At 41.2% G+C, this 115,015-nt stretch overlaps 5 protein-coding genes across 10 annotated transcripts in view; 4 read left to right on the forward strand and 1 right to left on the reverse strand.

Annotated features, from left to right (window-relative positions):
• The window catches only part of LOC133956582 (keratin, type II cytoskeletal cochleal-like), a 5,376-nt gene extending 3,301 nt beyond the window's left edge, over positions 1-2,075 (forward strand). The window contains exons 5-9 of the mRNA XM_062391739.1: positions 1-108; positions 223-348; positions 487-707; positions 832-890; positions 1,045-2,075. The exon at positions 1-108 is cut by the window's left edge and continues 57 nt beyond it. Coding sequence (XP_062247723.1) covers positions 1-108; positions 223-348; positions 487-707; positions 832-890; positions 1,045-1,265 — 735 coding nt within the window. The 3' untranslated portion in view covers positions 1,266-2,075. The remainder of the gene's footprint in view (positions 109-222; positions 349-486; positions 708-831; positions 891-1,044) is intronic.
• A 6,695-nt stretch (positions 2,076-8,770) lies between these two features.
• zgc:171775 (STKc_p38 domain-containing protein) lies at positions 8,771-18,956 on the reverse strand. Its single transcript, XM_062392450.1, has 12 exons — positions 18,719-18,956; positions 16,696-16,825; positions 15,371-15,429; positions 14,975-15,086; positions 13,344-13,373; positions 12,174-12,221; positions 11,953-12,067; positions 11,776-11,847; positions 10,314-10,393; positions 10,070-10,148; positions 9,243-9,416; positions 8,771-9,053 (listed from the first exon to the last, which is right to left on the reverse strand). Exons 1-12 carry the CDS (start codon positions 18,850-18,852, stop codon positions 8,992-8,994), a joined length of 1,095 nt encoding a protein of 364 aa, XP_062248434.1. The 5' UTR covers positions 18,853-18,956; the 3' UTR covers positions 8,771-8,991.
• Positions 18,957-20,751: 1,795 nt separating this feature from the next.
• Positions 20,752-96,317, forward strand: plxnb1a (plexin b1a). Its single transcript, XM_062391756.1, has 39 exons — positions 20,752-21,009; positions 48,434-48,526; positions 49,162-50,035; positions 50,229-50,471; positions 51,578-51,760; positions 66,831-66,959; positions 68,655-68,755; positions 69,072-69,204; positions 69,346-69,508; positions 69,632-69,740; positions 70,776-70,884; positions 71,200-71,994; positions 73,360-73,458; positions 73,662-73,784; positions 74,818-74,911; positions 75,017-75,186; positions 76,007-76,158; positions 76,244-76,349; positions 77,196-77,332; positions 77,436-77,609; positions 78,363-78,585; positions 78,674-78,916; positions 80,064-80,240; positions 80,985-81,133; positions 81,956-82,056; positions 82,173-82,390; positions 82,690-82,868; positions 84,404-84,470; positions 84,718-84,864; positions 85,264-85,438; positions 86,424-86,527; positions 86,676-86,760; positions 87,493-87,665; positions 89,413-89,573; positions 90,730-90,877; positions 91,058-91,122; positions 93,042-93,117; positions 93,259-93,333; positions 94,040-96,317. Exons 3-39 carry the CDS (start codon positions 49,172-49,174, stop codon positions 94,142-94,144), a joined length of 6,555 nt encoding a protein of 2,184 aa, XP_062247740.1. The 5' UTR covers positions 20,752-21,009; positions 48,434-48,526; positions 49,162-49,171; the 3' UTR covers positions 94,145-96,317.
• LOC133956588 (uncharacterized) lies at positions 53,102-65,841 on the forward strand. 3 transcript variants are annotated; one of them, XM_062391755.1, is made up of 8 exons: positions 53,102-53,559; positions 55,220-55,405; positions 56,870-56,959; positions 58,155-58,244; positions 61,010-61,109; positions 63,750-63,899; positions 63,990-64,034; positions 65,386-65,841. In XM_062391755.1, exons 2-8 carry the CDS (start codon positions 55,226-55,228, stop codon positions 65,634-65,636), a joined length of 906 nt encoding a protein of 301 aa, XP_062247739.1. In that variant the 5' UTR covers positions 53,102-53,559; positions 55,220-55,225; the 3' UTR covers positions 65,637-65,841. The 3 variants fall into 3 exon arrangements, with proteins under 3 accessions (XP_062247739.1, XP_062247737.1, XP_062247738.1); XM_062391753.1 differs by having other exon boundaries at positions 53,106-53,559; positions 63,987-64,034; XM_062391754.1 differs by lacking the exon at positions 53,102-53,559 and having other exon boundaries at positions 53,592-55,405; positions 63,987-64,034.
• Positions 96,318-98,949: 2,632 nt separating the features above from the next.
• si:ch211-220i18.4 (SRSF protein kinase 3) lies at positions 98,950-108,024 on the forward strand. Of its 4 annotated transcripts, none has more exons than XM_062390933.1 (13): positions 98,950-99,136; positions 99,352-99,475; positions 100,956-101,059; positions 101,764-101,872; positions 102,797-102,887; positions 103,073-103,160; positions 103,392-103,498; positions 104,182-104,350; positions 104,710-104,786; positions 105,384-105,491; positions 106,081-106,150; positions 106,327-106,419; positions 106,835-108,024. In XM_062390933.1, exons 2-13 carry the CDS (start codon positions 99,429-99,431, stop codon positions 107,017-107,019), a joined length of 1,248 nt encoding a protein of 415 aa, XP_062246917.1. In that variant the 5' UTR covers positions 98,950-99,136; positions 99,352-99,428; the 3' UTR covers positions 107,020-108,024. The 4 variants fall into 4 exon arrangements, with proteins under 4 accessions (XP_062246917.1, XP_062246918.1, XP_062246916.1 ...); XM_062390934.1 differs by having other exon boundaries at positions 99,388-99,475; XM_062390932.1 differs by having other exon boundaries at positions 98,951-99,136; positions 99,337-99,475.
• The last annotated feature ends 6,991 nt before the right edge of the window (positions 108,025-115,015 follow it).

Below are 115,015 nucleotides of genomic sequence, written 5' to 3' on the forward strand. Positions count from 1 at the left end.
AACAGCCGCAGCCTTGACATGGATGCTATTGTGGCGGAAGTCAAGGCACAGTATGAGGAGATTGCTGCCCGCAACCGTGCTGATGCGGAAAGCTGGTATCAGCAGAAGGTAAGTAGATAGAGACAGCAATCATACCAACAACTCCAATGTGAAACACACATACCTGCACAAAAATATCTGTGGAGCCTGTAATAATAGCTATGTTTCATTGTGTTCCTTCAGTTCCAGGAGATGCAGACCAATGCCGGCTCGGCCGGAGACGACCTCCGCAACACTAAGAATGAGATTGCTGAGCTCAACCGTATGATTGCACGGCTCCAGAATGAGATTGAGTCAGTCAAGGGACAGGTAAGCTCACAGTTACACATGGTTTAGCTTGAGCTCAGTTGACTTATAGACTTATGCACAGTCTATAACATGTTAAAAACCAGATGAACATGTAGAAATATCAAACCTGAAGCGTCTGCCAACTCTCCAACTTCTCAGCGTGCCAACCTGGAGGCCCAGATCGCTGAGGCTGAGGAGCGAGGTGAGCTGGCTGTCAAGGACGCCAAGGCCCGTATCAGGGACCTAGAAGAGGCCCTGCAGAGAGCCAAACAGGACATGGCCCGCCAGGTCCGTGAATACCAGGAGCTCATGAATGTCAAGCTGGCTCTAGATATTGAGATAGCTACCTACAGGAAACTACTGGAAGGAGAGGAGATCAGGTAAATGCCACTTTGGACTCACAAAACATTTCATCTTCGAAAAACAATGAGAGAGTGCATTGAGCCTCATTGTGAGGGTAGCAACGTCAACAGGTCAGATTGCTCATTTGTGTACTCTCTGCAGAATTGCCGCCGGTCCTGCACAGGCAACCATCCATATGCAGACCTCATCCAAAAGCTATGGTAAGTGTTGACCTAAGTCTTTACAACTCAGATCATTTCTACACAAGTTCTATGGTATTCATGGTAAATCCAACAACTGGGGATGGGTAGGCGATTAGTGAAGCTTTCAATTGACTTGATATGTGTACTTAACTAATCTCATTCTCATCACCAGGTGCCGGTGGAGGAGGCGGCGGTGGCTATGGAATGAGCAGCGGTGGCGGCGGTGGCTTTGGAATGAGCAGCGGCGGCGGTGGCTTTGGAATGAGCAGCGGCGGCGGCGGCTTTGGAATGAGCAGCGGCGGTTGTGGCTATGGAAGCGGCATGAGCATGGGAGGAGGAGGAGGCACAATGTCATCAAAATCCTCCACCACCACATACTCTAGCCGCCGTTAATGAAAACAGCAGTTGTCTTCCTCTCCTATCTTCGTCTTCCCCCATTTTTTTTTCTTCCCCATGCCCCATTCATAAACGCTTTCTATAAATCCCACCACCACTCTCCCTGCATACACAGAGCAGTCTCAGAAAAATGCCCAATTCGACCATTTACCACTATGGCAGATCCATATAATGGTAGAGGTCTCTGTTACATTTCGCTCCTGTGTGGCTGCTCTTTGCCACCACATTCTCAAAAAGTCAGAGATTACATTCAAGTTCAGAGAGATTGAATGTAAAAGTAGCAGATATGTGAGTCAGTCTTCTTCCTTAATCAGTCAGCAACGCTGTCTTTTGGTTGCTGGATATGCTGTTATGTAGACAGGAGGATACTTGTAGTATCATGGCAGAGAATCCTTCCAAGGCAACAATCATTGCACACAAAAAGACAACAGCAGTTCTAAGATTTGCACAGAAGGAAAAGTGGATGTGGTGCTATGTCTTGAATTCATGAGGCTTTCATTGCAGGCGAGCATATGTTGTGTCACACCTGTAACTTTCCTTCTTCAATGTCTCATCTGCTGTCACACATACGTAATCTTGTGCATTTCGACATCATCAAAAGCAGCCACATATAACACTTTTTCGGGATCCTCTTTTTCATCTCCTCTCAGAGAGAAAATGAGCTCTCCGCTTCAGCATTTTAACGGTGTTTATGACTTAACTTCTATTTTTCACCCTGAATAAAAAAAATGGCTAAGGCTGACTAGAACAACCTGATTTATTGTGAATTTGTACCACTAAAATATCTGGAATAAATCTGTGTTCATATTTGGCAGATTCTCTTTGTTCTTATTCGATACTGTTAGTCCTTTCTTATTAGAAATCTGTATTTGCACCAACATGGTTGAATTATGCTTACCAGCTTGATGATTCATGCGAAATATTACTGTTGTATACCCCAAAATATTATTTTTTATTTACTTTAATAGTAATTTTAATTCATTAAATTAATAGAAAAACATTATGTGTACGGTGCAGAGTACCACCTAGCTTCCACGCCTCTCACTCTGGTGTCCTTTATGAATCCCCAGAAGAAAATTATAGCTTAGAACAGCTGGGTGTGGAGTGTGGAGGAAGGCCTCTTAGAGATCAGTAAGAGCCGGTGGCCTCTTGTTCATGTGCCCATCTCCAATCACACTAAGCATGACATAACCCTGCCAAAGAGAACTCTGTTGGGCTCCATCGAACATGTAACGAAAGTCATAGAGATAGGTAAGACAATGACACCACAAGTAGAGACACCACAGGTTACAACAGTAACGGCTGATGTCCATAAAGTCACCGCTCCCAGGGTTCCCACAAATGAGCCGTGGCGACCAGCCGTTGACCTCAGTCATCTTACTCTAGAACAACAACATCTAGTTGAGGAGGTGCTGCAGGAGGAGACGGCCGCATTTGCCCAAGACAGCTCTGATATTGGATGCATCCCCTCTCTCCAAATGTCAGTCAGGGTCAGCGATGACATTCCCGTTAAGAAAGCTTATGCTTCCATTCCTGAGTCACTGTACAAGGAAGTAAAAGAATACATCCAGGAGTTGTTAGTGAAAGGATGGATTGTAAAGTCTAAGTCGCCATATGCCGCCCCTATTGTGTCAGAAAGAAAGATGGTTCATTGCGCCTTTGTGTTGACTACAGACTGCTTAACAAAAAGACTGTGCCAGACAGACATCCGCTCCCCCGTATTCAGGACTTGATTGACTCACTTGGGGGCTATAGCTGGTTTTCGATCTTAGACCAGGGCAAAGCCTACCGCCAAGGGTTTATTGCAGAAGGTTTGAGACATCTCACTGCCTTCAGGACCCCTTGGGGTTTATATGAATGGGTCAGAATATCGTTCGGGTTGTCAAATGCACCAGCAGACTTCCAAAGAAGCATGGAGGAAATGCTTGAGATGCTGAGGGATGAGTGTTGCATCCCGTATCTCGATGATGTCCTCTGCTTCTCGAGGTCTTTCGAAGAGCATGTTGAGGTGCTGCGCCGTGTACTCCAAGCTCTACAGCACAACAGGGTTAAGTTGAGGCCAGAAAAGTGTGAGTTATTTCGCAAAGAGGTCAGGTACGTTGGTCGGCTAGTGTCGGCAAATGGGGTTAGAGTAGATCCAAAAGATATTGATGCAGTTTAAGCATTGAAGGAGAAAACTCCACAGACAGTAGGAGATGTTTGGAGGCTGCTAAGTTTCTTTAGCTATTACCGAGCCTACTTACAAGACTTCTCACATATAGCAAGACCACTATATGAGCTGCTTCAGGGAAAGCCCAATTCAACACAACCCAAGCCTGTCAAGGAGAAAACAAAGGGGCCTCAATTACTTTCACGTACCCCCGTGGAATGGAATAACCAACACCAGCAGATTCTCTAGCGCCTAATAGACATTCTAACCAACCCACCAGTGCTGGGATACCCAGACTTCAACCAACCCTTTATACTTCACACCGATGCCTCTCAACAAGGTCTGGGAGCAATCCGCTACCAGAAACAGGACGGAAAGATGAGGGTGATTGGTTATGGGTCTCGCACGTTTACACCAGCAGAGCAGAGTTATCATCTCCACAGTGGTAAGCTTGAGTTCTTAGCCTTAAAGTGGGCAGTTTGTGATAACTTTAGGGACTACCTGTTTTATGCCCCTCACTTCACGATCTTCACCGATAACAATCCCCTGACTTACGTTATGAGCATGGCTAAGCTTAATGCAACAGGACATCGCTGGCTTGGTCAGCTTTCATACTTTCACTTTGAAATAAGATACAAGCCAGGCAAACTGAATGTTGATGCAGATACCCATTCTCGTTGTCCTTATGATATCAATGCCTGCATGAGTCAGTGTTCAGAGGGATGGTCAGAGGAGGCAGTGTGCGCCACCTGCGAGGGTGCTAGGAGAGCCCAGCAGGGGGAAGTAGCATTGGTAGCCAGCCTTAACATCACCTCTCAACAGCAGACACACACAGAACCTTTCCCTGTAATTGACCATAATGAACTGGCAGACGAGCAGCGAAAATATCCTGCCATTGGGAAAATTCTAGAGTTTAAAGAGAATGACACAGAACTGACTGACGACAGACGCAGGTCTTTGGACAAACACACTAGAAAACTCTCAAGAGAGTGGAATAAGCTGTATTTAGAGAATGGCATTCTATACAGGAAAACACTTGGTCGCAAACAGCTTGTCTTGCCAGCCACCTTTAGACAGATAGCCCTCACTCACTTGCACGACAACATGGGACATGTTGTTGTCGAGAGAGTCCTTAGTCTTGCAAGAGAGCATTTTTATTGGCCTTTTATGAGTAAGGACATTGAAGAGTACATCATCAGAAAGTGTCAGTGTATAAAGTGGAAAAAAACTGCTTTAAATGACAGAGCACCTATGGGAGGTTTAAGCTCAAACTCGCCTATTGAACTTGTTTGTATAGACTTTCCTCACCTTGAGACCAGCCGGGGTGGATACGAGTATATCTTCGTGGTAGTCGACAACTTTACTAGGTTTGCCCAAGCATACCCCACCAGAAACAAGGCTGGCAAAACTGCTGCTGACAAGATTTTTAATGAGTTCGTCCCTCGGTTTGGATACCCTTCTAAACTGCACCATGATCAGGGCCGGGAGTTTGAAAATGAACTGTTCAGAGCTCTCAGACAGTTCTCCGGCTCAAACTATTCCAGGACCTCCCCTTATTATCCACAAGGCAACCCTTCAGAGAGAACTCGGTTGTAAATGCTCAGAACCCTAGATGAGAAAGAGAAAGAGAGCTGGAGGGATCACCTGCCTCATGTCCTTCATGCGTACTACTGTACCAAACACGAGTCAACAGGCTACTCGCCATATTTTCTGTTATATGGTCACCATCCACGTCTTCCTGTTGACCTTCTCTTTGGGTTGGTTGCAGAGGAAGAAACAAAAACACCAACAGGTTACGCAGAAAAATGGGGAGAGAAAATGGTCGAGGCCTACAGGATAGTGAGCAAGAAGAGCCAGCAGTCAAGTGCTAAAGGCAAACATTATTATGATAGAAGGAACAGAGGTGTGACTCTTCAGCCAGGTGACCGGGTCCTTGTTCGCAATGTTTCCCAAAGATGAGGTCCATGCAAACTGAAGTCCTACTGGGAGAAGACAATCTACATCGTCAGAGAACAGCTTGGTGATAACCCAGTCTATAAAGTGAGTCCTGAGACAGGGGGCCGGCCCATCCGCACTCTCCACTGAAACTTGTTGCTTCAAGTAAATGACTTACCTGTAGAGCAACCAACCTCTGTCGCACCTGCAAAGTCACAAAGGAGAAAGGAAATCTCAAAAGTGAACAGACGCAGAACCATGACACAACAGACTCAGATGATGAAGAGAAAAGACCACAGTATTGGCTACGGATGCCAAGGGAAGCACTAAGAGTTGGAAATGACATGCCGCACCAAAGAGTCATCTGTGAGACACAAAGCCACCCGGAGCAGATGGGAGCATGCCTTGAGGAACCTGTTCTCGATGAGATGCATCTGAGAGGGGAAGTGTCGTTGAGGAAGCAGAAGGACAAGATGACAGAGTGCCCTGCACTGAGGAACATCAGCCTTACAATGAGCAGGAACAGTCTCAGGCTTATGACTCAGACAAAGGCCTGAGACATACCCTTCAGACGTGGGGAACCCTACGCCGGTGAGACGTGTCCGGCTCTCAGGTGTGTGAAGTCAGCGGGAGTATCGCCAGCCTCGCAGTGAGCCGGGATCCAACCCGGCTGTACCCGCATTAATTGCTATGAGGCTAACGCCACCTAGCTTACATGTCACCGTCAATTACCGAAACAAAACAACAGCTTTTCTAGTTGAAGACACTCACTGGAGCACACGAGACACGCACTGTCAACGCTCACCTGTCCGTGGGGAGATCAGTCAGGCAGCTGTTGCTAACCGTAAACAAACACCGACAGGTCCAACAGAAGCGAGCCGCTGACATGGAGCCAGCAACCCGACATCATATAGCAAGCCCGAGCTGAGGAGGGGGCTTGGGCATGTGACCTACCCCGACCGCAGGCTCTGCTTCTCGGCCAGATCTCCGCTGCTTCCCGGGTGGGCAGCCACATGCAATACTGCTGTAAAAACGTGCACAAGCAGCAATTCCAGAAAGTGCTGCAACTTCAAACACAAATTAACAGCAAGCTAGCGTTAGCGCCCTGCTGCTAACCGTAAACAAACACTGACAGGTCCACCAGAAGTGAGCTGCTGACATGGAGCCAGCATCCCGACAACATAACCCAGCGAGCCCGAGCTGAGGAGGGGGTTTGGGCTTGTGACTTACCCCGACCGCAGGCTCTGCTTCTCAGCTAGATCTCCGCCTCTCACCCCGCTCACATGTAGACCGACTATGACGTCAATTCTGGTCGTATTCCCATTCGACGCACTCTATCGTATAGTTTCTTACATAGAGGAACCACAACAAATCGCTGGATTTTTTTTTTCCAGAGTTTATGGAACGGTTGATATGCCAGATATCCACATTAACGTGAAGAAGCACTACAAAAGTGGATTTTTCATAATATGTTCCCTTTAAGCTTTTCCAAACACGAGAAATCCTGCATCATACTCATAGATTTCAGATGAGGTGTTAGTTGACCTTGAAGACTATCGTGAGTGCTTCCTTTCCTTGTGACGTCATGCACACGACAGAAAAGTTAGCCAACGGCGACTGGTCAAAAACAACATACATCTTGCTGTCATGTGTCTTGGCCATGATGGGAAAAATGTATGACTCTCTATAGTCCCATAAACCGATATAATAGATGAAGAGAATGTGGTCTGACCCCAGCATTACAGATAGCTCTCATCTAGTTCTCATCTAGCTCTCATGATATTTTCACGTATAGCATCACAACAAGCCTTGGAATACACAGATGTAGATCAATAATTATAACTCCCAATATTATTACTGATCCTACATTGTACAGAGATGATAATAATCGCACATCTGGCAACATTACCCCTGTGTGTGTGTGTGTGTGTGTGTGTGTGTTTCACAATGAAGTCAGAAAAAAACATGCATCATTAAAATGTATTATCCGAAGTATCCCTGCGTCCTATAGGTCTTAAAGAAATAAGTATAATCAAATGCAAAGAATTACATCAATAAAAAAATTTAATAAAGCTTATTAAGACTAAACAGGCATTTGTCATAGGGATATTGTAATGAATCACGATATATTTATTTCAATATCAAAATTATATTGTTGCCTGCTGTACACATGGTACATGTCAACCGTCTATTCTTTTCATTGTTTTATTGTATTTTGTACCCTCTATAAATACACATTTGTAAGATTATTATCATCTCTGACATCACACAAACCTCACTATGGATCAAATATATACAATGCAGTGGGCACATTTAGCAAAGAGGAGTCCTTCATGTTCTCAATGAGATGTTTGGACATTTTAAAGGAAGATAAGTTTCTCAGCTTGAAAGATGTAAAACTTGCATTTCAATCGTCATCAGTCTGCACATTTGAAGAGGGATGACTTGAAAATTAAGTGTCTTAAGTAAAACTAGATTGCCTCCTGGCGGCTGCCAGCAGTACAGGTCATTGTACATGGATCCTGTCAAACTGATGTAGAAGTTTCAATTTTAACTGTGGGTTCAATCATGAATCATAGAGAGACACAACAATCTCTATACTATGAGCACAATAATAATAATAATAACAGCAGATTTGAGAGAGATAGGAGAGAAAAGGAGGCATGTTTTCATCTCTTCATTCATACCTTATATTCTACCACCATGTATTTTACTCTTCTTTTGTTAATTTGTTTATTACCTCACACGTCCCCTGTGCTTCAGGAGTCTGATTTCCACCTGCAGCTCGCAGTCCTCCTCTCAGAGGAGAAATTCAGTCTGTGAGCTGCTGCTCCACTTTTAATGTTATCAAAGACTCCTGAATGAAATCTTTACAGAAATCTGGGTAAAATATCATATACAATTTGAACTAGTTGGATTTGAAGAAACTGACTCTTCCTGAGAAGTAAAAGCTATTTCTTTCATTCAGGGACTCCGACAGTAAATCCACACAGGAGGCATCTGCATTTTACTCGACTATCTCACACAAGTCTGATGGAATAGGTTCAGTCCAGGTGTCTGCTGCACAAAGGTCTATCATTTTCTATGAAAAAACACTCTAATTGGAAAAGAACACTTACAGATTTGTTTTTATGAGAAGTTTAAGTTGTTTTTCATTTTACAACAGGGGGTTTAAAAAGTTGAGACTTTTCCCCTTTTAAATGTATATTATGAATTTATGTATTTTACTCTATTTGACCATTAATATTTCATTTTATTTGTATTGCTTTGCATGTACAGTATCATTCCTTTCTGCTGTACATTCAACAACAATGTCCTGACACATACAGCAGTTACAAACAGGTGACCTGGACGACTGACAATCTTTACAGACATCAAAATGAACGTGATGAGGGTGAAGTGAAATTAATGCAAACCATTCATGAAAATAATTTTATATCAAAGTTTACATTCTTTTGGTAAAACAGATTCAATAATTCATCAAGCCATTATTGCTACGATCAACTTTATCAACTGCACATACATGTCAGATGCACAAAACAGGACAGGATATATTTAATGTTCTTTTATTTGTATTTGTTTCACTGAATCGTTGACCTTTACCTCATGTGTGGATATTAAACCAAACATCACAGCATCCTACATAGCTGTTTTACTGGGGTTGTCAGGATCGAAGGTCATGATCTCCATGTGGATAAGACCTGATTGGATGAAAAATGAACGCAAAGACTTATTTTCACCCCTAGTATTGACGATCTTTTTTTAATGTCCAAACTCTTCAGATAAGAATACGATTATTTATTCTTTGTTTAGCTTTCATACATGTGTAGCAAAAATCAGGAGGCCACAGTGCCTGTCAACTCCAGCGTCTCGTGCACAGCCGTACTCACTCTTCCATTCACCAACAGCCAGCTCCAGGCTCTCGAAGGAGTCATCATAAGGCTCAGAGTCCGTCTCACTCTCTGGGTCATGGTATTCAGCCAGGAAGGGGTGGGGGAGAGCCTGCTTCGCTGTCAGCCTCGTCTCTGGATCCAGCAGCAGCATCCCCTCCAGCAGGTCGACAGCTGGAAGCAGCAGGACCAAAACAGAACATTTCCATCATCACACAATTTATCATCCACTAATTGGTGACAAAAGATGAAGTTTCTGTTTTTTGCCACAAAACTTATTTGGAATTAAAATGTCTCCCCTCGCAGAGTTTCAAGATGCACTGCATCTCCTCATCTCTTATTTGTTATAAATACAATTAGGGAGACCTAATCAAGAGACATACCTCACTTTATACATTCCTCTATCATACACACCCTCCCAGATGGCGGTCTATTGAAGCTGCAAAGATTTCCCATCTCTCCCTTTGCTTCTCAGTGCTATTGCTGCCCTGTGTCAGTATCGATTCCTGTTAAATTCAGTCCCATCACCAGTCCGGCATCCGGCCGTAGGCTCCAACAGAGTGGTTAAAGATATCTGCTCATCATTCCCCGTTATATTAATGTAATTGCTTCTGGGGGAGTGATGAAGTCCGAACCTAGACATTAAACTCAATGATCCGCTATTGTGATAAACATTTCACACGTGAGTTGTCTGACTGAAATAATATAGGTGACGATGCTGCAGCAAAGTCGTGATGAAGAAGTTTGGGTTCAAACTAAGCTTTTCTTTCCAATTTAAGCTCAATGTATTTCATTTCATGTCAATAAGTAGAAGTGGTTCAGTGCACCATTTTCCTCCATGGACGGAAACACATCCTTGAAGTTTTTCTTCTTTTGTGGAGGGAGACCTTGCACATATGACTGCGCCTGTAAAAGAGGTAATAATGGTTACATTTTCTAACAAAGAAAAGAGCATAAAATATCAAAAACTGGTGCCTGTTAAAATATTGGTTTGTTATTTTCCACTCATATTTGTAAATGTGCTGCATTCATAAGTTGGATTCATTTTGTTGGGGATAAAACAAAACTCACGTCTTTACTCTGCATCTTCTGAACCAGGGAGGAGTCTGGTGTTCCTGTCAGGCGAAGGATCTTTTTCAACTGATCGATACCTGAACAGGCTGGTTAAGGAAGCCTCTGAATGCACAGCATATACACTGTGACGACTTCATGTCAGAGAAGTCGCATGCATCAAGGCCAGCATGCGAAAAGGTCAGCTTTTCATGGCACTTCGCAACACTTTGGCCTCCGGTGTGTCCCCGGGTTAGAGGATGATGGATAGACATTACTATATTGGTTCACATTGCATGTATCACATCATGATAAATTAGCCTCTTCTGGCGCCCACTCTGCATTTTGTATCCTAGCCAACCGCCTTTTTTAGAAGCCGCCCCTAGTTGGTTAGCTCCTTTCAACTAAAGATCTAGTTGTATTGTATGGAAGCTACAATAATAATTGTGACTTAGTATCTCATAATAATGAGATACTAAGTCATAATTATGAGATATAGGATTTGTGTTTTCTTCATCACAGTCGCGGAAATGGGCTTCCATAGTAATGCACTGGATTCACAAGAGAAAGCTCAATAGTAAAAATAATGTTCAAATTATATATGACTTATAGTCCTAAGAATGATCAAGCTCCAAACCCCTCTGTCTTCAGAGTCCATCCAAAAACTGTTTTGAGCATTGAGCTCTGGAGAATGTCCACACAATTGGGTTTTCAGTTCACCCATGATCAAGGCAGCAGTAGATGTTTGAGAAGTGAAGTGTTTAAGTCCACAAAACACTTTTGCAGTTTAAGGGGTAAACAGGGTAGCTGATTAGTGACCTATCTTTAGATGTAATAAAACAGCAGAAAAAAACATACCTTGTTGTTTTATTACGAGGTATTGGATTCTGCTCTAACAAACATTACCTGAGACTCCAGGAGTGTTTTGTGGAGTCATACGCCCCCCCCCCCCCCCCCCGGCATTGTGGTGCATCAATAATGAGTGAATTTCCATTTTTGTATGAACTATCCCTTTAAGTGAGAGGTGGAGCAACCAGGTGCAGAGCCAGATCCAGGAAGTGAAGGAATAATTTCTCACTCTGACTATTGCATTCACTCATGCACCTCCTCTGGTGAAAATACTGCGGTACTGCGTAGTTCAGTGCATGTCTGAAAGCAGCTATGGATTCATTCAGACATTCTCTTTACACGGGGTCTGGCAGGAAAACTCCACAGAATTTCCATGTACGTTATCTCATGCAGTTCAAGATTACCTTAACAACATAATCAGGGAACTTTCTGTTATTTTCTCCGCCTTCCCTCCAACAGAGGCAATAACACAACTTCATTACAGTCTGTGCATAACAACATAGCTGACCCTCTGGTGAAAAAAATCCTTCTAAGTCCCATAATGCTTTTCTTACTTTACCTTACATTTTTAACAATAAGGGAGGAACAGTGTGAATTTCCCATTGCTTTAGTTGAGCTGAATATGTGAGGATACTGTCGTGTCCCGGGAAAAGTACCTGGCCAGTAATCATCTCTGCCAGGATACAGGCGGCTGACCAGACATCCACTGAGAGGGAGGACATTAGAGAGACAGTTCCATTTAATATTTTGTCACAACTTACAGCTGCAATAGTGGACACAATGACGGGATAAAGTAAGATGATTTCATCACCTGTCTGACTGTAGTGCATCCAGTTGAATATGATCTCTGGTGCTCTGTACCAGCGTGTTACCACATAACCAGTCATCTCACTCTCTGTCTGTCTCGCCAAGCCAAAATCCAGGATCTGAGAATAGTTACAGTTTAATTCACCAAAGAGAAGCATAAGTCATTTTTCAAGTTCAAGTTTAGGAGTTTTTTTTTTTTTTTTAGATCAGGACTTTTCAACTTACCTTTAATTCACAGTTTTCATTCACAGCGAGGTTACCAGGCTTCAGATCCTAAAATCAAACAAATCACATCAGCTTTCTTAGTCGCACAATTTCTGGTGAGACTCCAATTCAGGTAGCGGCCATTTAGCTTAGCTTAGCTTCGCCTGGCTCAGCCTGAGCTTATAAGGATTATAAGTGTCACCAAAATATGAATCAAGCCTTTCATTAATGAATAACTAAAGAAAATGTAACAACCTATAAGAAAATGCAGAGAAATAAATAACTAGATCAAAAGCTGATTTAATAAAGAATACAGATTTGAATCAAGCATTGTAAAGTGCAGCTTCTATTTTCCAGCTGCTTTTTTTTATGACCAGCTTTTAAATGTGTTTAGTCTTCTAGCTTCTACATTTGACCCTTTTGACTGTGCCGACTTCTTACTGCTAAAACCAAGTAAAACAATGCAAATTGGCAAAGCGTGTCACCCTAATGTATTATTGCTTTTTTGACTCAGAGAAGTGTAGAGCTGCATAGGCAAAACTCTAAATTTATTAAACCATGTGAAACCAGGATGTTGTTGTAGTGCTCAGAGGGCACCCTCTACTGGTTAGGAGTTATACCTGCAAGACAAAAAGTTAACTAAACAAACCCCTTTTCAAAATGATCTTTCTTTAGGTTATGTTTTCCTGTCTGACCTGAATGCATAGAATGCAGCTTTGACATACAGATCAGTGTTTTATTTTTGTTTTCTATGATATAAAATGTTAGAAGGTGCTTGTTATTGGGCATTCACTTTAATTCTAAAATCACGAATGTAACGCTTCTCCCATGGATTCAATATGAGGTCTTTATTTAGACTTTCTCATGTAATGTTAATTTAAATTTAGCTTAAACTATATATTACTGGAGACTGTAATCATATTCATGATACATAATACTAAATAATGTGCAGTATTGGTCAATTGATTAATCTCTATTAAACCTAAAGTATAAAAACCTAAAGTTGTAATTTTTCACTGAGTATGGTGTAGAGCGCAGGAAGTCATTAAACGTGTCCAGATTTTGCGATCCCTATTTAACAAAATCATGAACTATTCCTTTAAGCGTACAACTCATGTAAACAAACATTGATTACTTGACATGCTAAGACTTCAGTGAATTGTGTTTTTTTTAAAAGGTCCATATACCAACCCGATGAATGATGCCTGCAGAGTGAATATACTGTAAAGAAGGAGAAGACAGATTATAGAACATAGATATAAACAAATATACACAGTAAAGTTTGTTTACATAGCAGACGGACCCACGTGACACAGGCTTCCTCTAAATGGCATGTCGCGGAATTGTAGAAAAAAAGCATCACACACCACTATCTCTGCCTGCAGCTCATTGCCAGGGCTGAGTTTGAATGCATTAATGCAGACGCAGACGCCTCACTCAGCACAGACGAGTGGTTAAAGCACGTATACATATAACAAGGGGGAAATATCTCAAGATTAAAGATGCTAAACTCAAAGACATTTCAGACATTAGTCTTGTTTGTTCCAGCTCAAAATATGCTTTATCTTTATTTCCACTGACCACTCTTGGTTATACATTGACTGAGGGTATTGTCCCCAAACTGAAAGCACTATACTCACCATGATGTTATAACATCAGTGTATACTGAGAGGTCAACACATGGCTCTGCCAAGCTGCTACCTTGTACTTTCTTTTATAATAAATATTTGATGCCTTCTGCAGTTTATGACCAGAACAGCAGATTCAAACTGTTTTCAATAAAATACATTTAGTATTTTATATGAAAACGGTTTGAAGCTGCTTTTGTTCATATAGTCGTGCAGGTGGGAAGGAGATTCTCAGGATCTCCGCTCTGCTCTCTGAAGTTGAGAGACGGTGACCTCCAGCACTCACTGTGTTGGTTTGCAGTAATGTGTTAGTCGTGTCTGAGACCAAGACCCTTCTCTAACTGGAGGGAGTTGACTTAACTAAAGGCTTCTAAGTATTTCACATTTTGTTCTTTATGTGGCGTTAATAATGCTGGACCTCAGATGTTCTCCCTAAAATCTGTACAAGACCTCACAGTGCGCAGTGTCCTCCCTGTTTCTTAATCAGTGGATCTCTAGGTTTCAGCCAGACTGAACATCAGGTTCTTGGTCACATCTCTTAAAGGTCACCTGGCTGAAAGTACAACAATCAGCCAACTGAAACTGGTAACTGGATTTAACGTTGCGGCTGATCAGTGTATAATCACTGCAGAGCCTCCCAGTCACCTCTCATCATCATCTCCTGTCTGACTTGAGAATGTCTGTGGATTCGTCAGGACGTGCTGGAGAATGTAGACGGAGGAGAAATCTGTGTGCACTGCTCTGCTCAGTCTGGTGCGTACTCAAATGGAACAAGCTCAATAAAGACAAAAAACAGATGGGTGAATGAATGGATAGATTGATTTAAAACAATATGTGCTTTTTTTAATAATTTTGCCGTACCATTTGAACATTTAATAAGGAATTATAATGAAATGGTACACTTTTAATGCAACTGTATTTTTTAATCTGTTATCACTGTTTAAATTTACCATCCGGCATTATTTACAGTATACACACACTACATCTATCCCTAGCACTTTGTGTTGAACTGAAATTTCAACTGCTCGAGATTTTGTTTTTTGAGAATAGTGATGCCCTTTTGAGAACACCTTTTCTAGTTTTATTGCAAACCTCAGACATCTTAAATGTTATAACAGCAAGAGCAGACATGTGTGTATGTAGATTACATCATGTAATATAATATTTGAAGAGAATGAAGACATCAACACTTACCTTGAGTCCTCTTAGAAGCTGGTAGAACAGGTATGTGATGATGCGAACAGTTAATCTTCTCCTCTTCATAATGTGGCTCAGGTCTTGGGCTACTAATGGCATTACTAGGTAACTAGAGTGAGGAGAAGAGGAGGAGACAAATAACAAGTGAGAAGGAATGTATGAATAAGCACAAATAAAAAAAAAAAGACAAAGTTGGGGACATGAAGTGGCCATAAAGAGTGTAGATAACAATAGCCTATTTCCATGGTGAGGAAATACCAAAACAAACATGAATAATCTTGCCCGCACGTATCCTTGCTTGAACGCTCCGTACATGCAAACACACGCACACAGGGAGTCTACAAGCTTCGACAACTTCGACGAAAAGAACATGGTTTGTGACCGTCAACTCACAAGGTTGTGAATCTTTCCAGTGTGGAATCTGGTGTGAAGACGTCAAGGAGACAGATCACCTTTCAGGAAAAAACAAATATTCAGATCTGTTAGAAAACACATGTCTAGGGCTCTATATGGGATCACGCACAGGGTAGAAATAGTTACACTGCACATCTCCATGGTAACATCTGGTGTGAATGTCATATTTACATCTCTGACACTGCAACTCTGTTTCAACAGCATCTATATTTAAAGCAAAAAGCCCTTGCAACTGTAGCACTGTTGCCTCACAGTGAAAAGGTTCTCAGTTCGAATACCAGCTCCGTCTGGGTCTTACTGTGTGGAGTTTGCATGTTCTCATATTTGTGTGGGTTCTGGGTAACTCAGCTTCCTTCCACAGTATAAACACATGCAGATTAGGTTTAGGTTTGTGGAGACTCTAAATTGACTGTTGAGGACTGAGCATAAGAGTGAATAGTTGTTTGTTTCTGAATGTTGACCTGTGATACGCTGTCGACCTTTCCAGGATGTATCCCACTTTTCACTTAGCAGCTGGAATTGACTTCATATCTCCCTCTATTATATCATAAGGATTCACCCATTGTTTTCTGAGAAATTTGAGAATTTGTAAAAAAAAAAAAACATATCCTGCAATGTTAAGGAGAGTGGAATTTTTTTTTTTTTTTAACTGAATCATTTAATGGCTTCATTCTTGGGCTCACTCCCATCCTTCCACCAAGTTTCGTAGATATCCATTCAGTAGGTTTTGCGTTATCCTGCTGATAAACCAACAAACAAACTGGGAAAAATCTGAATGTCCTGGGCGGAAGTACTGAGGTTAAATCACATTCAATCTGATGCGCTTTCGAGAGGGGAGCCCAGTTAAATACCTCAAAGGCTTTCAGCCAAAACACTGAACCATGAGGGTGGCAACAATACACAACACTGCTCACTTGTCAAGCAGCGTTAGAGCGTTTGTGGATCAACACAGTTGGCTTCACCTCAAAATGGAACTTTGGGAGAATAAAAATGGCAGAAGACTTTGATTACTGAGAAAGATTGGAACCATTCAGTTCTGGCTCTGCATCTGCTTTGAAGTATCATATCAAAATATGGTGCCTTTTTGCAATATGTACTCAGACTATAATGTGACAATACTATACTACATCATAGCATTGACCATTTGGAAAAGAAGATTCTTCTCATGCTTAAGCATCACCGCCTGTCTATCTAACCTAATTACAACCTTTGGAAGGCTTTAGAATTTTATTTTAGCATGTTAATAACATGTTTCCTGTCACTCCATATTCAATCAGGGCCCACTTCTTGTCATATTCACGTACATTTTCATGCTGGATGTGGCGGAGCAGCCTGAGTTCCCTATAGGCCCGTTTAGCATGGATGAGGGACTGGAAAGGCCGATGCAGCTTCTTGATGGCCACCTTCTCCTTGGTCTTCTGGTCCGTGGCAGAGCTGAGGGGGATGAAAACGCAGCATTGAGGAGAGGACACACAGCAGGCTGATGATGTTGCTCATATAATCTCTCAATCTGAGCTGCAAACACAGATTAGACTGTTATCTATCAGTTTATATATATTTTTAAATACAATGTTTAATCAATCAATTAGCTAATCAGTATTTTATTTTGTACAACACCTTTCATACAAACAGAACCGAGCTAAATTAGCCCCACACACGGGACTCTCAAGAAAGTTAAGCTAACACGCTCACAACAAGGTTGGGACAATATCATTTGTTACCGATATTGGTTGGGGAATTTTGACAGACCTGATGCACAAAAAAATCCAAGCACAGAAGAAAGAAACCAGAGAGAAGATATTTCTAGCACACAAATAAGCATTGTGGGTGCGAGGACACGAGTAGAGGCGCTGCAGCTGGAGCGCAGGAAATCCGTGCAAGCAGCAGAAGCACAGTGAGAGCAAGCACACAGCTTGAGAAAAAGCAGAGTAAATCCAAGCACAAGCAGGGGCTATCTGAGTGCAAGCACAGGGTTTTGAGTTAAAGCATTACAAAATCTGAAATCAGTAAGTCCTGCCCTCAACCTGAAAGACCAATAAAGATGGGAAAAATACAAATGAGCCACATATTACTATGTTTAAAAAAATGGATTTGTAAATGGTAAGAAGCTAACGCCATTTTAATAAATTAATTTATTCATCAAAAAATCATACAACATTTTATAGTCAAAGTGAGCTTTTTAAAGTGCTTGTTTTGTCCAAAACAACACACCAAATAACAAAGTCTTATTCAATATAAATGATATAAACAAGATAGTATTAGCTATCCAAATTGGGGGAAATTATTCCTATGATTATTGACCGATCGATGAATCAGTTCATTATTTCGCTGTGTAGTTAGTATCAAGACTTTACAGCACGTTCAGAACAGTGTGCTCTGGGATTTCTAGATCTTCTGCGGGAGTTGGTCTGGTGAAAAAAAACATTGTGGACCTCTGGTATGTGGAACTGGTCCTGTTAAATATAAACCTCGTTAAAAAAAAACATGTAACATGAAACGTGTACGGTATGATCGTATATGAAACATTCAGATTAGTCCTGATTCAGTCCTGAAGTCTTGTCTGACCAAACAACATCATATCTCTACAAGATCTCGTCCGTCAGTGACCTGTCATTACATTGAGCTGTGTCAGAGATATCTTGGATTCCTGGGGGAGTTGCTCTGTGTCGTTGGAGGAGATTCTTGTCGTATCCCAGGACCTGCATTGACTTGCCAGCTTGCCTCAGGCGGACAAAGGTGCTTCTGTTAGCAGATGTCAGTGTAATGATGGCCACTCTGGGACAACAAACCCAAGGAGTGGAATGCTAACTTAAAGTCAAGACAGCTTACAGAAAATCATTTGTGATTCAAAACATTTGAATATTGACGGCAAAGAATGAACAAATCAATAAACAGTCACATGTTTGTGCATTTGATCATGTGTATCCCTGTTCCCACTGTTCCACTGTTGGAGATGTGTCTCAACAAGCTTGTTTGTCAATGTCTTTAAGCATATGCAAAGTGTCTTTAACTAAACTATTAGATGCGGTCATACCATCACTATATTCTATTATATTGTTATGTTGTTATCTTAGAAATCGCTATTATTGCCTTATTGTCTTTAACGCTTTTATTCAATCTAAATATGCTTTACATTTTAAATTCTTGATTTGTGCCTGTACCGCACACTGCCTATGCAATGTGGTTTATACATTACAATGATTTGCCTTCTTGATCATCCAAAAGATATATATCAGATGCCTGTGAGGCCCTGGATAGTGTGCACTGCACTTTCAGGTATTTTAGAGTGTATCTGAAGTCCTGCTTCACTTCCCCGGGGGAACTCACCAGACTGTCCCGTAAGCTCCGGAGCCCACGGCGCGCAGCGTCTCGTACCTCTCCGGGACATCCCACGTCGTTTCCTGGATCTCCAGTCTGTGAAAACCTGCTCTGACGGGAGAATCCTTCAGCGGAGACTCCATCACACTGTTCTCTGTTTGGTTTCACAGTCGGGATTTAAGTATTGAGGCAGTTTTGTTTTTGCAGCCTGTGGAGTTTGCCCCTGACAGGTGAGATCAGGCAGAGAAAGGTAACAGCAGCGTGAGGACACGCCCCCGTGTGACCACAGCCTCCCCCCCGTCACGCTGAGGGCTGTCGATCACATGAGTGAGCAATATCCAATTCTTTATAAATAAATATATGAATAAAAGTAAAATCGCTTAATACAAATATATAAATAAAACAAGATATCTCCATATCCATCCATATACTTCAATGTACAGGAAAGTACGTTACTAACCAAAAGGATACAGTAAAATTATTCGGTGCGTGTGTGTGTGCGTGTGTGTGCGTGTGTGCGTTTGTGTGTGTGTGTGTGTGTGTGTGTGTGTGTGTGTATGCTGCTACATTTTTAAATCAACTGGAAAAAACATGGATGTTTTCAGTCATATCCTCTGCAAACATGCACATTTGTGGAGGCAGGTGCATTATGATTATGATTATGATAAATAATAATCCTAATAATAATTACACTATTATTGGCATGGACATTTACCCCAACCTTTTAACACAAACACACTTTGTATAGACCATCCATCCATCAATCAAAATGAAGTGTATGAAACTCACACACACAAACACGCACACACACACACACACACACACACGCACACACACACACGCACCCATACGCACACAAAAACGCGCTCGCTCTGAGGCAGAGATGAGCTTCGACCGGCAGAGGGCAGTCACATGTCATTTTACAGATGAAGAGGAGGGTCTCGGCTTTTAGTCAATGTTCCTTTTTATCCTTAATACATTCACAGCCAGTGATTCAAATAGAAAATGTCCCCAACATTTCCCTATATAACGAAATGACAACCAATGACACAGGCACTCAGGCAGTAATTATTACTGACATAAGTAAAAGTCATGATCATCAGAACCATATTGACGTGGTAACACATAATAACAAGTAACAAGCATGTATTCACCAAACTGCTTATTAAATCCTAAGTCACGGCTTAACAGTCAGCACGCACGAATACATTTTCCACTGTTGTGTTTTCCAATACAATCAAATTACAACCCACAGTGTCAAGCATGCAGACAGGAGCAACTCTGTCTGAGCAGCGCTTTCAAAATAAAACTATTATTTTTAGAGTGCGCTCCAGCCACTTGCGGCTGGCCATCTTCCTTTTACTCGCCTGACTTTCAAAAGAGTTTTAGAAATTACAAATTCTAAAAAAAAAATTATATTAATTTGTATTATTATAAAACCTCCGGAAAGTTAGACCTTGGCCTCCTGTTTGCCAGATCTGGGCTACAAGTAAGCCATAGTGATACCGCATCTCAACCCATTTACCAAATGGTCCACTTTAGGTTCACATCCAGATTACACATTGCCTAGAGCACTGCTTGTTTGCCAGAAAAAGACAACATTTGTTTGGGGGTATTTGGGCCACATTTGCTAGTTTACAACAAAATCAGAATCATCGCCTGCAGTGGCCGATACCTGTTTGCCATCTGGGCAAATTCCGATACCTCTGGCCCAAGTGGAAAGTGCCCCTGTCTGGTAGATCCGCCCCTGGTTTAAAATCCAAATTGCCCGTGCCCACCTTTTCAACTCCTCCCTCACACACTGTGCAAACTTTTCAATGCACTTGCTTGCTGGGTTGTTCCAAGCATCTTATAGAAGCTGCCACATGTTCCTCAGTGGATTGAGGCTGCGTCTGCTTTCTCAAGAGACCTTACCCCCGTGAACTTTTATTTTGAAGGAGACATCATTGGATATCCTTCCTCACCATGTACGGCTTGACTCCGCGTGGTGCTCGGTGCTCAGAGGTGGAGATTCCGCTGTCCTGATCCCGGCAGCAAAGGGACTGGTCCATAGCTCCGACCTGAACACACACACACTCACTCACACGCTCTCACACACATACTCACATGCACACACACTGAGGAGTCGGAACGAGTTTGTACTTTTAGATCCGTGTGCGTCTTCTGTCGTTGTGTGAGGACAAACTGTGTGAGGTGAGGGACAATCGCTGGACCTCATCACCTACTTTCTGCTTGCTGGCGTGGATGTGTTTCCTCCAGCATCATGGACGACTGATTCACGCACTTTACTCAGCCGACAGGTACGTTTGAAGTTATCATTCATAAATATCATTAAATGAATAGATGCATAAGAAACTAGTTGTGGCTTTCATGAGCAAAAACACACTTATCTTGTTTAATAAGCACTAGTTTTAACTCAAGTATTCACCTCAGCAACACAACACGAGCTAACATACATGTGGATACATCCATGATGTGTTGGGTTAGTCTGTAGGGTGTGAGTGTGTGCGTGCGCGCGCGCGCGTGTGTGTCTTCGTGAGAGAGAGCAGACAGTTTGTAAACTCCAGGATCTGTTTCAACCTTCACCTTGATTATCTTTATAATAATTATTATAATTGCTTTTCACACACACACACACACACACACACACACACACACACACACACACACACACACACATGATATACAGTATACAGTAGCCCTGGACCATACTGAGCTCTGGGGTTCAGGCCACACTCTTTTGTCAGCTGATACAGGAATGCGTGTGAGCTGTGTGAGCCAAATGTCAAATGCCTTGTTCACCTGCTAGCATTCTGCTGGACACACACAGCTGCCTGTTTATTGCCTCATTTAGAAACCAGAGATGGTTTCATATACCAGGTTCGATGAACTTGACAGGATGAGCTCACAGGCCTTAAGGATTTTCAGTGATTTGTTGGCTGCTGATGGTGAATGTTTGTGCTCGGTGCTCGTGGCAGTGAGGGGTGACACGGTTCCATCATTCCTCTGAAAATGATCAACTTGACCCTCCTTACATTTCAAGGCACAGTGTCAAAGTCAGTGTGGCCTCTCCCGATGTAGCAGAGAGCAGGTATATACATTGCCCCTGTCATGGAGGGAGTGTTTGTTTAGAGACATGAGAAGCATTGTAAGATGTTCACCCACTCAGTGAAGCTTGACCCTCAGAGGATCCCCCTCAGCCTCTGCTGTGCACCTGTATGAGGCGGCAGTGTACGAGCTTGTGATTCTAAAGTCCTAATACTCTCCAGTGTGGGCTGTGCTGCTGCTTTTGTTAAAACAATTGAGATCCAGTTTAATTCACCAGCTGGTCCCTCTCTTCTTCACAGCTGTCCGATTGCATCTTGCAATATGAGAAACAGCTTAGAGATTGATTAAAAATCAAAAGACTCTCCAAATATAATTTCCACAACATCCAGGTATTTTCCTGGCCTTAATGAGAAACAGTCAGTCCTGTGAGAAAAGAGCAGTTCTTCTCAAATATATTTTAGGGGGGCAAATAGCTCGATAGCACTTTCACACAACCTTTGTAAAAAGTCTTGAGGTTGTGTAGCCCAGCCTTGAAGCTTTTTTCCTCTTAACACTGTTTTTATCTTCTTCTTCTTTGGGTTCCAGAATGCAAACGTTTTTGAAAAGCTGGCCATCTGCTCGCTTAGAGTCTGTTCAAGAAGCTCGATATCACATTACCCACACTTGACTGTGGGGGATGAATGAAAGTGAGCATGGTTATGGCATTATCAGAAACCTTAGTTTTTGGAGCACTTAGATTCTTTACAAAATATTTATGTTTTTGCCACAGGAACTAAAATAACTGTATTGAGCATGGAACTGAAAAAAATACAAATACAACTGTCTATAATAATTATCAATTTTGTTCATTGAAATGGATGTAAAAATGTTATACTTTTGCTTTGTGCCCAAATCCAATAGAAATAGCATCTAATAAAATCTATAGAAAAGCAAAAAGCTTTTATTTTCATATTAATAAATGATTGCAGTGTACTTTCTTGATATAACACACCAGCCATGTTATTTTAATGATCTGTAAACTCTATGGCTTATTGCTGTTGCAGTAAAGTAAATGTAGACTGTAAAGATGGATGACAAATCGCCACTTCCTACCACTACTCAGAAATGAAGCCAAATAATTTGGATATGAAAGCTGCCATCTTGCACATTTGCGATTGGGGGATGGAGCCCCACTAAAAAGGCCCGGCCATTACACACACTCGACCAATCTTGAGTGAGTCGTGATTGGTCATGATTTTTCACCTTAAGCATCAATTATGTTATTAAAAACCTTGCCGAAAAATGAGCACCTAAAATCACAGAAACCCTCTTTATTAAAAATCTATTACTTTGACATTGAAGGTTTGGTGCACGTTCCATTCACTAACATGGAGGAGGCGTAGTTTGTGCTGCTGCCCACCGCCAGGGGACATTTAAGATGCTTTGGTTTCCTTTTTGGGAAGCTGTCATGTTGTCAATATTTATAAACAGTATATGGTGTAAACTTTGCCATTATAGCTGTTAATGTCAACTACATGAGCTAGTTCAAGTTTACAGACAGCTTCCTTCTTCATTATATTATCTTTAGCTTCATGAGTCTGTTTGTTGTCTTTGGGGCTATGATGGAAAAGGCTGATTTAACCATGTTATGATATTTGGTAAATGTATGTAATTGTATGTCTCCTTTCTTAAACAAAACAAGTTAACCTATAGCTAACTTGGTTAGCTGTACCATGCTGGTTTCACCTACTGGATGTACATTGACACACATTTAGAAGTTTAAAAAAAATGGTGAATGAACATAAGTAGTTGTGCTAGAAATACCAATAGGAAAGGGAAGGCGAACAATTTTATTAGCAAGTGACACATATGTAGAAGTAAAACAAATTGAAAAAATGGTTGTTGGTAAAGGAAAAAATTACAAACTTGATAATTTTCTACCAATTGATAAGTGAGAAAGAAAAGTTTCTTTTAATTACCCAATGAAAACAATTATTGATTATGTATTTTATAATATTTCTTCATTGGCTAATATCCTACAACATTCAGCCAATTTTGGGATTTTCTGGCTTCCTTGTGGAACATTAAAAAAATATTATGCAGAGCTTTTGAAATCAAATCAAACTGCCGGGTGAATACCCTAATTAAAGTGGCATACAGGAAGTGGTTAGGTTACCATCCAGACCCCAGGCCCCTCAGAGACACACACAGAGGAATAGGTCGAAGGCCACTTGAAGCTGCAGCTGGCCACTGAAAAGCGTACTCCGCAGCTGAAGCGACCACTTTCCAGCCCTTTCTATGAATAATAAAAGTAAGAGTGCGGGGCATGTGAGGAGCAAATGACGGGATGTTATGATTTATGGGTGTCAAGTGTCATGCACAATGTAGGTTTAAGTGGTTTGCCTTTCACTAGTGTGAGAACTGGAAATAAGGGGACACAATAAAGGGAAAGGAGTGTTAATGCCTTTAAAATTAGACTCCAAGTGAGTCCTCCTTAGCAGCCTTTTCAGTTCTTCATCTCAGGTGTCACATACTGTAGTAGGTTGTGAGATGCAGGAGGAGAGTCATCTCAGACATTTGTATATTTGTAGCACTTTTGTCACATAGACATCAGCTGGGCGTATGCATGAAGACAGGAAAGAAATGACTCGTATTGGATGGGATCAGACGCTGAGTCTTGATAAGCTCTTGTCAGTAAACGACTGTGTTGCCGGCAGGCGGCTCCATGGTTGAGTCAGGTATGATTTCATGGTAAACGTTTGATTAAAGCCTATGATTGGCTGGAAGACATCTTGAGAGAAGTTCCATTCCGATCGTAGGCCTGTAAGTGTTTGAAAACAGGCAGAATGTTCATGTCAAAATTTGATGAAAGAAGTATTTTGGGCGTTACCAGTATCGGTCACTGCAACAGCTGGTGGTCCCTCATGGTGCATTCTTGTGTGTGTGTGTTTGCGTGTGTGGACTGTGTTTGTGTTGTACTGGGGTGTGGGAGTGGAGACAGAGCACATTTGCTGGGGCACCACAGTAGCCACAGGCTTCCCATGAAAGATAAGAAAAATGGACGGCATTGTGTGAATCCTAACCCCATATTTTCACCTCCTCTATGATGTCAAGCCACTTCTTTTCATAATTTTTACAAGCACAGTCAAAATGCCTCACAATCGGTTGACCCTGGTTCAGATATGCTTGCTATCTGCTGGATAGATTGGGTCCCATGCCTCAGTAAGCCCTCGAGGGAGTTTGGCTGACGGTCAGATTGGCAGCCTAATAAATACTTCTTTTCATTAGAAGCAGCCTCAATCCACTGTGCTTAGATGTAAATCCCCCTCATCCCCTCATCCTATTGACCATGGTACAGCATTGGTTGATTTTTTCATGAAAGTGCATTTTTGGATGAATTCAGCCTGAACTAATGGTAGAATTGCTGAAGTCCACAGATTGGTTATACCTCAGCAGTGTTGCTTCCGTCTGGGCCCCATTAAAAACATTTATCAGCGTTTACGGATGGGAGGTTTTTCAGTATTCCTTGACCCATTGTGATTGGTCTGTCTGTTCTCTGTCTTTTTATGTCGGCACTATTCTACGGCCAAAGTGGAAGCTAACTTGCACTTACCTGGAGCAGTGAAGGGGACTCTAGTGTGGAGAAAGCCACAAATCTGAGTGACAAGATAAGAAAAGCCCCTGAAAAGATTCTGTCACTACAGACAGCTTATGACTCCAACAGTATCCACTTTCTTCTGAATTTAGACAAGTGAAGAGGTCCTCCTGTTACACATCATTAGTTTAATGACAGTGACATGACAGTAGACAAGCTTCCCCCATTGTCAGTGGTAAACTTGGCACTTTTAGATGGCAGATCCACGTCCTCTTGTAAAGTTTTCTGCAATGTACTGCATCGTTGTGATAAAGAAAGTAGTCCATTGAGGTGACACAGTTACTGTATCTAACCCGCAGTAATTTTTACATCTATATGTGATGATTAGTCAGTGGCTTCTGCAGTTGAAAGCCTGAACATTGCTTACCTTCAGATTCGAGATGAGAAGAATGTTCCAGGTTTAAGAAAAGGTACAGCAGTACATTTACGTTGCTTATATTTCAGTAGATTTACTTTACCAGCCCTTTGTCATGGGGGACTGAAGTGCACCTCATTATAGGCAGATTAGGCACTATTGTTACCTTTCAAAGCCGTCACACTTGTGCTAGCTGCAGTTGTGTCTGGCAGCTCATTGGTAGCACATTGTATTCTTGCTCTCCATCTTTGTCCTTCCCTGCCATTCTTTGACAAAGGCGTCGAGTATTCTAGGAGAAACTCCCATTTCTTTGACTTGTCCCTCAAAGGTGGACCTCAAGCAGTTCATCTAAAATAATATACTGTAGTTAAATGGCTGGTCTCTTCAGCAATCTGACATCACTTTGTTATCTTGTCGTCCTCGCGAATGTCATATTTGGCCAGATGAATTGTAGCAACATCCCAAGTTACACAGAATCCATTTGCTGATTGGATTCTAAAAGTAAGCAGCTAATACAACAATATGGTCAAGATTAACCGTCACTAATGCAATCCTTTCTGAATGTGTAATCTTCTTACATTAGGTCAGAAGGAGGCATGCCATATTAAACCCACAGGGTGTGGTTTTTATTGTTCTCAGGCAGCCCTCAGCTGTGGGACAGTTGTGTGTGTGCCATGCCACCAGCACTTGGCCTCAGCCACCAGCCCCGTCCCCTTACCCAGCTTACCCAGCTCCCTGGAGAGCCTCAGCCCAGCCTCTAGACAAAACCTTAAACCCCCCAGCTGCCCTCTATATTGCTGCCTCAGGCGCCACCACCCTGCCGATCCACTGTAGAATCAGAGCAGATAAAATCTATGTTCCTTTTGTTGTGTAGTCAGGGTAATGCATTGCTACACATGAGATCAACATAAATTGATGCCAACGCAGTGGAAACTCAAGCTGTTTCTTCCCTCTCGCACTAAATTACTACCAGATCATAATGCATATTTCTGCTGTACACACTGGGACTGACTTTGAATACATTCCTCTTCCATTTGTGGTACACGTGTCTGGTTCATTACTGATGACCTTGCATTGTCTGATAGTAATCATGGTCTGATTGATAGCTGAACCTGTAGGACAAACCAACCATTTGCTAATTTGAATCCCAGTTGTCATTCTGTCTGTTGGACTTCCGTCTATATTTGAGCCCTCACTGCTGGGCTGCTACATATTTGGGCCCAGTTGGTGGTGGCCAGAAACATAAACTCTCTTATTGCATAAGCTATTGCCCTCTGTCAGCCGCAGGCCCCTGGACAGTTGCCTTTGGACCCAGTACGGCAATGCTAGCGATCGGAATGATGCACAGGTGGAGCATTCCCTGTCTCGAAGAAATTCCCCAGCATTTGTCAGTGAGACTTCTGAAATGAGCTGTGACATCATTGTCAACTTTAGTTAACGTTAACTGTTGATATGTAATCAGAGCACAACCCCATCACACCATCAACATATGATTTGTGTCATTGTTTCTTTTCAAGATTAGGTTTGAATTAATAACTTCTGCAAACAAAGGACTTATAATTGCAATGGTCAATAAAGGATCAATATCATTTGCACAATTGTCTAGATACGATTCTGGGAAACAATTGATCAAAAACGCCTGACTCTGCTTTACTCTGCTGTCAGTCCAGCTAATGGATTTGGGATTACTTGTTTGTACACACAGAAAGCCGGTCCGGAGGCTACTGCTAAGTCAGCTTTGCTCTCCTCATTGTCTGCAGGGCCTGGCTGTGACATGAGCGTTGAACTGATCCTCAGCAGTGAAAGGGGATTTTCTAAGTGTCAATTTAGATTCCGATAGATAGTGGATGGGTTAAACCCCCTAAGGCTACTCAAGACAAGGGGACGAAATGAGAAGAATCTTTTCCTGCAGGGCCACATCTGGCCAGGATCCTTGATTAGCTCATTGGTTATCACAAAAAACAGTGTTGTTGATTTTTATTTTGCCTTGTTAAGCACTGGTTGATATTAATGACATTATTTTAGCCATGTCTGTTTTGAGTCCAGTGTCACCTCCACCTCAATTATTCCAATGTGATATATTACATTTATTCTATCATATCAGTTCTTTTTTAAGCCTAATATCGTAGTTTTTCAACTGTAGAATAAGCTATGTGTACTTCAGATGTGTATGTTCTGATGTTGATAGTGAATGAAAAATCCTCCTAAGCCCCCAACTGATTAATGGAAAGCTGGGGGAAAGTAATAATGTTGTAGATTAAACCATAATACCTCTGGGGTTAGTCTGCTGGCCATCCAGTATGAAGTCTACTAACGGTCTAGGGCAGAAACGCTGGCTGTTGGTTAATTTAAAAGCATGTCTGAACTCATGTTTAGGCATTTTCTTGTTCAGGGATACTGCTATAGGCCACTATGAGACCTCAGGAGGCAAGAGCCAACTGGACACTCTTAACAGACCAACATGTAAGGTTTAATCAGCATTCATCACTAGAGTACCAAGAGAAAAATCACATAACTCATACAACGTATTGCCATTGAACGTGTTCTGAAGTGTAGTGTTCAACCAGAAGCACTTCAAACAGTCTGGTAAGGCCCAGGCACTTACACATCTTTACGAATTGTATTTCTGTGCACCACACTGTTAACCTTCCCGTGGCATTTAGCTCTAAGCGCTGGTCAACATTTCACTCCATAAGTTCTACTGAAGCGGAGCAAAGGTTCTTGTAATGAGCCCGTTTTCTGTTAGTCGCTGTCTCTTTATACTCAGACAAAGGATAAGTGAAACTGGATGTTGTAACATGCTCCGATGGATCAGTTCACCAAAGTTTAACTTGTGATGATGTGAAATATGTGCATATTGATTTTGCAGTTGTAAGTCTCTCATTTCCATTGAAATGTATTTATTTCCACACAAGAGTTTTGTAGTCTGACATGCCCATATCGTTGTACTACATTAGATTGTGATCTAGATTCAGAGACATTTTTCAATACACAAATGTCAGACAGATATTGATCTCAGTAATTATTGACTTCTTGTCAACATGCATCTATTGACTGTGCTACTTGTAAAGAAAATGTCTAATGACTGCTGCATACATACTGCAAGTGTAAGACTTGCACCATCAAATTAGTTCAGGGCTTCTCTTTGCCAGTACTCTGGAAGTAACCTTTTAATAAAAAGAAACATCTGTGTCTCCCACGTGCAAAGGATTGCCAATGCAAGTTTTTACATTTTATGAGCAGTAATAATTTTGACAATTGAGTTTGACAGTTAGTCACAATTACTCAGCAATCAAGTTAATAAATTCTGATGTTATATTTAATAGTTAAATAAAGAGCCATATGTCAGATTCTGTGTTCCTGTTTCTGGTGCAGTTTTTGAAAAGCCTATTAGTGTTTTTCTATTAAATAGATGTGCTATTTTGAAATGAGTGGATACTACATTTATTTGTCTGTTAAGGGAAACACAGAAAGTAGTATGATGACTAATGTAACTATCAATTATCTTAACTTCTTTTCTTTTCTTTGAGTTAAGTTTGTCTAAGTGGTGTTACTATTGAAAACATAAATCAAATAGTCCGAGCTCTCGCTTCTTGTTGAGGTGTGTTACAAATGTTGGCCTTCCCCCGACTGTTAAACAGTAGCTCAACAGGAAATGCTGATCTGACTCTATCTGAGATTTATCCGGAAGGTTGGTATTGAACCTGAAAAGTGGCTTTAAATTACCCTGCTCCGTGCCTCACAGGAACTGACAGATAGATGCTTCCCTGCCAGACTATTCCACGGCGTTGTAAGTGGCTGCTCACTCAGTGTTTATTGGAGGAGGAGAGCAGTGGAGATAGATGCTGTGGTGTGCTGAGCGGCATAATTTACTAAAGGACCTTGGCGTGTGGGCAGAATGGAGCGGAGGAGACCACGCGTTTGTGTGTGTTTGCTCCAATTGGAGCTGCTGCAGCAGAAAGAGGAAATCATTTAGATGGTTTGTTTGAGCGACTCAACTTCGGCAGTCGAAAAGTCCGCCTCAGGTCTGTCTGATACGATTGGCTGTAAGCCACAGTAAAAACATGCCTGCTTATTAACATGAAGCCCAGATTATTGACATAAGGACGCATGAACCCCTATGGTAATTGTTTTTATGCTGGATATGTGTATGTTCATGTCTAGGTCAGTCCCACAGATATCTGCTGCTGCACAAATCGTAATAATCAGAGACTTCGAGAATACATTTGTGTGTGTCATGCTGATTCACAATGAATTCTTAAAATGCAGCTAACTATACAAATAAAAAATATAAGATAGAATTGGAAATCAGTAGTTTAAGTTAATTTAAATCACGTATTACTTATGATCATTAAATGTCTTTTAAATTATCGCTAATGCCAAGTAGGAATTAGTTATTATGGCACAGTTTTGTTGTTATTAAAATTAGTGCAGCAACTAAGAGTCATGTTCATTATACATTCATACTTCTTTTCAATTAAATTAGTTATGTATTTAAATTTAATTAAGTATGTGAATTGTCAAACAATAGTTTATTATGCCTCTGGGTTTATTTTCATTAGAAACTTCTGAAAACATAGTTTAGGTGATGCCTTTCACATTGTGATTTGATCCGTTGATGTTGTAAACACATTGATGTAGCTGCTTTATATAAACCTGATCCCACACATAAAGAACAGCCAGACATCTAGTCGATTTAGAATAAGTTTTTAAAACCACAATAAAAATGTGTGATGTTTTTATCTATATCTATGTTTATTTAAAGTGAAGTGCGGCCCAGATGCAGAGCATGTTTTGGATTTATTCTCATCCCTGTGTTGTGTAGCAATGATGGATTTTCATTAATCACATTTTAAGATATATAAATCTCAGCAGGGAGTTGAGTAATGGTTAATTCATTGGCACTGATCAGCGACACACTCTAATGAAATTTGCATTAGATTATTTATTTTGCTGCAGAGATCATATTTCAGTACTGTGCTATACTGTGTGGGTTTCCAATTGTGTGTGTTTGTGAGCATGCATGTGCGTCCGTGCATCTCAGTTTTAAGTGGTGGGCAATGGCACAGCTGACCACACAGTGAGAAAAGAAAACAGAAGGGAACGACACCAACACTGTAACCAGATCTTTAGAGACACAAGAATGTGTGACAGCCTGACATTTCTCTCTCTCTTTCCTGTGTGAACCCCCCCCCAAACAAATGTCAGATTCACATATTAGATTCAGCTGTAAACTTTCTCATGTAAAGACTTTTTGATGAATTGTTTGGTTTTATTGTCCGTGTTAGAAAGTATAAACGTGACTATCTAGTGTTATGGTAAAACAAATAAACAACCTGTGCTGCCACCCCTATGGTCTGTACATCATTTAATTAATGAGAAATTTGTAAGAAAATAGCTGAATGGTTCGAGTGTGTAACACACTAGTTTGCTTTTTTGCTCAAGCTGAAACTCTGTAACCAACACATTATAATACTCTTCCTTTTCGTATACATTCAAAGAGATACAGTGGGACATGTTCATCAGTGGGTTGTACAGGTTTTTTACCTCTGGACAGACCCCTCCCCCTCAAGGTCACTGCCATGGAGACTTTAATTTACTGAACTTGTCGACTCGGTGCTACTGGTTATAGACAGGTGATAGCTGCTCCCTCTGTGTCTCCAGGTGGGGTCTTCAGCTTTTCTGTTATTCTGGGTTTGCACAAACGATACCTCCCTCCAGGTTCAGGCCACAAGCTATGCTCCATGCTTATTATTGTATTATCATGCTTTCACATGAAAGTGGGTGATGGCAAGATGAGAAACAGACCACAGGTTATTGCTATGGTGTGTGTGGGTGGGTGTGTTTGCTTGCTCCAGGCTGTCAGTGGTGTCCATTAGTCGAACAGTAGTTGGATGAAGTCTGTTTGTCCAGCTGCTGAATCGTCCCCCCCACCAAGCTCTCTCTGTGTCTCTCTCTCGCTCTCTCACACACACACACATGATTCTTAATCCTAGACAAACTTAAAATGTTACTCTTGACTGACTTCACATAAACCCCATAGCAAAAAACTTTTCTTTTCCTTTCCAGATTAGGAACCACTTTTCTTGAATTCTGCTATTCCCTCTCAACACACACACACACACACGCACACACAAACCACAGCCTTCTGGCCTCATGTCCCATTTAAATGGATCTTCCTCTTACAGAGGCATGTCTATGGGCCATGTCCGTCTGCCTCTTCCTCCTCCCTCTGTCCCTCCCTCCTGTCATTCTCTGCATCTTTTCTTTTTCCGTGGTTCACAGTTTGACCCCAGTTGCCCTTGACACATACATTTCTATAGCTTCAACCAATCAATAGAGACTGCTGTGGCCCCCGTGTCAGATGTTGGGTCCACTAATTGAAACCAACGACGACCCACACTGAGCGAGAAAGAGCTTTTTTCGCGTGCATGTGTTGTTGGGATGATGATGAATGAGGAGGATGGATCCGCCACATTCACATGGTGATCGCCCAGTCGTCAGCTATTGTTGAGACATTCTGGGTTGTTTTTTGCATGATTAGCGAGAAAAATTGTACCACAATCACGTCATCCAAATGACAGCATAATGAATGTGGGCTGACAATTATGGATTCACAAAATAGTAATGGCATCTCAATTTAAGGATAAGGCTGGTGTTTTCTCTGTGTAGCACAGAGAATTACATTTTATCAGAGTTTAGACGCATTGTAGTTTTTGTGTTTTCTTTACGGAACTGGTGTTCCAAACATGCCTGCTTGGAATGAGTCAGTCTTCAGAACCCTGAAGCTGTGGCCCCGCTACTGCACAAAGAGCTGTTGGCCTGTTTTTCGGTGAAGCTTGACCAGGAGCGCAGAACCCCGAAATGGAGTATCACTTTTTGTTGCGGTTGTCGAGAATCCACCTGCTGTCGTAGCAGACAACGTCACTTGGGTTGATGACTTCCAGCAGCTGCTGCGGCTGCAGAGCATTGGTCAACTGTTTGTTCAAAGTTTTTTGAAAAGTATGAAGTGTCCAAATTGCACCAAATTCAACATAGCACTTCCTCTGTTTTTTTAAATCAATATATTAGTATATAGATTTTTGCACAATAATAATGCGTCATTGATGAGTGAGTTTTCCCTTGCATATGTTTCAATTGGCCTTATATATAACTTTCAGGTGTGAACATATAAGTAAGAAAAGAAGATTAAGCAATAAAGAAGAAGTATGAAAATAAAGGTCCACATACACAAGTAATAAATGTACCTCAAGTAACTATATGATGAATCACTAAGTGCGAAAAGTAACTGAAATTCACACAAGCTCTTTTTATATACAGCATCAAGCAGCTGGTGTGGACACTTTATTCATGAAATATATACATGAAAAACACAAATGAGCAAAAGCCTCCATTAAAAGGATGTCACCACATTAGCTATGTTACTGTGATGCATCAGGCAGCTGCAGTTGTCAGCCAGCGTCACGACAAGAGAACAACAAAGAAGAAGCTCTCAGCTTTTCGTTTTTTTTCTCCGTGACCAAGCAGGTGACAACAACACAGGGCCACTGTTGCTAAGTTAAATCGAAAAGAAAAACACATGGGGCAAGCTTTGCAGAGTGTGGAGTGTGAATGATTTAACCAGACAGTAATGCCTGTTTGAGTGTTTTCACTGTCATTACTCTTTCAAACCGTTTTATTTCTGATCCTGAATGAGAAAAGAGAAAATATTGCTGGTATGGTTTTGTTAAGTGTAAAAGAAAAAAAAAGAGAGGGATGGGCGTGTGTGTTTGTGTGTGTGTATGTGTGTGTGTGTGTGTGTGTGTGTGTGTGTGTGGGGGGGGGGTAATCTTCAGAGCTACTGTAATTAATCCCGGGCATCAGTCGGGCTACCCTCATTAATAATGCATTTGGAAGCAGCAGTTCTGACACAGGGAGTGGATTCAGGTCTTTATTCAAAGATTCAGCAACAATGCCAGGCAACCCCTCGGAGCCAATCTGCTCTGCCCGAGCGCCAGCTACCAACACAAACAGGTTTCACTACTCGGCCAAGTGTTAGGCTGTGACACAATAAGGGGAACATGTTACATGACATTTAAAATACATTTGGAGGTAAAGCCATGGCCATCAATAATGGATCTTCATATAAAGACAAAACGCATCATAGTTCAGTGTTTCTGGCTAAATAGTGTTCTATTTCGTGAAAGAACATAAACTATCAGCAAAAACAATTCAATTGTTGAAGTTGAAATAACGTTCTTGGAAAATGGTCACCTGAATTATCATTATTTTCTCATTGTGTAATACCTTTTTAGATTCATACTGATATATTCATGTATAAGCAGCATCACGCAGGATTAATCATCAATCAGGATGTCAGAACTACCAAAGATGTATATTAACATTCTATACTTTAACCAGTCTGACTCTACATTCCAATGAATGTTAGAAAAATATTACATTGCCATTTTAAAGATGGAGCATATACAGTATCTCACAGAAAGGCCACTGATACTCTATTTGTCTTTCGCTCATCTGAGCAGAGCCAGAAGCTTGGGGGGGGGGGGGGGGGGGGGGGGGGATCCTCTCACGTTTAGATAACGTGAGAGGATCTGGATCTGGCTCCTTTTATGCCTTTTGTTCCGATTGGGTTTTGTTTTGGTCATTTTTGATGTTTTCTCTGTTGTTTCTCTCGTGGTGGAATCCCCCCCCCCCTCCATTTTTCTTTCTTTCTCATTATCACACACACACACACACACGCACACGCACACACACACACACACACACACACACACACACTTCCTTGTATTTCTTGCCCTTCACTCCCATTTTTACCCAGCTCTCCCATGGTTAAACCCTCTAGTTTGATCAATCATTGATGATCCCAGGTGTCCTGAGACCTTGGGGGACATTCTGATTGGCTACCTCGTCCTCAGATAGGCATTCCCCACACAGCCACCCCACCCCAACATACACACACGCCCCTCACTCCCCCTCCTTTCTTTTCAAGATCAGAGTTAAACCCGGCTCCTTACCCTCTCCCCAGTCTCTCTCTCCCTCTCCTTTGCTGTTTTCTTATCTCGGCCTCTCCACCTTCTCCCCACTGGACGACGGATAGCTAGCTCCAATTAAAGAAGCTGTGGGGTTCCCTAAGCCATTAGCCATATTAGTGTTGGGGCTATGCCTGTGCCCCTCTCTTGAACAAAAACCTCTCAATAACTCCTGGAGCAGCTTGGTTGGCGTTTGTCTAGATTTGCTGATATGTAGCCACACGCCCTGTTGGACACACAGTCGGCGATGGCAGTAAGGCGTCTTATATGTAGCACATTGTCTGAGGCGCTCCTGTCATATTTAATTATGCTTTAACACATGCTAAAGGAAAAAAAATTCATTCCACGTGGAGCAGACTGGGTCACCTCTGTGAACTGGAACCCCAGGTGCATTTTTAACATATCCTGATCCTGCCGCTGCTTTTCACTGATTGAAAAAGATGACAAGTGAATGAAAAGAGCTACTCCGTGTGATTGATGATATCCCTCCATGCCATCCTGAGGATTTTATCCTAGGCCAAACCTTTGTCGCTGAATTCTTTGTCCCCAGATCTCAATGACACACCTCAGACCTTCAGAACAGCCAGGCTCCACTCATCAATTATCTTTGATTTTCTGCCAGAGTTTCAGATAGGGGGGGTACTGCCTGCAAGTGTGGATACTCTTTGTGTGTGTGTGTTCATTGTGTTGTAGGTCTGCATGTTCGTGAGCAAGATGGAGAGAGCACAGTCTATTAAGCATTTGACAATTGAAGACCTCCCACTCTTAAAGACCTGCTCAGATTGTCCTCTCTTCGAATCTCGGGAAGCAGATCAGGGGGGCAAGGGCGTGTCTACGGGGGGGGGGGTACCATTTTCTCTCTGATGAAGCTGTCCGTCACATGGCTTGTCGACAGAAGGGCAGGTTGTCACTTCCACCTGCCCCCACTATAAGGGTGTTAAATGAGCTTGAATCACTTTGAATAAAAAAGAAAGAGGAAACACACGGATGGTCAAAATATTTTTGATTGAGCCATTTTGTAGGCATTCTAGCTCCTCCTTTTCTTGTCAGTACATTATTTTCCACAGCTAAATGAGCTCCATACTGAATGAAACGGGAAAGAGCATTAGTACTTGTAATAGTTGTTTTCCGACTTGAACGAGAATGTCTGCACAAATGTGCCTTTCACTCATGAACGACACTGCAGGAGATTGGATGTACTCACAAAAACAAAGACAGTTTGAAGCGTTCAGGAAAGAGGTGGCTTAGCAGGCAGGGCAGGATAAAGTCCACTGCGAAGATCAGATGTTTTTGTTTACAACAACACTGTCTGCCCTTGTCATTTGAAGCTACCTTGACATCTTTGTGTGTGTCCTCTCCATGTACGGCCTTGCCTTATCACCATGAAATGTTTGAATTCTTTTTTTCTTTATCCTTTCGAGGCTCTCAACTGGACATTAGCATTCCCACATACAACCCCACATACAAGTTCAGTTCTTGTCTGAAAGTAGCCACAATGCTAACCCAGGGAAACCGTTTGCTGTTTTGGTTGTATTTACCATAATTACAAAACAAACTAATCGCAATAATTTTCCACTAATATGTTCCAGAGTCTGTGGTGTACTTCATACAGTAAGGGCTGGACAAAAGAAGAAGTCTTATTTCCAACTTACTCTTGTGTTCAAACATAAAGTTCCTCTGGGAAATGTCTGCAGACAAGTTCAGTGTTGAATGTGCAAATGCATTCAACAACTGTGAACATCAACTTTAACTGTGAGCATGATAACATGCTAACATTGGTGTTAAGCTTAAGGCCCTGCTTTAAGTAGACTTAAGCTTTAGAGACCTGATGGCCCGGAATTAGAGTATTAAGTCACATTAAATTTGTATTGTTTGTTAGTGTTGTCTTCTGGATCTGGATCAGTTTTTATTAACGTTTGGGACAATAATAAAAACTGTAGTTCTATTTTTAATCCATAATATTTCTGGTATTTATATCCTTCTAAATATTGATCTCTTCATAGGAGATCATTGGCGATGTAATTTACATGCCGTCGGTGTTGCATTCCACTTTTAAACAAATTTTCCAGACAATCGATGTACTTTGATGAACACAGTTGAATCAATTATATTGATTTGTTTCTACTCAGGCAGCCTTTCCAGGTGGCTTTTGTTAGAGTTCATGAAGGCATCATGGTTTTAAATCTGTTTAACCAGCCGTTTCCATGCTGCGACCAGGAAGTACCCACCAGTAGCCACCCAATGACCAAAAATCCTGTTGCTCTGTAGAAGTCCAAGTCCTGCTCCTAATTTGAATTAGGAACGCCTGTCACTGCTCCCTTTTTAGTGATTCTGTGAGATTATGTCTGCATGGGTGCTCTGGCTGCAGATTAAACATGTCTGGGATGAAAGTGGGCGGTCTTTGCATGCATTCACACAGAGGTGAGCAGCCATGCCAGTGAGGTTTAAGGCATTAAACCTTTATTGTGTTGTTTTTGCTGTGGTTTAACCATCAGATAGTGCCCAGCAACCAAGCAGCTAACAGCTTTAAGAACTATATTTGAATCTCAAAATATCAGCATTACAAGTTTGAGTTTAAAACAGTTACCAGTTTTCATCCTGATAGATACTTTCATCTATTTCAGTTCAGACACCCTAACCCATTTCTCAACATCCAAATGGTTTCAGACTCCCACGCTGACTCTATTTTGCAGCAGACGTACAGAGCAGCCAGTGTGTTCGTAGAACTGACCCCACAACAGCTCTTTCATCAGGGCTGCCAATAGGGTCACAAGTTCAGGTCACCACTCCCAACTCTGCTAACTACAAGCACCATTTGGCACTGCTCCAAAACACATACAGCTAATACGCAAATTGATTTGTATATCAGTTTCCCTTAAATTATATTGGTTACAACAGCCAAAGGTCAATTATCTTCAGGCTGCAGCGCCTCAAGACCAAAAATATTAGCTGACTATGAACCAGTTGCTCATAACAGCATACTGTTCAGAGTGCTGTTAAAGCATGTTATTATTAGCAAGCTACGTTAACTAGCTTCCACTTTACTTGTGGAAATGTTAGCCTAGCTTGCTAGAAGGTATTAAAGGGATAGTTTACCCTCACATTTTATTACTGAGTGTTTGAGTCCACAAAGCATTTTGGGAGTTTCGGGGGTTAACAGCATTGCAGCCAAATCCAATTAAGTTAAATGGTGACCAATTCTTCAAACTTAAAAAACAGCAGAATTTTTTAATAAAGTGCCTTCATACTGCGCCTGTGGTTCCATCCAAGTGTATTTGAAAAGCACTGTTTTAAAATTTATTTTAGCCTTAATGTCTGCTGTTATCCACGCATGTATATGACATAATTTATTTTATGTTTTTAGATGCCATTAATGAACACAATTTCAGAACATTCTGAGCACTGGTTGATTTCACCTAAAAAGCTGAAGAGAGTGTTGGTGAGTTTTAGAGATGTGGATGAAACAAGTTGCAAGTGTAGCCTATAGCCCCCAGAAACACCCAGATATAGTTGACAGTGTGTCACCTACCAATGCTGACACTAAAATGTCAGTCAGCAGCTCCTATAGAAAGCACATAGTAAAACCTAACAGGAGGCTTGAAGCTTAGTTGTGTTGTTCCAGCTATTTCCTGTTAAAGAAACATTATTGCTTGACTTTTAAAGTCAAGTAATAATATAATGATACAGTCCTGTAGCGTCTTGCAGCAGTCATTGAGCGGGGACAACAACCGCCAAGAATCCCTGACTTAATGTTTAGAAAATGTGTGGCATCCAGATAGGCGCCTGAGATACCAGGCCCGTTAGAGAGAGAGAGAGAGAGAGAGAGGGAGAGAGAGGGTGAGAGACAGGCGCTAGGATTTGTTGAGAAGGGTGAGACAAAAGGGGAAACAGGACTGGCTCCACTTAGCATGTTATGAGTCACAGGTTCGCCGAGGGTCATGAGCTGCAAACGCTTTCATGAATAAAACAATTGAGGTGCTCAGATCCCAGTTCCAAACTCAAGCCTCCAGTAGGTATGTTCCTCTGGGAATAGATGGCGGGTTTCTTTCGGCTTATTCATGGCTTTTGAGAAGACATACTGCACCTCTCATAACCATACGACTTATTAAACTGGAGGATGGGGGCAGAGCAGACCAGATTTTTCACTCCCAGTCCAGGCTTATTAGTAATAATACTATCATTGGTCTTGCAGCAGGATATGGCCTTTTTTGTTTTCATGATCAACTCTGTAATTTAATATTGCAGCAGAAAATCAGTCTTGATGTTTACCAGAGCTCTGAATCATAAAATGAGACAAAAGTGATTTTGCTGAGAATTTGCTTGTTCAAAAAAAGAAAGAGTCTCTGGTCTCAGAGAGAGAGCAGACGAGCAAAAGTGTTGTTAGACCACAGACAGTGTGACAAGCGGATTAAAATGCCCACAGACCAGGAGAGCTGGACCTCCGCTCTCTATTCACCCGGCCCAGGCACGTCGTCACGACAACCAAGGACGACAAAGGGCTTTCTCAGGCTATTGAGTGCTGTGAAAGAACCATGCCTGTGTGCGAGCGTGCACGTCTGACTTGCAGTGGAGATGTGGCTGTACAAGCCGTAGGTGGTAATGTATGCAGACCGTCCACAAACAAATGAATACGCATGCACGTCCCACTGCCACCTCCTTAGTATTCTGCCACACAATGACCATGACCAGCGCGTCCTAGATGACGTGATGCTTCATCGAGCATATGGCCAATCTGATTCCAAACCGCAAACTAGCCACAGAGAAGCCTGCTTTGTCTTTTTGTAAACAGAATGGAAATTCCTTTGTCCATCTTTCCCCCCCTTTACTATGGTAACAGCTCTGAAATGATCAGGTTTGACTGAGATACTTTCCTTGAGTTGAATCAACATTGCTTTCTTTCACATTAAAGTTGCAGTGTGTACAATTTAGTGATATCTAGTGGTGAAGTGTATTGTTGCAGCTGAACACCCCTCACCTCATCCTTCCCTTCCACACATGAAAGAGAACCTGTGGTAACCTAAGAGAGGATCCCCCCCCCCCAAGTAAATATGAAGTATTTAAAAAAAAAGGGCCCATTCTAGTGTAAATAAAACAACAATTTGTATGATTTAGAATAAACACACTCGTGAAACTGCTATATTCAATTTGTCAATAGACTCGTTCACCTAAATCTTTCACACTGGACCTTTTTAAGTAACTACTTATCTCAGTGGTTTACGCGAGAATTACAGAGTACTTTACTTTGGTCAGTGTCCAATTGCTTGGTATTAATTTCGGCCTGGATGTAGGGAAAAAACGCTAATATGTATTTTTCCAAATTCAACAAATTCCATCTCTCAGCTCACTAAATTACATTTTTCTTGTTTGTTTACAAATTATAATCCCGTTTCGATTTTACATGACAACTTTTATGCGAATCAAAGAAATCCGATCAAATGGGTTGATTACCTCAACCAAGATTATGTTTTGTGTTTTTTTGAGAGCAGGTTTGTGCAAATATACTGCTTAAACCAATTTACATTGAATTATGTGGAGGAGTGAAACACGACACTAGGAAGATTTCCACATTTTGGTGTGGATCTTATTCACGGGGTTTATCCAGGATTTTAATTTCAGAGAGACAGGGCGTTTATCAACTCTGAGAATGGTTCAAGGATCTTAAAGAAAAAAAAAGTTGTGCAATCAGTGTGAAAAATGTAGTGCCGATCCACATAAAATGGATGTAGATAGTGAAATGTGGTTTCATCAGGAGACTGTTGGGCCTTGATGGCAGTATGCGGCCGTCTAGATAATTACATGTTAACACAGCTTTCTTCGTAACAAGAGAAAAGCTTCATGATGGGAAAATTCACACTTTCACAAAACGTGTCTCTAGTCCTAGGTCATAGTTGAGGTAGAAGATATAGATGTATAGAAAGTATAAAAGATTTAATAGCATAATGAATTCAAACAATGTGTACACCTGCAATAAGCTGCTTCCAGCAGCCCATGCTTTAAAAAAATCGTTGCTTTGTCAACTGTTTGTCCTTTTCTCACGTTGTCATCCTCGGTGTGGCCGACTGCCTGACTTTCCAGAGAAATGAAGTCTGTACTTGTGGCAGGATTTGTTGGCTGCTGTCCATGCTGTTGTGGCCCAACGCCGTTAGCAGAGGCTCTTTGTAAGGGTCTGACCACTGGCCACACACACGCACACACGCATGCACACACGCACACACACACACACACACACACACACACACACACACACACACACACACACACACACACACACACACACACACACACACTCTCTCCTATTAATTTAATTGTATGGTCCTATTCAAGTTGGTTGACAAAATGCTGTTTGAAGTAGGTTGGTTTGACGGCAACGGTTTCCCATCGCACTACTTTCAAACATGCACTTTCAAAACTTATAACCTATGACAATGAGACGACTCTGAATCAGCCTTTTAGTCTTCCATCCCTTCGTGCTCTGTCATATTGAATACATTTTAAATGTATCCTTGGGACCGCGAAAAACTATACATGCTTTCGAGAAGGCTGTATTTGACTGCTCTGGAGGGCCACTTGGGTCTTATGGTCGATTGCTTCTTCTCTAGTTAAAAAGTTAAATTGGCCCTCAGCTGCTATTGTCAATCATTTTCATTATCTCTCTCTCCCTCTCTCTCTCTTGCCTTCTCTCCGTTTCATTAAGCCCATCTACCCCCTGCGTGTGCTTCCTCCTGACTGCTCTTTGATCCCTGTGCCTGTTGAATGTTGAATGTTGAACTGAAGAATTACAGCACCATCAGTTACAGTCTGTCATATTTCCGTGACAGCACCATACTCCCCTTTCTCCCAAGTAGTCAAGGTCAGAGGTTCAAAGGCTTTTCAGTTATATGCTCAGAGAAACCAGTTGCACCTTGCAAAGAAATTCTCGATCTGCCCTCCACTTTGACTGCTGTCCATATTGAGTGGAAATATGAAGTTCCACATTGCATTATAACAGTATATTATACAGCATATTAAGGATAACAAAATATGCCAGTTGTAATGATTTATAAAATAAATAAATCTCCAAACTGCTGATTATAAAAATGAAGAAATATCTAAAAATAAAGATATTTTGTTAATTAACCAATAATTTGTGAAATAAATAGATTTTTAAAAATCCATTAAAAAGCTTTTTCATGATCTGGTTTACGATTCTTGAGTTAATGTCCGAAACACATTTTTATGAAAAATATGTTTTATCTGTAATGTTAGTTTAAGAGACTTGTCATAACAATTTTGGCAATGTATATCCTCAACCATCCTCAGCAACTTTAACAACTGATATTTAGCAGTTAAGCCTTTGCTAGCTACCACAAGCAGGGAAAGGGTTTGATTATTAACGTTAATAATGGCTCTGTTCTATTCTAGTGTCACCTGACAGTGTGTAACCTGAAGCAGATTAATGTAATTTTGTTCTTCAGTGAAAATGCATTTAATTAATATAAGCTGCTTTTTGAAGGATAGAGAGCATCAGTAACAGATTGCAGAAGATGAAAGTCCTTTGGTCTTACAGTGGATGTCAGTTTGTGTGTGTCATGTTGTACCAAGCAGCCAGGCTTAACACCTGCTTTTCCCGGGGATAGATATACTGTCTCCAGGGTGAAAGGATCCTGTCATATATTGAGCAAAGTGTGTGTGTGTGCGTGCACATGAAAAAGTGTGTTGTGTTTCGGCACTCATGTAGATATGTGCGTGGAGTCTCTCTCCAAGGGAAGTGGCTTTTATCCTGTGTCCGTTGATCGCAGCCACTTGGTCGGAGAGCTGTGAAAGAGACACTATTCCCTCCAGCAGCAGACAGAGAGCCCCTTCAGCACACCGGAGGCACCGAGAGAGAGACCCTCTGTGTCTGCATGTGAACTGAGGGGAGAGAGAGATGGCCATTGACCCTAAAAGAGGCAACGGAAATGGAGAGGGGCCAAACTTGTGTACATCTGTCTCTCATAATATTAGCACTTTCACTAATATAACCATCTTAGTAGGGACACACAACCAGTAACTACACTGTATGTGGCTGTGCGTAAACTCATGCTTTAGTCGAGCATGATGGGATTAGAGTTCCAAGATTGGAGATCTGCTGGTTATTATATTTAGCCTTTAGGGCTTGGGCACAACACCAGCTGTAAGAGCAAAATTGTGCAGTGTAATCAGTTTATTTCAGTGAAATTACATTGATCAGTGGTTTTCTGGAGCCAAAGTAAATTTCTGGTTGCTTTTGAGTAACATTTAACTTTGACAAGCTATAGACTGACTGTAGTCAACTGAGTCAACTTCCTTAACTTGCCACAAATATAACTGAATGCAACTAATACACAGCCCATGAGTAGGGCAATTAATGCAACCAAAGAAAGTCTTGGTTGACTGGAATCTTACCTGCTCCTTGACGTTGCACTGAGTGCACTCTACCTAATAGACACATGGGCCACATTAATTATAAATAAAGAAACAAAGTTGTTTATACATTTTAACCTTAATGCCTGACCAAACAGTGTTAACTGTAAAATTAATTCAGCTTACTGTTTTCAAGGTTTTCACCTATTGTTTTTGTTATTTGAACAAAGATCAGCCACAAGTGTCTGGAGCAAACTCGATGTAAATGTTGAGAAATCATTAAATGAATTAGACGAAGCACTCTATTGAGTGAACTGAACTGCTGCTGATCAAAGTACATTCTGAAAATAATAAAACATTGTCTCATATTCTTTACGATGAAGAGTAAAGAATTTACACTTTGACGACTGGAGTCAGTGCAGAGAGTGCAAATTGTGGTTTGCAGTGGGGCTGTTTTTGCTAGATTTGTAGAATGAAAACCAGCAGATAAGGGTATTTTCTGAACTTTAAGTCATCTGTATGATCAGCAGTCTCCTTCAACATTAAAAACTCACTAGAGAAAACCCAGCAAACCGTCCTGTGGGCGCCAGACATTTCAATGACGTGGTTCTTAGCGTGACTCTATCAGCCTCTTGAATATCACCCAAACACATATGCCAACTCTGTATGCCTTTTTAATTCAGTTACAAGTGTGTACTGGCAGATGCTTGTGCCTGTTCTTTATCCTCTCAGTAGTATCCTGTGTGTTGTCATTGATGGCCTAGCTGATCTCATACAGACCCTCTGCTACCCTCTCTACTGTACTCTCTCTGGACGGGATCCACAGATGCTCGTGTTGCAGAGTCTCGGGGCCCCGGGCGAGACGCCAGTCGACCCACCAGGACATAACAACACAAAGCAGTGCTCCATGGCTCCGGGCCCATTGTCCCCCACTGTCCCCGTGCTGCTGACCCCACATATTTTATGAAGTCTTAGGCATTCCAGTGGGCTGTCATGGCTCATTAGCAGCTTTAGAAATGAACTTGCACAGCAGACTCTCTCAGTGATTAATTAACAGGGGCAGAGGGAGAACGTGAGAGCGATGGGGTTGGTTAGGGCAGAGGTTCACTGATGGGTCCACTGTCTGAAGAACGAATAGAAATCAATAAATACACACATACACACACACTGTTTATTGGTGTTGGTATGTCCCACCTGCTCTCAACTAAAAGAAAGTCTTAGTTCTGGGTTTAAGTGGAGAGTTTAGTCAAACTTTCCACTCTGAAATGATTGCAGCTCTGAAGAGATCCCTCATATATTGTCTGTTTATTTTTTTATCTTTGCTTGAATGTGAATATTTACTCCATAGTGGCTTTGTGACCACCCCATCCCCTCTCCAATTCAGCTGACAGTCTAATGGGATACTAGTGGTTATTTATAGTTTGTTGGACTGTGCCCCATGGACAAACAGGCCGCATACCAGACCCAACTGATGAACTCTTTAGATTGTTGGTGAACAGCATGGGAGGAACCGCCCCTCTGAAGGCTGGGAGAGGTGTTTGTATTACTACGAAACGCCTCCTCATGAAAAGGAAAAGTAGATGTTTCGCTTTCACAAGACTGGTGAAGTTTACAAGAATAATGTATTTGTTCTGGCTATCAGCTCAGAAGTAAAAGCGTGCTGATTCATGCTACTGTAAATTCACAAACTTACTTAAAAATTCACAAGTAAGGAGCAATCTAAGTTAAAGAGTTCTCCTTTAGATGATGGACGAAGTGAAAATGTCGCAGAGCCTTAAAAGGTCTTGGATGTCAAGAGAAATATTACAACACAGCTGGATTTCTCGTGTCTGTGTTCTTCCCCTCCATCTCATCTTGTCCCAAACCACAGTTATTCACTGTGATTTCATGGTAGTTCATAGGAAGCTATCAATGCTGGTTGGTAAGAGGAAGTTCCCAAGGCTATAAATATGTGGACTGCAGCATGATGAGCGGTCAAAGAGCAGTTGAGGATGCCTACTCGGAGCAGCAGTGAGAATTTGTCTAGAATAGTTCCCAGGCCTTCTGTTATGAGAACAAAAATCCAACTGTACAAGTTTGAAGCTTACTTGACTCTGTAATTGTTTAAAGTTGTAATTGAACCCACTGAATGCTTTGCTTAAGAAAGCACTGTGTTGTCCCTTATCCCTCGAGCCTCATAATTCCTTTAGTTGTAAGTCAGTGGCCTCATTTTCTATCATAAAAATATATTTCCCCACAAAATACAGCCCCCTCTCTCAAATAGCCCCTTGCTCACATGTACATTTGCCCAGCTCCTGCTATTTGCAGATAAAAAACTCAAGTGTTCGGGCAGGTTATCCACTAACCAGATGGTCATTGGTTCCATCCCATGCTTCCCCATTCGATGTGCCGAATTGTCCCTGGGCAACACTCAACCTCAAATCACTACCTATGATACAAAAATTGCTGCACTAAGATTTTGTGTTTGAATTGGTGAGTGACAAAAAGCACACTGTAAAAGTGCTTTGAGTGGTAATGAAGAATATATAAGAACTATATAAATACAACCCATTCACACGATTGCTCTCCTTTTTACTCCAGCTGTTTCTGGGCAGTTTTTGACTGAATGCAATCTGAATTAAAATAAAGAAATAATGCACTGAAACGCTCACTTTTATGTTTCTGTGAGTCTTTGATTGAAAGGTTGCCTTACTGGTGTTGACTGAGGTCAAACTGTGGAACTTGTGGGTTATGCTTTAATATCTTTAATGGAATGGACTGAAGGCACATTCACAATATTGTGGGCAACAGCTGCTGTGTGTGCCTCACATTATATATATTTTATATTGTGTGTTGTGGAGTTGTGGTGCACCGAAAGTTCAAAAATGTTGCACTTCAACCTTAGCTGATGACTTTTATGGCCGCAACTAATCGCTGACCACTCCTTGAACTGATGGACAAAAATGTCAAAACCGTACTGAGACCAGGATTTAGTGCATGGCACCTCCAGGAATTCTTTAACAGTGGGGAACATGCAGCTCAAGAAGCTTTCACTCTGTCCCACTGTACAACTACACTTTGTACATCTACTGAGCCAGCTTCTCTGTGAGGCTGTACAGCAAAGAATGAGCTAAATGTTAACATAGAAGTGTGCAAAAGGAAATTAGTTTGAAACATACTGGTAAGCCGATTTTATTTCCTGTTAACAGAATGAGGAATTTGGTTTCCAACCAAGCTGAACAATATCTAGCTGCAGTGACTCCTGACCAGCATTATTATATTGGTTAAGGGAAGGGAAAGTTACAGATCTGGTTTAAAACAGACCATATACATTTCACAAAAAAACACAAAAATAACCCCACAATTTTCTCGAAACCTTAGTCACTCAGTCATTCTGTTGCCTAAACCTAACCACGGATGGACACTGGATATGTAGCCTGGTTTCTTATGTAACACTCATGCACTCTGTACCATCATCTTCCCCTCTGGCTGCTCAGTATAACCCCTCATTCATAAAAAACAAATGTTTGGCCTCTGAACATGATCCAGAAGATTTAGTTGTTTTAATTTGTATTCAAGAGTGTAGTCTTTCAGTTTAGGAGCAGGACTTTTAGATTTCACTTTAGATTTTGTAATGCTTTCTGTCAAAATCCTGTGGTCGCACTCCAATACCCACTACTTATGCTTGGATTTGCTCTGCTTGTGCTCTGCTTGCGCTCAGATTGTGGGCTTGCGCTCAGATATTTTGCTTCACAGAAACATTTTCTGCGCTCCATATTCAGCGCTCGTACTTAGGCTGCTTCTTTGCACTTCTGTGTCTGTTTTAGCTTTAATTCCATTAGAGTGTAGGTCACTATAACTGGGCTCATGTAGTACCACTCTCAACGGCTTTATTACTACACTGGCTTCTCTCGAGAGGCTGCACTCACAATAAGGGAGGTACGATTGTCATCACTACACCTGGCATTCTGTTGGTTGGGGAGCAGAGGAGAAATCCAAGAGCAGACTTGTCACGTGTGCACAGAAGCAGCATGGGCACGAGGAAAAGAGCTAAAGCTTTTTTCAAACAGCAGAGTTTGAGCACAAACAAAGGAAATCCAAGCACAAGCAGGGGCTATTTGATAATGAGTCCTGCTCTCTAATTGAAAGACCAGTTATTATGTTTCAAACAAAGCCTATTTGCTGTTGTAGTTTAATTGTGTAGAAACGTGTTCGTAGGAGACAACATAGCGGAGGGGAGATCTGGTAGGGAGTATGAGCTCTTTTATAAAAAGAGCTCATATCTGAGAGCTCAAGATTGTCATGAAGACTTTTCCTCCACTGTCTCTAAGGACTGTGTGAATTTTCAGCCCTGTTTAACAGACACACCCACACGCACACACACACACACACACACACACACACGAACACACTGAACTCAACCCCTCTGACAGTGGGCGTGGAGGTTATTACATATTATACTTCTTATTCTGCTCATGAATAAGTAAAGAGCAGGCCTGAGACACACTCAGCCCACTTAGCAGACACATACTAAGACACCTGCTCCTTGATGGCTCCGGGTCATATCCACCCACACCCACACACAAAAAAACACACACACGTTCACACCCACGCACAAATACAAATTCCCGGTCTCCTCCCTTTCAGCCCCTCCTTGTCTTTGTCCTGATTGCAGCCCCAGGGGGTAGACAGTTAGGTGAGATGGCATTGTATGTCTAATGTCTTTATAGCAATCTATTCACACTTCAAAGTAACAGAGCTCAATATTTAGTTTATATGAATATCACACTCTTATTGACACATGGCAATGTCCTTCTTTTCTTTCTCTGAGTTGTGGAGAATAAATAATCTGACCAGGCATCAGTTTTAATATGAAATCTGAGTATGGCTTTTGTAGAGCTTGCTCCATACGCTGTGTGTACAGCACATATTTATTTAATTGTATCTGATCTCTTCTCAGCGAGGTCAGTGAAAGGTCTGAGGAACCTCTTCAATATTTAAAGGTGTTTTTATCTCTAATGCGAAGGCTCTCAGTGTCCGCAGAGCACTCTCCTTAGAGGTGTTGAGTGATGGCTTTGGAAATGGGAAATGTGAGTTGTTGTTGTTTTGAATGGTCCACATGTGAGTGATAGTCTGGCTGCTGGTGCTTGTCATCCAAGGAGCACAGGGACGTTATAACCAATGAGCGTGTGTAATCATGAACCAGATGTTGTAACATTCTGAAAAACAAGGTGTTGAGAGTCATCGTGTATCTTGCTCACCGTCTGTCACTGAGTCACGTCTCAGTATGTCTCTTCTCTCTCTCTCTGTTTTTACAGATTATGAATCATTCACAGACAGTGGAAAGAATGGGATATGACTCCAGGTGATAAGGTGAAGGAAGACTTCTGCTCAACAAAAGACAATAGATGGTGAGATGTTATTTCCAATTGTATTTGGATCTTGCAAATTGCTTTTAAAGAAGAAGGTTGGCAATTCTATATTCAATTTTTTTGTAGATTGAAAAAACACAAAGTGATAGTGTGCTGGCAACAATTTCATCTTCTCAAACTAGGCGAGGCACTGAAAATCCCACTTGGTACCCAGCTAAGGATAACAAATTAGGGAAAAAACTATTTTATGTAAAACAGTAGAGTGGTGTGAATTTGCATGTAATTTAATTGACGTAAAATAATCAACATATCCCCAGCATGGCTCCTTTAGATTCTTTTTTGTTTTTTCGGAGAAGATGACTCAATATGAACATGATCTTGAACTATTTCTTCTGAGGTTGAATTTAATATCAACGTGTGTGCTTGTGAGTGCGTGTGTGTGTTTGTTTGTGTTTGTGTTTGTGTGTGTGTGTTTCTGTTTGCAATAAGACCATTTTCTTGCTTGCTCACCACATCTTATCATTTTCTCAGCCTTAAACCTAAGCTTTCCAAAACTCTTAAACTTGTACATTACTCAGCTGCATGGAAGCCGCTTTGGCCTCATTAAATGTTGATGTTAAACCTCAGACATCTGTTCGTGCAGCGCTGTAACCCCGCTCTGTTTTTCCCTTCAGAATATTTGCCATGCTACATGGGAAGGTTTTGAACTCCACCCTGCTCTTGCTCCTCATCCCCATCGTCTTTGTTTCCGCCCATGGTCGCTCCTACCCCTGGTTTTCCCGCAATGACACCGAATTCCAGCACCTGGTCCTACACCCAGACCCCTCTGTGGGGACGGTGTACGTGGGGGCCAGGGACCACCTCTTTCAGCTGGACGGATTAGATGGACTCCGGCTAGAGCAAGAGGAGCTGACTGGCCCTGTCAGCGACAGCAAAGACTGTCTTCCCCCGGTCACTGAGTTCAACTGTCCTCAGGCCAGGAAAACCAGTAATCACAACAAACTACTGTTGGTGGACCCTAGGGCATCGGAGCTGATCACTTGCGGCAGTGTCCACCAGGGCACCTGCCAGAAACGCAGGCTGTCATCAATAAAAAAGGTTCTCTTTTCCACTGAGAGGCCTGTGGATACTCAGTATGTTGCGGCCAATGATCCATCAGTGTCAACTGTTGGGCTGGTGGTGGATTTCCGTGGCGGGGAAAGGACAGTCATGTATGTGGGTAGGGGCTACACCGCCAGCCACCCACCCATCTCGACCCGCCACCTGTCATCAGTGCCCATCTTTTCCTATGAGGAGACAGCTAAGCTGGCTGTAGCCGGGCGCCTGTCGGAATATGACCACCATTTTGTGACGGCATTCGCACGGCGCACATATGTGTACTTCTTGTTTTACCGCCGAGACATCAAGTCTGCATCAAGGGAGTACCGCACCTACGCCGCCCGAGTGTGCCAGGATGACACCTCCTACTACTCATATGTGGAAGTTCCTCTTGTCTGCCGATCCCCAACCTCTCCCTCGAAGACATACAACCTGCTCCAGGCAGCCCAGGTACTTCTACGTGTTATATATTTATTTATAGTCCACGGATCAACAATGTAAAATAGCAGTAGTTGAATTACTTTCCTTTTTGTCAGAGAGTATGATTTTAAAGTCTTGTTTTCAGAAATGGGATTCCGTCAAATGTTCCACCGATACTCTCTGTGTAACTTTCCGAGATGTTCCCATGCTTTTGTTGCAACAGGTGGGACAAGGTGCAGGCCAGCAAGGCGAGGATCTGCTGGGAGTCTTCTCCACCCACATCAGCTCCATAAACAACAGCCCCTTGGATGCCTCGGCCCTGTGCGTTTACCCTCTGGATGAGCTTGATAGACACATTGACTCCACCCGTGACCTCTGCTACACCCAGGATGGGTTTGTCGAGGGAAAAGGAGAGGTGGCCTACATAGAGTACGAGGTCAAGTCCAGCTGTGCCAACCTGCCCCTGGTAAGCGTACAGGAGAGTAAGGGATTTGTATGTTATATTTTGGTGTTAATGCGTCAACATCAACCTGATGGCGATGCTGACATTTTCTCTAATGGAAGAAAAGCTAATATATCTGGGTTTTTAAAACAAGGATTCTGTCAATAACTTGCTCTTTTGAAATTACTTTTTCTCTCTGCTAACATCAGCAGAATTGTCTGCTAAGGGATTTCCTCGTTGTGGTTGTTACAGTTCTGATAATTGCCCGGGCTATCGTTATGAATTATTTCCTACCTTGAGTATATTGACTTACTTGTTTTCACTGTTCTAAAAAAAGACAAAAGAGAGAGAATATAAAACCAAATAACAAGCAATTGCTTCACAGTCAGATTAGGTTGAGAAACAGGACTAAATCATTGCTGTATGGAGGGTCGGAAGTCTTGTAATGAGTTGTTGAAAAACCCCAGTGCTTACAAATGCCCCAGAAGTAGGTTTGCCCAGCTGCATCCCTCCAGCGCCGCCATCCCCCTCTTCCCCCCACCCCGCTGCCCTGCATCCGCTCTGGTCCTGCCAGTCCTCAGAACCATTTAATGGGATCGTTAGGGATCAATAAACCAAACTAACCCTGAATCAGCTGGGCTGCTGCTTAATGAGCTCTGACAAGGAAGGATTGGAGTTCTTTTGAAACCCACTGACATAAGAGGACAGAGAGTGAGAGAAAGGAAGGGGGGAATGGAAACATAGGAATAGAGAGATTGTTGCACGGACAGTAACAGGGAGAAAAACAACGTGGAGATGGAACAAAGGAAAACAGAGACAAGTAAAGGAAAAGACAACAGGAAAGATGTAATCTATAACAGTTTCCCAGCGATGTTCTTTTTTTAAATAAACAAAAATAGAAAAAAAAAAAAAAGGTTGTGTTTTGTATTCTCCATCAGGCCAATTATCTGTGGCAAGGGCTAAAGCAGGATTTTAAGTGCTTGTTTGGCCCAACCCAAAGAGTCTCTGAATGAGTGTGTTTTAACCTGTGGTGCAATCCTATTACGATGAATTAAGAGGATTCTAAGGCTCTGGGGCAATAGAATACAACCACTTAACAAAAGCTTTCTGTTGTGGCCTGATTTCTGTAGAATACCCTAAAGGCGTATCCCTGTGGCTCTGACCACACCCCAAGTCCAATGGCGAGCCGGGTACCTCTGGAAGCTAAAAGCGCGTGGCACACCTCATCCGTCCGGCTCACTGCTGTGGCCGTCAGTGTCAGAGACGGACACAGCATCGCCTTCCTAGGAGACGCCAAAGGGACTCTACACAAGGTAGCTCATCCCATTGGCTGACATACATGTTTTTATTTTTGTGCCAGTTCCCTTGGGCCCTTTATCCTGCCCCAGCATGCACTAGGTGGCAGGCAGGGAGATGCCCCGGGACAACCAGTGCATCACAGGGATAAAAAAGATGTGTTTATCGTGGGAATGTTTAGCCCCTTAGACAATGTCTTAGTAGGGTAGTTTCCATATTTCTGATTCACCGCACAAGTGTTGGGGCTTACTGAAAGTTGTGATCCGGATTGCCTTGCCCTTGAGGCTGTTATCATCTGCTCCTTTTAAGGATATCCATGAATCATTCCTCAGAAAAGCAAACACACCTCACACCACATAAAACATTTACCATTCATTTCAGGCATTTTTCTGTCCAAGTCTATGTTGCTTGTCCAAGTATTTATGCATCGCTATGTGACTACAGCCTGGAAGATTCCAGTCGTTCTGACATTCACAGTGTTCCAAAATGCATACCGACATGATCCCATGCTTAATGCATTTGCTTTTTGTTCTCGGGCTTCAGCGTGTGTTTGTTGGAAACTTTATGCATTTTTGTGCTACTGGAGTAAGATTTTTTTACAGGACTGGTGGAATATGTGGCCCAAAATAGATTTGGGCTTTTGGTCTCATCTTTACCAAAAATAGCTATATATCACCACCTTCTGCATAGATCTGATAGTTACATGCAGAGACTTAGATACAGGGTTTGAGGTAATAACTCTGCTATGAGCTGTTCAAGTACTGTGTGTGTGTGTGTGTGTGTGAGAGCGCATGTCTATCTATAGTTATGAGAGCCAATTTAGTTTCAGTACCATCATTGTGAGGAAATTCTGATTTTGCGAGGACATCTTGGCTCATCCTCACTAATCCAATGGGCTGTTTGAGGGTTAAGAGGGTTTTTTTGGTTATGGTTTAGAGCTAGGGTTAGGCATTAAGTTTGGATTGTTAAGGTGAGGGTAAGCAGCTAGGGAAAGCATTATGTCAATGAGTGACCTCACAACTAAAGACAGACGTGCATGTGTGCGTTAGTGTGTGTGTTTGTGTGTGTGACAGAGCGTGAACGAGAGAGCGAGTGTGCGACATGGAGCCAGACACAATGTTTTTAGGGAGCAGATCAAAGCAGCACCCCATGTAGTGTAGCCAGCTGAAGTAAGCTATTGTAACAGGATTACCGTATCACAGCAGGTCAAATTCCACAGCATCCAAATACACCACTGTGTGTGTGTGTGTGTGTGTGTGTGTGTGTGTGTGTGTGTGTGTGTGTGTGTGTGTGTGTGTGTGTGTGTGTGTGTGTGTGTGTGTGTGTGTGTGTGTGTGTGTGTGTGTGTGTGTGTGTGTGTGTGTGTGTGTGTGTGTGTGTGTGTGTTGGTAGACATGGTATTCAGGGACAATTTACCCGTTTACACACCAGCAATCCGCGGACCTTAGGGTAATTTGAGGACTATGCCAAGGTCCCCGAATTTCAAACAATTTATTTGCATTCGTGAGTGTCTGAGGAACATCCTCTCTCATTTTCGTTCATAGTCCTTTTTTACCATAAACCTGTTTTTCGGTGTATCCCAGTGTATAGCACAGCGCAACCTATCTGTGGTGCTTATACTGCACTCTCATACACATTTCTGACACACACGGTTCGATTTTGCCGCCCTTTTCACTGATTGGTTGGTTTGAAAAGTGGGTGGCGTCTACAGGCAGTTCGCTCCAAGGACCGCCCCGACTGACGGCATTTAATCTTTAAAGCCCATTTGAAGCAGCTGGCGACCTAATGGAAGCAGTAGAGGATTTAAAACATACAGGTAAGCATTAAAACTTGTAAATAAAGTAGATAATTGCATGAGGAAGGATTTTTACACCATAACAATAACTTATTAGTTATTAGTTAGTCTAAGTTTTTTTTTATTGATGCATATTTTAATGGAAATAAAGTAAGGCTAAACTAAATGGATATTGGCATTAGGTTGTTTTTACAGCAGTGCTCACGCATGCTGTTGAGGCCTGTGTTACCTGCACAAGCCTGCACTAGTAGTAGAGCTAACAGCTACCAGCTCTCAGCTGCAGCAGCTTCATAGTAGGCAGGAGAGGATCAGTCTTTTGTTTTGGAGGAATGTGCCTCGTGCTGTGTTGTGTAACCAGCTGTCTTGTGGACAAGAGAAGGTGAGGATGTTTGATTCTTGTTCATTTTAAGCCACAGTTGCTTTTCATGCCAGTGGAAGCTGCGTGTCGGGAGTGGCCATGCCCCCTCGTTGAGGTGCATGCTTCACACACATGATAGTAATGAGCACAGGTGGTGGGGATGAGGACAGAACATTTGAGCAGTTAGAGTGGTGTTTGTGTGCTGAAAACAGCTAAAAACAAAATAACCAAATCTTATGTGATTAAAAAAGTAAGCTAACCGTGTTTCCACAGAGGTTTTTGGCTGTTATCGTTATTATGAAGGTGTAAAGTACAATAGTGAGGAGAAACAAAGCTGTGGTATAGTAACTGGTGCAGTGTGTGCCATTTAAAAATGCTGTTTAATGTTCATGTCGATTATTTAACTATTCCATAGCTAAAAGCAAGGATGAAATGTCAGCAGGTTTTATTTCTATTTCATATTTTTCCCTGAGACTGGGTTCTGTGTATGATAGAGACTCACAGCACTCACGTTGTCTAACATAGTCTTTCTAAATTAACATTTTGCATCTGGTAGAAAACAGGTTGAGCAGTTTATTATTTCAGGTTGTTATTTGAATTAATACAAAATGATGAAAAACTAATCACATGTCAGAAGCACTGATGTGATAACATCCTAAACCACTGTCCTTGTAAATGTCATAAAGGACCTTGGATCAGAAATCTGAACCCAGGAGTGTGCTATCGCACAATAGTCAAGTCATGCTGATGCTGCTGTAAATATAATTGAACGTTAATGTAAAGTTATATATGTAGGTTAAGTTCTTGTTTGAAGAAGCAGGACAAGGTAAGTGAGTGAGGAGGAGATATAGAGACTGAGGATGATCATTTAAGCAGATGAAAGACTGTATTGATTTGTGTGTTTGTTCCTTCTGGGTGATAATGATGGGACATCAATCCCACAGAGGTTCAATGCAGCTGATGTAGTTATAAAATCTCTGTACACTGAGATTATGTTACATTAAATGGTAGAGAGGTCAGTCTGTGGTCCAACACAGCTCTACACTAGAACAGACATCATCCTCCTGTTTATATTTAGTTCATGTGCAGCCTATTTCTATTGTAGAAATGGGTTTCTACCTTTTAATGGGCATATGTAAAGAAATTAATTTCGGTAAAGCATTAAGTCCTTTTGTATTAAATTTAAACTTGAATGTTGATTTATCAGCTCAGAATATGGCTTCTGCTCAGATGCCACATGTACATTACTAGACTTCTAGTACATAATAATCATAACAACAATCTTCTTTTTATTATGTTACTCTGGCTTTTGACACTGGCCAGTGAATCATGCAGAGGCGAAGGCGCATTAATCTCCAGAAATCTGGAGGGATGTCATCAGATGTCCAACATGGTGAGGTACCATCCACATCAAAGCTTTCTACAAGAACTCAAAAGAGGTCAACACATAAGGCCCAAAAAAAGATGCCTGCAGGGACATCAGCTGGTCGTCTTGAATGCTTTATTAAGGTATGTAACAATTTCAAGTTCATGGTTTGTGTAAACAGTTTGAAGCTACTTTTGGATGGTATGTGTTTGCATATTGATTGATTGTGTGCGTAAACTTAAGGAGGCACACCAACAGACTGTCCTCTTCTTGCTCTCATCACACTCTTCATTAGTGTTATTTTCCTGACCATCTCTTACTGCTTCAGCTACACTTAAGCCACTTTCACACATGAAGTGCACTCTGGACTTTGTTTGGACATCAATTGGTGGAACTGTAAGTGTGACCGCAAATGTCAGATTCAGTCACACCGGAATTAACAGGTCTTTAACGTGCCAGCTCCCTAATACAAAATCTGGGTAATGTCTGATATGTGAATACAACAGGTAATAGTCTGCAGGATTCACAGAGTGCTAGTGGGTGTGTTCATGATGTTGATGCATAATATGTACTTTAACTGCTTCTTACTTTTTTCTGATGGCCTGTATGTTATTTTGCACTCTTTTGTTGATATTTGATAAGTTCAAATACACGCAGTTTCGTTATTTTTAACATTAGTGATGAGTCCTTCTGCTGCATGCTCTGACGGTGCTCCTCCTCTCAGCTGATACAATTTGACATTTGCAGTAATGAGATCGCATCTGACAGTCTCTTGCGTGAGCTGCATATGTAAAAAGTGTAGGGTTAGGGTTAGTGTGTGTGTGTGCTGTCACCTGAGTGTATTATGGTGTATAAGGACAATGGTATTTAAGGACAATCTCAGAGGACGTCTTTCAGAATCTAAGGCAGAATAACATTTGAGTGTGTGTGTATTAAGCTCTGACACCAATATGACTTGGGTGGACCATACGTTATTTGGGGTCCCTCCCGTAGATGGGGTTGATAGTGGCATTACTATGGTATTTAAGAGTACTTGTACAACCTGCATTTGATCTTTATGTTAGTTTAATGGGAGTGGTAAGTTTTCGTATTCATGATGTATGTCACAGATGTGGACCTGGTCACCAATAATGCATGAAATGCAAGACAAGATCATATTTAAAATCAATCAAAACAAATCTAGGCATGTTAGAGGCCTGGAGTCAGACAGCAAAAAGCTCACAGCCACCAATCACAGGTAGCGTGAGACCAAAATGGGTTGTCAGAATATAAAGAAGGAATCAAAAATCAAATTCATCCGTCACAATTAACTGTGATTAGTATAGTTCTAACAGCTTGCAGGCTGCCGTAATCAGACACTTCAGGTGACTACAAATACTTCCAAAGGACATTTTTCTCCCCACAAAATACTTGGAACCACAGTCATGATGACTGTCACATAATGTTAGAGGTATGAAGATGTAAAACGATCTAGAGAGGTTCCACTTTTGCTTTTTGTAAGTTGTATGTGGTCTTTTTCATCCTGACCTCAAATATCCCTTTTGACTACTGCATTCACATTACATTACTTTTTATTCAACTTTTCTTCCATTCATTATCTGCTACAGATGACGACCGAAAGAGGCCAGATTGAGATGACTGCAAGCAACCTGAACCAGTCAAGTCCAGTGCTTGATCCAATCACAAGGATTGGACAGGTAAGTGAAGTGTGCTTGATGACATGAATTGTGGCAAAATGTAGGGTTAGGGTTAGTGTGTGTGTGTGCTGTCACCTGAGTGTATTATGGTGTACAAGGACAATGGTATTTAAGGACAATCTCAGAGGACGTCTTTCAGAATCGAAGGCAGAATAACATTTGAGTGTGTGTGTATTAAGCTCTGACACCAATATGACTTGGGTGGACCATACGTTATTTGGGGTCCCTCCCGTAGATGGGGTTGTTAGTGGCATTACTTTGGTATTTAAGAGTACTTGTGCAACCTGCATTTGATCTTTATGTTAGTTTAATGGGAGTGGTAAGTTTTCGTATTCATGTTGTATGTCACAGATGTGGACCCGATCTCTTGCGTGAGCTGCATATGTAAAAAGTGTAGGGTTAGTGTGTGTGTGTGCTGTCACCTGAGTGTATTATGGTGTATAAGGACAATGGTATTTAAGGACAATCTCAGAGGACGTCTTTCAGAATCGAAGGCAGAATAACATTTGAGTGTGTGTGTATTAAGCTCTGACACCAATATGACTTGGGTGGACCATACGTTATTTGGGGTCCCTCCCGTAGATGGGGTTGTTAGTGGCATTACTATGGTATTTAAGAGTACTTGTACAACCTGCATTTGATCTTTATGTTAGTTTAATGGGAGTGGTAAGTTTTCGTATTCATGATGTATGTCACAGATGTGGACCCGGTCACCAATAATGCATGAAATGCAAGACAAGATCATATTTAAAATCAATCAAAACAAATCTAGGCATGTTAGAGGCCTGGAGTCAGACAGCAAAAAGCTCACAGCCACCAATCACAGGTAGCGTGAGACCAAAATGGGTTGTCAGAATATAAAGAAGGAATCAAAAATCAAATTCATCCGTCAAAATTAACTGTGATTAGTATAGTTCTAACAGCTTGCAGGCTGCCGTAATCAGACACTTCAGGTGACTACAAATACTTCCAAAGGACATTTTTCTCCCCACAAAATACTTGGAACCACAGTCATGATGACTGTCACATAATGTTAGAGGTATGAAGATGTAAAACTATCAGGGGGGTTCCACTTGTGCTTTTTGTAAGCTGTATGTGTTCTTTTTCATCCTGACCTCAAATATCCCTTTTGACTACTGCATTCACATTACATTACTTTTTATTCAACTTTTCTTCCATTCATTATCTGCTACAGATGACGACCGAAAGAGGCCAGATTGAGATGACTGCAAGCAACCTGAACCAGTCAAGTCCAGTGCTTGATCCACTCACAAGGATTGGACAGGTAAGTGAAGTGTGCTTGATGACATGAATTGTGGCAAAATGTAGGGTTAGGGTTAGTGTGTGTGTGTGCTGTCACCTGAGTGTATTATGGTGTACAAGGACAATGGTATTTAAGGACAATCTCAGAGGACGTCTTTCAGAATCGAAGGCAGAATAACATTTGAGTGTGTGTGTATTAAGCTCTGACACCAATATGACTTGGGTGGACCATACGTTATTTGGGGTCCCTCCCGTAGATGGGGTTGTTAGTGGCATTACTTTGGTATTTAAGAGTACTTGTACAACCTGCATTTGATCTTTATGTTAGTTTAATGGGAGTGGTAAGTTTTCGTATTCATGTTGTATGTCACAGATGTGGACCCGATCTCTTGCGTGAGCTGCATATGTAAAAGGTGTAGGGTTAGTGTGCGTGTGTGCTGTCACCTGAGTGTATTATGGTGTATTAGGACAATGGTATTTAAGGACAATCTCAGAGGATGTCTTTCAGAATCTAAGGCAGAATAACATTTGAGTGTGTGTGTATTAAGCTCTGACACCAATATGACTTGGGTGGACCATACGTTGTTTGGGGTCCCTCCCGTAGATGGGGTTGTTAGTGGCATTACTATGGTATTTAAGAGTACTTGTACAACCTGCATTTGATCTTTATGTTAGTTTAATGGGAGTGGTAAGGTTTCGTATTCATGTTGTATGTCACAGATGTGGACCCGGTCACCAGTAATGCATGAAATTGCAAGACAAGATCATATTTAAAATCAATCAAAACAAATCTAGGCATGTTAGAGGCCTGGAGTCAGACAGCAAAAAGCTCACAGCCACCAATCACAGGTAGTGTGAGACCAAAATGGGTTGTCAGAATATAAAGAAGGAACCAAAAATCAAATTCATCCGTCAAAATTAACTGTGATTAGTATAGTTCTAACAGCTTGCAGGATGCCGTAATCAGACACTTCAGGTGACTACAAATACTTCCAAAGTGCATTTTTCTCCCCACAAAATACTTGGGACCACAGTCATGATGACTGTTACATAATGTTACAGGTATGAAGATGTTGAACTATCTAGAGAGGTTCCTTTTTTCTTATTTTTTTTAGCAATACTTGTTCTTTTCATCCAGACCTCAAATATCCCTTTTGACTGGTGCATTCTCACTATATTATTTTTTATTTAACTTTTCTTCTATTCATTATCTGCTACTGATGACGACCGAAAGAGACTTGATTGAGATGACTGCAAGCATCTCAATCAAGGGTGGGGTTGATAGTGGCCTTTCTTTAACATTCAAAGTCTGCCAACATCTTATCATGAGGGAAACGTTAAATACAAATTTACCTTTTTGCCAACGGTAGTAAGATACGGCTATTCAGACTACTGAACAAATATATTGGTGTCTCAAATGGGCTGTCTACAAAGTAACACTGTAAGGAGATTCTGTACTACAATTATAATCAAAAATTTTCCATTCACTTTACATTAAAAGTATTTAAACATATACTAATAAATATTATGAGTAAAAAAATGTATTGGATTGGATTCTTCTGGTGTTTCTGGTGTTCTGCCTGACCAGAAACACCAGAAGAATCCAATCCACTTAAGTTGTGGTTTATTCCAGTCTTTGTGCAGAGCAGCGGCAGGTTATATGGCTGATACAGACAGGTGGTAGCTGGTCAAGGCAGTTGAGGCTGTTTTATTTAAACAGAAAATATGTAATGCGTTATCACTACACGTTAAACTTAAAACATAGGAAGCTAATGTTTATGGCTACCATGTAACTATTAAGAGCTAATTCAGTGTAATCATTCTAACCAACAATTCAAGTATCAGAATACTGCAACATTTACTAGGAACAAAGGAACTCACATTTCCAGTCAAACAGTTGTTGTATGTAGAGCACAGGGTTATTCTGCAGGTCAGGGCTTATACCTGAACTCAATCATATATACTGTATATTGGATTGAGTTCACCTCTTAATGATAGCAAATTTGTCCAAACTTAGTGTTGTAGTACAATCAATACGTGACCACTGATGTGTGAAGTGATTTTGCCAAAGGTGTATATGAGTGAAGAATACCCTCCAAGTATAGTATCTCTTTTTTACTTTGTAGATGGTTCCTGTGCACTCTTTGTTTTAATGGAAATTAGGTTGTAGCTCATTTTCTACCTTTTCTACAATTGGGAAGGACTGTTTGTGTTTTAAGAACGTTTCTCCAAGGAGCTATTGATCCGACAGTTGAGGATATTTCCAATTGTAATATGCATGGAGAAAGTCTGTTCTACTGTTCTGTCGCTCTGTACATACATTAACTTATCCCGTGCTCAAAAAAGTAATGGATTAATCAAAACTTGTATCTCATGCAATAGCATATTGAGTCCTTAATTTAATAAAACATTGTCTCAATGACCATCTCTAAGGTATTTAAACCTATTCAGAGCAATACAAATCCTGCAAACTAGTGTTTTTAATTGCATTGTAAATGGATTACACCTTTTTAGTGGGATTTTTGTTGACCTACTGCCCAACTTAGATGCATGTGCATTGTGTCTATTTTAAAGGGTATGTCAATCATGATTACAGCACCGTATAAATATATAGTATATTCAATCTGCTTTTTATTAATTTTGTTAATTGTTACTCATAAGTATCTTGAAAGATTTACCAATACATTTTTTTCTTTTTTTAAAGGAAACCAACTAATACAAACAGATTGTGAAATATCTTGCTTTTCAAATGTTAGACACAAACAAATGTTTCACTTTTGTTATTAGTGTCCGAAACATCGCCTAGTGTGCGCAACAATAGGCTCCTTGGACAAGTGCGTTCAGTGTGTGGGACCTGTATCCTCCTTCAAGTGGCTTCAATGCGAAGGTGAGTTTTTAATGGAGTATGTGGTAAATGGTAGTAGGTGGATGAATGTGCATTGCTCTAATGTATGACTGACCACACTGTAAAGAAAAACGGGTAAAAGAGATTTCATGATGAAATGAAACACTGCAACATCAATTTGGCAGCAAGTGAATAATTGTAATTCCAAAAATATTATGATTACTTGAAGAGGTCAATTTTGCCTCTTTTTCACTGACAAGGACTGAGTTAAATGGATCTAAGTTATCTTTTTTTTTTTTTTTAAACTGTAGTGTTTATCTACAAATCAGATTTATACAGTTTACAGTTCACATGTCTTTCTTTATGTCATACAACACCCATTTTTTCCACTTTGTTATAGAAACATCTTCCTTCAGTCAAAGTTGGTAGGTCATTCTCTCCATAAAGTTTATTTCTCTTACAATCCCTAACCATTGTTTTATGGTAGGAGATTCAGTTTTGTACCAGTTTCTTGTTATTGTTTTCTTAGTTGCAATCAACAGTATCTTGACTATATATCTATCACTTCCAGTTACACTTTCAGTTACATTTCCAAGGTACATAGTTCTCTAATGTTTGTCGTCCTGTAATAAATCCAGTTTGGTGCTCGTCAATTAATTCTGTCATGAAATTCTGATATCTCCCTGCTATAATGGATGTGTATATCTTGTAATCTACATTCAGTATAGAAATGGGTCAGTCATTTTTACAATATTCTGCGTCTTTACCCTCCTTGGGGATTACAGATATGATTGCTTCATTCCATGAGGGTGGCATTCTACCTTCCTTAAGGGTACAGTTAAAGGATGAAACAAGGAGAGGGGTTAGTTCTTCTCTAAAAGTTCAGTTCCAATCCGATGGAAAACCGTCAGTGCCTGGTGATTTATTTGCCTTAAGCCTGGATATTGCCTTAGTTATTTCTTCAGGAGTTATAGGTGCTGTGAGAGCATTATATACCATGTTAATCCCTTGTTGTTTCCTAATTCTCCTTGCGAGAAGCCATGTGCCTTTAGGGCCTGTTTCATAATAATCTTGTTTCAGAAATCTAAGTTTTTCTCTCTATTTCGCTCCCTAATATCATATATTATCTATTTCCCCTTTAATATCCTTTATTTCTTGTTGGATTTGGGCTGTGTAAGTAGTTTGGCATTGTACCTCCAAGATTTTTTAGTCTTTCCACTAAGTTAAGATAATTTGCCTGCTTAAGTTTTTTTTGTCTTGACGTGATGGCTATTAATTTCCCCCTTATCACCGCCTTCATTGTGTTCCATAAGATTGTTGGGTTGATTTCTTCTGTGTCGTTTTCCTCAATGCTTTTCTTTATTTCATTTTTAATTTGTTCAATCGTTGTCTTGTTGTTCAGTATGCTTACAGTCAGTCTCAAGGTAGAATTTTTCTTTTTATGCTTGTTGTGTCTACCCTATGATCCATTATCATGTGAAAATCACCAGCACATATCACTATACCTTCAGATTCTAAGGCCATGACTGAGAATAATGATTTTAAAGAATTGTTTAGTACTCTCTGGAGGAGCATGTACATTTATTAATGTAACCACCTCTTTCTTTAATTTCCCCTTCACCATAATATATCGTCCCTCTGTAAATCCTTGATTTCTTTGAGACACTCAAAATTATTTGAGTTTTGTATAAGTATTGCCACACCTCTTTTGTTGCTTTGTTTACATTTACTGTAATAGGTGTTTCTAAAACCGAATTTCTTCAGCTTTTCATGTTCTTCCTGGGAAAGGTGTGTTTCCTGCATGAAGACAACTTGGGCCTTAAGTTTTCTCATTTTCAAAATTATCTTAGATCTTTTAATTGGATTGTTCAACCCATTAACATTTAACGACACTAACGATATGCTGTTCATTTATAACTTCGGAGAATGGCGTTATACATTTCTTTCGGGCCCTTATTGCAGCCATGAGAAAAAAACAACAGCCCAAAGAACATTGAGCAACTCAACACTGAAAAAACAACGAACTAAGACAGTAGGCACTTGCCCCCCAAGTTTCCCCTGTGGGTTGAGGGGAAGTTCCCATGAAATATGGGGGCACCTCCTTGGTGAGGTCTATTCTTGTTATACAGATTCTCTTGAACATCTGTCTCATTACAGCTCACACATACACCATCCGATCAATCCTAACAATGAGGACTATTAAGTCCAATCACCCAGATCCACCTATATACAAACCCTTAGACTATTTATCTTCAATGTCTTTTATGTGTTATCTTTCACCTACTTATTCATGTAGATGCACTCACATACTTTATTAGTCCATTCCTAAGTGATCTTTTTAGATGTGTAGTCAAGTGCCCAGAGCGCAAGTGATTCCTTGAGATGATATCTTCCTGTATGCACATCATTTAACGTGCTTTTCATTCTGAACGTCAAATCAAAAACATCTGGAAGTGCCTTAGTTCACTGGTCACTAACTTTTTCTTAGAAAACCTCGGAAGTTCTAACATATATTGTTTGAGCACACAATGGCTTTTTCTGTTTAACCTTACCTTTACCCTTGTGGATTTACCTAACTCTACTATAGTGAGCTAATATACAATTTCAAATTGTTAATTGATTAATTGTTAGCTTTTCATGTAATGATGATATATTCATGTTAGTTTTAATACCTTTTCCCAGAGGAAATTGCATTGAGTGACACTGAGACCAAGGACAGTGAAGGCGAGTCAGATGACAGTGACACAGCCGTCACAGCATCAGAGGCTGGAAATGCTGGTTGTGCATTAGCTTCTACACTCACAAAACAGGTCCAGGAAACTGCAGATTTTGGTAAGTTGCCATACCCTAAAGTTATGTTTCTATTTCTAAAATGTACCTTTTCCAGTGAAAAAACGACTTCTGTTGTATTGTGTTTAGCAGGAACTGTGACGTCCACAGTAGATGAGGCTTTTTGTCCGTCTGAAGGTAAGGCAAGTTTTAAGGTATTTAGGAATGGTATTAAAGAAGACTAATGCAATAAATAAAGACAGCATATGATTTAATCGAATAAAACAAAAGTATACAATTGCTGGTTAAGAAGCATACTACATAACTGCAAAGTTGGATTCTTGGTGAGGACCTCTGTTGCATGTCATACTCTGCTCTACCCCTGCATCTGTGCATCCCAGTTTCTCTCTATTGTACTCCAATTCCAAGATTCCATTAAACAGCAGAGTAACAGAGCCGAGTCTTTAATAGTTTTTAAGATTATCTTCCAACACTGCATGTATAATGAAGGACTGCATGTATAATGAAGGACGCGTGTGTGTGTGTAAAATCGAGACTTAGCCATCAGTCGCACAGAGTGCACTTTCAAACTTCTATTAACAAATAACACCTCAGGGTGGAGGTAAGGATTCAACGGATTTGTGAAGTATTCAGTCCGTTTGCTCTAAATAAATAAATACATCGGTGATACTCATGCGTAAAGCTGCCAGATGGATGCACACAAATGGAAGGATGAGGAAATTCAGTTTCAATGGTCACAGTTTTTTGTCCCATGGTGATGACTCATCAGTTAATGTAGATCCCATAGATCTGTGATCTTGGATCTTTGTGCTGAAGGGAGTCCAGTATTAGATTGACCGATGGAACAGAACCATCTCAATAGAAACACAGGCATATCAAAATTAATCTGTTCAATTTTATAGTTTTGGGGCATCACAATTTAATTAGTTGCTTTGCGTTGACCCTTTATGGTTGAATGTCCGCGTGCAGATGGGCAGGATATGAGGCAGAGCCACGTACAAACGTTCCCAGGTGAACTCGGGGATTACATGCAGAGCCAGAAGAGACATTGAGAAAGTTAAAATCCACAGCAGAACTGTGGAAAGCTCCCAAGGATGCTGAACAACCTAACTGCCAAGTATACAGGAGAACGGATGCTCATACCAAATATTGATTTTAACTTGGGGTTTTTCTCCTAACAGTATCTAAATAATTCTCAAACTATTAATGGTACTACTCCTATAAGCATCCCAGATTGATCTGCCTAAAACTTGTGCAGAGTACACTACATACAATATGCACCAATCATCCTCAACATAAAAAAATGAATGAATAACATTGTTTGAATATGAATAACTGAGTTAGATAAATCTAGTTGGGAAAATCATATCAAGTGAACCGTGAACAGGTAACAAGTTATCAAGAAATTTCATCAAAGAGACAATTAGTGGAATTAGTTGGAAGTTTTGAAGGATCAAAGTAGTCATCACATTTTGTTATCTGTTTGTGGGACAAATGTTTTCTACATATTTTACTGTATGTCTTCCAGGCAAAACTCATCAAGAACACGATTCCAGAAAAGTGAAAAAGAAGATCTGGTCCAAGGCTGAGGTGGCTGCAGTAATGCGGCACTTCAAAAGTCACATAATCAAAGGAAGACTAGCCACAAAATATGAATGCAGTCACTGCAAGATGGTCGAAGGCTCCGTGCTAGCACAACGAACAGTGCAAAATATAAGGGACTTTGTCAGAAACCGGGGAATAACTGCAAAGAGGCAGACAGAGCAGCAAAAGCTGTAAATCCACTGACTTGTGTTCATTTGTTTTTGTTTGCATTGTGGTTTGGCTGATGCCTTAACGTTTTAAAAGGCCATTTGTTTCTAAAAATGTGTTATTGCAAAATGGATACATGTAATACTTCATCAGAAAAGCTAATGGAAGTTCATAATGGACGTGTGTTTTGTTTGTAGCGTGTGTGGCTGCTAATAAAAAAAAACTCCAGTTCTGTTATTCTTCATTATTTGGTTAAGCTCAGAATTGAGATCACTTATTTTTAAGTGATCCCTGTATATATATTATATTGTGTTCTTATTTTAACATATATCTAAGGTTTAACCTAATTTTATGGTAATAAAATGATGGTCCCCCTTATGCTGTGTTCTGTCAGGTGTGTGTTTTATGTTAATGAGGAGCTATTTAAAAGGTGACGTCATTGTCCCTTTAAAGTCCCAACTTGGTTTGTTGTGTCCTCAAATGCCACAAAAGATTGATGTCTGCAAAAACCACAACCCAGTCAGGGCCTTGTGTATAGAGTTCTGTAGCTCATTTCTACATTCTAAAGTGAGCTGAATTTTTTTCAGATTTTTTAGAGTGTGTTGACCTTACTCCCATTGCTCTAGGACCTCGGGAAAGGGTAGTCCCTGTTTACCACCACCGGGCCTGTTTGAGGAAAAAGTCTTTCGATACCATCTATACCCGTATGTGTGTGTGTGTGTGTGTGTGTGTGTGTTAAAGCAACTTTAATACATCATCATATATACCAAGAATTAACTGGTGAGTGCCCCCTGTTGATGGGACACTGGTTCTCCATTCTGCTCGCAGTGATCAAGTGACAGCTTCATGGAAGGAGGCACGGAAACCTCTGCTAATCTCATTCGCATGAGGTAACATGAGAGTTGGAAGGCCTGGGAATCACTTAGGCCAGAGGTGTCTTCCTGTGCTTCATATTGGATTTGACTGTGTGGTAATCACATTCATGGCCACTTCTGCTGCGATCCTGCACATGTGTGATTTGATTTGCTTCGGAGCTGTAAGCTGATGATGATATTCCCCCTGCTTCGTTTTCCTCTTTTTTTCAGCCCCTTCATTTTAATGCTGGAGTGTCAGGAATGCTTTTGTCTAAAAACGCCTGTTTGTAGATACAGTATAAATCCTTTTGATATATATTTATATCATTATACCACATTTTCAAATTGTCTTCTGTTGCCTCTCCAGGTGTATCTTGGTCGAGATGGCAGGGTGGAGGTGTATGCCAACTCAACCATTCATCCCAACTCACCCATTCACAGTGACCTGCTGTTGGATCCAAATGGAGCACACATCTACATCATGACCAAAACCAATGTAAGTCTACAAAGCATGCAATTAAACACTTTTAGACAGGTTGTAAATATCATAATCTGTAAAAAAATAAACATGAGAAACCCGGCAGTTTATGTTCGGAAGTAAGCTTTCACAGGTTTCCTATGTTTTGAACTACTCAGCAGATGTATACACAGTCACAACCTTCTAGTCCATTCATCCACTCACCCAGATGTCTCCATACATGAGACTGAACATGGTTTGTCATTCAGCGTTCGGCCCTGACACTTCCTCAAGCGGTTTGACTCTCGCTGAAAAAGAGGCTAAAGACTATGAAAGAAAACAGAGAGGCCAGCTGGCAGCAGAGGTCAAAGGTCGCTAACCCCTCTGTGCTTGGTACAACAGTAAGCAGGAGGTGGAAGGACAGACCTAACAATGGTATTGATCAGGGAAAGTGGCCTCTATTGTGCTGGCACAGTGCTGGCACACTCCCTACAGCGTGTCTCTGTGTGTGTAGCTATAGATGCTGATGAATGAGTTTGAGAAAGTGTTCTTCTTTACATTGAATGACTTGTGTTACAGCTTGACTGCTTCACACTTGAATCCAAATGTAGACCTGCAGGATAGAGTTCCATTGATATGTGTGTGTAAAAAAATATGATTATATGAGCTGCCATCCAGCTCCTAGCACTATGTAATATGTGAGCTGTGGTTTTGTGTCTTCATTCAGAAAAAAAAAGTTACTCCTGGGCCCCATCTTTATATATGTGGGTGGTATGTGAATGTGAATGGAGCTAACAAAACCTTTTGGATTTGTTCCAGTTGATATCTTCCGCAGGCCGCTCTGACACACCATGGCTACAATGTTATCTTGTGGGACAAGTGCAACAGTCCACAAAGTGTCCTCTTAACGTTTTGTTATTTGAGGCTTTGTTGTTAAAGCCTCAACTTGTTATTGAATCTGGCAACATTAAACATCTCTTCCCCAATAAACACAGGGTGCAGGTTGGATTTGACCTACCACTTACTTGGCATTAGGTTGGGAGAGTTATCATTCGTATAAAATTACTTCCTATACTCAGTTTCAAGATAAGAGAGTCCATTGATATCATATAAGTAGTTGTACTTCATCATTGATGATTTGATTGGTTATGTCATTATTTTCATATTTTTCCAAACATTCATCTAGCCATGCATTTTCTATGTCACTTATCCTTCTGTCGGTTATGTGGGGGACCTGGAGCCAATCCCAGCTGACATTGGGCGAGAGGTGGGACACAACCATGAGAGGTTGCCAGCGTATCACAGGGCCAAACCTACAGAAACACCCAACCATTCACACTCACAGTCACATCTACAGTCCATTCAGAGTCTCCAATCAACATAACCCATATTTTCATGTCTTTGGACTGTGGGAGGAAGCTGGAGTACCTCAGGCAAACACAGGGAAAACATGCAAACTCCATCCCGGCCGAACCTGGATTGGAACCCTTTAGCAAACACTATAGAAAATTTAGCACAACACAAAGATTTTATAATGAAGCAATAGTCATTCAGCTCACTCAGTAAGTGTGTAAATCGATAACACTATGAGGTTGGCAAACAAAGAAATCCATGGTGTTTTGGAGTCCTTCCTTTCCAGCAGAAATTTCATGAATTTGATTCAGATGGCAACTGGAAATGGAGATGGAAATATGCTCCTGAATACTGACCCAGTCACTGATCTGTTGTTTTCAGGTAGAGAAGCGCCCGGTGGCAGAATGTGGAGATCACCTGGACTGTCAGTCCTGTCTGTCTGCTAAAGACCCCTACTGTGGCTGGTGTGTCCTGGATGGAAGGTGCGTCAGTGTGCATATGTTGTTGAAGAGTAATGGGAGAGCTACTGCAAAGTAGTCCTTCACAGGTCGAAATATTTGCCCGAAACCGAAAAGACACAGGAATGCTCTATCCGCACCTGACCCAGGACCCGTCTATCATTTTCATTGGGCCTGTGACGAACCGAGAAACACAGCCGGGAGATCTGCTGCAACCTGGGGCCTGTCTGACTGCACAAAATGCATACAAAACCTATATGGGTCCTGGGTTGGGTGGACCCATGAAGACGTTTTCTCTCATGCACCAACACACTCTGGCATTGTCTCTGTGGAATTTCAGGTGTGGCCAGCAGTGGGAGTGTCAGCGAGGGTCCCAGCAGGGCCAGTGGTTGTGGAGTTTCAACCAGACGCAGCAGTGCCTCAGTATTCAGCACCTCAGCCTCTACAACATCAGCCGCGGGGAGAAAACTGATGTAATGCAAGGGAACAGAAGGGACTAATTCACTGTCTTAACCATTCAAGATGTGCTTCTATAAAAATATTGAATTTGCTTTGATCTCTGTCACTGTTGTGGGGGTAGAATGAATGTTTCCCATTCTGTTCCCCTCCCACAGATTACAGTGTCAGTCGCTGGTCTCCCCAGTCTAGGAGACGGAGACGGAGAGTCCTACTCTTGCTTCTTCCAGGACACAGAAAGTCAAGCATCGCTTACCAACACTGGTGTCACATGCTCCACCCCCGATGCCAGCAGCCTCCCCCCCATTGGCTACGGAGATGGTAAGAACAGCTTCATCGTGCCCAATCAGTCAACTTTGTTTGGACATTTATATACAAAACATGTTTGATATTTGAGGGTTTCTGAGGTTGTCATATGGAGACCACTGCTTTGTTTCACTGCAGAGTTTGTGATGGTGACCCTGTCACTACGTTTCATCAATGTGACGGTGGCAGAGACAGAATTCACCTTCTACAACTGCAGCTTGGTTCAGGAGCTCTCGGGACGCAGGCCGTGAGTACACAAATGTCAACTCTAGGCTACATCCACACTACCCCATTTTTGTTTGAATACGGATCAGCCTGTTGTCCACAGAACGCCAGAATTTGAGAGCAGAGAACGTTGATGTTTGGGAATGCTGCTGGACCCCGTTTTAGTTTGAAAACTTTGGGGCAGCGTTTTCGTATGAAAAAGCAGAAACGTAGATGTTGGATACTGTGAAGTAGACAACAAAAAAAAACACTTTGTGGTCTTCTCAAACACAACGTAGCTTTCGCTGATTCGTCAGGATCCTATCACATGACCCCCTTTACGATAACAACAGGCATCAGCCTCGGCTACCTTTAAATGCAACATTGATAATCAATTGCAAGCCTTTCTGATCCTCTTGTCTTTGCTAAGAGCTGTTGTATGGCTAAACTCTGTATTTTACAATGATACAACTGTTTACATGTGTAGGACATGTGCTGTTATATGAGCAATCTGCCACGAACTTGTAAATAACAACCAAATGCTTCACTGCACCTGTCTAGTGTGAGTGGTCATGTGATTTTCAGGTGTGTTATTATAGAAAGGGTTAAAACTGATACAGAGCCAACATCACTGGTGTTGACAGAGATAAACTGTGTTTTATATATATATATATTTTATATTAACATACTATGGGTAAGCAGGTCTGCAAATCGGTTATGCAAAAACTTTATATTCATGAATGAGACTGGCTTTATTGAATACAATTAATTATCTATAAATTGTTATTTTGACATTTTCAGGATCACCAAATAGTTGTCGTATAGTTTCAAATTTAAAGATAGTAGTGTAAGTGAAACTATTATTTTCTGCTACAGGGCAGAGTTTGTGACTATCAAGTAGAAATTACGGTTTAACAAGTAAAAGACCTGGTAGTGCAAGTGAAAGACAAAGATTAGTTTATTCAGATAATCTTAAGTATGTCTGAACATAGTATGAAATGTTGTAAGGATTGTATTTTGTATTTTTATTATTATATGTTTCATTCCATACCTGCCCTCCTGCTGCTTGCACTTCCAGATGCCAAGGGTGTGTGAGCAGTCACTGGGGGTGTAACTGGTGCATCCACCAGCACATCTGCACACACCAACGCACCTGCAGCCACGGAGTCACCATCTACAACCAAAATGTGAGTTCACTTCTTTGACTGTATTTAGATGTGCTGTATGCACACTGGATTTCAGCGTTGTGTACAGTGGGTTTAGGACAAAACCCAGTGTTTGTCATACTGCATGTGTTGTTTGTTTGCATTGTTTTCTTTCGTGTTATGTTTTATTTTTGCCTCTTTATAATTTGTTTCTACCATGAACCTTTCCTTATGTCTCTTTACGTTGCTCCTTATTGTATTTGCATTACCCTTGTTTTATCCTAATTTTTTCTCCTCCCCTGCCTTTTTTTTCTTGTCCTCTCCCCGCATGTTCACTTGTTCTTCTCCATCATTAAGTTCAAACCACCGACACCCACCATCCCACCACCCACCAGAAAACTGACCCCTCTACCCCCAACTGCACGGGCTGCTACAACACCATCCAGCCCCACAACAACAACATCAGCAACAACAACAGCAACAACAACAGCAACAGCAACAGCAACAACCACAATAACACAGCCACCACCCACAGAGATACCTCCCCCAACCACAGCATCTGCCCCTTCAGTTGCCACCACCACAGTGACATCACCCACCAGCCTTAGTGCTGAGTCTACAGACCCCCTTACCCTGGCCACAACTTCCCCTTTTGTCAGGACACAGGTCACCACCGTCCACACCGATGTCACGACCATAGACGGGTTCCTTTCTGATGTGGAGAGAGCGACAGAGGGAGATGGTGCCCCAACAAGAGGCTTAACAGAGAACGACTTAAATCTCACTGATCTAACTGCCTTACCCAGCGTTACTGGTGGCCAGGTAGACCCTGAGCTGAGATTCTTAGAGCTGTCTGGTGAAGCAGTGGGCTCTTCCTCAGACGTGAGTTCAACTACGTCCAGTGAAGTGGCTCTTGTAATAGACCTATCTGTTAATGACAGTAAGGACTCTAAAGAGACTGCCTCACCTGTGTGGTTGACTGAGTTGGAGAAGCCAGAGGGAGACACTGAGGCGGGGCCTGCAACAACATATGTTGCGGATGGCAGCGAACACTCGGCCGTCTATACACAATCACCACAAACCGTTGTTGACCCCGACTCTGGTTTCGAAACAGACTACCAGTCCGATTCTACGACTGATTCTTATTTTCTGGTGAGTGCAGACACCTTGTGTGCAGCTGGTGTGGAGGTGCTTGAATCAGGAGTTAGACAGTGTAGGAAAGATGCACATTGTTCCATCGGAAAGTTAAATGAAAAGCTAAATACCATATTCCACTTTGTTTGTTAAATATGAAACTATAAGAGGTTTAGCCTAGTTTAAGACGTTTTCACACCTGAAATTCCAAACCTACAGAAACCCTTAAGCAGAAGTGAGAATGGTATCTATCTTCTCATCTAACTTCCAACAACAGATGTGAAAGTGCATAGCCTAAAAAAATTACCATCCCTTGAAAACACTTTACTGGATATTATATTTTGAATTGACTTCCTGATCTGCACTGAATGTACAATATAACGCTGACAAGGCAGAATGCAGTTATCTATATTAGCAAAAAACGATTTGCCTGTCAATAAGAAAAGAAGGGCAGAAAATCAATGCAATTTCAGATGTGAGGATGGACGTGGGAAATTCAAGGCACTCATCTGATGGAGCGTATTGACTCGGCCTCCCTCACCAAACCCTCTGTTCACCTCCATCAATGCTCGAAGCAAATAATAACAAAGTTGCACAGACAACACACATTACAGGGACAGCTTAGCTGCTATCCCTTTTGTCTTTGAAGACAACTCTTCTACACAAACATTTCCATGTGTGTCTTATGTGTGTATATCGCACAAACGTGTGTTCTTGTGTTGATATCAGCCTATTTTGGGCTTTTTTCTCAAGTTCCATATTTATTTATTTTTATTTCTTGTCCCTTTTCTTTTTTGTAGCTCTTTCACTTCAGATAAATACATTCTTTACTGAATAAAAAGAGCAACAATACAACATGAAACTTAGGGATGACACAACCACCCCATTATCCATGAATCCGCCATGTTACAAAGTGCAGGACACAAGAAACCTAACTTTAGCAATAGATAGATATGGTTGTTACGGTACCTCCTTTCTGCCATTGCTTGCCACGCTGAAACAAGACAGCTTCCATTATATCTCACAACTGATGGCTCTAAATCAACTATATCAATATAAGTGTGTTAATCCAGTGAGCTTTGCAATGCGAAACAGTCTGCACAGACAAAACTCCAACCAACATGTATGTGGACCATCTCAGTCGGACAGGCAAATGTACATTCTGGCTGGATGGGACAACAATGCCAAACACCTGATACAGAACTAACTGTAATATTTTAGTTTTAGTTTTGAAGGAGTGACTCTCAGTGCACATGTACAAGCCCATGGTTATTAAACATTGGCTATTTAAAATTAAATGAATCCAGATGCGTCTGTATGAAGTATGGCTGCACACAAGAGGGTTGATATTTCACGCTATAATGGTTGACACTGTATCATCAGGAATGTCCGTGTGTGGAGAAAGTTCAGGACTCCTCCCTGCTCCCTGTCAAAGTGGAGAGGAAAATCACTCTGGTGGGACAACATCTAAACCTGTTTCAGGTAATGTTAGCATCCAGCAGGGAATATTAGATTTGTAATTATGCAGAGTATTCATCTTAAGTTAGCCTTAAGAAATTGTTCTTTGTTGGCTGTTAAAGTAAATTGTTGTTTTTGCATGAATTGCAACCTCTACCATTGGCAGACTAACTTTGATTCCCTGCTGACAAAGTTTGTGTTGTCTGTCTGTGGTTGTCTACACTCAGGACGGGGACTTGTCTTACGAGTGTGTGTTGGACGTGGAGAATCAGTCGGTGGTGGTGGACGCTGCAGTAGAGCCGCATGCTACCCGTTCATCAGTCTTCTTTATCACCTGCCAGCCGCACCAGGTCAGGAAATGAATGTATAGTCATAATTTATATCTCAACCCTTCAAGTCTTGCATTTTGACAAGGATGTTAAATGTATTAATTCACAGCAGTGACCTCTTAGTGTATTTTAGCTGTTGTTCTAAGTGATAGTATGTCTTTGTCCTGCATGTGCTGTCTTAAATGTGTCCATCATCACTGTTCTTAATATTGGACTGGATCATTTAAATGTCTATAGATGGAACTTCTTTCTTTGTCATCACCACTGTCTGTTGGTCCCATGCAAACTACACACATTCCTTTCTTTTAATTATAACGTTCTTGAAATGCAATGTACCGTCTTTCATGAGCTGCCCATGTATAATCTGAGTCATCCTTGTGCTGCAGCAATACAAGAATAAATCCATAAACTGTTGTCGATAGCTAATCTGATTGTCTGTCTCAACCTGATGGAGTGAACCCCACCCCTCTGGCGCTATTCACAATGATGACAAATAATCAACAGCACAGGTCACAGAAAAACATTACACCAATGAAGCAGCGCCATGCTTTATTAACAGAAAATTAGTCAAGGGTGATTATGTGGGTTTGCATGTGCGTGTTTCATTAGCTCCCGTGAACTGATAATGTGACACATCTCACCTGCTTTAAACGTGGCTGTGCATAACATCAACTCGGTGGACTAGTGGCAGAAAGTTGGACTATGGGCAGATAGACCAACGGTGGTCTCTGGTTCGCCTCCACGGAGTGACAACACAAAACCATACCTGGACGGACAACACCTGGATCTGTTCCCCACTTTCTAAGTGCCTACTCCATCCCACTGTCTAAGTGCTCCTGAGCAAGGCACCTTACTCCCCAAACACCTGCTCCCCGGGCGCTGTGCATGGCTGCCCACTGCTCTGTGTGTCCTCCTGTGTACACCAGATGGGAGAAAAGCAGAGAACAAATTTCCCCCCAATTGCATGTCGTGTGTGTGTGCATGTGTGTGGGACCAATAAAATGTATCTTAATGCTTAATGTGTTGTTTTTCATACTGTGTATGTTTGTTTCAGTACGCCTACTCTGTCTTGTTGGAGGAATACCCAGCCATGATCAACGTGCGGAGAAAAAACAACTTCCTCATCGACAGCGCTGAGGATCTGTACGGTGAGAGCAGTGCAGTGTGTTTATTTTTCTTGCACACATATATTACATATTTCATATGAAAGTATTGTAATATTGTTTCTTTTTCCTGTCTCCCCCTTGTTTCAGTGACTCTCTTCAACTGTTCAGTGGGGCGGTCGGACTGTAGCCGATGTCGGACGGCTGACCCTAAGTATGGCTGTGTGTGGTGTGGCGGTGCTGCCAGCTCTCGCTGTGTCTACCAGGACTCCTGCACAGATGAGATCAAACACACCTGCCCTGCACCTGTCATTCACTTTGTAAGAACATCTTACTCTTTTTTGAAGATTGTGACTGAAAAAGTATGAGAAATGAGAGAAAACAGGGAAAGAATTAAACACATGATGATTTGTATTTGTGTGTGTCCCTTTGTGCTAGGAATGTCCGAGCAAAGTTGTCCACCTTCATATTGTTTTGACTGCTGAACTGGTTTTACAGTCTCTTGTCTCGATGTGTACTTACCAGGAACTCCTTTTGATTTTGAAAACCTTGCTCTTGTTGATTTCACGTCATTATCCTGCATGGAAAACGTTTTCTGCTTGAAATAATAATTTGAAATGTTGAGTACAGGATGCGTCTTACTTGACTCGAAGGTCCTTTCTCAGTTTGTGGAACTGGAGGCTTCAAGTTTGCACATAACACTTGTGTGACTTGGTTACTGATTGTTTCCAGATAAGTTAATAAGTCCCCTTGATTCACAATACTATTGAACTCCACCACCTTCCATAGATGTGGGTGAAAAGAGCTATTTTGTATCAAACTCTGCAAATTCAACATTCTGCACATTAACACTTCAACATCAAAATGAAGTAAAATGGCATTCAGAAGAGCACATTCCTCTACCAAGTTATTATGTTTATTATTTTAATCAAGTAAATCAAGTTAATCTTACAGTACACAAACCAAGTGACTTAAGTTATCGAATAGATGCAGTGAAATAAACACAATCTTTCCTGAGTTATAGGAGTATATATGAAGTAGCATATATATCTATATATATGAAGTAGTAGTGAACGCAAGTTAAGTTCAAGTACCTCAAATCATTAACAGAAAGAAATAAACCAGGGGATTGTGTTTCAGTTGGACCCGGTTTCCGGCCCCGTGGAGGGAGGCACAGTCGTGACTATTTCAGGCTCTAACCTCGGCCAGAGGGCTGAAGACATCCAGGGCTCTGTCAAAGTGGCCGGGTTTCCCTGCAGCGTCATCCACAGCCGATACGAAGTCTCCTCAAGGCAAGTCATCCTTACACCTGAACACAATCACTGCTTGTAAAATGTCGCCATCATTCTTTTATCCATAACAATGTTTATCTTGTAGAATCGTGTGTGAGACAACAAGAAGCAAGGGAGAGACGAACGGCCAGGTGTCAGTCAAAGTGAGGGGAGGAGGTGTCGGGCTGTCGGCTCAGATCTTCAGCTTCCAGGTGAACGCAGCTGTTAGTGTGTTGACATGGAACTATGTAATGCAGAAAATCGAATGATGCCAAGATTCGGACTTTGCCTTTACATGCACTGTTGTAACCTGGTAACTACAAATCTATTTAAATGTCAGTCTATCTTTAAATTGACCTAAATCGTCCACAGTCTTTAAGTTGAGACAAGAAAGACATTTTCCCAAGCATTTAAAAAACAAAGAAAGCTCCAACTTCACAGGCGGCGGTCATTTGGATTTCTGCCATGTTCTCCCCCGAGTGTGGTTCAGTTCCATACTGTGTAGAGGAACACAGTGATCACTGTTGGGCTTGGACCAAAACAGATTGAAGAGGACCTCGCTGAGACGGGGGTTTCCTTTTATCCTGATGCGCCTCATCTGATTAGTCAGCTTTGAGAGTGAATGCATTTAATAGTCTATAAATGTAGCTGTTTACCCATTAAAACAAGTGCTCCCATGGAAGATTTCTGACCAATCAAGCAAACGACATCTCCGACAGGGCGTTTGTTAATTAGGCTTCAGCTGAAATTGTACTCTGTGAAATGTAATAGAACCACTGCAGCCCAATGACGTAATAACTCATCTCCTGATTAACACCACAGTAAAAGGGAGGTTTGATTAATTGATTGGCCCAAGTGACAAGCAAATTAATTGTATGAGCTGGCTGTGAGGAAACCCTCTCGTGTTTCCCAGAATGCCCTGGTGACTTATTTATCCTGCCAATAAATCACCCGCTCAGTATCACATTATTGATTATACATTTTCTCTCTCTCTCGTGTATCTTTGCATTCAATCCTTTTTTCCCCTCTTCTCCTCCTTCTTGTCCATCCTTTATCAGGATCCTGTACTGAACAGCATCTTCCCCGGGAGAGGACCCAAGGCCGGGGGTTCGCTTCTGACCATCAGAGGCCGCAGGCTGAGGACTGGACACCCGAGTGAGGTCAGCGTCCTGATTGGCGGAGTCCCCTGCATGGTGTAAGTGCCTCTTGTTAATCATAGTAAAAAAAAAGAAAAAAATAAGGTATTTATATCCCAGTTTAGGTTAAAAGTGTAAAAATGTCAAATGCCTTTGTCTCAGGCTGAACATCCAGGAGGATCAGATCAGCTGTCTGACCAAAGGCAGCAACAGAACGGGAGAACACGGCGTCACTGTGCGGTTTGGTGGGGCAGAGCGCCACCTGAAGGGTTTGGTGTATCATTACACCCCCAACCCAAACATCACAACGGCAGCTCCAACAAGAAGCTTTTTCAGGTGCAGTGGTGGAATGTAACTCTTGGATTGGATTTAAACAACCCCCCAAATACTGTAAACAGGCCTACACCCCAAATACACTGGCTGAGGCAGAATAGATATTAATGGAATCTACGGATCATTGTTTTCTAATTATTGATCTTTTATTAATTAAATGTGACTAGATACTTAAGTATAGACCAGTACTAATATTATAATATTTAAGCAGCAAAAACTGAGAAGTTATTGTAATAATCAATTTCACACAAATATTGTGATTCTCCAGAGGGAACCATGCTTGTTGGACAGTTTTGATGGTGCTGGATTTATCCTGAGCCCAGTATCTTTACTGGTTAAACTGAACCTGTGTGCTGTGCAGGTTAACAAGGCTCCTGTAAGATCACCGTCAGAAGATTGAAATGATGAAAGAAGCTACTTAAACAGTCAGTAATATAGCCGCAGTGGCTGTAAGCTTGGGCATGCCATATGAATACTTATATACATTATACATACATTTGATGAATAAACGTATCTGTATAATAATGTATACTACAAAATACTGGGAGAGAATCATGTTTAAAGTTTTTATGAAGTGTTGAACAAACCATGAAATAGAGCTCGGTATAGCCTCTGATATCTCAAATTGATTTGATTCAGGTCTTGATTTGATTCAATATTGATTTACAGTATTTGATTATTCAATTGAAGATCGATTTGATCTGACTTTTTTTTATACCTAGTCCTAACATGAAACTGTCCATCACTCTCCTGCAGTGGAGGCCGAATCATCAGAGTTTCTGGTCAGAACCTGGATGTGGTCCAAGAGCCAAAAATGAGGGTGACCCTCAGTCCACCTGATACCCTTCCTCCCAGGAGGAGAAGGAGCTTCAGTAGGAGGAAGGAAGGAAGAAAAGATCACCACGGTCCTGTGAAGAGATGGAGGAGGATCGTCCCGGACACAGACTGCCCTCAGGGTGCACTCTGTCATGTCAAACAGGTATGAAGGTTTAATCCCAGAGAGATACTCTATGTGTATACTCATCATCTTCTTCTGTGGGTTTTAATCATTTTATTCTTTCCTACAGTACGAGTCTCACTGCACAGTGAACAGCTCGTCCCTCATCTTGTGTCCGACCCCGGCAGTGGGAACAGAGGCCAGGAGAGCCAGGGTCAAAGTTCATTTCCTGCTAGATAGCCTCCATTTTGACTTTAGCGCTGTGGGCAATGAAGCCTTCAGCTATGAGTCCAACCCAGATCTCTACCCGCTGACCCAGAACGACCCCAGCAAACCGTATCACCACAAACCTGGCAGCATCATCTCTGTAGAGGTGGGTGCAAATAATGGACCTTACTTTCTTCTTTCATCTCTAACGGGCCCCAGGCTACGAGACAGTCTCTAATGACATGAGCTCATTTTAAAAAACAAAAAAATCTGAATGTTAGTGTTGCTGTTATCAGCTCTGCAACCCGTTATAAATGCTGGAGATGATCTTGTATGCTATAGGGTCCAGAGTGCCTTCTCTTTTTCAATACATGAACAAGTCTTTATCTACCTTCATTAAATTTAAACCTTTCAAAGGTAATACTCTATATTGTATTTAGAGTGTAATATGGAGTATTACACTCTATATTGTGTAATACTCTATATTGTATTTATTATTATTCAACATCTGAAAAGAAAATGATGTGAATCCATTTTGTCCTAAGCCCTCAACATTTGTAACGTCAAATACAAGTAGTAAGATCTATAAATGATATCCTTTATTTGGAACCTTTAGCTTCTCTTGGACCGAGATGGCAGAAATATAATTATTATGAGTGTCAGACATAAATAAAAAAATGTGTTACAGGCCATAAATATAACAAATTACAAATGAAAACATATGAAATAGATACGGTATGATGATTGATTACATTTATGACACTATTTCCCAGTTGCAGCATTGAGGATGCATTCATGCTGCCTTCTCAAAAATGATGCCTCCTTTTAAAACATCTGGGGCTTTAACATTGCCATGAATTTTACACAATCCGCCTCATTTTTTGCCTGCACATTCTAACTAACTCGCTAAGTCTACTCCATAGTTGTAATTTCTTCTATTGGCTAAACTGCCCCCCTATGGTTTCCTGTGGTACTGCTCAGGTTCTTCCGTAAGCTTTAGAAGATTCTGTACATGTATCTAACTTTCAGAGTGATTTTACAAAATACAGCTTATTTTTTCCTGAAAACAAATCTTCCGTTGAGTACACACACCAGCTCACAGTGTGCATGTTAACCAGATAACTACAGTTTAAATTGGGCCTTTGGCAAGTTATTGAAGCCAGTGACATGAATTAACCAGGTGAAAGATAAATAAAATGTTTTATATTGAAACATGCATTTTAATATGTAGGCTGTATCAGGTGAGCTGCCCTTCTAGTGCAGTAAAGTCCTCGCCTCTGAGTCGCTCCGTTTTTGATTTTGTATCTTCCCAGGGAGAGAACCTGGATCTGGCCATCAACAAGCATGAGGTGGAGGCTCGGATAGGGGAGGGGGTGTGTGCCGTGAAAACCTTGACCCACAACCACTTGTACTGTGAACCTCCAGCCCAGCAGCCTTCACTGGCTGCCGGCAAGAAACAGGACGGCATGGACAGCCTGCCTGAGTTCACTGTGAGTAAACACAATATACATTTGAATACAGAGCACGTTTACATTCGCTACGACACGACTGCAGCCTGGGTAAGAGGATGGAGAACAAGGATTAAGGAGCAAGTCAGAACAGAGGAACAACAGTGCCTGTGTTCATACATCACTGTCTCATGTTACAGATGGCGGTAGAGCATGGAGGACAATGACTCAAAATATATATATTTTTTAAGCATTTATTTGCTCCTGCTTTCTTGGCTGCACTTCTGTCCCCAAACAAAATAACAGTATTTACACTAAGATCTCCGAAGCACCACACTGGTCACTTGACACAGGGCTGACCACAAGAAGATTAAGTACGGTGTAAATGTCATCTGAGATTAGTTCAGCAGTAAAAGCAACAATGCACCAAGGGTTAGAGCATGAATGGCTCGATTTCCAAAGAAAATAACAGAGAACCACAGCAGCTTTTTCCCAGACAAATGACCTAAAGCAGTGTAAAACAGCATGTGAGGGGCAGATGGGAGGACACATGAATACGAATAACTGTAAATGAAAATAACTAATTGATGATAAATGCTACACATTGAATTTAATAAGAATATTATGAAGATAATGATACAAAATATAATATGGAAAAAAGGATAATAATATTAAAGTGCTTTTTTTAAAACTCATTTTTTAGTAAAAGCTCTTCTTATTTTTGTCTTTTGATGGCCCCACTAATACTTGTCAGCATTGTGTTCAAACTCTCTCTGTGATTTCCAGGTGAGAATGGGGAACCTGAACTTCTCACTGGGCAGAGTGCAGTACGACAGCCAGGCCCAGTCCACGTTTCCTCTGGAAGCCCAGGTGGGAGTCGGGGTCGGGGCCTCCATAGTGGCTATGATTGTGCTCATCATTGTGCTCATATACAGGTAAACACTCACACAGGTATTTCACTGTTAATACCTTTACCATGCTGTCCTCAACTGCTGTTTTGTATTTCTTCACTTTAAGAAATATTGCACAATTAAATGTATTTTTCCTTAGCTATAAACTAAACAATATGATGATATTTAAGTAAATACATTAATGCTGATTTTATAATCACATTGATCAAAAATAAATAATACAAAATCTACATTTCTAGGTTGAACATGGCTCATAACACCACCTAGTATTTCAAACTGCTTTGGACCTTGCAGGGCCAATGCTTTCATAGAGTCAACAGATGGGGACGTCTCTACGTATAAATAGATGTTTGAAAAAGTTAACACCCTTTAATCAAAGAGGCTTTTTGCAACTTTGCTGTTAGAAACTTTACTGTAAAACACCTGGAATGTTCATCTGACTATAAAACCAGTATATCAATATAAACCATTAAGTCTCAAAGATGGGTGGCCCCCTTCGTGAGTGAGAATCTAGAAAGTAATGCTCATTTTCAAATCTATGCTCAAACTAAACCCTTTAATCACCACGTCGTCCACCATTCAGAGACGCCCCCCGTTCTCTCCTGCCCCTTGGCTGTTCCTCACTCACACACACACACACACACACACACACACACACACACACACACACACACACACACACACACACACACACACACACTGTATTTTTAAACACTGGGTGAGACAGTTGCCTTTGCCAAGTAGGTAGGTGTGCCTTAGCCCTGTTATTTTTTATTTCACTTCAGCCAAAATTTGAAGGTAAAATGACACTTGAAATGTTGTCTGTGGATTGTTGTTGTTTGTCAGGAGAAAGAGCAAACAGGCCATGAGGGACTATAAGAAGGTGCAGATTCAACTGGAGAACCTGGAGACCAGTGTGAGGGACCGCTGTAAGAAGGAGTTTACAGGTACAATCCAAACCTGCGCTCTTAAATTGAATAAAATAAAAACAAGCTCAGTCACTGTCACAGCAAAAGAACAACACTTCACTTTCATCCATCTCCATTCTCCTCCCCTGCCTCAGACCTGATGACAGAGATGATGGACATGTCCAGTGATTTGGTGGGATCGGGGATTCCCTTCCTGGATTACCGGGTGTATGCCGAACGCATTTTCTTCCCCGGCCACCAGGAGTCGCCACTGAGGCGAGATCTGGATGTTCCAGAGAGTCGTAGGCAGACTGTGGAGCAGGGGCTGGTTCAGCTGTCCAACCTGCTCAACAGTAAACTGTTTCTCACCAAGGTCAGCCTCTAGATTTATGTTTTATTAAATAAAGAGTTGGATGAGCTGAAGAGTCATTAACAACCACAGTTTGTCAATGTGAAAGATCAAGATCCACATATCAGTGTTTTCCTCCTTTTTCTGAGATTGAGGAATACTAAATTTGAATCTTTCAGCCTGCCTTATCCTTTTTTTAGGATGTTGTAACGAAATTTATAACTTTTTTGTTATTCCTTATTAACTGAATGATAGATTTTTAATTGCAAAACATTTTTGCAATTACTGACAGTGTTTTATTCTCATCTCCATTATCTGTCCAGTTTATTCACACCCTGGAGGTTCAGCGGACGTTTTCCCCCAGGGATCGGGCGTATGTGGCCTCTCTGCTCACTGTAGCCCTGCATGGTAAACTGGAGTACTTCACAGACATCCTGAAGACGCTGCTTAACAATCTGGTGGAGCAGTACGTGGCCAAGAACCCAAAACTGATGCTCAGGAGGTGAGGAAGAGAATCAGTCCGTCAGCTTTTTAGCTGACGTAGTTCAACGTAGTTCAACATAGCTGACGTAGTTCAAATTTATTTCAGTTTTATTTAAATGAATTATTTCAAGTCACTTTACAGAGTAAAAGTCAAGACCTTACAATATGACAATATGAAAACCCAACAGCTCTCACTGTGAGCGGCAACTTGGCGAACTTGATACTAAACCTCCAACTCACTCATGGGAAGCCACCTTTGTGGGCTTGGAGGAAGGGAATTGCAGAAGAGGAAAGAGAAGAGAGTTAGGCAAGGAAAAGATAGTTATTTTAAAGATTGTATTAATAGCAGTGGTATAAGGTCTAATAACATAATAAATGCTATGATTAATTTAGCAACAGCTTTTTGGAGCATTTCAGAAGTGAAGGGGAGGTTTGATATAGTTCGCTGTGTCATAACCTTTCATATCTGCAACATTAAAAGCCTGTGGTATGTACCCTGCTAACAAAGATATATGCATCAGATCAAATGTGGAAGTGTTAATCATAGGTCAGATATCAATATGCAGTTTACAGGGGAAAGAGTCTAAAAGACCAAGTGATGATTCAGATGAAGAAACTGCTGAAGTCAACGCACATATCTGCCTGTATCAGGAGACACTTCAAATGAAGTATGAACACATTTTATCACCACACGTGATCAGAGGGTCGTTAGCAGTTAGACCCTTTATGATGTCATCAAGGTTGAAAGGGGGTGTGGTTTCATAGTGTCGGAAACACCCCCTGGTCTTTACACTGGTGGTGGATGATGGGATCTAGAAAATGTTGAGGATGTGAATGAGATCAGACGAGTGGACTGAGCTGGGCTCCACCAGGGCTCTGGATAGGGAGACTGGAGGTGAGTGGGGAAGAGGTGGGTCACACTGAATCACTGCAATGACAGCAGATTTAAAAGGTTTGACAGAAAATATATGATTGGCTGATTGAGATCATGGAACAATCTGATCGGATTACCACATCCACCAGTCAGCTGATCAGAGCAGGCGAGAAGAGTGAGGAAAATTGTGTGAATGAATGAGACAGACAAAGTCTTCCTGATTGAACTTTATTGTAGGATTACATGGAGCAGTAGAGCTATGTTTGTCATTCAGTTTGTTCTTATTTGTCATGAATGATGAATAACACCAGGCTCCGGCTTTACAGAGAGCTTTGTATATGTAGACTGTCTATCCACACCAGGAGAAGTTCTATTACATTGGTGGAAGGCCACTTCTTTTCCATCTCACATCTCTTCTACAGAACGAGATTGTGAACTGTACCAGTGTAATGACCTCCTCACTGACTCCCTTCCCAGAGGGGTGCTACACTGTCAACAACCACATCCTCTTTGTATTAGACTGAAGTTGAGACAACATTCCTCAATTGTACTGCCACATGGCAGTGGAGTCAAAACAGTGGAATTATTTTCCCTGAATGTGGTCACAGCATTTCATTAGTGGGAAACAGAGCTTCCTGCACCACAAATGACTTGTTTACATGAGCTCTTCTCCTTTTCAGAACTGAATCTGTTGTCGAGAAGCTCCTGACGAACTGGATGTCCATTTGTCTCTTTACCTTCCTGAGGGTACGTACATCAGTATTTCAAACCTGAACACAACCACTGTACGACTAGAGAGAGATGGTTTAATAGGAAGAAACTTGAGCAAAGAGATAGAAACAAATATTTGTTTGTGGAATATAAGACATTAAAATTATTTATCTACTGACTTTTTCATGCTTTTTCTTTTTTTTTTGCATCCACCCATCTACCCAAAATGTAAACTTTTGTTGTGTTAGGACATTGTTGACCTTGCATTTTTCTGCTTGACCAGGAATCAGCAGGGGAGTCGTTCTACATGCTGTTTAGAGCGATAAAGCACCAGGTGGACAAGGGACCTGTGGACGCTGTGACGGGAAAAGCCAAGTACACACTGAACGACAACCGGCTGCTACGAGAGGACGTGGAGTACCGCACACTGGTTAGTACACACATGTTAACAAGTGTCAGTGTTGGGGCGAGGAGTCCATGTATCCTGTTTGGTTTGTTAGAAACTGATTAATAGCCATAAGCATACAATCAAGGTAATCCATTGTATATTTTAAACAATTTCCCCATGTTTATTCTATCTATACATCTCTCCGTCCATCTGTCTAGCTGTTTGTCAATCTCGAAATAATTTGACTTGTTTCCAGAAATGGTTAAAATACAATTTATTTGTAATGCATGCAATGGTCATCCTACATTTTGAAAAGTCTAGATTAAGCTGACAAGGTTAATTCAGTCCATGGACACGTTCACACAGCTGGACACTCTGCACCACGGCGTGTGCATCACAGTGCAGCCTCTTTATCACTAACCCCCTTGTGTATCTGTCCAGACGCTTAATGTCGTGATGCCAGCTGCAGCTGTCAGCGGAGGCACCCTCACCCAGACGGTACCTGCCAAAGTCCTGGACTGTGACACCATCACCCAAGTGAAGGAGAAGCTCCTGGAGCAGGCCTGGAAGGGAACCTCCTTCTCCCAGAGGCCACACGTTGACTCGTTACATCTCGGTAAGTCCACTTTATTTTAACCCTTTGATAGTAGTTCTGACAAGTGTGGCATGTGAAAAGTTGTCCACAGTAAACATGTTGCTAACTACAAACATTTACTAATCAAAGGTTCCTATCAAATTCATCAGACTCACAATTCTAGTCAGAATGTGAATGTTGTGGGCGGGGCTAAATTCGTCTGGCATCCAGGCTACCTTAGAAGTGTAGTGATGCAAAACTTATTTTTATTAAAAAAGTAGAAAAGGACAAATGAAAATAAGAATTTGTGATGATCGAAAACAAGTTAATTGAGTTATTCCTGGAATTCTGAATAATGAAATAAATTTATTGCAAAGATATTTACAATTAAAACTCCATCGGGTCATTACTGACCCATGTGTGTAAACTTGATGTAAAAATACAAAATACATTTTAGTTCATAAATTGAAGAAGATTAAATGAAAATAATGATTTTTGGTAATCAAAAACAAGATGTTTAATGAATATACTTTGAATATTAAATGATGACATATTTTTTTTTTAAAAAGTAACACTCAGCCGTGCATGAAATAACATCGTAGGTCAATACGGGTCACTTTTGACCCATGTTGTGCCTTAGAAGGGGTTTGCATAGCTTGTGTATCAAAAGGTTAAATATGTGAGCACTAGATCACACAGGGTAGTTTATCACATTAGAGTGTGGACTGGTTTCAAGTTTGGTCCTGAATATTCAAGCATAGAATATTTATGCAGTGTTACTTGCTGAGGAAACTCATTAAACTGCAGGAAATACATTTCTGTTGGGACGCAAACATCGTTACATCTTTTAATCAAATTAACAGACCTTTCCATGTGCACCTGAATATCTAAATTTGATTAAAAGTTAAAATGTCTGATGAGGTCTTGTGGCATCTGGAGCAACATATGTCATATACTACAAGCACAAACAGAATCTGCAAAGAAATGCACACTACTTGACGTTGCATCAACATTTGTGTCCCTCCAGAGTGGCGTGCAGGTGTTGCAGGTCACCTAATCCTCTCTGACGAGGACCTGACGTCTGTAGTGCAAGGCTCGTGGAAGCGCCTCAATACTCTGCAACACTACAAGGTCAGAGCAAGTCACAGAAACACAAAAAATACACACACACGCGCTTCCTCCATTCAAGTGCAGGATTAAGCTGTTAAAAGTGTCTGTGAAGTGGTGCTTCAGTTTTTCCTGCTGTGGGAAAGTAGTGATACAATGCTGTGTAACGCAGGTCCCTGATGGAGCCACGGTCGCCCTCGTCCCCAGAAACACCAAACATCACCTCCACGACAGCCATGACTACATGCCTGGAGAAAGTACGTTTCATGCTTTTTTTTATGAGTTGTACACACAAAAATATTATTCTGTTTCAGACAATCACAGATGTTATTTTACCTTATGATGTAATATTCAAGCATGCACTCTTATTTATCCTTCACCTTTTAAAGGGAAACTCTAGAGAAAATCGAAAGTATTTTCTCTTTCTTTTCTGAAGGAAGGGTTCCAACATGAGAGATAGTGAGGACGTGTAGATGTGTTTTCAAGCTCTTCACACCAATCACAGCCTCTTCTCTTTCATGCGTTAGAAACAGATTTGTCCTGTCAACTGGATGAGTGAATGTTGATCAGTGCAGATCTTCTTGCAAGCATCTTGTATCATGTGGGATGAGCTGGTGATCAGCTGAACATAGTCTGAACAGCCAGAGGAGGTCGCTGTTTGACTGTGCTCACACATGAAGTACGGATGAGAGTCAGTTAGAAAAAGCAGAGCTGAAATCTGCTTTTTATAAAACTGAGAATTTATGTTTGCATGTTGAAACAAACAACCTCAGTTTCATGCAAGGGATAGGACTCCATATGGATTCACTTCTCCCTTCTCCTTTTTAGACATGATTGATTTTTTTCTTATTTTAAAAATGATAGAAGTAAATATACAACCACATCACACTGCTTAAAAAATACCTCAGTTTTTTTATTTTTTACACTCAGCCTGTGTGTACATTCAACGAGCCGAGAAAAATACACTAATTTGTCTGTCGTCCTGCCAGAGACCCCTATGCTGGATGACGGGGAGGATGGAGGAGTGAGGCTCTGGCATCTAGTGAAAGCCAACGAGGAGTCCGAGCTGCCCAAGCACAGGAGAGGAAGTGTGAGGGAGAGGGGCGGGGAGAGAGCCAAGGCCATCCCCGAGATCTACCTCACACGACTGCTCTCCATGAAGGTAACCGAGATGATTTGAATGGTATCAATCACTCCATTTGAAGAGATGTTTCATATCTTAATATAACATACATGGTTGATGGTAACATTCTTCTAATACAATGAAAACAACACATATATATAATGATGTGAATCAGCAGCACAAATGACAATGTTTTAAAGTCCTTTTCATGTATTCAGATAATAAGATAGATTACCCACAACATTATTAACAGGACATTAAAAAACTTTTACTATTGGTTTTCCAAAAGTATGACTCTGATTTTGCACTATACTCACCACTAATGTTAAGTTTCCATCTTACTGTAGATAGGCCGCACCAGTGTTTTCAGTTTACGTATGAAACTAGCCGTTTTCAGAATGAACTCTGGAAAATGTCCAGACAACGGGGGCCGGACTTTCTCCTGAGTTTGCCTTCAACATATTAAGAAGGCTTTAGGAGGATCAGTCACACTCACAACTACGGTTGCAAAAATCCGGGAATATTCAAAGTTGGAAACTTGCCATGGAAATTAAAGGGAATATATGGGAATATACGGGAATATACGGGAATATACAGGAATATATGGGAATATACGGGGAATATACGGGTATAAACAGGAGTTAACTGGACATTTTGTGGGTAATTTATACTAACTGCATTTACCTTGTCATATACAGACATAAATATAAAAATTTTGTTTTGTCATTGGCTGATTTGAGACCTGAGGAAACTTTGGGCACTTGACTATATAGTTCTGCATCTTTGTGTCATTCTTAACATAGGTCTTTACACAGTATTTGCAAATGTATACAGCCTTTCCTTCTATATTGGCTGGGGTGAAATGTCTCAACACATGAGATTAGTGGAGCCAAACAATTGGAATATCATCAAAATTGACCTGACTAGTCCTGCACACTACAGCAGGCCTCAAAGGCCCTGCTGTAGTGTGCAGGATGCTGGGAGTTATATTTGCATGTGATGGAGAAATGCACGGTGCAGGGTTGAAATTCAACGTGCAGCGTGTGCAGCATTCCATACATCTTTAGAATAGAGTTTTGAATGATGTTTTTATTTTCAAAATTCAGGTTAGGGGTGGTGCAGCAGACAGGACACCACATTTAAATTCTGCTGCAGAAATTACGTTTTTGTTTACAGCTCATCGACACCAATGTCTGACCTTCTCACCAAAAAGCTCTCAACTGTTGTTTCATTCCAAGTTGACATATGTGACTTTATCATCTACGTGTATTGCTCTTCTTTTTCATAGAAGACACATGATTTACAACATATTTGGTATTAATCTTTAATTTCCTGTATCTTTTGGCCTAATATATTGCATGAATATCTTTTAGACTTTTCTTGCAAACTTTTATTGTGTGGATTACAGTGGTCTAAGAAGAAATATGTATTGTACACAAATAATGTGAGATGAATGACAAAGATATACTAATTTCAGTGTCTGGTGTCAGGTTAAGCTAAAAAAACACTAAATTCATATTTCCCATAATGCAGTTGGACAGTGTCAATTATTACACCCTGCTCGGAAAATACCCATATTTCTAAAACCCAGACCACAATCCACTATATAAACTTTGAACGTTGATGACATCCTCAGGGTAACATGACAAAGTTCCTCCAGAGCCACAGAAAACTAACTAACTAACTAATTGTCATGTGTAAAATCAGCAGAGTGCTCCTTCAAAGAAACCACCTGATCTTGGTTTCACATTTTGTTTATCTCTTTGTTCACTCTGCTATGTCTCAGGGAACGCTGCAGAAGTTTGTGGATGATTTATTCACTGCGATCCTCAGCACCAGTCGTCCCGTACCTCTAGCTGTCAAATACTTTTTCGACTTGCTGGATGAGCAGGCGCTGCAGCACAACATAACGGACCCCGAGACCATCCACATCTGGAAAACCAACAGGTAAACGGCCCGCAGCAGCAGCAGCAGCGGGCTGCCATAAGTAAGGAAGGTACGAGAGGAAGGGGACACTGGCAGACTTCTGCTGTATGACAAATGTTATAAACACACACAAGGGTAATTTCACCCAAAGGTTAAAGAACATCTGACTCACACTGAACATATGGACAACAGTTGGAATATATAAACACAAGGTTCGTACCACTGTTTCATTTGAGACCAGGTATATTATAGAATGTATGTAATATGTTATGTATTTTTACATATCAGGGGATCCTGGATCTATCATACGATGCAGTATTAGGGCCAAAATTGCAAGAATAAAGTCCAGATTAAATGAGAAATACTAGAGTAATACAAGAACACTGGAAAATAAAATTAAGAAATGGGCAGAGGTCAGGAAGAAGAGGACCCATGCTCGCTATAGTTTGGTTTGTACCTTCTGGATAAAAAATGTTGATTAGCTGTGTCTCAATTCAGGATCTGCATCCTTCAGAGCAGCCATCATGGCCTGTGTAGCCAAACCGAAATGTGACTGTGTGGTCTACGGAGGCTTTCTGTGATCACCGTCAACAGCTTGTTTTGCCCTCATCGCTATTGCCTAGCAACTTTTAAGTCAGAAACGCCCAGAAATTGAGGCGTGATACTCAAGCAATGAACGTCTTGTTGCTTGCCGGCATCAGTTCCTCTTGGAAAAATCATTTGTCACTGAAGCCACTGAAACCTGGGATAGATTGTGCTGATAAGGATCCTGAATATTTGTCTGGCATAATTAAAGAAAGCGTTTTAAATAGTACAGTCTAGTTGTAGCACTGTGACACAATCGGTCTTCAAGGATGCAGCTTCTGTTTGAATACTACACAGATATAACCCAACCACAGCTTGGCAGTCGGCCACGACCAAACATTCCCTCCTCCAATAAAGAGGCAATTTACTAGTCTTATGGCTCTTTCTGTGGAATAGACGGTTTCCTGCATAATCTTCAGACTGCTGATGAGCCAGAAGATGAAGTATTAATTATTTAATTTTTTTAAACCTACACTAAAGTATAAGAACAAGATGCGCCACATTCTTCATTTTTGTCTTAATATATGTAATAGTATGTTTTGGCTGGAATGACTACTTATACGTGCACCCTCTTTCCTGTCTGTCCAAACAGTTTACCTCTGCGTTTCTGGATCAACATCCTTAAGAACCCACAGTTTATCTTTGATGTGCAGACTTCAGACCATGTGGATGCTGTGCTGTCCGTCATTGCCCAAACCTTCATGGACTCTTGCACCATCGCCGACCACAAACTGGGGCGGGTGAGTTGACCAAGCCAAAACACTGTCAATATATATAGAATACTGTTCACTGGGAACACTGGGGATCTGCTATTACATCTGGTAACTACTATTGTTTAATAATACAAATTGAAATGTACGAATTAATTAGATTGCATGTTCTATGTAATAGACATTTCTCCCTTCATCTCCCTCCCACAGGACTCTCCCATCAACAAGTTGCTGTATGCCAGAGACATCCCGCGCTACAAACAGATGGTGGAGAGGTAAGAGTACAGCAGCCAGTGCGCCCCGCTGACCTCAGGCATAAAACAACACCAGGGAGGGGGAGGAGGAAGGAGGGAACGAGCGCAGGGCCTAAGACAATCTGTCGGTGCCAGACAGAGTGTAGACTAAGCCTGCGAGGCTCCCATGCATGGATGGTCTAAGAACAGACTGCTGCACTTACTGCTGTCTGCTGCACATTAAATGCTGAAGATTACACCAGTGTTGAGGCATCGCTACACAAGATCTTCAATGTAAGGAATGTGTGCATTTTAAAAGCCATTTAGGTGACTCATAACATAAAAAGCCTTCACACGTCTTTTCCATCAGACCAATGCATGGAAGGGGATAAAGGGATCCAAAGTGGTGAATAAAATCCTACGCACTTTATATCTTGGAACAATAAATAAACATCTGGTGCCTGACCTAACAATTGTTTTTGCTTAAAGCCATAAATTATTAGTAGATTTTTTTTTTTAACTTAACACCTTTTCCAATAAGACTGTATATAAATTTGGAAGAGACGTCTCTACTTCCTGTCATTGTACAAACATTTTGCTAAAATATCCCAAAAATGGGAATTATCAGTAAGCACCTGGATTATCACGTTCCTTGGTCTTGTTTACTTGGAGTTGTCCACTGCTTGTGTCCTTGGTATCAAGGAGTCCAATATTACTTTGTGGTTTCAGCTGCTGAATGACTAGAGGAGCGGATCTACCCAATTAACCTAGTAATGCTTTGATTTGTGCCCTGTGGTGCGGGGGAATAAGTTTTTCCCCTTTTAAAAATGTTTATATAAATATATATATGTATATATCCAAAATATGGGTGCTGCCATCTTCAACTTCTTACGTTTGTGCAGCCAGAGTCTGCACTGTAGTGATAGTGATGTCGACCAAACGTGTGTGGTCCCAGCTGTCAGGCCTGAAGTTTCACGTTTCTTCACAGCATCAAATAACTGGCTGAAACCAAACTTACTGGAATGATAAACTTCTCAAAATGTATCAGTATGATAAGAAGAACCTAAAATACAGAAATCATCGATGAGAAAATGTTATGTGATGAGTAGTTTGTCTTTTTAGTTTGGCCCATGTCCAGTCTGCTAACATGGAGGTTTGGGGATGGTAAACATGATAGGCGATGTCACTGACTGATTAACATCCTCAAAAGTAACTTAAAATATTGACTTTGACCTCCACTAGTCGACCTTCTCAACTTGATGTAGAGGTGTCCTCAAAGTAAGTTAAAATAAACTTCTGTCATTGGCCTGTTGCTCAGTCCAGGGCAGCTTTATATCTGTACATGAAATATTAACCTCATATATTTCCTTATCAATGGTCTGTTTTATTATCAGCACCTCATTTCAACAGAAAAACTGCTACTCTGATGAATATTTTCTACTGAGAATAAGAAATTTGAATGTGCGATGTTATCTATTGCTTGTAGTGAAGAATCCACTGAGAGTGAGCCGCTCCTCTACAGCTCATTCTGGTGTTCTTTTCCATTTCTGTTGAAATCATGATGTTAGGAGGGTCGTGCTCAATGATGCAAAACAGATAACTCCTCTCAGATAAATTAAAACCAAAGTAACGAGTATGTTTTGAAAATGTAAGGAGGTTGAGTCCAAATATTTGTGGTAAAATGTTGAGCTTAACAGTAGGAAAGTTTTCAAAAGTCCATACTTGAGTACATACCCCTAACAAATTTACTTACATCCTGTAACAAAGTATTTGAACTTTGTTACTTCCCACCAATGTTAAAGAAGAATACAAGTAGAGAAAGTGTTATTTTGTTGTAATCTTTTCAACAATAATTACATGAACTTCATCCCTGCTTTTTCTCTCTCTCTCTCTCTCTCTCTCTCTCTCTCTCTTTCCCTTTCCCTTTCCCTCTCTCCCTCCCTCGCTCTCTCTCTCTCCAGGTATTACGCAGACATACGTCAGACCATCTCTGCCAGTGACCAGGAGATGAACTCCGCTCTAGCAGAACTCTCCCATGTATGTTTCTCACTCCTCTTTTCCTCTTTTATAAGAATACATTTTTGAACACACACAAATCATTTCATTTTGTGGATCTCTCCATCTGGTTACCTACCACAACATATTTCTTCACCTCTTGTTTTTACATCCCCAAAACAGAATTACGCTGCTGAGGTCAACTCCCTGGTGGCTTTACACGAGCTGTATAAGTACATCAACAAATACTATGATCAAGTGAGTACAAAATGGCTGCTGGACGGGTTTAGAGAGCATTTTACTTTAGTCTACATGAAACAATCATTTAATGCTGATATTGCAGAAGATATACAGTCATTTGTTAAATATGTCACTATTTGAGCCTTAATGAATGATAACAAAACATAAAGGGCTGGTATTTGCAAGTTAGCCTGCCTGCTGACATTAAATGATGTGCTGTGTTGATTGGTCAGTCGTTTGCACAAGTTCACACTTGATGCCATATAAACAAAATTGAGCCTCCCAACAAGTTTGACGTGGTGACAATTAGTTTGGAGCATTCTCTGAGTAAACATTAAGTGGTAATTATAATAATGACCAGTCAAGCAGGAGACGACAGCCTTACTATACCAAGAATAATAGTAAAAAAAAATGCTGTTGAGCTCTTACATCATCATTTTCACGTTGAACGTTATAAGAGAAAAAAAGGCTTTGACCCTCAGTTTGGTGAATGTGCTGGGGTGTATTTTAACGAGCCTGTCAGACTAAGTTAAGAGTCACCTAGCTCTGATTGGCTTTCCAAAAGAGGGGGTTTCGAACAGGTTTATAGATGTCCCTTAAATCCCCTCAGCCCTTCACTTCCACAGTGACGCAAAGGGTTACCTCCATTGAGATAGTTACACACTATTACTTTGAAATCTAAAAATGCTCAGCGTTTCATCCACCTTCTCCTCCCTCCTGTCAGATCATCACAGCGCTAGAAGAGGACCCCACGGCTCAGAAGATGCAGCTTGGCTACAGGCTGCAGCAGGTCGCTGCCGCTGTAGAAAACAAAGTCACCGACTTGTGATTCGATGGAATCTTCCTATAACCTTGAGGAGAGGACAGTGGTGAAAAAACGTTCTGTCTCCTGGAGAGAAAAAGATAGAAGAAGACATTGAGGGCACATTTTGTGACTCTGCTGTCATTTCTGACGTACTGACTGTATGTGAAGTGAGAAATTATCTGAAGAGGATCACTGACGCCGGCCATGTTTATTACTCCCGACACATTTCCAAGCGAGTTATTAAAAAGCACAGCTGTGAAGAGAAAAAAAGGACAAAATGGGAACTGAAGCTCATGGAAACAGAAACTTCCTCTGAACTTTGACACCTCTCCTCGTAAGGATTTCACACAATGACTTTAAACTTAAGAGGGACGGATATCAACTGAGATCTTTCCCCTCTTCCTTTGACTCCATGAATCATGGCGAACATGTTCACAACAGGGTTTTTATTTTAGAGCTGAGGAACGGACGCTGCGGATGGGCTGGAGGTGAAAACCCGGAAACGAGGAGGAGAAGGGAAATAAGGAGTCGAACTTTAACTTAACTGTGGAACTTCTACCACGTTACGTCAACAAGTCTTAAACAATGGATGAAACAGATAATGACACTGTCAGAAAGCCTTTTTTTTTCTGCTTTTAGCTTCCTTAAATCATTCTACCAAGTCTTACTCTGTGAGGTCACTCAGCTGTTGTTGGACAGTTTGTTGCTTCGTGGAAGTGTTTTCCAGAATACACGTAGTTTTTAATCTTGTCACTAGTTACTGTTATTAACAGATCTGGCCTTGTAAAGTCTAAACTGAAAACCAGAGTTGAATTTATTGTGAGGACCTGCTACATCTAGCTTTCTTCTCACGCTGACCTACTGCTATTGTGAATCTTCTCCTTATTGATGAAAGTTTTTTTTATATGTTTGACCTGAGACAGTTTGGCTGAGCTGCTCATTCTTCACTCATGAACTGATCCGTCCTGAAGGAAACCATGCAACCTTTAACTTTAACAACATGCTGACAAAACCATTCATTTCCCACCATAAACGTGAAAAACGAGGGATCTTATCACCCACAAAAGACCAAGCCTGACTTATTACGAGATAAATGCACAGATAAATAATAATGCACAAAGAAATTGACTCCACATTGTTTATTTATTCTTTCTCTGCCACTTAAAGTATTGTGTCAGACATACTCCTACAACAGTAGAAAAAATACGGCATCAGGAGAAGCGCGGGAAAATATGATTTTCTTACCGATGAATCATTAATCCCGAAGGTTACTGTGGGAAAATAACATTGAATTTAACAACATAAGTTTACAGTTATTTCGTATACATGTGTTTTATAGTAGCTGCTTTTCAGTTGCCATGTCCAATTTAAGTTTGGACTGATCTTTTTCATATTTCATGACAACATGTTTTGTTACTGTCTATCATACGTTGTAACTTTGGATTTACGTTTATTCATGCAGCGCTGACTCCAGTGAGCGGTCAGCTCCTCCTCGTGGTCACTCGTCTGTTTTGCAGCTGATCCAGCTCCACATGTATATTTAGTTTGTAATTGTGACCAAGAGCCATCGGTGTAACGGTCTGGGTTTTAGTTAAGTCAATGTAGGAAGCGTCTGTTAGAGCAGAACTGCTGCAAGATATCTGGTTTTCACACAAACATTTCACACTGACAACAGAAGATGTGCCCTTATTTTGAGCTTTAATATGTATTCATGTATTAGAAGTGAGAGCAGATTTTAGCAGTGCAAAGCTATAATTTTTAATCCCACACAAAATAAAGTCGCTACTTTTCTCTCAAGACCATAAATCAGTCAATGTGACGAATAAACAAAGGCGCCTCTGTTCCCAGTTTCTCTGCCATTAAAGACTTTTCCTAGTTTGTATTTTTTCCAATTTAATTTATTGTCTATTTATTTTATTGCACATGTTGTGTATCATTTTTCAGACAGATAAATAATATTAAAACATAGTAATGGTTTCATGTCCCTCTCTTTCAGATGTTACATCTGCATTCTTTTTTATTTCTTTAAAGAAGAGTAAAAAGTTATCTTTGGACCTCATGGTTTGTTTTTATCTGCCGATCAAGTCAAGTCCAAATCAAAGTTTCAGTGACGTTTTATATGTTGCATCCAGTTTAGAGGCAGAAGAGGAATATGATTTGTAAAGTTGTACATTAAAAATAAAGATTGTCAAGATTGTTTGCTGTGCTTGCTTCTGATGATTTACCATTTCTCTGTGCTGTAGTAACAAACTCCAGTAACACCCCAGTAATCATGACTTTGCTGATCTTTGACTAATTGATAGGATGAACCTAATAACAACTAAATGTGATGCAATAAAGTGGTCCCAGTGTAAACAGATGTGTGAAGTTACTCTGCTGCTACACTGAGCTGATAGTCATACGTAGTGTTAATTTGAGAGACAGTGAGCATATTGTGATGCCTCTCTGTTTGAGGTGTTATGATACAGGGGCTCCAGACACCTCAAACACTGGCTTGTCACGGTTTTCATAAACAACTGCTCACTTGAATCATCACCTATCCAGGACCTGACCACAGTAAGTAACTGATTGTGTCACTGGGCCATTGTCAGCAGCCGTTGTCACCTACTTCCGTTGTGGTTGTGTCCATTATGGCACTTTTGCATTTGTGTAGTAAATTTTGCTTTAGTGTTGTGGCTATGGCAGTTGTGCTCTGGCCTTTCCATTAGTGTTCTGGCTTTTTCATTTTGTGGCATTTGCATTAGTGTTGTGTCATTTGCAGTGAGTGTGCTTTGGTTGAAGCGTGATCTATGACATATAAACCCTACTGCAATAATTTAATGAGAAAAGTGCTGATTGTGTTCAAGTGTTAAGCCGAGGACAGGCTGAGTCTATGTGTAGAAATTAGCAGCAGCATCATAGCAAATTAATGCAGGTCAGGTTTCAGTCTGTGTGGGGTCAGGGGTCAGACAGGTCAAACTGAAGGTCAGGGGGAGTGTGTGCATGTGTGTGTACAAATCTTAATTTACATAGCTTCTTATTCTACTCTAGTTGCAACTGTTTTATCTTTGCTGTTCATCAGTCACTTTACCTCCTTTTGTTCTTGGTTTGTCGTTTAAATTTTACCGTTCATTTTCTTATACTATTTTTTCTAATCTATATTTTATATTTACTTTTGGAGAAGCACCTTGTACCTGCCCACTTTTACATGGTCATATAGGTCTTAATTGTAGTTTGTGAATAGGTTGGCTTGATAATAAATATGAAGATAGATAAGTTCAGTCAGGTAGACTTAAACTGCTGACGATCAGCTGATCAAGGGTGTTCCTAAATATAGGAGGGCCCCAATGGAGGGCCTACCTGCATAGTGATCAGCTGATTGTGGGCGTTCCTAAACATCCAATCAGGTCGGGCGCAGTCTCTGTCAGCCAGTCATTCAGCAGCTGCTAAACTTCCTTCTCCAGTCTTCCTCAGTCTGCCATCATTCAGCGACTCGCGAAACCCCTCCTCCACCCCATTCTCCTCCTGGCTTGAAGGGTATTCATCACCTCATCTGGATCCTGACCTCAACAGATCGCATATCACGTCAACGGATGAAGGATTATAGCCGCACCCGATCATGGTGGCAGCTGATTGTGGACAAAGAATATACAAACTGCCTGACAATATACTTATTACTCGTGGCATTCATTGCACTTCTGTCCATCCTGGAAGAGGGATCCCTTGCATGCGTCTCTTCCTGAGGTTTCTACATTTTTCCCTGTTAAGGTTTTCATCGTTTTTCCTTACCCTTGTGAGGGTTGAGGGCAGAGGATGTCACACTCAGCGAGTCCAATAGGACAACGAGCATAAGATGTGCATTCCAAACAAACATTCGACTGATAAACCACCACAAGTGTCTAGACCCCGGGGGGTATTCCTGTTCGACGCTCTGCTCCAGCCCCTTCTAATCCTGATGACATCTCACAGGGGTCTAAAATGCCAAAGACTGTAAACATTCACATTCTGCTGTGCGTGTGTAAAATAAAATCTGTAAATTGGAAATCAAGTCTCTCCTGATTGAAATAAAGTTGACAGTGTAGGTTTCATTTGTCCTATGTATATATACATATAAAACATCATGACCCCAGTCCAAGTGTATGCCACTTCATCTATATAGTTGTCTAAGGCCAGGAGAGTTTAAGGGCCCAGATAAGAACCTGTGATAACATGTCATCTGACAGAGGGCAGTTATTCACGTGAGGTCGAGTTGCCCTTCACACGATTAACACACACACTCACACATATTACCTTATCTCTCGCTCTCTCGCTCTCTCTCTCTCTCTCTCTCTCTCTCTCTCTCTCTCTCTCTCTCTCCCTCCCTCTCTCCCTCCCTCTATCTATCTAAACATGTTTTTTTATTACCCAGCTGCCCCCTCGCCTGGTATCTAAAGAATGTGGAACATGTCAGTGAGGTAGTGTCAACAGTGAGGTTTTGGCTATGGAAAGAATGGCAGTTTCTTGAGCAAGGGCTATAAATATACATTTTGATAGATTGACTGAAACACCTACACACAAACACACACATAGAAGCATGTGGAGGTTAAAGCAGATGTTTATTTAGAACTAACATATTTTTTATTTCACTAAACTCTTTTTGAAGCTCTTGAAGTAAACTAAGGGTTTCAGGTTATACTAATCACATAAATACATTTAATCACATTCACACCTCATCATAGATGCCCGTGAAAACCTTTGTTGTGATATTTTATATTGTGTTGTAAGACTGAGATCATTCCTGAGCCAGGTTTCTGATCCCAGTGGCCTATAAAGGCCAAACTCCCCAGGGGGGGGGAAGGTTCAGCAGCTGTCGCTCCCTCACCTCCTCGCTCTGTTTGGCTTCACGCGACACACCTGTCATCTTCAGCCCCTCTGCTCTCTGCTGTGGCTCTCCCACAGTAAGTGAGAAGCAGAAGTGGAGGAAGAGGACTCCAGATAGAGGGAAACAGTAGAGCTTCAGGTTGACTCAGACCAGGAGTGAATCACACCGCAGAGCAGGTAGTGGCCTGACATGCAGTCAGTTAGGAGGCTGCTGGGGATTTCCATGTTTAGATCCTGCTGACTGCTACTGCTGCAGTTCCCAGTCTCCTGAGAGATCGTGCCGGACCCTCCCCCTAATTTCTCTAACCTGCTCAACTGTTCTCAAGTGGATAACATTACATTACTGCTACTGCATTTTTTTCTCTCCTCACTTTGAGATTTAATCTCTGCAGACGACACATATCTTCCTCTGTTTAACGCGATAGCAGCTCTCTGCAGACTGTATCTGCTGGGTTGGCTGAAACACACCATGCAGAGGAGTCCCCACTCAGCTGATACAGCTGCTCAGCAGCAAAGGTGAGTAATAGACTTCCTTTATCTATTTTTAACGAAACTATTGCAGGTTCTTAACCTGCCTGTTTGGGATGTTCTGTTCTCTCGTTCTGTGTTAATGCTCCAAAGCTACAGTTTAAGAATTATTCCTTGTCATTGTGAGTCCTCTTCAACAGTTATATATACTATCTCTATTTATTGTTTGTGTCCTAGATGTTGTGTTGAGTTTCTTTATAAACAGTCTATGGTGCAGAGTGAAGTTATAAAACTGTGTGTGTATCCTTCCTGGTTTATCAACAATGTCAACATTTTATATTTGTATATTTGTTTGATTTATACAAGTTTAATGATTTACTGAACTGTTGTTATTTTTGTTTTTTCAATTTCAGAAGTGAATTAAGCAACCGACACAATCACCAGACCCAAGTTCACTTTTTTTTTACTTAAAGCTCTGTTAATCAATTTGTTGGAAAGCTTTGCAACAAATCAAAGATCCTTTTAGTTTGATCACAAATTCCCTTCCAGGAAGTGATTCAGAGTGTTGTCATGACAGAGATCAGTACCTGTCCTGTTTGTCCGTGTCTGATGTGTTGAAAATAAATTGCTGTAGTTTATCCGAGGACGTATAGGAAGATATCCTCATCTTGGTCCACAGACTGAAGGCCCACCCACCAAATTATACCAAATCGTTGCTAGACTTCTCCGGGCATGTGAAGTGTGAAGTTGAATGGGTAGCAAGACCAACAGATAAACAGATAGACAGATAGACAGATGCATTTGAGGAATTAGTAGCTTGAAGCAACTATTAAACTAAAGAGAGAATGAGTGCACAAAATGTCCCCAGCTGTGAACAAGACACAAAATGAAGGAGATAGTTTTTCTTGCTTATTCAATGTGTTATTTTCTGCCTTATATTCTTGCTTGATCTCATCAGAATGCTCAGAAACATTTTTATTTTATCCCCAAGGTCACAGCGAAGTGCACAAAAAGAACCAGTATTATTTTAGGCATCATGGAGGTAACCTATATGGTAGTTCAGAGCTTGATAAGTCTTCATATTAGAGACCTTACAGTGAATCTGAAAACAAATGTAACCTAACGTCAAACTCCCAAGTGTGTCCCTTCAGCCAAACAGAAATCAGACCTGCGGTCTGTATTTTCAGACATGACGTGGTGTAAACTCTCTCAGTCCATTCATTATCCAAGCAGCTGGGTTGCATAGTTATCAGGTTGCAAGAGGACATACTGCAAAATGATTTAGAGCTGAGTCAGAAATAGTGCAACTTCCGACGCTGCTTGCGTGCTCTTGTCCAGGCAGCAGGACAAGTTTCCATGGCAGGTTTATTCTATGGGAAACTCTAAAAGTAGTTCAACTCTCCCAGCTGCCCCCAGCAACTCAACACTGACACACACTCACATGCACTTGCTGTAGAGGCAGTTAAACTAAAGACTAGAACCAAGGTTTTCATGTGACATGCCTGCGCGCGTGTGTGTGTGTGTGTAGGAGTGAAGCTGGGTCATCCAATAGTTTCAAAGCCCTTGGATGCCATGAGCAGCTGGACCCCAAGGACAGCCTGGAGTCCGAGGACCCCGGAGAATACTGTTATGGTACGGAAGAGTCTCTCAGCGCACTCCATCATCTGCAGATGTGTTCACTTGCTGCTGCCAGCATCACTGCATTTTCACCCTTTACACAAAGCCTTACAACCAACTGCAGCTGTACACCTCTGCATTCTACGGCATACATGACATGTCAGACATATACATTTGTAGTCACATTGCATCCAAAGAGTTGTAGTGCTATGGCAATGCTAAAATAAATAATCATAATCATAAGAGCGTCTTTGGTCAGCTGCAAATTTGTATTACAACGTAGTACTACAATACATGTGTACTACTTTGAACCACAGTGTGGTACATATTTCTTTAAACTGAGGCGTTCTTATATCATGCTAAATTTTAATAGAAATTGAGACTCAACCTCAAGATCTCCCGCAATTTCCAGGACATGGGGCTGGTCCAGGTGTGTCATGCATCATTTTTTTTCGTGTTCTACTGGCAGGTTTGAATTTAACACTCCGTACAGATATGTTACTGTTAAAAGGAAGCTGTAATGGCAGAAAACAACTCTTCAAGCCCAGAAAAAAAAATTAAAAATAAATAAATAAAAGAGTATATGAAAAGGTTTTACCTTTCAGTCACATAGTGAAACACTCTGGGGTTAAGGTTAAAGCTAATTAAAGAAACTCATATTGACGAACAGAAAAATTCTGCCTGGTTTATTATTATATTTCTGTCTCTTGTCTCCCCAGGTGGGTACCACCCTGTCCAGATCGGCGACACCCTCAACAGAAGGTATCAGGTGGTGTCTAAGCTTGGTTGGGGCTATTTCTCAACTGTCTGGCTGTGTCTGGACCACAGGTAAGGTTCTTATGTTTACCTTTAGGGCTGCGGACAGGGGCTGTATCCAATTGTATGTTAAATACAAAAAATATATATATTTATGTTTATGTATATTTTTTTTTAGAAAAATAAATCTCTAATGAGGGGAAAGGTACATATGTTTTATTTAATTCCGCAAACTTGTATAAAAAACAAAGAAGAAAAGTTAAAATTACATCATACCGTATTGCATCACATCTTAGTGTAACATATGGTATTGTATCATATCGATAACATATCTCATAATGTCATACCATATCAAAAAGTGTCATATTGAACCTTAGCGTAACATGTATTGTATCATATTGTCTCCTATTGTTCAGTATAGTAACATATTGTATCATACTGTTCCCCAACCCACTGTCTAAGTGCCACTGAGCAAGGCACCTTACTCCCCTAACACCTGCTCCCCGGTGCGCCGTGTATGGCTGCCCACTGATCTGTGTTTCCTCCAGATGGGTCATAGCAGAAAACAAATTTCCCCCCTTGCATGTCGTCTGTGTGTGCATGTGTGTGGGACAATAAATGTTTCTTAATCTTAATCTATTGTATAGGCTTGATAACATATCATAAACCGTATCATATCATATCATACCGTGACATATGGCATTGTAACAGGTTGTACCTACCATATTGTATCGTATTGTATCCAATTGTATCATACATAACAACCCCCTGACCTTTCTAACCTCCTTTCACCCTCTGATATTTGTGTACAGTCCCTTCCACAAATACAGAAAAAGAGTTGAACTTGACCTGTATATTGCAATGATTGTAATTTTCTTCCAAGAAAGATTTCAAGGCGATCAAGATGTAAAACATGTTTGTGTGACTCTACATCCCAGCTCCTCTTGGATTCAACAGAGTGGACGGTTCTGTATTCTGATGTGGTGTCTATGTCAGCAGGCTTGGTCGACACGTGGCTGTGAAGGTGCTGAAGAGCGGAGCAGGCTTCACCCAGGCGGGGCAGGATGAGCTGGCTCTCCTACGATGTGTTAGTGACTTTGTGTTTCTCCACTCTATCACATCTTTCTCCCTAACTCCCTCCCGGCTTTTCTTTCATGCCAATAACTCAACTTATGCTCCTCCTCATTTTCCTACCATCTTACTCAGGGTATTTCTCCCTATTCTTCTTCACCGCGTCCTCATCTTCCTCTCTCTCCTCCTCTCTGTCATCAGGCGTGTGGCCCTTTGAGCCGTCATCCTTCCAGGCCAAGGATAGTTCAGCTGCTCGATGACTTCAAGCTGGCTGGGGTCAACGGGGTCCGTATCCTTTTTACAGCCTGTCATTTCTAAACCTGACACAGAGTGCTGAGGAGCTGTAATGCTCGGTGGCGTGTGCTTGTGTACAGTAGACGTGGGTCTACAGTAGACGCAAGCATTAAGTGAATGCATCTAGTAAAACATGTGTCTCTGTATGTTTGCTCACTGTTACACTACAGTATTACATCATTCAGTGGTTTGGTTTGTATTTCTGACCTTAACATCTGTTGGTTAGACATGTGCCTGGTGCTGGAGCTTCTGGGGCCTGATCTCAGATGCTGGCAGCTATGTTTTGGGGATCCAGGACTGTCACGGCTGTGGGTCAAACAAATTCTTACTCAGGTAAAGTACAAGAGCTGCTAACAAAAGTGAAAGCATCCACAATGAAAATATTATCCTATTGGCAGCAGCAGGACGTTAATTATACCAAGAGGTTGCTGCATTTCGCTGAAGAGGAGTGGATCTATCTTTGGATGTTGTTTGTTTGTAAATCAAGTAAATCTAATAAAATGCAGAAGCACCGCTTAACTGCAGTAGATTATATCTTTCATAATTTAGAATTAAGTCCCAATTCCAAAGATAAATTTCATAAATTGTACTATATTTAGTAAAATACAGTAATTTGCATTCTTACCAAGGGTTAGGTTATGGAGATAAAAGGGGCAAATTTAGACCAGATTGGCCCTTTCATACATAGACAGGGGTATTTTCCAGAGAGCAATCTTTGCTGATTATCTGCCCAAATATCCTGAAGTGTGAGGGGTTTACAAAACAATAATTGCAAAACCTCCCGATCTCTTTTCATAAATATCATACATGTTTGATATTTACAATGATCAAGTCAGAAAGAAAATTGCACCAACGAGAGAGAGAGAGCTGACCGGGAAGCATCACCAACTGGATGTTTTGTACTTGGTCTCATGTCTTCAGCAGCCCTTAGCAGATTGATAACACTGTTGTGTCTCTATACTTAATATGAAACTACAGAAGGAAACATAATGATAGCCCTTCTGTGTTTTCACTAGGTCCTGCAAGGCCTGGACTACCTGCACACCCGGTGTAAAATCATCCACACTGACATCAAGCCAGAGAACATCATGCTGTGCCTGGAGGGGCAGTCCCAAAACGCACCAGCAGGGGCCAGTATCTCCTCCTCTCCACTGACTGGGAAGGAGTCTTCGTCCAAGTCCACAGGCACATTTGGTTTTGTTGTTGCTACAAGTGCTGGAGACTTTAAGAGCATATTCTCTGGTTTTAATATTGAGCTGCACGATGTTTTCATCAAATATGTTTACAAAGCAGATTACAAAGTTGGTTTATTCCAATGTGATGGTATGAACGTAATATGTGCTGCGTGTAGCACTAAGGTGTTGGATATATTTAAAATGTTAAGTCAAAATACATTAGTTAGATATAAGTGAATGTTTTCAGAATAATTTTACCTGTTCCCAAGCAAAGACATATCAGAGATGAACTAATAGTTGAATGTGGCACAAATCATTCCTCTTGGAACAAATAAGATGTTGTACTATATGATTTATTGTTTCTTTCAGAGAAGGAGCCTGTGAACCCTTCCAGTTTGAAGGAAATTAAAGTGAAGATTGCTGACCTTGGCAGCTCCTGCTGGGTGGTCAGTAGCTCTATACTTTACATACAGCCACTGTAAAGCTTGATTTATCACCTTAGCCAAGTGACAATAGTGGGTGTTTTTTTTTGTTTGTTTGTTTGTTGAATAGAAGAGTCCATCTCTTTGGCCCTTCTCAAATAACCTAAATATGAGAAAAATCTACAGCTTCCTCAAGCTTTTATCAATCCAGCTAAACCTTCCTGTTCTGGTTCACTCCCACTGCTCTCATTGATTTGTCTTTGGCTGCAACTGGAAGCTGTTCTCAGAACAAAGGTGGATGGAAACTTTTGCAATTATTTTAGGTAGCTGTCAATGAGAAAAGCACAGAAAAACCTCAAGTTACAGAAGTCTCATTGCTTTTGGTGAGAAGGTGAAGCACATAAAAGTGAATGAAAAAGACACTTGTGGATTTAGGCAATGCCCCTTGATTCCACTTAGGTGGTATTACAGTCATCACAGCGTTCACCTATATGTTCAAAATACACTGTTTCATATGCTTATGCTCTTTAAAGCTAGAAACCCAGAGATGTTGCACATTAAAATGAAATCTCACAATTTATCTTTTTTTCCTGCTCTATCTTTCTTTCTTTCTTGACCCAGTACAAACATTTCTGTGAAGAAATCCAGACACGACAGTATCGTTCACTAGAGGTTTTACTGGGAGCTGAATATGGTCCGCCAGCTGACATCTGGAGTGTTGCCTGCATGGTGAGGAAAAAACCATGCAAAGACTGTTTCTACAACAATGAAGCCTGATTAAGTAAACTCTAGCTTTATACAGTATTTAAATGTTTGCTTTGATTCTTTGTTTCTTATGAAAGCAAATTAGCATAATCTACCAACAGCATTAGCTCTAATATTTTGGAGAGATTACATTTTTCAAAGTAAACAAATATGGACCTAACACTGAGCCTTGAAGAACCCCGTATTTCACCTTTTCTAATTGAAAAAGAACACCAGCTTCTTAGGTTTCAATGCTTTATAACAGTTAAGGTGAAGTAAATGTAATGACTGACCAAGGTGTGGTGTCAAAATAAAAGTATTAATATCTGCAGGAATTATTATGTTATGAGCATGAAAAAAGAAACTTATAGAAAAGTTTCAACATGTTTATTATGAGTCACCCTCTGGGAATCATGAATGTTCATATGGAAGAAAAAAGTGGTGGATTAACTACATCCTGTAGTCTAAATCTTTTGATAGAGATCATCAACAGTCATGGTTGAGATCATTCCCCTTATAGATGATTAATAAGGCCACACATCTTAACCGTTGGTTTTCTCTTGCATTCTCTCAGGCGTTTGAGTTTGTCACTGGAGACTCGCTGTTTGTACCCAAATCCCGCGAGTCCTTTTCCCTGGAGGAAGGTAAACTCTATTACAGTGTGCCGACATTAACATAAGTGTGACAAGTTCTGGCACGGGATTGTATAAGATTACACTGTAGATACATTGTAATTGCTTAGCAGTGCATGCTTGTGTGTAGTGTAGCATTAAGTGTCGCAAGCTTTCATGCGCGTGTTTGTTCTCTACGTCCTTCTCAGACCACATAGCCCAGATCACGGAGCTCCTGGGTAAAATCCCACCAGCTGTTGCTTTATCGGGCAAATACTCAGCAGATTACTTCGGGCGCCGAGGTGAGACTCCTACTTAATTTGGACCTGGTTAGGTTGTACGACTCCACTTATCTTTTTCACTGCAAATCAGTTTATAAGGACCTGTGCAAGGGAGGTCATGTTTTCCCCCCTGTCTGTTTGTTTGTTGGGTTGTTTGTGAGGACGCTTACCAGAAAAACTCTAGGCGGATTATGATGAATCTTGGTAGAAAGATGTGGTATAGGGTCAGGAAAGAACCAAGTGAAATTTGGTGCAGCTCCAGAAAAAGGGGCAGATCCAGGATGGTCTTTTAAAAAAAAGAAATACACTGTTTTCTCTGGGAGTAATTAATACATCTTGAGGGAAAAACTCCTGCATATTCAGGGAACTATGTGCTAGGCTGTGCTCAACTGAGTGCATTTGTACTTGTGGTGACACCAAATCTTTTCCCCACCAGGTGAACTGCGTTGTGTCGGTCCGCTGAGGCTCTGGAGCCTTTATGAGGTTCTCGTGGAAAAATACCATTTCCGGTTGGAGGAGGCCCATGGTTTCTCTGAATTCCTTCTTCCGATGTTGGATTATCATCCCAAGAAGAGGGCCACTGCTGCAGAGTGCCTTCACCACCCCTGGCTGACCTCCTGATAGGCCAGTGGAAGGCCTTCATGTGGGCCTCATCCCCATCCATAGTCCTCACAGCCAGATGCTGTCAACAGCAAGAACTGGATCATTTTAGGCCACCATTGAATTTTTTGAAGACACTTTGTTTGTTGCTTTGGTATTAGAATTCCTTCAGTTGTCCTTACTCAGCATCAGGGAAGGAATAATACTAAGGAATAAGGATTAAGATGCTCCTCTCCAGTGAAGCCCTGCTATGCATTATACTTTTAGATATTTTTTTGTGTCGCTAAATTTTATTGTTAGACCTCATCGAGTCCAATTTGATGCAAACCTTGAGTGCAGCTACTTTATTATCCAGTCAAATTGAATGTCACCAAACAAATAAAAGAATGTCACTAATATGATTTGATTTATTGTTTATCTTTGTTACAGTGTAATAAACAGCTTTAAGGGATAAAGACAGAATAATTGCAGCGCAAGTAGAAGTCTATTGTAAGTCTATTTTATTGATATGAACTCAGATCAAACACTTTTTTGTGAAAACATTTTTATTAGAGGGATTTTAAATCTGTACGAGTACAAGCTAAGGCTGTCATAATAAATACTTACTCAGAATGTTTTTTTTTAGAAAATAAAGTATCACTAAATATTCCGTAAAGGGATAAAGGATCAAACATGTTGTGGAAGGGCGCCTCCTGCTGCTTAAAGAACAAAACTCCTGATCATATTTGAACCTGACTGAAGCTGAAGAGATCAAAATGTTTTCTGGTCTGTTTTGTTCCCCCTCTTATTTTTTTTTTATGCAGAACACCTTTATCTTCCGTGTGTCTTGCTCCAGTAATCAATGGGGAGGAATCCTTCACTCTGTTTTGAATATTTAACGCTGCACTTAACAAAAGTTTCATGTAAACAGTGGATGAAATGACAGTGTTGTGAGAGGTGGTCACTCAATCCATGCAGACATTTTTAAGCTCTAATGCTGGTGCTGACTACAACGTTAAAAATAAAAACAACTTAATGGAAAACATTGCCAACTCTTGAAGTAGTTCACTCATTATGCCCAATAAGCCTTCAATAGCAAGCAATATAAAGTCTAGGCCAGAGGTCTTCAACAAGGGGTCCGCGACCCCTAGGGGGTATACCCGAGGGTGTCCGCGGAGGTACTGCAGGGGGGTCGCGAAATGTTTGGTTGATTAGACAATTTTTTATATTTCTTACATTTTTTTATTTTTTTCTAACCAATTTTTTTTCCACAAATTTAAATGTGTTTAAATACACATTAACATGCATTGGACATATTGTGAGGCTGATATGACCCTCTGCCTGACAACCTCCATCCATCCAAGGTTAGATAAGTTGTGTGCTACCCATCAGGGTCCGACATCTCACTAATGTGGGAGTGTGTGGCATCCATAGATGGCTTGAGGATTCACTGTCTCTTCTACATGTATGTTTAAAATTAAAACATGAATCTGTGAATTACTTTAATAGCTCAGTCTTGTATGCAAGATTTATGTTTCTAAATGGTAGTGGCATGGCCATCCTGTACCGTGCACATGTTTAAATTAAAAACATGAATATATGAACCTGTGTAATATTTGAATAGCTTAGTATTGAATGCACAATAACAAGGTAGCTATGCTTATATATGGCACTAGGCCTAGTTTAATATAAAACACAAGGGTATAAAATATATAGAGTAGGGGGTCCCTGCTCCATCTCTCCACCGGTTTGGGGTTCCTTGGCCTGAAAAACGTTGAAGACCCCTGGTATCGTCAGCCTCTTTAATATGATTATGGTTCACCTCCATGTTCATGACCACGCTTCTGTTCATACAGTATGAGATTCACATTGTAACTGTGCTGCTGCTCATGTTTACTCTCCTCATCAAGGTGTGAATATCAGATCTGATAAAATGATCATCATCAGACCAAAATTGTGTTGTGCTTTTCCGTGCCACACTTTACTGTGCCGACCTTTGAATTATTAACAAAAACACTTGAGACATGAAAAAAATGAATAAAACATTGTCATCCAAGAAATCTACAAAAGATGACACTCTAATCTTAAGACCATAAGTATCAAATTATGATTTGACTTGTCGTCATTTAAACTTATTACAAAAATATCATTAAGGTCATTATGTCCAAAAGTCACGTACATATTGTAGATCATACATTATACACATATTTAAATCATTTAAAGATAGATGTCCCAGTGTGTCATCCTATCCAGCTGTAGGCTCGGCACACCACCAGTGGGTTTTCTTTATAAACAACTGTGTAACCGCACTGCGTCCTGACCAGACGACACTTCTTTGGCAAAGAGGTGGGCTTCATCGGCCTGGAGGGCGCAAGGAGAGGAGAAGAGGAGAGGAGGAGAGGAGGGGACGAGGGGACGAGGGGACGAGGGGTCGAGGAGAGTAGAAGCGAGATATCCATGAAAAACCATTGAATGCCCACAGGCAATGCTTTATATAACCCAAATCAATTATTATGACCTGATTTGAATAATCTACTCACGCAAAGCAGTAGAATCCAGAGTCATGACAGAAACACTTGTCACAGCCTCGGCGGAAAGATTCTCCTGGTTTGTAGAACTTGTCTTTGTATGAGCAGATGCCTGTGAACAAAATTAAATGAGCGATACAGTTTCTCAGAGCAATCTTCTCCACTCCACCTGCTCGGTGAATATGTGCGTCTTTTATATCGAAACCTTGCAGAGGCTATAAATGTCCGTCCCTCTGGCAGAATACATAAAGCCCTGGTGCACGAGGTCAGGCACATAAATGGCTAAATCTATCAGCCACAGCAAGTTCTCCTCCCATTCCTTCGGGCTGCAGGAGCTTTCCTCATGGGGCAGTTCTGTCACCTCGAGGAGGGGATCAATAGGAACACACTGATCTGCTGTGGAGAGCCCCACAGGGCTGAATGCAAGGTCAGGGTATAGAGGACAGAGTCCGTGGTCAGCCAGTTTGGGTCGGTTTAGTGGCTGAGGCTATAAATCACAATGAAGGTGTGGATATATGCTCTCAGGGCAAAACGAGCAACCCAGGGGCCAGGGTGTGGAAGTGATCCAGAGAGATCATTTTGCAGAGAAACAGAACAAATGCTTACCTTTTTTGTGGTATAAAGACGCTTCTGAGCATCTGCTGTTCAACAGAAGGATGAGGGACAAGCAGACAGCAAACACCAGCGACAGAGAGCAGCTGTGAATGTTACTCACTGAATGCAACATGGTGAAAAAAAAGGTAAAGTCACAATGGTCAAATCTGATGGATTAAAAAGTTTGATGGCCTCGTCACTAAATCTTGGGTGACTGTCGAGTCCAATCCAGTAATATCCTTGTGATCGCCCAGTAGATCGTAGTAGGCTAATATTTATAGTCTCATCTTTACTGGGCAGAAAGAAAAGAAGAGGGAAAAAAAAAGAGTCCACATGTTTTGTTCTTTGGTTTCTCTCCGCCGTCCAACTTTTGTTTCAGAGCGAGGTGTGTTTGGAGTTTGGCTATGTACCCATGCATCACTAAATATTACCTTTGGGCCTGACTCGCTGTGTAACGCAGCGTGGGTGCTCCAAGCCGACGAGCGATTGCTTCAGCGCTGGCCTCAAACCAGCTGCACTTCTTTGTATCTGTGTCCGTCAGAAACCAACCTTCATTTTAACTGTTTCTTTTGAACACACTGTACACATGTTCCCCTTCCTCTCTGTCTATTACTACTAAGGATAAACCTTTTAAAGCTAAACCTTTCCTGACTGGTGTCACTGTCAAAGTACTAGAGCAAGTTTCTGCTCTAAACACTCCCATTTGGATTGGGCTGTTTGCTTGTCCTGTGGTAATAATGGTGGCATATGATCAACCAGATTATGTGTTTTTAAAGTCAATGTTTTTCATAAAATGAAACACAATTTGCTTTAATTACTGTTCATTTGTGGTTTATATACACGTCTTTCATGTGTCAGAGATGTGTCAAACAATTGGCACGATCTTCAGACCAAAGTTCACAACTTTTCAAAATAAAAGCTCTGTAATTCCACTCGATTTAAGCATTGCAGCAACAATGAATATTGCTTTTTTTTCGTAGACAATTTCCTAAAGAGAAAGTTATTTTATGAATGTTGTTGCAATTACAGAAATCAGCTCTCAGTTTGATATGGTGAAATAATGAAATCATCAAAATGATCCGGCAGGACATTATTTCAGACTTTTGGAACGCTGTCCGCCAGTTGCCGTCCACTAAGGTTTATCTGAGGATGTAAAAGGAGACATTTTCAACTCAGTCCACAGACTGACTGATAGTACACTGTCCAGGCCTTACTACCTGCAAGGCACTGTTTTTATGATTTGTTTTTAGTATTGAAGAAATTGTGTGTCCAAATCGCAGATTCAACCATGACAGACATTGGTGGAATTATTAGGTAAAGACAAAACTTTGAGCAGATATAGGAAATTGGCTTTAGCCATATGAAGCTGCGTCAGAAATGCATGAAACATCAAAATCTATTTCCTGTTAATACAGATTTCAAGACAAATCAAGGGAATAGAAAGAGTATCATGGATTGTACAGTACATTTTGTGCTTTTAGCTGTTGTATAGGCTGGAGTACACATAGCATGAAGTAAAGACCACAATATTGCCAAAAAGAATTATATCAGGCACATGTTTTTAAGCTGTATGTGACATCGCTCAGCCGCAACATTAAAGCAGGTCAATGTTTTAAAGCTGTGGCTGACCAGTGTACATCTAGTCATACATGAGGAAACATTTCTCACATACTTGAGGGCAAAGTCAGGAAGTTTCCAGCTGTAACTGCATGTGTGTGGATGGAGTACAAGTGCCGCTCTAGCTATAGAGGAATCTGCTCTGTCTCTCCGCGTCACACACAAACACAGGCAGACTTCACTGGATGTGTGACTGACCGCATGACAGTTTGTGGACACTCTCTTCCTTCCTGACTGACTCTGGCCGTTTACCAGCCGACAAACCACCACGCTCTGACTAAAGAGAAAACAAACCGGGACATCAAGGGTCTGGAAGGAACTTGTGGTGGCCAAGGGGCTCCAGCATAGAAACCGCCACTGCCTCCACGTCAACCCCTATAGTCACACAGGAACACTTTCAGGGTGTTCTGTGGTCGGTGGCTCTCACAGGGAGTGGAGGTCGGTGTGGTTGATATGAAAGTAAGGAGAGGGTATCGTCTAGTTCCCTGGTCTTTGAGTGTCCTTTATGCACAGTACATAATTGCAAACTCTACATATGCAGAATACATTTTTCAAACAAACTGTTTGAGTTTGGTGCTCCTTTCATACCACAGCGGCCACAAAACAATTACATGATATGCCTGTTTTAATCTAAAGTAAAATAGTATGTGTTGAAAGATTATGCCAACAGTTTTGTTATTGTCTTGTTGTTTCTTGTGTTGCACAATTTCCTGTTTTATTTTGACAATTTGTCAATTCACTTCCTCTTGTTTCCTGCTCCTTTGATGACCTACACCTGCAGAATGATGTGTCACACCTGTCTTGCTGTTTCTGTTCTCTCCAATAAATTATCCCTGTGTTTCTCTCTGGTCTTCGTCAGTTCCTCTGTTAGTATCGTGTATAGAGAGTACTCACCTGGTTTTCATAGTGTTTACTTCTGCCTCTGTGTTTTGGACACTGCTTCTCAGGCTGGCCATTTGTTCACCCGACCTGTAAGTCCTATTAAACACTGTTTCATCCATCCTGGTCTGCATACGGGTCATCAACTTATAGAAGTATTGGCTGGTCTGCTGTCAAAGCAGGAGCAGTGTTTTTTAAAGGGAGAGGGGTTCCTCATTACCGCCTTCATAAGGCTATTAAACTTGACAAAACAAGGACATATACTGGAGGAATGGGAAATGGTGATGTCTTGTTTAATTGACATCCTGTAATCTGAAAGCCCACTTCCTCTGAGCCACGTCCTGGATGACTTGAACACCTTCCCTTCTCGGTGGACCGACCGGTAAATATCTTGATAGATGGCTGACTGTCACACAATGTGGTCAGCAGATTCTACGTGAGCACTGACTGCCTGTGGTGGGTTGGATGTAAACAAGTGAATGAGGTCCTGTTTCTGGAGTGTAACGGTGTGTGTAGGTGATGTAGGTCTCTGTGCTTCTGAGGGCAGCAGGAGAGGACCACACAGACATCCAATACACTGATGATGGCAGCGTTCTGACAAGATGGTGACAAAGTATTACATACGCTTTTCTATTGGTCTTGTTTTTCATGGATTACTTTCTCTAACCTGCAGAAACCTGCCCCCGTGGATCCACACCTGCAATTGGAAAGTTAGTTATTGGCAACATAAACTGTGGTGAAAGAATAAAACTGTACATATTCATATATTCTTCATTTATACCATACTATATTTATATTTATTCATATAGTTTTTTCATAGTATGCTTCACATTTGTGCTAATTTCATGAAATGGCCGACAAGGATTCAGATGGTCCTCTCTGCAAACAACAGCATGACTCAAAATGACGTGGTTCACAAAATTCAAAAAGTTATACAGTAATATTGGGAGCCGTGACCCGGCTGCTGAGGCACCAAGCTCGATCTGCACTGTTCACGCCTGCCTTGAGACCCTCGGTGGTGCATGTTTCATGTCCTTTCTATCAGCTAACTAATTGAGGATCAATAACCTGAAACCAAAATGTTTCAAATCTAATCATATCATTTGAAAAGAAAGACACTGTTAGACTCTTATCGCTCAGTGTAGCTCTGACAACAACCTTGGTTGCTCGAGCGCTTGGCCCCAGACTGAGATATTTCAACTAATGGTTAGTCTTTGCTGGGAAATTTTGTGCACACATTTACTGACCACACGTGAAGAATTGTAACAGCTTAAACCATTAAGTACATTTTCATTTGTTCAACATACTGTGCTGGAGCATTGAAGGTGCACTGAACAAATCCATTGACATTTAAGCCTTTCAGCCTCTCATTGTTAGTGCAGGTAATTTACTGTAATGGTTTGTTGAACGTGCATGGTCGGCTAAAAAAAGAATCTACAGGCTTGATAATTAACTGTTATTGCAAAAATACCATGTGCTGTTTTTATGGTAATTAATGATACATAATTAGGCTGACTCTGGTCAGGATAATTAGTAATTCCCGCCGAAGTATCTTAAATGTATCTTAATCTTAAGAGTTTATACTACATTGTTGTTCTATGGAAGATAAGAGATCGATTACGTTTTGAACAGAGAGAACAGAATAGATTGGTTGACTGAAGTGTTGAATTCAATCTGGAGGATTCTGTGATGGTGAGCCGTGCCCCTCAGACTGTGGACAGGTCTTGGCAGACAATCGGACCTAACAGTATGAGCAATTAAATCATGAGCTTTGACTTCACATCTCAAAAGATTGTACGTATAGTGTGAGGTGGAATTTAACAACAACATTGTGTATGTCCAGCTTGAGCAGGAAACTCCATCATCAAGCTTGTATCTTCATTAGTTGTACAGGAGTTGTACAAGTGTACATAGGCCACTGGACTTGTTTGTGATTATTGCTTATTTTTAAGATAATCAATAAAAACACAGTAGTGGCAGTTATGTGGTTCATGCATTTTGCCTTGGTGGGCTAACAGCCTGTTTGATGTGATGACACAACACTCTACCATTTGGAACGGTCTACAATCCGGCTCTGATTGTTACTGGTTTGTTCAGTTTCAGCTTCAGTTTCAGCTCCAAACCTAAACGGCAGTGAGACTTTTGAGGTTTCTAAAAGTAGCATGTTGTACTGTAGTGGAGCCAGCTTCATGGTGTCTCATCCGACTTCAAAAATGGACACAACACAGAGCTCGATGCTGGGTGACCAGTGTGGTAGCATAACTAAAGGCAGACCACACAGAAGATGAAGTCACTGATGAATTACAGGCACTTACTGTGACAGGCTGTGGATTCCAAGTCTCAGGCGGTCTCAGGCTATGCCACCCTCTTAGTGTGGGTCTGTGTGCAGTTGCCCTGTTTGATGTTTTTGGTTGTGTGAC

This window comes from Platichthys flesus, chromosome 7, assembly GCF_949316205.1.
Source record: "Platichthys flesus chromosome 7, fPlaFle2.1, whole genome shotgun sequence".
Lineage (NCBI taxonomy): Eukaryota > Metazoa > Chordata > Actinopteri > Pleuronectiformes > Pleuronectidae > Platichthys > Platichthys flesus.

Coding starts and splice junctions, on each gene's coding strand:
- si:ch211-220i18.4 (XM_062390933.1), top strand. CDS start 99,429: ATGCAGAGGAGTCCCCACTCAGCTGATACAGCTGCTCAGCAGCAAAG. Junction 101,873..102,796: donor TGGCTGTGTCTGGACCACAG/GTAAGGTTCTTA, acceptor TGTCTATGTCAG/CAGGCTTGGTCGACACGTGG. Junction 106,420..106,834: donor AGATTACTTCGGGCGCCGAG/GTGAGACTCCTA, acceptor TTTCCCCACCAG/GTGAACTGCGTTGTGTCGGT.
- zgc:171775 (XM_062392450.1), bottom strand. CDS start 18,852: ATGGAGTCTCCGCTGAAGGATTCTCCCGTCAGAGCAGGTTTTCACAGA. Junction 16,826..18,718: donor GGAGCTTACGGGACAGTCTG/GTGAGTTCCCCC, acceptor CATCCCCCTCAG/CTCTGCCACGGACCAGAAGA. Junction 11,848..11,952: donor GATGCACTACAGTCAGACAG/GTGATGAAATCA, acceptor CCTCCCTCTCAG/TGGATGTCTGGTCAGCCGCC.
- plxnb1a (XM_062391756.1), top strand. CDS start 49,172: ATGCTACATGGGAAGGTTTTGAACTCCACCCTGCTCTTGCTCCTCATC. Junction 77,610..78,362: donor CCAACAAGAAGCTTTTTCAG/GTGCAGTGGTGG, acceptor ACTCTCCTGCAG/TGGAGGCCGAATCATCAGAG. Junction 84,865..85,263: donor ACGTGGAGTACCGCACACTG/GTTAGTACACAC, acceptor GTATCTGTCCAG/ACGCTTAATGTCGTGATGCC.
- LOC133956588 (XM_062391753.1), top strand. CDS start 55,226: ATGCAGAGGCGAAGGCGCATTAATCTCCAGAAATCTGGAGGGATGTCA. Junction 61,110..63,749: donor CAAGTGGCTTCAATGCGAAG/GTGAGTTTTTAA, acceptor ACCTTTTCCCAG/AGGAAATTGCATTGAGTGAC. Junction 63,900..63,986: donor CCAGGAAACTGCAGATTTTG/GTAAGTTGCCAT, acceptor TATTGTGTTTAG/CAGGAACTGTGACGTCCACA.